The sequence below is a fragment of the Hibiscus syriacus genome, unplaced genomic scaffold (assembly GCF_006381635.1).
Source record: "Hibiscus syriacus cultivar Baekdansim isolate YM2019G1 unplaced genomic scaffold, ASM638163v2 tig00111848_pilon, whole genome shotgun sequence".
Taxonomy (NCBI): Eukaryota; Viridiplantae; Streptophyta; class Magnoliopsida; order Malvales; family Malvaceae; genus Hibiscus; species Hibiscus syriacus.
The window spans coordinates 4,381,070-4,525,248 of NW_024063201.1; the positions used below are offsets into that span (position 1 = coordinate 4,381,070).

The 144,179-nt window shown below is 34.8% G+C and overlaps 7 protein-coding genes, 4 non-coding genes and 5 pseudogenes across 11 annotated transcripts; 11 read left to right on the top strand and 5 right to left on the bottom strand.

The window, feature by feature from the left end:
• The first annotated feature begins 13,925 nt into the window (after positions 1–13,925).
• Positions 13,926–16,070, top strand: LOC120172314 (annotated as a pseudogene).
• A 6,677-nt stretch (positions 16,071–22,747) lies between these two features.
• On the top strand, positions 22,748–24,951 carry LOC120172313 (probable indole-3-pyruvate monooxygenase YUCCA10). The gene is made up of 4 exons (XM_039179796.1): positions 22,748–23,461; positions 23,529–23,762; positions 24,425–24,547; positions 24,645–24,951. The coding sequence occupies exons 1-4, from the start codon at positions 22,844–22,846 to the stop codon at positions 24,813–24,815; spliced, it is 1,146 nt and encodes a 381-aa protein (XP_039035727.1). The 5' UTR covers positions 22,748–22,843; the 3' UTR covers positions 24,816–24,951.
• Positions 24,952–35,915: 10,964 nt separating this feature from the next.
• Positions 35,916–39,537, top strand: LOC120172308 (annotated as a pseudogene).
• A 20-nt stretch (positions 39,538–39,557) lies between these two features.
• LOC120172309 lies at positions 39,558–40,770 on the top strand. Its single transcript, XM_039179793.1, has 3 exons — positions 39,558–39,565; positions 40,208–40,247; positions 40,367–40,770. Exons 1-3 carry the CDS (start codon positions 39,558–39,560, stop codon positions 40,625–40,627), a joined length of 309 nt encoding a protein of 102 aa, XP_039035724.1. The 3' UTR covers positions 40,628–40,770.
• Positions 40,771–42,382: 1,612 nt separating this feature from the next.
• On the top strand, positions 42,383–42,454 carry TRNAP-UGG. The gene has a single exon. It is a non-coding gene; the product is annotated as a tRNA-Pro (tRNA).
• Positions 42,455–49,182: 6,728 nt separating this feature from the next.
• Positions 49,183–49,895, bottom strand: LOC120172265 (histone H2AX-like). The gene is made up of 2 exons (XM_039179763.1): positions 49,640–49,895; positions 49,183–49,537 (listed from the first exon to the last, which is right to left on the bottom strand). Exons 1-2 carry the CDS (start codon positions 49,835–49,837, stop codon positions 49,316–49,318), a joined length of 420 nt encoding a protein of 139 aa, XP_039035694.1. The 5' UTR covers positions 49,838–49,895; the 3' UTR covers positions 49,183–49,315.
• Positions 49,896–50,947: 1,052 nt separating this feature from the next.
• Positions 50,948–51,019, top strand: TRNAP-UGG. The gene has a single exon. It is a non-coding gene; the product is annotated as a tRNA-Pro (tRNA).
• Positions 51,020–52,676: 1,657 nt separating this feature from the next.
• On the bottom strand, positions 52,677–54,854 carry LOC120172318 (pentatricopeptide repeat-containing protein At2g30780-like). The gene is made up of 2 exons (XM_039179798.1): positions 54,287–54,854; positions 52,677–54,134 (listed from the first exon to the last, which is right to left on the bottom strand). The coding sequence occupies exons 1-2, from the start codon at positions 54,743–54,745 to the stop codon at positions 53,013–53,015; spliced, it is 1,581 nt and encodes a 526-aa protein (XP_039035729.1). The 5' UTR covers positions 54,746–54,854; the 3' UTR covers positions 52,677–53,012.
• Positions 54,844–56,930, top strand: LOC120172310 (annotated as a pseudogene).
• Positions 56,931–76,646: 19,716 nt separating this feature from the next.
• Positions 76,647–78,011, bottom strand: LOC120172353 (LRR receptor-like serine/threonine-protein kinase ER1). Its single transcript, XM_039179829.1, has one exon. The coding sequence runs from the start codon at positions 78,009–78,011 to the stop codon at positions 76,836–76,838; it is 1,176 nt and encodes a 391-aa protein (XP_039035760.1). The 3' UTR covers positions 76,647–76,835.
• A 4,964-nt stretch (positions 78,012–82,975) lies between these two features.
• On the top strand, positions 82,976–83,193 carry LOC120172382. Its single transcript, XR_005520963.1, has one exon. It is a non-coding gene; the product is annotated as a small nucleolar RNA U3 (small nucleolar RNA).
• A 1,529-nt stretch (positions 83,194–84,722) lies between these two features.
• Positions 84,723–87,822, top strand: LOC120172322 (annotated as a pseudogene).
• Positions 87,823–88,514: 692 nt separating this feature from the next.
• LOC120172381 lies at positions 88,515–88,731 on the top strand. The gene has a single exon (XR_005520962.1). It is a non-coding gene; the product is annotated as a small nucleolar RNA U3 (small nucleolar RNA).
• Positions 88,732–93,805: 5,074 nt separating this feature from the next.
• On the top strand, positions 93,806–95,151 carry LOC120172378 (protein RESISTANCE TO PHYTOPHTHORA 1, chloroplastic-like). Its single transcript, XM_039179852.1, has 3 exons — positions 93,806–94,168; positions 94,267–94,723; positions 94,811–95,151. The coding sequence occupies exons 1-2, from the start codon at positions 93,903–93,905 to the stop codon at positions 94,478–94,480; spliced, it is 480 nt and encodes a 159-aa protein (XP_039035783.1). The 5' UTR covers positions 93,806–93,902; the 3' UTR covers positions 94,481–94,723; positions 94,811–95,151.
• A 902-nt stretch (positions 95,152–96,053) lies between these two features.
• Positions 96,054–98,420, bottom strand: LOC120172377 (annotated as a pseudogene).
• A 2,766-nt stretch (positions 98,421–101,186) lies between these two features.
• LOC120172371 (RNA demethylase ALKBH10B-like) lies at positions 101,187–105,561 on the bottom strand. Its single transcript, XM_039179842.1, has 7 exons — positions 105,021–105,561; positions 103,460–103,587; positions 103,207–103,324; positions 102,744–102,860; positions 102,532–102,647; positions 102,287–102,441; positions 101,187–101,956 (listed from the first exon to the last, which is right to left on the bottom strand). Exons 2-7 carry the CDS (start codon positions 103,460–103,462, stop codon positions 101,476–101,478), a joined length of 990 nt encoding a protein of 329 aa, XP_039035773.1. The 5' UTR covers positions 103,463–103,587; positions 105,021–105,561; the 3' UTR covers positions 101,187–101,475.
• Positions 105,562–144,179: the final 38,618 nt, after the last annotated feature.

Consider the following 144,179-nt stretch of genomic DNA (forward strand, 5'->3'; position numbering starts at 1 on the left):
TAAATTATATTATTTCGTTAAGAGCTAATATCGAACTTATCTGGTTAAGAAATTACGGAAATGCCCTTAAGAGATAGAATAGTCTGAGATGACTCTGATTGAGAAAATACTTAGAGGATTCGTACTTAACTCGATTAAGTACGGATTTAATTGTTAAGATCCCGACTTAGTGCAGGAAAATTTCTGATATTCAGTTTGTAAAGTCTGAGAAGACACTTGACCTGAAAATATTCGAATAATGATTAAATACTTGAAGAGTAATTTATCGGGGGTATTCTGCTGTCAGAATTGTTCGAAAGGACTGAAGTAAATGATAAGATTGAATTAAATAATAAGATCGGATGGAAGAAAAGATTGAAATACCGTAGATCTGTAAATGACCAAAATACCCCTGTAATGGAAATGACCCAAGATTATCACCAAGCTCAGGAATGATTGGATATCCTCGAGCTCTGAAATGAATGGAATAAAACTAAATACCAAAATTACCAAAATACCCTCATGACCTATACCAAGTAAATGCCTTGGATTAATTAAGGAATCCAAATAAACATAGGTATTGGCATACCTTTAAAAGTAATGGAAACAACTTAAGTGAGTAGATCAACCCTAAATCTATGTCAATACCTAAATAGCATAGATATTACTGGAATGCGTGTTCGTCTTCTTAAGTTTGGCTCGATGATAATTTGGAAGTATTCAACTCAACTCAACTCTAGATCGCATTCAGTACTATGAATTGGACGTTTGTTAGTCAAATCAACCATGAAGACCAAATCGAATGGAATGGAAGTACAACATGTATCTAAAATTCAGTAACGTCTAAATTACTCTGAAAAACCCCGAAGTAACTGGAATGAATTTGACTGCTAAATAAGCTAAGTAACCTCAATGATCGAGGATTAAGTAAGTGAATTGGATAAGTCTGGAAATTTTGATGAGTTTATAAGATGTACTGTCCTTATGGAACATGAACTACAAATCAAGCACGTCAGTATTTCATGATATCGTGGAAGCTTGGAAATGAAATAAAGATCATTGGAAGATCTATTCAGCGATGATTCTGAAGGTGATCTATGAACAAGAATTTGTGGTATTAAAAAGTAAATACCCTGGAAGGGAAATGAATTGACCAGTGGATATAATTGTTAAGGTTCTGAATCTTCGTTATCAAGTTGTTCGATTATCCGATCAATTGACATGGATACAAAGGATTCTGAATACCCTTCTGATTATGTACAACTTCTGAAAACTGTTCGAATAAGATATGATCCTGATAATTCACATTCTGAATACTGATGATTCTGTCAGTTAATGAACTCTTCCAATAGGATTCTAAATTTCAATATTCTATCGTTAAACTAAAGATTTGTGTTTCTCTGCCCGATAAGATTATCCTGTATCTCTAAATATATTTGGAAACTCTAGTGTGTTCCTTACTTATATGAATATTTATCTGATTTCTGATTTGAATTATATTTGACATCTGATCTGAAATCTGTTCTGATTCCTAACCTGGATTCTGTTCTGATATCTGATCTGAATTATGTTTTGATTTCTGATATCTCCGTTTACCGACGGAGAAATGTTTTATGGGGTTTATTGTTGGAGGAAGATTATCTGCAGACTCCTCGGCTTTGTGCTCAGGTCTAAATGGCATGTGCGGTTGGGTGTATGGTTTGGGGAACCTACACATTTATGATGTGAACGGATGGGGGTATATATATATATAATATATGTTTTAAAAGATCTGTATCTTTTTACTGAATTTTTCGGGAACACACTAGAAAACCTGTTCTGATCTCCTGAACCTAGACATCCGAAATATTTCCATCTGAAATGAACTATTTGTTATCTGTATCTGGACAGCGTCTGTTCTGAGCATCATCAGCATCATCTGGTAGTTCTGTATTACTGAGCTTTTCGAAGCTCACTCTATTACTCACCTTTTCAGGTTAAAAGAATTGTACCAGTGCATCTATCGACTTCAGTAAGGGAGTTCTTCCGGTGTTGTTGCAGAGTATGGTACATGTGATTAGGAGGCATGTAATTGTATTTTGATTTATATACGAGTCTGGAAATATGTTTTATTTTTAAATAGTGACAAATGATTTTATAAGTTTACATGTTCTGATAAAATGATTTAAATTTTCCGCTATTTTTACAATGGGTCGCTCCGGTGGCCCTAATGTGACACCCCGGATCGGATTTGGTTACCCTTATCGGTCTGTGGGGGTTACATTTAGTGGTATCAGAGCTATGGTTTGAGTCAAAATTTTTCAAGATAGACCGGCCGGTCAAATGTCAAAATATGTCTGATCAGTACATGCCCTAGACTGCAATCGTACCTCTCTGAGCCGGAACTCCAGGGCTGAGTCCCTATCGTATTGAGTAAACCAAAGCTTCTATCTGCTAAGGCTATACTTGTACAAAAAGGAATACCAGTAACATCTGTCTAAACGCTGTAAAGTATCTCATGAGCCATGTGAGAGTTATTCATCTGAGAATTTCTGACTCGACTCCGGAAATGAAATTGAGATATGTTGCTGCTCTACGAGCCTATTCACGTATCCAATGCTGAATTGATTTCACAAGATAAAGTTGTTCTGATTATTTACTTGGACTGAGGAGAATTCTGAAGAGATTGATTACTCGAGAAAATTTTAAATTCTTTTATTGAAATAAGGAAAATTTATGATAAGAATGTATGCTCAGTTGGTTAAGGATAAGTGAAGGAATCGTACTTTTATAAAAGCTATTGATAGATTGAAAGAACTGATGGAAGTTTCATTTATGCAATATGTGATATGAATGAATTTCGAGGACGAAATTTTTTTAAGGAGGGGAGAATTGTAACACCCCAATTTAGGGGCTAAATTTAAGAAAATATAAATTGGTGGATTTAATTTGGTATTTTGAAAGAAATAAGGGATTAAATTGTAAAATTTTAAAGTGGCAGACCGTTTTATGAAGTGCAGGAAGTTCAGTGGCTAAACTCTTGGTTTAACCATTTTTAAATATGAGATGTTATAAACCTCAATCCCCCGTATGTTTTCTGGAAATTTTTCCAGTTTTCCCTCTCCCTCAACCCAACTTTGAACTCCGATCTACTCGCCGTCCGACCTCCAAACAATGAGCCGAAACCACCATCGTGTTCGTTGTCAACCGAGGAACAAAACCCCTCAAACCTTTCGTCGTGAATCATCGCCGTTCGTCGTGAATTTCATTCGGAAGTATCGTCGGTAATAACTCGGTTTTAGTTGGTTTTTCATCGATTCACGACGATCGGGTCATCCGTTTACGACACCTCCCGCACCATCGTGTTCCTTGTGCCGTTCCGAGTCCATCGGTGTTCTTCTTTTTCTCCGGCGGCGGCGGCGCGTTGGGAGGTGAACCGGTCAAACTTCCCGATTTGTTGAAATCGAGCTCTCCGCCGTTCAAAATTGTGAACCGAGCTTTGTAAGTATCTCGAAATCGCTCAAAATAATTTTTAGAAATTTTTCCGGGATTTTATCACTGTTCACGCGCCCCCACGCGCCGCCACTGCGCGTGGGGAAGGAAAAAGTGACCGGTTTGACCGGTTTTGGAACTGTTTGACCGGTTTGACCGGTCACAACCCGACCCGACCCGTTGACCCAACCCGACCCGTTGACCGTTGACCCGTTGACCGTTGACCGGAGTTGACCACTGTTGACCAAAACTTTGACCGGCTTTGACCGGGCATTAAACGACCTTTGACTTCGACCGAGTATACCTATCCTGACATTTTTCGACGTTCCAAATCCGATTCCGCTGTCCGTTTTTCAAAATTCGAACCCGAAGGCCTCGAAATTGTCAGTCAAACCCGTTGACTCTGATTTTGACCGAAAATTCCAAATTTCCGAAAAAGTCATATTTTATGCTTTCGACATCCTGAATCCGAATCCGAAGTCGTTTCGCCAAATTCGAACTCGGTAAGCCATCTTCCACTAATTTATCACCGATTCGATCGTTTATCGTAATTAAGCTCCGTTTCTGATATAATTTATGTTGATATGTATCTGAGGAATTATTGGAAGTTGAATTGAAGATCAAAGGCGTTCGAATGGAATTTTTATGGTCAATCAGTATTGCACGGAAATCGAGGTAATACTTTACTACCTCTTTATGCTTTATAGGACATGTTGGTATTGGTAAATGCATGAATGGAAATGTTTGGTCTCATATGTGTAATTAATGAAGTTCTACACTCGATCTGAATACGGTAAAAAGGTTCAGTAATTGATTATGGTTCAGATGACTTTTATAAGAAATTAAGGGATTGCTAGAATTAAATTACAAGTTGTGCTTAGTGGTAAAGAAATCAACTGGATCTGTAAATTATAATTTATTTCATCAAAGGTTAAATGTTAAAGGCATTTGGATGTGAATTTATGAAAATACTCCGGTAGGGTAAAATTACGAAATACCCTTGTGTTATAAAAAGACAAGATTGGAATATGGAAGTTAGATAAGAGGATTTTACAGACATATTGATCTGATAAAAATATTGATGTGCATAAGAAATGATAGTTATACGTAGACATTATGGATAACCGGTTTTTAACCCCAAGAGGGTTTATGCAAGATACTAGAAGTGTGTTAAGGGAATTATTTCAAGATCAGAGATTGTTCAAGAAAGCAATTAATCATAAGATCTCTAAATTATATTATTTTCGTTAAGAGCTAATATCGAACTTATCTGGTTAAGAAATTACGGAAATGCCCTTAAGAGATAGAATAGTCTGAGATGACTCTGACTGAGAAAATACTTAGAGGATTCGTACTTAACTCGATTAAGTACGGATTTAATTGTTAAGATCCCGACTTAGTGCAGGAAAATTTCTGATATTCAGTTTGTAAAGTCTGAGAAGACACTTGACCTGAAAATATTCGAATAATGATTAAATACTTGAAGAGTAATTTATCGGGGGTATTCTGCTGTCAGAATTGTTCGAAAGGACTGAAGTAAATGATAAGATTGAATTAAATAATAAGATCGGATGGAAGGAAAAGATTGAAATACCGTAGATCTGTAAAATGACCAAAATACCCCTGTAATGGAAATGACCCAAGATTATCACCAAGCTCAGGAATGATTGGATATCCTCGAGCTCTGAAATGAATGGAATAAAACTAAATACCAAAATTACCAAAATACCCTCATGACCTATACCAAGTAAATGCCTTGGATTAATTAAGGAATCCAAATAAACATAGGTATTGGCATACCTTTAAAAGTAATGGAAAACAACTTAAGTGAGTAGATCAACCCTAAATCTATGTCAATACCTAAATAGCATAGATATTACTGGAATGCGTGTTCGTCTTCTTAAGTTTGGCTCGATGATAATTTGGAAGTATTCAACTCAACTCAACTCTAGATCGCATCAGTACTATGAATTGGACGTTTGTTAGTCAAATCAACCATGAAGACCAAATCGAATGGAATGGAAGTACAACATGTATCTAAAATTCAGTAACGTCTAAATTACTCTGAAAAACCCGAAGTAACTGGAATGAATTTGACTGCTAAATAAGCTAAGTAACCTCAATGATCGAGGATTAAGTAAGTGAATTGGATAAGTCTGGAAATTTTGATGAGTTTATAAGATATACTGTCCTTATGGAACATGAACTACAAATCAAGCACGTCAGTATTTCATGATATCGTGGAAGCTTGGAAATGAAATAAAGATCATTGGAAGATCTATTCAGCGATGATTCTGAAGGTGATCTATGAACAAGAATTTGTGGTATTAAAAAGTAAATACCCTGGAAGGGAAATGAATTGACCAGTGGATATAAATTGTTAAGGTTCTGAATCTTCGTTATCAAGTTATTCGATTATCCGATCAATTGACATGGATACAAAGGATTCTGAATACCCTTCTGATTATGTACAACTTCTGAAAACTGTCCGAATAAGATATGATCCTGATAATTCACATTCTGAATAACTGATGATTCTGTTAGTTAATGAACTCTTCCAATAGTGATTCTAAATTTTAATATTCTATCGTTAAACTAAAGATTTGTGTTTCTCTGCCCGATAAGATTATCCTGTATCTCTAAATAATATTTGGAAACTCTAGTGTGTTCCTTACTTATATGAATATTTTATCTGATTTCTGATTTGAATTATGTTTTGACATCTGATTGAAATCTGTTCTGATTCCTAACCTGGATTTGTTCTGATATCTGATCTGAATTATGTTTGATTCTGATATCTCCGTTTACCGACGGAGAAATGTTTTATCTGGGGGTTTATTGTTGGAGGAAGATTATCTGCAGACTCCTCGGCTTTGTGCTCAGGGTCTAAATGGCATGTGCGGTTGGGTGTATGGTTCTGGGGAACCTACACATTTATGATGTGAACGGATGGGGGTATATATATATATATATATATATATATATATATATATTTTAAAAGATCTGTATCTTTTTACTGAATTTTTCGGGAACACACTAGAAAACCTGTTCTGATCTCCTGAACCTAGACATCCGAAATATTTCCATCTGAAATGAATACTATTTGTTACTACATACGATATCAATGGACCTCAGCTCAACATAAAGATCTGTAAATATCTGAACCAATAAGGAAAATATGTTTATCTGTATCTGCACGTTTTTCAGCACATCTGGTAGTTCTGTATTACTGAGCTTTTCGAAGCTCACTCTATTACTCACCTTTTCAGGTTAAAAGAATTGTACCAGTGCATCTATCGACTTCAGTAAGGGAGTTCTTCCGGTGTTGTTGCAGAGTATGGTACATGTGATTAGGGGGCATGTAATTGTATTTTGATTTATATACGAGTTTGGAAATATGTCTTATTTTTAAATAGTGACAAATGATTTTATAAGTTTACATGTTCTGATAAAATGATTTAAATTTTCCGCTATTTTTACAATGGGTCGCTCCGGTGGCCCTAATGTGACACCCCGGATCGGATTTGGTTACCCTTATCGGTCTGTGGGGGTTACATTTAGTGGTATCAGAGCTATGGTTTGAGTCAAAAATTTCAAGATAGACGGCCGGTCAAATGTCAAAATATGTCTGATCAGTACATGCCCCTAGACTGCAATCGTACCTCTCTGAGCCGGAACTCCAGGGCTGAGTCCCTATCTGTATTGAGTAAACCAAAGCTTCTATCTGCTAAGGCTATACTTGTACAAAAAGGAATACCAGTAACATCTGTCTAAACGCTGTAAAGTATCTCATGAGCCATGTGAGAGTTATTCATCTGAGAATTTCTGACTCGACTCCGGAAATGAAATTGAGATATGTTGCTGCTCTACGAGCCTATTCACGTATCCAATGCTGAATTGATTTCACAAGAATAAAGTTGTTCTGATTATTTACTTGGACTGAGGGAGAATTCTGAAGAGATTGATTACTCGAGAAAATTTTAAATTCTTTTATTGAAATAAGGAAAATTTATGATAAGAATGTATGCTCAGTTGGTTAAGGATAAGTGAAGGAATCGTACTTTTATAAAAGCTATTGATAGATTTGAAAGAACTGATGGAAGTTTCATTTATGCAATTATGTGATATGAATGAATTTCGAGGACGAAATTTTTTAAGGAGGGGAGAATTGTAACACCCCAATTTAGGGGCTAAATTTAAGAAAATATAAATTGGTGGATTTAATTTGGTATTTGAAAGAAATAAGGGATTAAATTGTAAAATTTTAAAGTTGGCAGACCGTTTTATGAAGTGCAGGAAGTTCAGTGGCTAAACTCTTGGTTTAACCATTTTTAAATATGAGATGTTATAAACCTCAATCCCCCGTATGTTTTCTGGAAATTTTTCCAGTTTTCCCTCTCCCTCAACCCAACTTTGAACTCCGATCTACTCGCCGTCCGACCTCCAAACAATGAGCCGAAACCACCATCGTGTTCGTTGTCAACCGAGGAACAAAACCCCTCAAACCTTTCGTCGTGAATCATCGCCGTTCGTCGTGAATTTCATTCGGAAGTATCGTCGATAATAACTCAGTTTTAGTTGGTTTTTCATCGATTCACGACGATCGGGTCATCCGTTTACGACACCTCCCGCACCATCGTGTTCCTTGTGCCGTTCCGAGTCCATCGGTGTTCTCCTTTTTCTCCGGCGGCGGCGGCGCGTTGGGAGGTGAACCGGTCAAACTTCCCGATTTGTTGAAATCGAGCTCTCCGCCGTTCAAAATTGTGAACCGAGCTTTGTAAGTATCTCGAAATCGCTCAAAATAATTTTTAGAAATTTTTCCGGGATTTTATCACTGTTCACGCGCCCCCACGCGCCGCCACTGCGCGTGGGGAAGGAAAAAGTGACCGGTTTGACCGGTTTTGGAACTGTTTTGACCGGTTTGACCGGTCACAACCCGACCCGACCCGTTGACCCAACCCGACCCGTTGACCGTTGACCCGTTGACCGTTGACCGGAGTTGACCAATGTTGACCAAAACTTTGACCGGCTTTGACCGGGCATTAAACGACCTTTGACTTCGACCGAGTATACCTATCTTGACATTTTTCGACGTTCCAAATCCGATTCCGCTGTCCGTTTTTCAAAATTCGAACCCGAAGGCCTCGAAATTGTCAGTCAAACCCGTTGACTCTGATTTTGACCGAAAATTCCAAATTTCCGAAAAGTCATATTTTATGCTTTCGACGTCCTGAATCCGAATCCGAAGTCCGTTTCGCCAAATTCGAACTCGGTAAGCCATCTTCCACTAATTTATCACCCGATTCGATCCGTTTATCGTAATTAAGCTCCGTTTCTGATATAATTTATGTTGATATGTATCTGAGGAATTATTGGAAGTTGAATTGAAGATCAAAGGCGTTCGAATGGAATTTTTATGGTCGACCAGTATTGCACGGAAATCGAGGTAATACTTTACTACCTCTTTATGCTTTATAGGACATGTTGGTATTGGTAAATGCATGAATGGAAATGTTTGGTCTCATATGTGTAATTAATGAAGTTCTACACTCGATCTGAATACGGTAAAAAGGTTCAGTAATTGATTATGGTTCAGATGACTTTTATAAGAAATTAAGGGATTGTTAGAATTAAATTACAAGTTGTGCTTAGTGGTAAAGAAATCAACCTGGATCTGTAAATTATAATTTATTTCATCAAAGGTTAAATGTTAAAGGCATTTGGATGTGAATTTATGAAAATACTCCGGTAGGGTAAAATTACGAAAATACCCTTGTGTTATAAAAAGACAAGATTGGAATATGGAAGTTAGATAAGAGGATTTTACAGACATATTGATCTGATAAAAATATTGATGTGCATAAGAAATGATAGTTATACGTAGACATTATGGATAACCGGTTTTTAACCCCAAGAGGGTTTATGCAAGATACTAGAAGTGTGTTAAGGGAATTATTTCAAGATCAGAGATTGTTCAAGAAAGCAATTAATCATAAGATCTCTAAATTATATTATTTTCGTTAAGAGCTAATATCGAACTTATCTGGTTAAGAAATTACGGAAATGCCCTTAAGAGATAGAATAGTCTGAGATGACTCTGACTGAGAAAATACTTAGAGGATTCGTACTTAACTCGATTAAGTACGGATTTAATTGTTAAGATCCCGACTTAGTGCAGGAAAATTTCTGATATTCCGTTTGTAAAGTCTGAGAAGACACTTGACCTGAAATATTCGAATAATGATTAAATACTTGAAGAGTAATTTATCGGGGGTATTCTGCTGTCAGAATTGTTCGAAAGGACTGAAGTAAATGATAAGATGAATTAAATAATAAGATCGGATGGAAGGAAAAGATTGAAATACCGTAGATCTGTAAAATGACCAAAATACCCCTGTAATGGAAATGACCCAAGATTATCACCAAGCTCAGGAATGATTGGATATCCTCGAGCTCTGAAATGAATGGAATAAAACTAAATACCAAAATTACCAAAATACCCTCATGACCTATACCAAGTAAATGCCTTGGATTAATTAAGGAATCCAAATAAACATAGGTATTGGCATACCTTTAAAAGTAATGGAAAATAACTTAAGTGAGTAGATCAACCCTAAATCTATGTCAATACCTAAATAGCATAGATATTACTGGAATGCGTGTTCGTCTTCTTAAGTTTGGCTCGATGATAATTTTGGAAGTATTCAACTCAACTCAACTCTAGATCGCATTCAGTACTATGAATTGGACGTTTGTTAGTCAAATCAACCATGAAGACCAAATCGAATGGAATGGAAGTACAACATGTATCTAAAATTCAGTAACGTCTAAATTACTCTGAAAACCCCGAAGTAACTGGAATGAATTTGACTGCTAAATAAGCTAAGTAACCTCAATGATCGAGGATTAAGTAAGTGAATTGGATAAGTCTGGAAATTTTGATGAGTTTATAAGATGTACTGTCCTTATGGAACATGAACTACAAATCAAGCACGTCAGTATTTCATGATATCGTGGAAGCTTGGAAATGAAATAAAGATCATTGGAAGATCTATTCAGCGATGATTCTGAAGGTGATCTATGAACAAGAATTTGTGGTATTAAAAAGTAAATACCCTGGAAGGGAAATGAATTGACCAGTGGATATAAATTGTTAAGGTTCTGAATCTTCGTTATCAAGTTGTTCGATTATCCGATCAATTGACATGGATACAAAGGATTCTGAATACCCTTCTGATTATGTACAACTTCTGAAAACTGTCCGAATAAGATATGATCCTGATAATTCACATTCTGAATAACTGATGATTCTGTCAGTTAATGAACTCTTCCAATAGTGATTCTAAATTTCAATATTCTATCGTTAAACTAAAGATTTGTGTTTCTCTGCCCGATAAGATTATCCTGTATCTCTAAATAATATTTGGAAACTCTAGTGTGTTCCTTACTTATATGAATATTTATCTGATTTCTGATTTGAATTATGTTTTGACATCTGATCTGAAATCTGTTCTGATTCCTAACCTGGATTCTGTTCTGATATCTGATCTGAATTATGTTTTGATTTCTGATATCTCCGTTTACCGACGGAGAAATGTTTTATCTGGGGGTTTATTGTTGGAGGAAGATTATCTGCAGACTCCTCGGCTTTGTGCTCAGGGTCTAAATGGCATGTGCGGTTGGGTGTATGGTTCTGGGGAACCTACACATTTATGATGTGAACGGATGGGGGTATATATATATATGTTTTAAAAGATCTGTATCTTTTTACTGAATTTTTCGGGAACACACTAGAAAACCTGTTCTGATCTCCTGAACCTAGACATCCGAAATATTTCCATCTGAAATGAATACTATTTGTTACTACATGCGATATCAATGGACCTCAGCTCAACATAAAGATCTGTAAATATCTGAACCAATAAGGAAAATATGTTTATCTGTATCTGCACATTTTTCAGCATCATCTGGTAGTTCTGTATTACTGAGCTTTTCGAAGCTCACTCTATTACTCACCTTTTCAGGTTAAAAGAATTGTACCAGTGCATCTATCGACTTCAGTAAGGGAGTTCTTCCGGTGTTGTTGCAGAGTATGGTACATGTGATTAGGGGGCATGTAATTGTATTTTGATTTATATACGAGTCTGGAAATATGTTTTAATTTTAAATAGTGACAAATGATTTTATAAGTTTACATGTTCTGATAAAATGATTTAAATTTTCCGCTATTTTTACAATGGGTCGCTCCGGTGGCCCTAATGTGACACCCCGGATCGGATTTGGTTACCCTTATCGGTCTGTGGGGTTACAATGCCATCCACTTTTCACCTAACAATACAATCAAACTAAGCAATGTACTAGAAAACCAAGAAACAATGTCGATTTTAGAGCATGAGGTGGAGTTGGATAAACCGAAGTGGATTCGGGGGACTTGGGGTCTAGAAGGTATAGCCGACATCGATGAATCAGTCGGAGAAGGTGCGCCATACCGTTTGGAGTAAGCTCATTTTTTGAGGACGAACTTGGAGAAGATAATGGTGCACTTGGCTAGAATGCCGGTGCAGCCGATATAGTCGAATATCGTACATGTTCCCATGACGAAGAAGAAGATAAGGCTGTTGAAGAAAAATAGGCGATTAGAAACATGAACAACGTTCCCTCCCGGGTGACAAACGGAAGCCATCGATTCTCCAATTATGAAAACTTGGATGGAATGTGATTATCTGAAATTGCACACGAACATTGTTGACATCAATGCAAAGTATATGTGATGTCGATAAACTTCGAGAGGGAACCAACATGAAAATTGTATAGTAAGTTTTAACATTTTTAACATGTTATCAATTTTCCTTCTTGTGTGCGAATGTACTTTCTATGGCGAGGTATGACAATTATAGATTTTGAAATTATAAAAGTGACGGATTTTTTTAATTAATCACTAGTATCTGATTTATTGATCAATTAATTCAAATCATATTTTGTAAAAGCTCATTATAGGACAACTCTTCCAACCTAATTTGCTTCTTACGCAAACACCAATATTCGAATCTCTAACTTTACTTAAAGAATCTAGTGTTTCATCCTACTAGACCAACTGATTGTTCATAAAGTAACGACCATTTTTAATAAAGTAGAAATGCATTGGATTTTTCGATTGAAAATGAAAATATGAGATTTATATTTATAAAAATTTAAAATCTCGATTTTAGTATATCAAATTAAGTATTAAGGTCCTGTTTGACGTGAAATTCTAAAAGTACTTTTAGGTAAAATGTTTTTTTCGATCACAAAATCAATGTCAAATGGGTAAAAAATAAAAAAAAAATTATGGTGAAAATGATGGTTTTAAACCAACCGTAAAAAATAGGATTTCTAGTTGTATTTTTCGTCATGCCTATTAACGGTAATTAACGTCATGTGACCATTTTATAACAAACGATAAAGTTAATGACTTTTCAAACATCAGTGACACAATGACCATTGGCGTAGTTTACCCTAAAAATAATGGTAAAACACATTTTAACTTTAATCCCGTTGGGAATGGACTCCGACTGTCAAAGCGGTAGCAATCTAACTGTGTAATAATGAGAAATCAATATTTGTTTTTATTGTAAATGTTGATGGATCTATCTAAGTTTAAATCGAAACTATACATGAGATTATGAGAATAATATTTTTAAATTTAATATATTTTAAAATTAAGTATTATATTTTGTATGAATTTGTTTGTATTTATAGATGAAAATTTTAAGTTCATTTTCGAATTATTTATTTTAATTAATATTTTATATAACTTTTATTCAATTAAATTACTTTTAAATTTAAATAATTTAATATATATGTTATAATATTATATATTATTATAGATTTAACTTTTTTACTAACTATATTATAAACTATATGGGCAACTTGAGTATTGGAGCTAATAATTTATATTTTAAATAAGATCATATTTTCTTAAACCTTCTCAAAACTTTGAAGAAACCTTCAAATTAGAGTAGAGGAGCCGAGTTGAACTTTTTTTTTTGGTTACAAGTGAAATGGAACAGTTTAAAACATGTTTAACTCATTCGGTTTAAAGAAATTTATTTGATTTGATTAATAATTTACCAACTTAAAATTATAAAGTTTAATTTAACTTGAAATTAAAGATTGAAAATTGACTTGAGCTGGAAAAAATTAAATTCAAAATCTTTTCAAATGTAAACCTTAAATACATAAAATTTGTATACTATATTTTTAATAAAAACATCACATAAATATCAACACTATTAATAATTTAATTTAAAAAATAAAATTTTAATATATTAGTATTTTTTTAATGTTATAAAAATCGAATTGAGTATTAAATAAATTACTTGAACTGTTAAAAACTTAAATCAAACTTTATTTAAATTAAATATTAATATAACTTTAATCAAATAAAACTTAAGCAGATGACAAAGGATGTGATCTCTTTACGACCCTATTTCAAACTTAATGTCCCACATCCAAGCTTCCCTTCCGCACAAAGGCATTTCATTATATCATTTTAGTTTGACACAGCCAATGCCAAACAGAGAGAGCAATGGCCATTATCGTCGGCGCTGGCCCCTCCGGCCTAGCCACCGCCGCTTCCCTTAGTTTCCACTCAATCCCTTACATCATTCTGGAAAGAGAGGATTGCTCAGCCTCTGTCTGGAAAAAATATTCCTACGATCGTCTCCACCTTCACTTAGACAAGCAAATCAGCGCGCTTCCCCATCTCCAGTTTCCCGACTCTTACCCAAAATTCGTCTCCAGAAAAGAGTTCATAAGCTACTTGGACGACTACTTTTCTCATTTTAAGATCAATCCTTCATACCGTCGATGCGTCGAGTTGGCGGAGTTCGATGAAGCGACCGAGAAGTGGATCGTTAAGGCCAGGAACTTGGATTCTAATCAAGTCGAAGAGTTTATAGAGAGGTTCTTGATAGTAGCTACTGGAGAAACATGCGACCCTTATACAGCCGACATGCAAGGACTAAAATCTTTCCCTGGGGATGTTCTTCATTCAACCCAGTACAGAAATGGCAAAGCTTTAGAGACAAGAAAGCTTTGGTTGTCGGGTCGGGTAATTCCGGCATGGAGATCGCATTGGACCTCGCCAATCACCGCTCCAAAACATCGATTGTCGTTCGCAGCCCGGAAACAAAGATACCAAGAGGGACAGCAGTCATCTTAAATTATTATATATTTTATAATTTATTTTCGCTTCACTAGTTCACTACGATTTTAGAAGTTTAACATTTTTTTAAAATTTAAAAGTCCTTCCTTTAATATAAAATTTTATGTCCGTTTCTATTAGATCCAATGATTTTGTGTGTTTGTGTGCAGATTCACATTGTTTCGAAGGAAATATTGGAGTTGGGGGTGAAACTGTCGGGGTATATTCCGGTAAACGTGGCGGACTGGTTGGTGGGGATGGTTAGCCAGGTTGTCTACAGGGGGCCGAGCAAGTACGGAATTAGGAGGCCAAGGAGGGTCCATTTTATCTCAAAGCCAAGTATGGCAAGTTCCCCGTTGTTGATTTAGGAACCTATAACAAGATCAAGTCTGGGGAGATTCAGGTAATATCCCATCTTTATTTTTCAATGAATTTCATACTTACCTTCCCTTTTTTCCCACTAGTTGGGTTGGGTTGCCCCCAAAAAGAAAATTAAGCTCAACTCGTGTTGTCTCTCAAAATTACAGCGACTTCAACTGTTAAATTTGATAGAAAAAATGAGTGAAATGAAGGGAAAAAATGACTTTCACATTAATACATATCTGACATAAAAATATCAAATTGAAGGATCAGTGACTCGAAAATCAATTAATTAAAAATACCATTTTCTTTTTAATTTCTGAATTGGACGCTATGTACAACTAAATAGTATGGTCCCGTCCCGTCCCTTGCAATGATTAAAAAAAAGATTTTGAACGTTATTGATGATGATTATAGAAGCATACATGCATGCATTGGTCGCAGGTGTTGCCGACTATATCGAATATAAGAGGCAGCGAGGTGGAGTTCGAGAACAGCGAAACACATGCCTTCGACACAATTGTGTTCTGCACTGGCTTCAAGCGCTCCACACATTTGTGGCTTAAGGTAACAACGTCACGTGAATTTGCACATTGTGTCCATTGTTACAAAACACAAATGATCAGTCATGGATCAAGAGACGATAACAGGCATTTCATAAAAAATTTAAATTATCATGTAATTTAAATATTCATTTTTATTGATAATTTATTTTCGTTTCTTAAAATCTTTTAGTTCTTCGCCTCTAAATTTTTAAATTATCATGTAATTTATTTTCGAGTTAACAAAAAGTTTTGAGACAGGGAGACGATTGCCTGCTGAACGAAGATGGGATTGCGAAACAAAGTTTCCCGAACCATTGGAAAGGGGAAATAGGTTGTCCAGAAGAGGATTGTTTGGGTCAAACTTTGATGCGCAAAACGTAGCCAATCATATCAAGTCTCTTATGAAATGATTCCTTTGAGATAACTCACAAATAAGACGGTCATGGTATTTGGGGTGTAAAAGCATATTGTTTAGAATGCTTTTGGTTTATCAAATATAATATTATTTCCAGATTATGATTATTCATAATATTATGCCAACGAGTGTTGTTGGTACAAGTGTATGAGATTCCGGAATTTAAGTTTGTAAGGTCAATTTTGAATCTTATTATCATCACTCTTGTTGGGTAATATGTAAATTTCTATGTAAATCCTAATTAAGTCTTAAGTATGCCTTGACTCTGGACTGTGGAGCCACCCCTGACCTAAACTTTGATGTAATTTTTTATTATTGAAAATGCTATATATTCTTGTTAAAATATAAAATTATGTAAAAGTGCAATATATTTGATCACTCTTATGTTTGTATCTTAGGCTATAATAATGATAGCATCCGTTTCATTGGGCCGTTAAACAATTTGTACCTTTAGTATCCAAATAAATATTAAAATCTTTGGTCCAATCCCAAAACCGAAGCTAAAAGCCCATCATAAGTTCATAACTCTCCACTACGCTGTCCATTCTCTGTTGAATCTAGTTTTCATGATATCTTTTAGACTTCAAAACATGCGATCAAAGCAATCCAATTGACTGATAATGTAGCAAACAGTTTATTGAATAATTATTCTGTTCTATATATATATTTAAATATTTTATTTTAAATAAAATAGCTTTTAATTGGATAAAAATTAAAGTATATAAATGGTTTCATGACTATAAGATACTACTTTACTAAGTCTCTTGACTATCAAAATATATAAAATGGTCCCCCACTATAAGAAGTTGCTTTGTTGAGTCCATTGACTATTAAAAATTACAAAATAATCACATGACTATTCATTTTGTTTCAAACTGGTCTTTTTTATTAAAATTTTGATAACAGTTTGAGCTGTACATTAACCTGCTAATTGATATATAATAAAATTTGATCTCATAATCTCAAATGATTGTTATATCTTAGTCAACATGTTAATGTCCAACTCGGATGATCGTTAACTTTTTAACGAAAAATGATGAGTTTAAAACATAATTGATAGTCGAGCGACCGTTTTATAGATTTTAATAGTCAAGGGACTTAACAAAGCAATTTCCTATAGTCGAAGATTATTTGTAACTTTTAATAATCAAGAAACGCAAGAAAAAATATCTTATAATAGGGGGCCATTTATGTATTTTGTCCTAAAAATTATTACTTGATTAATGATTAATATTTAATATTAACATAATAAATTTTATGTCTAAAGTGATAATATGATACATTTTACGTGGTCAAATACTTATTCATTATTTGAATACGATATTAAATATAGTCGACATATTAAGGGGAAGAGACAAATATAAAAGACTTGCATATCTATTTTATCGAAAAAAAGTACTAAATTTTTTAGATTTATTACTAATTTTTAATATCCAAATAAATATTAAACTCTTTAGGATGCGTTTGGTTCACGGAATGTAAGATTACCAGTGGGAATAAAAGATTTTCAGGGAATAGGATTACTGGAATGTTGTATTTTGTGTTTGGTTGGTTTAGCAGGAATGTAAGATTATCGTGTTTGGTTAAAGGAATAAAAGATTATTGTAATGTATATTTGACCAAATTGTCCTTATTATATATTTGTATAATATTACAAATTATAAAATATTTATATATTTTCTTTAAAAAATTAAATTTATAATATTTATATAATTTTTTTACAAAATTAAAAATATAAAAAATGTTTAATGAAAGGGTAAAAAAAATTTTAACCCCTGAACTTCATATAAAATTTTAATTATAGACTTTTTTTTGTAAATCTAAAATAATTTAAGGATAAATTTGTAATTTAACATTCGTAGAATTTTTATTATTCAATGACAGAATAAGAATATTTTTGAAAAAAAATAATAATTTAAGGGCATTTTAGTCCAAAACGCCGGTAATGTTACAATACCAAAGGGAAGGGAGGTAATGGCATTTCCGGTAATATACCCAAAAAATCTACTATTGGTAATAAAACATTACCGAGAATGAGATTCCCGACCAACCAAACATGGGAATGTGAGATTCAATCTTTGAACCAAACACCCTCTTGCCCAATCCCAAAACCGAAGCTAAAAGCCCATTATAACCCCCACTACGCTGTGACCATTCCATGTTGATTGTTTTAAGCTATCCTTTAGTCTTCACAACCTGCAATAAAAGCAATCCCATACACTGATAATGCAAAATTTAACATTGAGAATTACTCTTCTCATGCCATTTAATACATGTTTTATTCTATAATTTTGGAGTAACCTTGGGAATCAATTAAAACTGGGGTGAATGCTTATAAATTGGAGAGAATTTTTCATATTCCACTGGCTAATATATCAATTATTAAAGAAGCTTTAAACTTTGTCCTTTTATTTAAATAAGTCTTTATATACAATTTAAAAAAAAATAAGTGCTTAAGCTTTAATTGTATGCAAATAACTACTAAAACTTTCTCATTTTATTTAAACGAGCCATTATATATATTAAATAAAACAACCCTTCAATTTTAATTGGTTGTTTTGATTTTGATATGATATCAATATTGTTTTTCTCATATTAATATCAAACTTTTGGTATTGATATTGTTCATCAGATATTAACAGGGATGAACACAAGATTTTATGTTGGGGGATCTTGAACTTATAAAATTTTAGGGGGTAAACTTGAACTTATAAAATTCTAAGGGTGGAAAATAGATTTTCAATATAAAATATATGATAATTTTAAAATTTTAGGGGGACAACCGCCCCCACCTAGGTCCATCTTTGGGTACTGATACTCTCTAGTCTGATATCGAACATTTATGTCTACAGAGTTATTGTTAACGAATAAGAAATATTCTAAACAAATAATACATTGTAATCTCCCTAGACTATTCAATAACTAGGATAGAAATGTATATTCATTCATTAGTATAATTTTGTGAGTTTTATCTTTACAATATTCAAATTATTCATGATTCTCTTAAACCTTTAGGTAAGAGACTATTGCATACTTCAATATATTGAAACAAACAAAAAAAATATCTTTTTATAATTACTCGATATGTTACCCATTAATTAATTAATTCGAATTTGTATATTAATGAGTTAAAACAATTGATTTTGTGATTGACTTTTAAGAAAGAGTTGAACAAGTTAAAAAGCTTCTTAAACTACCTCAAAAGACATAGCATTAAACTAGACAAGTAATTAAAGTAAAAAAAATGAATTGAATGATATATCTAAAAAATGATTAGTTAAACCTAAAGAAACCCATGATTAAGGATGTGAAAAGAAAAAGGGTTATTTTGAATGGATTGAATTCAGCATTATATGTTGTTAGAATATTTTTAAAAAAATAAACTTTATAGAGATCAAATAACAAATTATACATTTAAGGGATAAAAAATAGTTTTATTATTATTTCAACTTAAAATTTCTTTAATTTTTATTAGTTTTAGTTCTCCACAAGTCGTTCAACGTTCCACTAAATTTTTTAGCGACAAATTCGTGTAACATGTTTGGCCAAAATGATAACACTAAGAAAATCACAAAAATTCATTGACCAAACATGTGAATAAAAACAACTTTTTCCCTCTGTTTTATTTGGTTGTGGCTTAACATATTACAAATTTCAAGGCCAATGTATGAGATCTCCTACATGTTCATGATTTTAAGCTATATCCCACAAATGGAGGGCATTGTTTCTTCATATTTAGGGTAAACTACATAAATGATCACCGAACTTTTAGGGTGCTTGCATTTTGAATGCCCAACTTTTAAAAATTACAATGCAATCACTAAACGTTTAGTTCGTTTTCAGTAAGGTCCCTAGCGTTACCTCTCGTTAGTTTTATTTGACGTGATATGTTACTGATATTTTTCAGCTTAATAAAATAATTTAACCCATTTTAACTTGATAAAAAAATTTCCTCACTCAAAATTGACTAAAACCCCTAAAAATCATATTTTCCTTTTCTCTTATTCTTTTTGTTTGATCAACAATCGAAGCTAGCAATGAATACACCAACTGCAATCCCAAAATGTTTTATGGAATGTCATTTACCTTATGCACAACTTGGACGAATAATAATTGTGGAAGGAAGTTTTTTGAGTGCGTTAACCATGTGTGTGTTTAGAAGAAATTGTATTTTTTTATTTGGTATGACCCCCTATTGAATCCACGTTCACGTGTTGTTATCGTTGATTTGCTAAGAAAGATGAGATCCGTGGAGAGGGGAAGAAGGTTTGAGCTAGTGATTTGGGTGGTTTGTTTGGAGGGTTTTGTTGTACATAGTTATGTTGGGTTAAGAAATGGGTAATTTAGAATTTAAGGTTTTTGCTTTTCCTTATGTTTGCTACTTCGAGTCCTTCTCTCCCTCATTTTCATCCACCAACAACTGATAATCTAGAAAAAAAAAGCTTAAACAAGAAAACCAAAATTAAACCTAATTTATCAAAGTCATTTGATTGATGAAAGAATTGTAAACCCTTTTAACTTTTCCGAAATTTTATACGATATCGTTTGAGAATATTTTTTTTTAATTTTTTTAAGCTGAAAAATAACAGTAAAGTGTCACGTCAGATAAAACTAATGGGAGGTAACATCAAAGACCTTATTGAAAACAAACTAAAGGTTCGGTGATTGTATTGTAAATTTTAAAAGTTGCATGACCAATATGTAAGCACCCTAAAAGTATAGTGAACATTCATGTAGTTTAAGAATCTGCAATGATGATGAAGTTTACTGCATGCGATCATCATGTTTATTCTTACAAACAAGACCCACGAGAAAACCTTGGATTGACATTGCCTTTTTTCAGTTGTTAGAAGAGCACCTACCACGGGAAAAACAAAACATATATTATGTTAGAATCTGATGGAAAAATAAAAACAAATTTCTTTGCTTCCGTTTTACACCAAACCCGACACTTCCTTTCCAAGACTTGGTAATTCTTTTGTAATTTTTTCTACATATAAACAAAATAAAATCTAATTTATTGTCCGAACGAAAATTAATTTTCACATGTATATTTAAAATATATATAATTTCTTTTCACGCTAACTAGTTTCCATCTTATATCTATGCGTAAGCTCTAAGTTTGACAAATTGGAACTTACGTGTATGTATATACAATGGCGGAAGATAATAGAGACTAGCGGGGTTACGACTCTAAATTTTTTTGAAAATTATAATTTAAATTTTTAACCTTTTTAAAAAATTTAACTGAGCCCTCACAGAATTTCTGTTCCATATTAATTTTTAATTAAATTCCTCTCATAATTGTTAAATTTTTTTATTAAGCCTCTTAAAATTTCAAAAGTTTTAGTTATATCTCAGTTTTTCTGAAAACATGTAAATTGAATCCTTCAAAATTTTTGAAAATTTTAATTTAAATATAATTTTTTAAAAAGTTTAAATTGACCTCTCAAACTCTATTACCAAGTTCCACCACACCCCCTCTGTCTCTATTAAACATGTTGTCAAAGTGAGTGCAAATTATTATTAAGCAATTAGATCAATTGATAGGAGATTGTTCCAATTTAATTAATATTTGAAGTTTAAAAATTGAAAAATAAATTAATATATCAAATATTTGATAAAAATTACCATCTTTAAAATTTTATTTGACTCAACAAAATTAATTCAAATATGAACTTTTCAACACATAAATAAAGACACCTGTAATTAAGAAAAAATAAATGATTTGAAAGAAGGATCGTCAATATTGTGGCTACAACATCATTATCAAAGCTTGAAGGAAATTCAAGTGTACAACTACTCATTTGCCACAAGATTTTTTATTTCATTATTGCTTTTCCCCTAAACATGCAATGCTTCAACTTTGGGCATTATATATAACAACAACATTTGCTTACTTCATATTTTTGGATATCACTTAGCATTAAAATAAGACTTCTTTTTGCAACCAGTTTATTAGTTTAACACATAAAATTTGTATCTAACTTTTAATATAAAATCTGTAGTTGCACATATATAAAATAAAACATAAAGCTATAGTTTAAGGGGATTTTGGGCTATTTATTTTTCTTTTCCTTTAATCAAACCCCACCAATCCTAGGCATATATAACAGGGGCTGCATGCTCAATAGTATACTTAAATACAAATTATGCTATTGATATGATTTGTCCATAAATATATATAAGGCCTGAATTGCACGTCAAGTTATGTCACCTTTTAACATTGTAAATTGTAATATACCCTTTTCCCCTTTTTCTTTAATATTTTTAATTAATTTGATATTCAATAAATCTATAATACCAACTCATTTTATAATAATAAATATAAAAATAATTAAAAAATGACAGTAACACATAAATGGCCAGATCTATCCTTAGGGTATGTACCAGAATTTTCAAAGCGGTAGCCACCGATCTTGGTCTGCCTTTATATTTACCAATATAAAATAAATAAATTTAAAAGGGAATATTAAAGTGGTGGATCAAATATCATTGGTTGTCATTAATTATCACCTTACTGGCCATATTTTATTTGCATGTACAGGATAAGAATTCTGTGTTTAAACAAAATAGTTACTATAAACTAAATCTTTATCACATCTCTAATATAAAATGGAGTAATCAAAAGAAAATGTTTTATATAAAAATATATTTTACGAATAATCATAAATAAAGTGATAAAAATGACTATATAATATCCATATAAATAAAGACAATTTATCAATTTTTTTTAATATTGACTTGTGTTATACGGTAATGTAGTATAAAGCTACTACCCCACACATCAATGTTTTGCACTGCCTTCTCCTTCCTTGCCCTCGAAGCCAATTTAGCTGTCTAATTTGGCACTGCCCAAACCAGAAAACCGAGAGAATAATAATAACAATGCAAGAACAACAATCACCGGTCATTATCGTCGGGGCCGGCCCCTCAGGGCTGGCCACCGCCGCTTCCCTTAACCTCAACTCAATCCCTTACATCATCCTCGAAAGAGAAGACTGTTTCGCTTCCCTTTGGAAGAAATATTCATACGATCGTCTCCACCTTCACTTATACAAGCAATTCTGCGAGCTTCCCCATCTCCCGTTCCCCGACTCGTACCCACGGTTCATCTCCAAAGAACAATTCATAAGCTACTTGGACGACTACGTCTCGCGTTTCAAGATCACCCCTCTGTACCGTCGATGCGTCGAGTCGGCCGAGTTCGATGAAGCGACCGAGAAATGGATCGTTAAGGCCAGGAACTTGGATTCTAATGAAGACGAGGAGTTTAAAGGGAGGTTCTTGGCTGTGGCTAGTGGAGAAGCAAGCAACCCTCATACGCCCGAGATCGAAGGGTTGAAATCGTTCCCCGGTCTCGTTCTTCATTCGACTCAGTTCAGGAACGGGAAGGCGTTTAGAGACAAGAACGTTTTGGTTGTCGGGTCGGGTAATTCCGGCATGGAGATCGCGTTAGACCTTGCGAATCACGGCGCCAAAACATCGATCGTTGTTCGCAGTCTGGTAATGAACGTGCCGATCCGATTATTTAGATTTTTGAAATCGAACTCGAGTTTTAAATGTGTTGCAGGTTCATATTCTTTCGAGGGAAATGGTGTATTTGGGGTTGAATCTGTTGAAGTATGTTCCCGTAAACGTGGTGGACTCATTGATGATCATGCTTAGCAAACTTGTTTATGGGGACTTGAGCAAGTATGGGATTATCAGGCCTACGGAGGGTCCATTTTTCATGAAAGTTGCCTATGGCAAATACCCTGTTTTTGATGTAGGAACCTATAGCAAGATCAAGTCACAGGAGATTCAGGTAATATGAGATTTTTTAATCTTTCATTTCTGTTTTAAGATTCAATGTTCGAAACTTCTCTTATTTTTATTGGATATATATATATTTTGTTGATGAATTAAATTCATCTCGTTGGATGTTGGTTTGACCAAAGAGCTGTAACCATCGAGAGAATAATTATTGATCGGTGTTTCTCTAGAAGGGTTAGAGAGAAAAGGGGAAGCGTGCAGGAGAAAATGAGCAATGTGGATGAGAGCTCGAGAAAAAAATTTCTTCTTAATCTTTTCTCGAAATATAAATATCTCAATTTTAGGACTTCTTATGTCAGACCTTGATAATGATAGTGTTTGTAGACTGATTTAAATAAAATGATCACAACTTTTATAAGTTTGTATATACCAAATTAAGTGAGACCGTCAAAAGTTTAATCGTGTAGTTGTCCTCGTGAGAGTACGGGACAAAATAGATAGCGAGTGGAAATGTTATTCTCGAGAGAGATATAACATTAGTTCTTCATGACCATAAAATAACTTAGATTCGAGACGTGTAGAAAACATAGTGTCCATCCCGATTTAGCAGTCCTTTGCTTTGTTAATGGTATAGAGGGAACTTGTTTTTCTTTTTAAAGGAGGTTCGTGGATAGACGGGATCATCTTTACACCCATGCGCACTTCCTTTTGTAGGTGTTGCCAGCTATATCGAGTATAAGAGGCGATGAGGTGGTGTTTGACAACGGCAAAGCACATGCATTCGACACAATCGTGTTCTGCACTGGCTTCAAGCGCTCCACGCATTTGTGGCTTAAGGTAACCATGCATATTGTATCCTTAAAAGAATGATTGAAACCCAACATAAACAACTGCCTTAAGATTAACCAAAACAAGGGGTTTCGTATTGGGACAGGGAGATGATTACCTGCTGAACGGCGACGGGATTCCGAAACCGAGTTTTCCAAACCACTGGAAGGGAAACAACGGATTGTACTGCGTTGGGTTGTCGAGAAGAGGATTGTATGGGGCAAGCTCTGATGCACAAAACATAGCCAATGATATCAAGAAGTCCCTTCTCAAATGATTCCTTCCTTATATGTCGAATGTTTTCTATACGTACCATAGTCCATTTTGAGGTGAGATTTGTTCACGGGAAACGTGTCATGGACCGTGAAACTTTTGAACGACAGATAACACATAAATGATGGTTTTCAAATCCAGTACAACCTTTATTTAAATTCCTTTTTACTATCTCACCAGATCTGATTCATAGCTGCACACGTTTCAACTTTTCGAGATTTATTTCTCATGCCCGATATCCTCTTATAATTTAAACTTTCAAATTAATTCCTACCACCTTCCCCAAGATTTCAGCTTTTAACTCTTCTCCTCTGATCCAAACACAATTCTTAAATTCAACTCTTGCTATGCAAATCTTGTAGTAAAATATGATATGAGATTGTTGTAAAAAATAATCTAATAGTAATAATATAATACCGCTGCAATAATAAAATTATAGTTTAACATAACAAACACACCGAAATAAAATTAGGAAAGTAAAATTAAAACAAAACATGAAATCGGATAGAGTTAAATAAACAAAAGAAGAATTTCTATTAAGACTCCTATGAATAATTTTCTTAAGACAAATTTATCATCTCATCAGTTCTTTAAGTATCGTTGGACGTTAGTCTCTTAGGATACAACAACAAATGATCACATTGATAAGTACAATAATAGTGAACATTAAAAAACGATCTTATTTTTATATACCATCATAAAAAATGAATTTACAATGAATTTTTTAAGTTTTTCTTCTTCTCAAATTTGTGTCTAAATTATGCCTCAACTAGTTTTGATATAGTATAGAGAAAATGAATTAAAAGGTTATGAATAGACTTGATATATGATGAAGATAATTGTTGAAAAACTAATACATATGATTGAATGAATGTAACTTAAAACAAAAAATTAATAAGTCTATTCAACAAATAACATGACTGATTTATTAGCGTCAATATCACCCAACTAATCCATATTATTTATTCAATAAATACTTCATGATGCCAACATTCATAAAAACAAGAGCGCAAATCCCACATTATCTCTATAAAAAAATATAAATAATGAAGTATATGGATGGGTTGAAGGAGAAGAGTGGAGGATATTTGTCATGAAAATTTTAAATCTATATATCTTTTAAATATTTTTTTATATTTTTATTTTAATAAATAATTTTCATTCCTTCTAAAATTTTATAAATTATCTTAAAATTTTATAACTTTACTTTATCATTAAATTCCTACTTCATCCTTGATGAAGTATATGTATGCATGTAAATATAGTTGCAGCAATTTAGAAGGGATCCAACGCCTAGTTACTGAGTTAAGCTTGTTAATGATATTAATCACTAGAATATTTATTTAAATTATACCAAATTAATATCACAAAACAGATAACTTTTATTAAATTTAAGATTCAAACATGTAATATTTCATAAAACTATCCAGATAATCAACCACCAAACAAGGTCAAGAATCTATTTACGTTTCATTAAAATTATTTAACTTATATAACTATTAAATTAAAGATAAAACAATTTTTTTCATTTCATTTGGAAATAAGAAAATAATTCCTTATATTTTTTAAAATTAATACTTCAAGAATAAAAATATTAACTTTTATAATGATTTAATATTGATTTTTAAAATATAAATAATTATTTCTTATTTTCAAATGAAGTGGAAAAATATCATCTTTTTTTCGTGTGATAATTAATCATTTGGATAGCCTTATGAAATGTTACTGATTTGAATCTTAAACTCCATAAAAAATATTTTCTTTGATTTTATTTTAATAATTTTAATATATTAATATACCTAGTCCAATGGCAAGATGTTTGTCCTCTTATTAGGGGGGTTAAGGTTTGAATCTCACTATCCTTACAATTTTATTGATAAAATAATATTATTTAAAAATAATATTATCAATAATGTCAAATATTAGATTAAATTATTAAAAAAAAGCCAATTTAGATTAAATAAAAAACTTAAAAACTAAATTGAATGAGAAAAGAATTTAAGAGAATTGATATGTTATTTATTTTTTATTATTAAAACTATATACATATATTTCTATCTTATCAAATAAATTAACGATTTTGATTAAAATGAAAATGAAATAAAATAAAATAAAATATATGATTTTTATTAAAATAAAAATTAAATTAAATTAGGTGAAAAAAAAGTGATGAAAAATAATTTAAATATCAACCCAATAAAGTGAGAATGTCTTAGGGATGCTAGTCTAATTTAAGGCTAAGGAATTACATTGGAGGAGTACAACCGAAAATGTTGTTCAAAGCATAACATTTTATATAGGACACGACCTAAAATATTAATTTTTTATTAACATTTTTCAGTTGCACACCTTTCTCATAATATTTTCAGTTCAATCAAAATTGGTAAAAAATTAAAATTTTAAGTTACACTTAACTGAAAATATTATATTTTTAATAATATTTTCGATGGCGCACATTCCATTCCGTTTCTTAATCTTAAATTAGGTGTGATGCAACATAACTTCCCAATAAAATAGATAGAGAAACGATACTCTTTAGAAGGAAAAAAAACTGCCATTTAGTTTGTGAAACTATAACTGACCTGTAAATTAATTGAATTTTGGTTTCATGCATTTCAAAGTTGGGAAAAGGAGGGGGTAGGAAGGATCTGGTGGCAGTTAGTGTGAGTAATCCAGATGTAGGGCATGCTATAAGCTATGTGATGCTTCAACAAATCAACAATGGACACATAATAAACCCAGCTTTAGCAGTATCACTGGTCTTAACAATGATGATCAACCCCACCATGTAAGGGTGCAGCCAAGCCTAAAACAAAACATTATGTTGGCGGAGAAAGCTAGAGTTGCAGGCTATTGACGTGCATGGAATAGGCCAAAACAACCACCTAGTACTTAACGTTTCCCGAGGAAAGGAGAAAAGAATGGTGTTAGTAAAATTCTCTGAAATTTCAGTCAAAGAAGAGATTGCAGAGTTAATCGGCGATGTAAACGAAACTGTCCACTTCTCTTCCATTTGCATGCTCATTGGACACATGGTTAAAACGTTTGTAGTCATCACGAAACTGAGAGTACATGGAGGTCGAGGGGGCCAGTAAGTACTTGCTGGTGGGGGGTTGAAAGAAAGAGAGAGAGAGTCTAGCTTAAAGACTTTTTTTTTTTTTTTTTAGAAAATCGTCTCAGTGACCAAAAATATCTTATAATATATGATTTTAATCAATTTTTTATAGATTTACCAAAATGACCAACAAAATCGCAATGCGAAATAAAAATCGCAACGCAATCTCCAGAATCGCAAATCAGTTCCCAGAATCGCAATGCGATAGTACAAATTTGCATTACGATTTTCCATAATCGCAACGCGAATATGAAAATCGCAACGCGAACATATAAATCGCAACGCGATTCTGACTATCGCAACGAGTATCCGTAAAATCGCAACGCGTATCCGTAAATCGCAACGACAATACGTAAAATCGCAACGCGTATCCGTAAATCGCAACGAGAATACGTAAATCGCAACGCATATCTGTAAATCGCAACGAGAATACGTAAATCGCAACGAGATTCTGACTATCGCAATACTGAATTTCAAATTCGAAACTCGATTTCTGAATTCGTAACATGTTTTAATTTCGCAACACAAATGTTTTGGGCATATAACTACACAGCAGCAGCAACTCATAACCTAAATCCCTAAATCGCAACTCATTCTATCTCCATCTATCACTCTCTCCGGCGACATCCGTTCTTATATCCAACGACATCCTTTCCCATCCGGTAACAGGTTTTAGTTTCGCAGTTCGTTTGTTTAGTAAATTAATTTACAATAATGAAATCATCTAATGTTGATCATGTTTGGATAGATTTGTGTTTTGGAGGGTCATGAGAGAATGTTCATGGTGTTTTACAATATATGTCTTTACCCATGAATCTTCAACTAAAACTGTCATTACAAAAGTTAACTTATGAAACTCTAATGTTACGTGTTGCAAATAAATTGAATTTAGAGCCCTTAAGTGGATTTAGGCTATCTTATCAGAGAAATGGTAAAGTTTATTTGTTAACCGACAATGAAGATGTTGAACGATTCATTGCTTACATTAGTGTTTCAAGTGATGATGTTATATTGTATGTTGTTAACCCTAGAAGTAGTGAAGTTAGGTCAGTAGCGGGTAGTAATCAACTAAGTTTTTCAACCCCAGTTTATGGTGCTCAAAATTTAATGGTTCAAACCACAATTTCATCACCAAGTAAATATTGTTTCACCAAATTTCCAATACCAAACACAATCTCAAAACCCACAATCTTTCCCTAATCCAAATCCCAATCAACTTTCAGCACCAAATTCCGGTTTTCGTATTGACCAGTTAGACGATGATGAGCCAACAGAAAAAATTGTGAGTACTAGTCAGTATTCGAAATTTGATCTTGGTCAATACCCGGACTTTGATCTTGGTCAATACTCGGATTTTGATGATTTTTCAGAAGAAGAAACAGACCCTGCGTGTAATGATTTTGATATTGGTCAATACCCGAATTTTGATGATGAAACAGCCGTTGCCGAGGAAGATGTTGTTGATGATAATGAGGAGGAAGTTACGACTGTAAATGAACATGTTGAACATCCATTATGTAATTCATATAACACTGAAGAAGAAAAAGAAGAAGAAATCCCCAAAGAAAAGTCTCCGAATAAAATGCCACGGGAGTATAACTGGAATATGTCAGAATTACTTCAGATACCGGAAGAAGAGTTGGTAAAGATAGCAGTTGATTGTTACACAAAAATTATTCGTATCAAGAAAGATGATTGTTTTGATACAAAGGAAGACTTGAAGATAGCTTTGTATACGAAATGTGTGGAAGATGGCTATCAACTAAAAGTTAACAAATCAAGCAAAGATCGTTTCGAAACAAGGTGTATGATTGACAAAAACTGTATGTGGCGTATGATTGCAAAGAGGATAAAAGATTACGAAATGTTTCAAGTTAGGACTTTTATTGATAAACATACATGTTCAAGAACCCAAGTTTTTCCTCACCATAGACAGGCAAACAAAAAGGTGTTGGGTGGTTTTCTGGCTGAGTTAATGTTTTTGAATGGTAGGGTATATCGGGGACATGAAATTATGACTGACATGAATGCTCGGTTCAAGATTAGTATCTCATATTCTCAAGCTTGGAGAGCCAAATGTTATGCCTTGGAATTGTTGAGGGGGTCGCCAGAAGCATCGTTTGCCCAACTGCCGGCTTATTGTCACAATTTAAAGCTGAAAAATCCTGGGCCGGTAACTCATATCAAAACAGATAGAGATGGACGCTTTGAGTTGTTGTTTATCGTCATTGGTGCTGCGGTTAGTAAATCAATATAATTTTGTTGACTCATTTTTGTTAGTTACATGCATTTCACATTTAAATGATTATATTTATTGTGTATATGATTTTGTAGATTCGTTCGTTTATTAATTGCATGCGCCCAATTATTGTAGTTGACGGAGCACATTTAAAAGGTCGATACCTTGGAGTAAACTTATTAGCAGTAGCCATGGATGCTAACAATGGGATACTGCCAATAGCTTACGGGGTTGGAAAATCTGAAACCTCTGATTCATGGACATGGTTTATGGGGCATCTTAGGGATTGCATAGGTCCTATTAGCAATCTGACAATCATATCCGATAGGACAAACTCAATTGACAACGTTGTTAGAAGGTGTTTCCCAGATGCTTTTCATGGACTTTGTGGTGTTCATTTGTATAGAAATATAAAATCAAAGTCTGGTGGTATAAAAAATCACAAATGGACATACTTGAAGGCTGTAAAAGCTTATCGGGAAGTGGATTTTAATAAGCATATAAACTGGTGGTATAAAAAATCACAAATGGACATACTTGAGTTTGAACATTGCTATGATAAGTTCAGTTGTTATCACTTATTAGACATTCATTTGACTATCGCAATACGGAATTGACTATTGCAATGCGGAAATGACTATCGCAACGAGAGAATCGCAATACGAAATGAAAATCGCAATGCGAAATGAAAATCGCAACGAGAGAATCGCAATGTGATTTTCATTTCCGCGTTGCGATAGTCTGTTTTGCATTCAACATAATGCAGATTGAAATCAACAAATCAACTATTACATTTCAATCAATTAAACAAGTACAAATATTATGTACACATCAATTAAACAAATCAACATTTACAAATCATCTTTTACAAATCAATTAAACAATCAAAAAATAATAATGAAATCAAATTTTGCACCCATACATCCATTTCACGCAGCTCACTTCAGGATTAACCTGCAGAAACCAAACATTGAATCAACAACACTTTCTACACATCTAAAACCTACAAACAGCAAATTATTGAATTCTAGCTACTTAACCAAACATTTTCAAACCAAAAAGAGTAAATATGTTTAACAACACTTGCATTTGACTTACAAATTGTTTATGGACACTTTCATAACGCGGATGCAGGTAGGCATCGTCTCGCATATATCGCTCTAGCCATAAAATGCCGAAACCACAAGCCTACTGCACCTCTATCTCTATCGGTGGGAGGTAGAAAATGTGTACTTCCTGTCGTCAAACGCTCCAAGCACATGCATACTAGAGGACCACAATCCCCTCTGGCTTTCTTCGTTTGTTGTGGTGCGTTCTCGTCTCTGCTAACTGTAATATTGAGCTTCTTTGGCTTCTTATTTCCAGAACGAGTCCAATAATTTATCGCATCCAAAAATTTAGCCAAATGAGAGCTCCATCCCTTAATAATATCTCTTAAATCAGCCAATGATATGTAATTTATCATGCTATCATATACTATTGCCTTAAGGGATGGGAGTTGAAGCTCGACGAGAAGCCAATGTTTACTTTCCAAAACAGGGATAAACACCTGCAATCATAAGTAATAATTCATTCATTTGCGCACTTATTTATGAATACCTTTCAATCTAAAATAAATACTAACCTTATCGACCTCCCACCATGCATGATAAAGTTTAGCTTGTCCATTGCCCAACGCAAATGATTCATCTCGTTGATTCTTCAAGTGAAAGGCGTTAAAAGACGTTGGCATAATTGTATATCGTGTATTTCTTTTATTTTTCTTAAGTTTCCTAATTATTAGAAGACGTGACACCCACGCATCGATATGCTGTTTTACAAAAAAATACATATATTAGTGACTTACATAAATTTAAAAAAAAATAATCAAATTGAACTATAAGAAAAATATAAGACTTACCCCTCCATCGAAATAGCCATTGTCTTCGACCCCTAATAATACGCCCCACCAAGACCGATCAAGCAACAAATAGATATCATCGTTGAGCTTGCATATGTCAGTGAAACACCCCTGGCTCCGCTCATGTAGATAAAAATCAACTGCGGTCTTAGCCCAAAGGGTGTTATCCAGAATTGTGTCCGGTAGTTGTCTCCTCTCCACTTCAGATATCGGAATGGTACTGGCCGGTAACTCATACGAGAGCCAACTCTCATCCATCATGTCCGGCACGTCAGAGGGTTTCTCAAGAATCTTACATATGACGCCATGTGAATCGGGCTCTTGAATGGTGGGAGGGACCTCTTCAACGATGACAGTGGCCTCTTGAACGGTGGGAGGGGACTCTCGAGGAATGATAGGGGCCTCTTCAACGATAGGAGTGGACTCTTGAGGGATGACAGGCGAGTCGGACTTCTTCTTGCGGTGTCTTCGCACTATTGGGGTGTACGGAGACTTAATAGCACGTGTACGCCGTCTGATGCGTAAACTCCGTCGTGCAAGAAAAACCCGACGTAAAGCATCCACCTTATCGGGCCGCTAAATAATTAAATACAAAAATCAGTAAATAAACATACATGATATTTAAACAGTGAAAACAAAGACAAATACTAACTTCACAGTGTTAAAGAATAAACAGTTTAGTAGTATTGGCAGCAACCGAATAAATTTACTAAGCAATCTAAGTGAAATGGTTAATCTAAGTGAAATTACGAGTAAATTTATCATCAAGTTAAATATGGAAAATCTTAAACTTACCTCGTTGTGTAGAGTATGAACCTCATTCTACAACGATACTACCATCTCACGTAGAGCGGCAACCTCACCACGTAAAGTAGACACCTCCACACGCCATGCACCATCGTTATCGCGTAGAGTACCGATCTCCTCACGCAAGGCATTGACCTCATCACGTAACTCCCTTGACTCATCCCGTGGAGGTGGAGGTGGAGATCAGGGAGATAGAAGTCGTGGCATCTTTGCCGGTCGCCTATCATGTGGTGATGGTGGAGAAGAGGCTCGATGATGTGACGGGATAGGTAATGGCTCTCGTTGTAGAGGTGTATAGTCGGGTCGATCAGGTGATGGCTCTGGGTGAGGTGATGGCTCTCGAAGTGGAGGAAGTGGAGGCTGCTCATCATTCGTGCCATCAAAAAAATGCTGACTAGCTTGCCACCAATCAGTGGCAAGCTCAGCCTCCGTGGGTGTCAGTCTCTGTAATGGAGTGTTGGCCTCCTAAAAATATAAAAACTCAAACAAAGTTAAACGTCTACTATTATTAACTTGTTTATATATGATAGTATTTGTGTTAACTTACATTATTTATTGTCGCATATGGTATTAAGTCTTCCCAATCTAACAGACGTTTCCTCTTCCAGGAAATAGCCCTAGGAATATCATTTGAAGTTTTTAATGCATATGTCCGCATGCAGGGGAAAGCCTCGAATATCCAAATCTACAAACAATATAATAACAAACATTAGTAATTGTTAAATAATTAATTATAATTTTGAAAACATTATATAGAAATTCTTATCTTAAAGGCCCAAACAAAGCCTGAGAAAGTGTATTTCGACCCATCGCCACACAAACTTTTGCGGTCATCAAAGGCAGACGACAACTTAGTCCAGGTAGCTTTTCATATATACGAACCCCACGAAAACAGATTCCCATGCATTTAGGTCCTCTACCAATAATATTAGCTCCTGAGGAATAGGTTGTCTGGCCTCTCTGCCTAAAAAGCCGGCATACAAAAGTACTAGAAGGCATACTCGGACAACATCGACGTCATTCATCCGAGTAAAACCATCTTTCTTATTAAACAATTTCTTCATGTCTTCGACGTGTAAGTTCGGCTTCTCTATTGACTCATCAGGAAAAACCCGGGATAACCATGATGGGCGGGTGATATGACGAGTGTACCGGCCTACATCATCGTGTCCGAATCGTAGATCAGTGATTAAGCAGAACTCCTTCCGCCCAAAACAAGTATACGCCGGTGGAAAATGAAACCATATCTCTTCCTCACCACGTTGTATACTGTCGGGTAGATCGCTAGTCATGGTCTGAAGCCACAAATGGGTCAAATTAGCATCTCCACCCAGATGATGTACTCTCAGCCATGGCCCGAAGCAGGTTTCCTCAAACAATTTTCTTTGTGCAGGTGAAAGCTTCGAAGCAATTGTAGTGGCTAGGCTAACTTTATTCCTTAATGTCAATGAAGCCGAAAAAAATTTCTACAAAAACAATAAACATACCAAGTTAGATATACCAAAAACTACACTGTGAAGATATACCAAAAAACAATAAACATAAAGAGTAGTAGTTTATTCTTGAAACTAAAATTTGCAACACTGTTTTGTCTTTTGGTTGAAATGAAAATCGCAACGAGAGAATGAAAATCGCAACGCGGAAATGACTATCGCAACGCGAAATGAAAATCGTAATGCGATTTTGGTTTCGCGTTGCGATTATCTCGTTGCGATTTTCATTTCGCGTTGCGATTCTCTCGTTGCGATTTTCATTTCTCTCGTTGCGATAGTCATTTTCGTGTTGCGATTTTCATTTTCATGTTGCGATTTTAAGTTTAAAAACTATTCTTCTTCTGCAAATTGAAACTTTAATGGATTACATTACTTCAACCAAAAGACAAAACAAAGACAAATACTAACATCACAGGGTTAAAGACTAAACAGTTTAGCAGTATTGGCAGCAATCGAATGAATTTAATAAGAAATCTAAGTGAAATGATTAATCTATTATTGAAATTACCAGTAAACTTATCATCAATTTCAATATGAAAAACCTAAAATAATGCAAAAATTTTAAAATAAAAATAATTAAAAAAACTAACCCTCGGAGGTTGATTTTCCATTTCTGAATGATTGTGAGGGATTTCTGACCGTGAATGGTTGTGAGGGATTTTGCCGGAAATGGGGACGGAAATCTTCGGAGATGGGGACGGATTTCGCCGTAGAGAGTGAGAAATGGAGATGGGACTGAGTTGTGATTTTTTTTAGGTTTTAGGTTATGAGTTGCGATTACGGGATATACTGTGGACGGTTCAGTGTTCCGATAATTAATATTCGTGTTTGGAATTTGAAAATAAAATACGCGTAGCGATTATAATGGCGCTTTAAAAATCGCGTTACGATTTACGGATACGCGTTGCGGTTTTGCGGTTTACGTATTGTCGTTGCGATTTACGGATAAGCATTGCGATTTACGTATTCTCGTTGCGATTTACAGATACGCGTTGCGATTTACGTATTCTCGTTGCGATTTACGGATACGCGTTGCGATTTTATATATTGTCGTTGCGATTTATGGATACGCGTTGCGATTTTACGGATACTCGTTGCGATAGTCAGAATCGCGTTGCGATTTATATGTTCGCGTTGTGATTTTCATATTCGCGTTGCGATTATGGAAAATCGCAATGCGAATTTGTACTATCGCATTGCGATTCTTCATAATCGCGTTGCGATTCTGGGAATTGATTTGCGATTCTGGAGATCGCGTTACGATTTTTATTTCACATTGCGATTTTGTTGGTCATTTTGACAAATCCCAAAAAAATTGGTTAAAATCATATATTATAAGGCATTTTTGGTCACAGGCGATTTTCTCTTTCTCTTTTTTTTTTTTTTTTATGTGTTCTGTCAACTTTTGTCATTTTGTTATTTGTAGGTTACAAATACTTTATACTTATACATAAGCACCATTTGCCTTTGCCTTCCCCTTCCCCTCTCTCTTTCTCTCTGCTTCTTCTTCCTTTTTTAGCTTTAGAAAGGAGAGATGGATGGTAAACGGAATGGTTCGAAAGCAAAGGTTCTATCTAACTCCAGTAGACGAATCTGCAACAATGGAAACAACCAGGACCAACACAAACAAGGTTTAGCTTACTTCCATTTTAAAACTCTTTGCAAATTGTGTTTTTTTTATCAGTCTTTTCATCTTGAATTGTCTTTTGTTTCTATCTGTGGCACCAAAAAGAAATAAACAGTGGAAACTAATCAATCATATTTTCTTTTGATGGTCCCAACTCAATGCTGCTAGTTCTTTTATTCTGCAGAGATGGGGTCCCTTTTGTTTTCAGTTGGTTCAATCATCAGCAGAAGTGGTTTATTTCATTCTTTTGTTTTTTGAGCGTTTGTGGCTTGGTTTTGCTGTGAATTCAGGAGAAAGGTGTGATATGTATAATAAACTATGGTATGCATGCGCCGGTTCTTCTGTTTATGTGCCAATCACTGGAGAAAAAGTCCTTTACTTCCCTCAAGGTCACATGGAACAGGTTCTATTTCATTTTATTTTTATAACCAAATAATCGATTAATGAATCAAATACCAATATTCGAACATCTTATGATTAAGCCTTCGATTCAGGTTGAGGCATACATAAATGAAGATGGCACTATGGAAATGCCTATCTACAAATTACCTTCCATGATCATATGCAGGGTGTTGCATGTTGAGCTTAAGGTATCAAGTAAACATGCATGTATGCGTATTTTATCAGTTCTTAGCAGGCAACCAAATCTCATTATAAGTTGTTTGTTTGTGATGTTTCGGCATTGCAGGTTGAGCCTGGCACAGATGAGATCTATGCACAACTTACATTGCTTCCAGATGCAGAGGTTATATATAGTATTCAGTTCACTTTTCAATTAAATCTTGGATATTTGCTCTATATATAATCAATTCTTTTTTATGGATTACCAGCAAAATGAGCTAAGTATGGAGCATAGAAATTATCGAGCGTTGCCTCGGCAAATGTATCCACATTTCTTCAGTAAGAAGCTAACTCCGTCGGATATAGGCACGCACGGTGGATGCTCTATCCCAAAGCGACATGCCGATGATAGGTGTCTTCCACCCTTGGTTGGTATCTCCATTTTATTCAAAATTTTGTGGTCTTTTTGGTGCTTTCATGTTCAAAACATTTATTTTTGAACTGTTGCAGGACATGTCTCAGGAAACCCCGCAGCAGCAACTTCTCACGACGGACTTGCACGGTCATCGATGGTGTTTTCGACATGTTTTTCGTGGTAATTTCCTTCCCTTTCCTCCACCAATCGTAGTGATAGTCTACAGCTTTGCACTGTTCTTGTTTCTTTTGGAACTTATGGACTATGTGTTCCCACATGTAGGCCAGCCAAAAAGGCATTTGCTTACCAGCGGCTGGAGTAACTTTGTCACTTCAAAGAAGCTTGCTGCTGAGGATACATTTATCTTTCTAAGGTTATCTCTCGCTCTCTGCAACACCCTCCGCCGTATACCATATACGTGATTTGATGTTTCATTTACTTAGATATCTGAATTTTGGTCTTATGGAATATTACAAGCAAAAACATTATATTGTTCTTCTATAGAGGGGAAAATGGAGAGTTCGGTGTTGGAGTTCGTCGAGCAATGTCGACATTACTGAACAATCCGCCCCCATCGATCATATCTGGCCACAGTATGCGACATGGAATACTTGCCAATGCTTTACATGCGCTTTCTACCGAAGCATGTTTACTGTCTACTACCGTCCTTGGTAAGTTCAATGTAACATAAAACTTCAATTGTCACACTGGAACTAGAAGAGAAAAGGCATTAATTCTCTTGTTTCTTTGCAGGACAAGGTCTTCTGAATTTATCACCCCACTTGATCAGTATCTGAAGTCAGTTCAATTCAACTACTGCATTGGGACAAGATTTAGAATGCCTATAAAAGGCAAAGAATCCAGGGAACAAAGGTGATTACACTATCATTTGTGGATAATTTGAAGCATGATTTTAATCCCTACCTTCCTTTAACCTAGTATATTCTAATTAAAAACCAGAGCCCTTGGCACTATTGTCGGCATTGAAGACGTTGATCATATTAGGTGGCCCAATTCTAAATGGAGATGTCTGAAGGTAACGTGTGCTGTTTTGCATGCATGACCTTTGATGATAGATGCCTGGTTTCTAGTTTAGTTTTCTTGTACTCAATCCATTCATGGACTTCTATGATTTCTAGGTGAAATGGGATAATCCCACATCGAGTTTGGTGCTCCCTAAAAGAGTTTTCCTTGGACGATCGATCCGACTGAAGTCACTAGGATGAAGAAACCTTTCGCTCTGCATTCTCAGAAGAGGGCTCGCTCTAATGATGCATCATCCCCTGATTTTTCTAGCTTGCTTATGGACGGTAGGTAGTCAATATTCTTTTCCGGATTCAATGTATACTTTTGCAGAAACTGATCATAATCTCTTCTTTACCAGGCATGTTGCATGGTTCACCTAAATGTCAATCCCAAAGTAGCTCAGGGGTCTTGCAAGGTCAAGAAGATAGAGATACATGTGCGAATCAATCCGGTGCACTACAACAATCATTACCACATTTTCTCCCGCAAAGTCATGGTTGGGCCTCAATTCAACAGAAGATGCATAAGAAACCAGAGATTCAGATTTCAATCTGCAACCCGTTTTATCAGTACACCACCAGCACAGCCTTCTACTCTCATGGAGTTCACGATGATGCTCGTGCTAGCAAAAGGTTTTCAGTTCCGAATGTTGATTCTCCAGAATGGAGGAATGAAAATGGATCTTGTCTGAACCAAAAGGTGGTCATAGATATATGCTTTTCGGAGTAAATTTAGTTAATGGCTCACCAGAGCTCCCTTCACCACAAGTACTCACTTCTAGTGAGGTAAAACGTCTTTGTTCGACTCCTCCTACATCACAATCGAGTGTTGAGGAACCTTCTAAGTGTATATCTAGCAAGCAATGCAACAACTGCTGTTTTGTCGGCAACCGAAGTTGCACCAAGGTACTGCTGCTACCTTTCCATAAATTTCTCAGTCGATAGAGCGTTTCAAAGTACGTATTGATCGTTTTCTTTTCTCTTTTAGGTGCTGAAGTATGGACTTGCTCTTGGAAGATCAATTGATCTCCATCGATTCAATGGATATGAAGACCTCATCATTGAGCTCGATCGCATGTTTGATTTCAATGGAAGATTGATCGATGGAAGCAGCGGCTGGAATGTAACCTATGTCGATGAAGATGGGGATATGATGTTGATTGGAGATCATTATCCATGGCAGTTAAGTCCAAAACGGAACACAAACTCTGCCTAAAACAAATCACGTCTGCCATGAATTTTCTAGTTTGAGACTTTTGGTTTAATGATCAAATCTTTACAGGAAATTTCAGTACCAGGTCCAAAGGATGGTGATCTGCCCCTGGGAAGAAATCGAGAGGCCGAATTCGAGCACGCCCAAATCAGGATCTTACTGAAAGGCCTTTAAAAATCTTGATTATGGTAATATGTTCAGAGCTTTTCCTTGGGGTTGAAGCAAAGCAATGGCAATGCACAATCTTTGAATAAAGTTGTTTGTTGTTCAAGTTATGTTGTTTTTAAAGAGATTTCAGTCTTGGATACTGCATGCATCTCGAATTGCTGCATTTACGTGCATATTATGTATATGCATCTGTAAGTTGTTTGCAGAGATGGTTTATGTTTAGAGATGATCAAACATGGATAATTCTAGAATAAAAGTTTTACCTTTAATCAATGGATTTGTATACCATAAATATTTTTCTTGGATGAGAATTGAGAAGTGACTAAAATGGATCCGTGGAAATAGACGAGTGACTAAATCCGTATTTCACCCTGAAAAAAATCAGTATTATCCAGCCATGGCTGGTGGAAATATTTTACTCACCAGACAACACCACTGAGCTGAGTTGGCATCTCTATTTTCCCGCCGATTTTCCAACCAAATTCCGGGAATATCTGTTACAATAATTTCGGAAATCTCTTCGTCTTTACCACTATCAAACAAGTTTGCTCCTTTTCTGAAACAAAGAAAACCCTCAACGCACAATCATCGACCAGACAAATAGAAATACTTGGCCAAACCATGAAATCCATATGTTTTCCCTTCACAATCGTTGCGGCAACCATCTCAAATTCCAATAACTTAGCCGTCCGCTAACACCTAACCCCCTTCAATTCAAAACCCCAATCTTACTCTCAAAAGAACCCAACGTTCGGTCATCGCTCTACGATCTGAGTCTTTTTCGGAACCACGAGGGAATCAACAAGGGCAAGACGCTGAAACCCTAATCGAAGACCTGAGGACGACTGGTTACTCCCTTCAAAGGCATTGGAGGTACCCATTATTGAAATTTCACTTTAATTTTTAAATTACTTGATCTGGGTTTCGTTTTTAGTGTTAGAAGAACAAAGTTATGTAGTTTTTTTTTTCATAGTACCCATTTGCCCTTGTAGGAATCAGAGTGGCTCAGAGTTACACTGCATAAATGGTTGGATGATGAGTACTGTCCGGAGGAAACAAATGTTGAGATCAGCAAGGTAGCTGCCCAGTCATTTTATCAATCTTTGTTGGAGAAACAATCAGACGTGGGTGAGATTCTTTTGAAGATGGCTAGAGAACTAGAATCCATTTCTTATCGGGAAAGCTTTCATGGGGCATTCTCGTCGGCGAATGCAGCTGTTAGCTTAATTATCCAACGAATAGAGCAGTTGTAGGTTGATTTTTTGAGTAAGTACTTGGTATGTACTGTTTAAACTGCTCAGTGCTTTCAGTTCGTTTTTGTTATGAATTGTGCTTCATTTATGTAATAGTGCCATGAACACTACTCATGAAACACGAAATTCTTTAGCGGGAACCATGCTGGTTACTTGCCTGTTGATATTGTGCATCTCAATTCTCAAGGTAAAATGCAGTTTTGTAGTAAATATGGGTTGGAAATCTGATGTATACCATGAGAATATCTGCATAATCCCATGGATGCCCCCCCCCACATTTCTGCTTGATACTACATCAGATTATCCTATTGTTTTCTATAATTGTGCTGGAGAAATAAAATTTGGGATTATTTCTTGAGTTTGAATTGTAGTCCAATGGCTAGCAGTCTCATATAGGGTGTTTAAGTTGGAAATATGTGAAGGTCAATCGCCTTCTCCCGTTGAGGTGTACAAATACCGGTTTCTATTCCCTAGCACAAACAGTCTACAACAGAGTAGGCTGGTACGTTATGAAAACAGTAGGGATTTTAAGAACCAAGGTGCATGGTTTGATTCCAGGTGCCATCACATTACTGAAAACCAAAGCTGGTGACTGCACCATTTCTTTACTTGATTTTATTTTTATTCTTTTTGTTTTATGATACTAGGCCTTGTTCCAATTCATGCAAGTCCAAGGCGATTTTTTTTAGCCTAGAATCAAAATCTAAGGTATTATAATCCCAAAACTTCATTACCCTTTTACTTCAACTTTATCAAAATTGGATATCTAGATAGTTCCATGCATACAAGTATTTTTTAAATAAATAAATAATATATATTAAAATTTACATTTAAAGTACAAAATTAAATTGAAAAATATTTTTATCTATCATATTGAAACAAGTCTAATCAAATTTAAGAATTATCTTTTGACAATTCAAAATCAACAAGTTTTTGTTACAATGTTCTTAAATTCCACATTTTTGTTGATATGAGTTTTTTAAAGTATTTAAATATAATTTTTTAAATATTTATTGATGTTGAAACATCATTGTTCAATTGCGTACATTGTTTTTTAAAATAAATTTTGTATAGTTTTTGGCTCATTATTTTCTGTTTTTTTTTATATTGAATGACATCAACGTGAAAGATATCATCTAGATGACTTCTCACATAGGTAAATGTGTGTCCTCCAAATTATATTTTTGAAGACAATTTCATGTGGATACAACTTTATAAAGATAAATATGTATTTAGACCTTCAAATTTGATTTATTTTAATTTTGCCCTTCCTATTTTAGTTTATTTTGATTTTATCCCTCTCGTTTTTTATTATACGTTGCCCCTTGAATTAGAATCCTAGCTTCGTACATGTTAATAATATTGTTTAGGTCTCATTTAAATAAAACATATTGTTATAATAAATTCAGCACCCTTATCACAATATTATATTTTCTTCTATTCACATTTTATTCAATGATTGAGCTGACCCTATTCCCATATATAATAGGGTAAGGGGGAGGTAGGATAGTAGGCTGCCCCCAACACAAGGTTGAAAGCCGCTTCCGTAAAAGACCTCCGTTATGAACTGTCCTCAGTGAGACTCGATCCCACGACCACAAGGTTAAAAGCCTTGCGCTCTACCAACTGAGCTAGACGAGCAATTGATGAAATGATATACGTTTTAAATTTCATACCAACTTGAGTTGCATGTCCGCTGGAAATGATAGACGTTTTCTATAGTTATAAAATATTGTCGTGAACCTTAACAATTGCGGGCGTTTGGTCTAGTGGTATGATTCTCGCTTTGGGTGCGAGAGGTCCCGAGTTCGATTCTCGGAACGCCCCATTTCAGGTTTTAGCCTTTTTAATTTTTAAATTTGGGTGCATCAGAGTGTGACACGTGGGTTTTTGTCTAAAATAAAAAAAATTGAATTCGGGACCTCTCGCACCCAAAGCGAGAATCATACCATTATACCAAATGCCCTCGTTGAAATTAATCTTCATAAATATGATATTGTTCATTTACTTTATTATTTTTACCATGAATCACTTGAGAAAATTTGAGTTTTCCCAGCAAATGATCATTCATCACAGAGAAAACCCAACACATTGAATGGCTGATCATCGTTGCCTCAGAAACTCTGCTCTTGGAGTCTCGGTCTCCATCCGGTAATCTTTTTTTCCTTTCAATATTTTTATTGTTGGTTCTTTTCCTTTCCTATTTCTTGAGGGATTCTCGTTAATAACCCAGAAAAGAGTCAAGTTTGATCAAAATAAATACTATAAGAGTGGGTCTAAATATTTTTTATCCTCTTGGTAATGATATAGGAAGTAATAAAGATGGAGACTTGGTGTGTTTGATGAAGATGGGTATGAAAAAACTTCCGCTTTTTCATGATATTGCTGTGCTTGGTAGTCCAATAAATGAAAATGAAACCCAGGTGGATAAAGCTTGCTTTGACACAGTAGTGGTGGATACTGCTGATGACGATGATATGGGTCATATGGAACCAAGTGAGCTTGATAGTGAGGATGAAGGAAGTTGTAGGACCAAGACTGCAACTCTCTTTGACAGTGGTAGAAGTCAAAAGAATGTGTCAAAGGAAGAGGGAGGTGCAAACCCCCATGTTTAGATGCTCTTGATTCAATTGACAAAGAGAATACATGTGAAGGTCTAGAGAATACCATCACACATCTTCAGGGAGGTGAAGAACCCATTTGTTGTAGAATCCCCTTCCGTGAATTAGGAGGAGTTGCAATTGAGTGTATTCGAAGAAAGCACTCTGCGAGGAGATATAATCACAACATTTCTAGTTCATCATGGAACCCTAATTATCAGGAGTTGAGTCACAAAAGAAAACCAAACGGATATAAGTGCAAGCAAATAAAAGGTAGATTAATCTGTAAGCATCAACAACCTAAAAAGGTTGATTCATGCTTCATTCACCAGTGTTGGTGCAGAAGAATAGAACCTAGCTTCTGCCAGAAGTAAAAAAATGTCAGGAGATACTGAAACCAATTCTAGTAACTTCAACATGAAGGAACAAATGCGTACTGACCTCTGTTTATTTAGAAAATGACACTGATGAAAATCTTTCTAGTAAGAACTGTAATGTATAAATTGCAGGTGGAGTTACTAAGAGTGATTTAGCTGTCACAACTCACAAGCATATCTGCTAGGGACTTGGTGGAAGTAAGATTATGCAAATTTTGCATCAATTCTCAATGGTTTAATGAACCATAATGTTGGGGAATCACCGAGAAAGAATGTCGGATCATCTGGTACTGAATCAAACACCTTCATTGTAAAAATAATAAACCCTACGAAGAGGATCCTCATTTTTGTAAAACTAAAATAAATAAAAGGGTAAACTACAATGTTCCTAACTGAATTATACTCTCCTGAACTTGCTCACTGAATTTTACAATCAAATCATTTTTCTCACTCGACTGTTTTCTATATAACAGTTGATGACGTGGCATTTTTATTATATAATATAAAATAATTAAAATGATAAAATAAAAACATAAGTGTTCATTGTAACACACCGTATCCTACCCGGATACGAATCCGATATGTCACGTTGGCTTTTCAAAACATATGTAATTAACAAATAAGAACAAATTTAAATTTTTGATCAACATAAAAAGGTATAAACCTTAACTTAAATAAGATAATAATTTCATATTCATATTTACATAAAAGCTTTAATAATTTACATAAATACCAAATATACGAGTTTACAAAATCGATCAGAGCATTTCAAATTAAACGTATAATACATGCCAACATTTTACAAAATTAACAAAAAAAACCTACATTTAATTTGTCCTTATCTGATCTTCACGGGGTATGCTATCCTCAACCAATCAGTTTTCAGCTTTCTTTAAACCTACGTGTGAGGAAATCACACGCTAAGTCGATGACTTACTGAGGCAAATACTAAAAGTGCTAACTTAATAAACAAAATCTTTATTGGTTTTTATCGAAACATTTTATAAAGAATTTCAACTTATTTTCCATATAAAAAAGGTATACTTATGTATATTATTCACTTTGTTTAGCTTTGTTCCAAATGTCCGATGTATATTACTGAGAACTCTAGGTATTTGAGTACATTGACGTTATGCACTAATGTTGTCACCACAACTCGTAATTTGCACCGAAGTACCACATAATTGTCCCGAAGGACCACATAGGTTTGCACCGAAGTGCCACATAGTTTGCACCGAAGTGCCACATAAAACCCTCGACTCTTGGCATGCCAACTATACCTCTAATCCTCAAACATATACCTTGGGCTATTAATTACATAATTATTTTCAATCACTATTTGAAGTGTCTCTTATTCACATAGTTACTTTCACATAGAGTCTTTTCATATACTCTTGTTCAAAGGTCACATTTCCATAATCATATAATCATAAAACATAACTTATATAATATAAATTGAATAAAACATTGTAATATAACATAAAAGAAATTATAAGGTTTTCGATCGAAAACACTGAGGTTGACTTATCGCAAGCCTTCCTCAATTCTATTACAAAACCGAGAAGTTGCACTCACCTTTGCCTCACTGAAGTCCTAAGCGAAATCCTTAACACTTTTGATTCGGTACTGAATATGTCGAGCTAACCAGAAGTTGATTATATTCAACAACTACACAAAACAATCGAAAATCAATATCGTACTTTGAATCACTTATAATCAATCATGATAACTTGAGATGAAAGAAACACTAAATTTTCATATCATGCCTAGAAGTATCGATACTACCCCTACAGTACCGATACTTTCCTTCAGGGGTATCGATACCTCCTGACGGTACCGATACTATTCCGAGGTTCTGGAGTTGTATCTTGAAAATGGTATGGATACCATACCCATGGTATCGATACTACCAACTCAGTATCGATATCTTCTTCAACTAGTATCGATACCACCTTTAGAAATACATAGATTTAACCCTTGAAGTATCAGTATTGTTCTAACGGTACCAATACTCTATGCCCAAAATGGCTATTTTCAGTTCAAAAATCAATCAAAATTCTCCTAAATATCTTATATTCCACACACATTAAGCCTTTAAGCTCACCCTTATACTTCCAAACTAATTTGTCCTCATTTACTACTCCTAATTATCCAAATTCTTGTATAAACACTTATATCTCAAAATCATACCAAAATTTCAAACATGTTCTTAATCATTTCTATTACTCTACCTTCTTAAATTGATCATTGACAAGTCAAATATCCAAATAAAACTTCAAAAACTACATTATATCAACAATTCATCTTAACACCCATTTTATAAATTCACTTCTAATCCACTCCTCTTGTTTTTTTAATCTTATATAAGCTTTCCTTAAGCTTATATAACACTCAAATTTCCATTACCAAACCAAAAATTAAAAGAAAACCACCAATTTCGGAATCTTACCTTTAGGAGTGGAGCTCACAGTAGAAGAAGATATAAGAAATGGGTTTCCATACATCTCTTTGCTTTTCTTCCAAAACCCACATGTTTATCTCCTTTAAAAAGGAAGATAAAAAATCCTTCTTGAAAATACCATAATGCCCTTCTACTACTCTAAAAATTTTATCTAGCCCTACACAGAAATTCCACCATAAATCATTGAATTTATCAATTTATCCTAATTCAACTACTGAGTTTAACATTCTTACATTCTGGTCACTGACCCGATAATTGAGATGTTACAGTCATGCCACTGCCGAATGGGATGCGTCGTTTCGCCTCGACACATTGAGTCCAAATCCAACCTTCATTTTTTTCGGAATTTGCTCCGAAGTCCATAAATTTGATATTGAAAGTGGGAAAAGCGAAACGTTTCAGTCCAAATTAATGGGTTTTGGGATAATTTTCGGTGAAACAACCACCATATCCAGACTCAGGAGGTCGAGACGACCTGACCCATGAAATTTGGAACCTGGTTGTTCACATCTACGACGGTCGATAGTGATCAGAATGAAAATGATGTGGTGCCCGGTGGAGATAAAATGAAGAAGAGAATGAAAAAGGGTAAATTACACCATGAGTCACTGAACTCTACTCTTTCTCCTATTTTAATCATCGAAACGATGTCGTTTTGAAGCCTATACCATGTCATAACACCATTAAATAATTAACGGCAGAGTTAGAAAAATAATTCAATATGTAAAGTTCAGTGAGCAAATTGATGAAATTAAAAGTTAGGTGATCAAAATCATTAAAATGAAGTGGTGTTCTTTAATGTTGGTACTAAATTAGGAAGTGAAGTTGAAATTGGCTTAAAACAAGGTTATTTATAGAGCAAGTTGATCAAAAGTAGAGTATTTTTCAACTCGTTGCTTATTAAAATTTAACTCAACTCTTGACTGTTAAAAAAACTTATTCCTCGTTAAAACTTATTAAAATTTTGGTGAATTTAACTATAGGTAAAATAAACAAGAGAAAATAACTTTAGTGCCGAAAATATTTTATAATATATAATTTTAACTAATTTTTTTTGGATTTGTAAAATAATCAATAAAATCGCAACGCGAACTCCTATTTCTCAACACAGTTTCCAAATTCGCAACGCGAACATAGAAATTTTCGCAACGCTAATTACCGATATAGGTAAACACAACTATCGCAACACGAATTTCATTTTCGCAACGCAAATTTCGCAAATTGAATTCGCCAATTTCGCAACTCAATTACCGACATAGGTAAACACGGTAGAAAAAATCCGGTAAAAAAATCTGAATTCGACAATTTGAAAACTGAGTTGCGAATTTGGCAAATTCGTGTTGCGAAATGTAAAATCTCGCCTCTTAAAGAAAAAATTAAAGGACATAAAATGCACTGGAGTGGTTTTCAACCTGGGACATCCCAGTTGCTAAGTCCACGTATGAATCACTCAGCTAAACCTATGCCTGTAAATGAATTGAACAAACACGAACAAGGGTATGTTCATGTTCGTTCGTTCTTTCGTTTAACTTTAACCTAACAAACGAACTGTCGAAATGATTTTTTCTTTAAGAGGCGAGATTTTACATTTCGCAACACGAATTTGTCAAATTCGCAAATCAGTTTTCAAATTGGCGAATTCGGATTTTTGACCGGATTTTTTCTACCGTGTTTACCTATATCGGTAATTAAGTTGCGAAATTAGTGAATTCGATTTGCGAAAATAAAATTCGCGTTGCGATAGTTGTGTTTACCTATATCGGTAATTAGCGTTGCGAAAACGAAATTCACGTTGTGAAGTTGTGTTTAGCTATATCGGTAATTAATGTTGCGAAATTCGCGTTGCAAAAATTTTCATGTTCGCGTTGCGAATTTGGAAACTGTGTTGCGAAATAGGAGTTCGCGTTGCGATTTTGTTGGTTATTTTTGCTAATAAAAAAATTAATTAAAATCGTATATTATAAAGCATTTTCGGTCACTGAAATTATTTTCTCAATAAACAAATATTATACAGAGCTTAATATAAATATAAGTTACTAAATTTAATTAATTCTTTTCTCTTATTCCCTTTTCTGCTTTGTAATTTGTGTTATTTTCTATTCTTCAAATCAAATTTTTTTCTTTAATTTTGTTTAGCTTACGACGACATTAATTTTGATATTGATTGTCGACTGTCGATTGTCTTTTTTTTTAGGTTTTTAGGAAAAAATATGTCTTTATTACAAGTTTATCTTTGTCTTTGTGATACATTTATCTTTTAACAATTTTGGTTTTTTTGTTGTTTATCTTTTTTTTCAGGGTTGAATTTAACATCGCCACGATTGATCAAGATAACACTTTTTTGTTATCATGTTGATCTTCCATGCTTTGGACTCTCAGATTGATTTGGATACGCGTTTTACGTTTCTTGATAGTTTTTTCACATCGCTTGACTTTGATTTGCGATTTGTCGGTGGTATTTTAATAGCTCTATCCCTTTTTATGGTTCGTTTGTTGATACATTCAAATTTTTTGTATCTATATTTTGTTTGAGTATTTTTGTTAGGTTTTTTAACCTTTTCATTCTTTGGTCCTTGTGTGTGATATAGGTTGCTAATTTTTGTATCCATAGTTATAGAAGAATGTCCTAATTATAATTTAGTTTACGTTTACAATTATACTTGTAAATCTTCATTGTAATTATGGATATTTTTTATTTTTAATAAAACTTTTTCTATAAAAAATACCAAAATAATATTTGAAGTAATTTCAAACTCTAAACTTCAAAATAGTAATCCACAAATATATTAAAATAATCAATACAATAATTTAACATAGGTTGTTTATTATAAAATTGATAAATTATAAATTTTTATTTTTATTATATATTAGTAAATTAATAATTTTTTTAAAAAAAAATTAAAAAAGAATATTAAAAATTATAAAAAAAAAGTTACAAGCTAGTCACAAACTTATTAAATCAAATTAAACTTTACTTGATTCAGCTCATTAAAATCATAAATCATGCTCTAATCAAAATCAAATCAACCCAAATTAAACTTAATTAAATCAAATTCAGGCTGATCACAATCGTTCAACTCATTAAACACAACTAACTCAGAATATTAAAAACACGAATGAACAAAAGATACAGTTCTTCCATTTTATTACCAAGAAATAAAATTTATACATATCAAATCAAACTTGGTTGCAATTCATTCTATCAACAAAACCCAGCTAACAGACCAAAATGTATTACTTAAAATGCACACTAAAATTCTTGAGAAGCAGAACAAGTGTCGCCCTTTCCTTTGCCGGCCTTCTTTGGCAGCAGACTCTGATGAATTTTAGGCAAAACTCCACCGTTAGCAATCGTCACACCGCCCAGAAGCCTGCTCAGTTCTTCGTCGTTCCTAACAGCCAACTGAATATGCCTTGGAATGATTCTGTTCTTCTTATTGTCCCTTGCTGCGTTCCCAGCCAATTCCAAAACCTGTAAATTATTAGGGAAATCGCATACGGATCAGTTTCTCCATCCATCGAAATATCCAGAGATTATCCATTTTCACAATGAGAAAGTTCCGATTATACAAACCTCGGCCGCGAGATATTCGAGGACGGCGGAGAGATAAACGGGAGACCCGGATCCGATCCGCTCGGCATATCGTCCTTTCTTAAGAAATCGTGCTACACGGCCGACGGGGAATTGGAGTCCGGCCTTGCTGGATCGGGAAACAGCCTTGGCCTTGGGCTTGCCTCGGCCTCCTTTGGTTGTTGCAGCGGCGGAGCTCATGGTTTCAGATTTTGAGAGGGAGAGATTTGGTCAACTTTGAAAATAGTTTTGGTGGGAGATGGAGAGCCTGGGTTTCGTGGGGTATAAGAGAGAAGCTTTGTTCTTATTGGTTCTGTGAGTTTCACGCGGATTGCCAACCTGGCTTCGCTTTTGTTATGCACGGATTTCCAACGTGGATATTGTTTTGGTTGGTTGGATTTGCATCACTTGGATCCCCAGTGCGGGGGAACTAAACTATTTGGAATTTGGTGGGAATTAAATATTTAGAATAGGCGGTAACAAAAACGTTTTAAAAAAAAATAATTTCTCGTCTTTATTTTTTATAAATCCAAATAAAAATCTGCAAATTTTCTTTTGATTGCTAATAATACCTTAAAATCTTAGTACTTCAACAATTTGATTTTTGTTTAGATCTCAATTTTTTATTTGGGTTCATTGGTCGTCAGTGACTAATGATGCATCAAAGATAGTTATTAGTAGTTAATGATGTGATCTATGATAGGACATTTTAGTTATATTTAAATAATGAATTAATATTTCATTTAAAATTTAATAATTAAATTTATATTTTATTTAAAATATATAATTAAATTTATATTCTATTTAAATTTTATAAATAAATTTAAATTTAATTAATTGTGTTAATATATGTCATTAAATTAATAAAAATTAACAATTCAATAAAACAAATAAAAAGAAAAATAGTCAAAATATAATCTTTTAAAATCAGTACTAAAATAAAATGGATAGCATTATAATTTAGAACTTAAGAATCCTACGATTTTTAGTTTAGAAGTCTTCTTATCACAATATTATACTTTCTTCGATTCACAATTAATTCAATCAAATACAATATAAATTGTACAAACCAAGTGATTTATGTGGTAAAATAATTGTTGGTATTTCTTGAGATCGAGTTTGAATATCAAAAGTACGAACGTTTAATGTCAAAAGATTAAAAATTATCTTTAAACAAATATTATATTGTATTATCTTAAATTAATAAAAAATATATACTATAAGATCCATACGGTAGTCGTTGCATTTCACCCAAAAATGACATATGTTTAAGATCATTATAATATATTGTTGTGAAACTTTAACAGCAATGGGCGTTTGGTCTAGTGGTATGATTCTTGCTTTGGGTGCAAGAGGTCCCGAGTTCGATTCTCGGAACGCCCCATCTCAGTTTTATTTTGTTTTTATTTTTTTATAATTTGGGTGCATTAGAGGGTGACACGTGGACTTTTAGTCTAAAATAAAAAATACTATTACAAAATCAAGACAAGAGAAGAGGGGCATTCCGAGAATTGGTCTCGGAGCCTTTCACACCCTAAACAAGAATCATACCACTAGACCAAATCCTCCCAACTTGTTCCATAAGAAAAGTATGACTTTTTAAAGTAAATGACCATTCAGCACTTGGAAAATCCAACACACTGAATGGTAGATCATCGTTGCCTCAGACACTCTGCTCTTACAATCTCAGTTTCCATCTCGCAATCTTTTTTCCTTTCAATATTTTTAATGTTGCTTATTTTTCTTTCAAACAGTCTTGGTTTAGATCTCGAATTGTTGTCTCTTTCAATGGGTTAATGAGGATAAAAAAGTAGAGGAAGGATAGAATAGGAGAAACAAAGGAATTCAGATGAGGTGTTTGGGAAATATGTGTGTTTTTTTCTTTGTATTAGTTGAATTCTTTTAACCATTTCATTAGATGTTCTTGTCATATTATTTGGGTTGAATCGGATCAAAGAGGAGTTCAAAACTGAAAGTTTAAGCCTTATGGCGGGTGAAACACACAACTACCAATTTAAACCTTCCCACATATGTGATTAGATTACATCATTAGCGAAAGAAAATAGCTAGCATTCTGAATTCCCAATGCATTTCAATAGCTCTGCCACTGTAGTTTATATGAATATATAGCATAGCCTGTTAGACACGTAAAAGTTCCAGGCACGACATCTTCAACACCTAAAGTTCGATTTTAATCCTTCAATGTAAGCAATATCACAAGTTGCCGATAACCTCTTGACCTAATGACAGGATTCTCGTGTCGTGTAATAAGAGAGCTCGAGTACCCCTACCGCTACCTAAAATGACATAAGCTAAGAACAAGACTACACCAAGCAAGCAAAATAGGATCACCCCAATGATTATGATCCCATTCGGAAGGCACCCGGGCCGAGTAATTCAGACTACAAAGAATCAAAATTGCCAACATATTATCATTTCCGGAGTTTAAAGGTGAACAAGTTCTGGTCTTTTTCTAATTCCTACAATTCTACTTTCTACAGAGATTAGTCAAGTTTTTTCCATAAGGTATGAAGCATGCAGCAAGTGAGAACATGATATAATCCTGAATGTCCTAGAGAGTTTTATTCATTCCCTTTGGCAGTCTTCTTATGGGGTAATCTTAGCCCATCAAGAAATGTAGCACTTTCTGCGGATAGCCAGTTAATTGCAGTATTATAACACTAAAGACAAAAAAAAACGAATATCTTCATTCAGTTTGAAAAATGAGCATCAACATGAAGGAAATCGGACAAAATGCAGAATTTTCAGAATTACTGTCAAATAACGTCGTGTTAGGCAAAAATAGACTCGAAAGGTTTTTATGCCGCCTGAAAAAGAATGAAAAACATACAGTAAGAGTGACACTTTTAATAAATTTACAGCAACTAATAGTTAAAATCCAATTCCAGCCATATTCTCCTAAACTAGTAAAGCTGACCAATTACAAGTGCAACCCTATAATATCCAACCAGCTCAATGTACTTGGAGCTACCATTGGTGCTTGCCTTAATCAAGACAAAAAAGGCATAAATATAAGATATCAGGATAAGATCAAGTGATAATTGTTATTAAGATGAATACTTTCACAATGTCTGTAAAGAGTATTAAGGCTGTTGATTCATACAATAAAATTTGGAGGAAAAAGCTCAGGCGAAGCATTAGAGGATGGGGCTGAATACATGATGTATCATTTCCTAGCGACATTTCAAAAAAGAAACACCTATCACTTGGGATAGCATATCAAACCAAGACAAGATATGTACCTAAGGGTGATTTCAAATCTCTGTTCAGTGCTGTGATCGTGATGAACCAGACATGCTAATCAGTTAATCGTATTCTGCAATTTCTTCTGGTGTATTGCTGCACAAGAGGTTTATCATGACAGAAATTCTTCCATTGGAAATCGATAACCACGTTTGCACATTAAACCCACTACCGTCTCAACCTTATGCCTTTTACCACACATTAAGTATGCCTTGTACATTATCAGAAACGTTTTTTTAGTATAATCGATGCGGACATTATCCATCTCATTAAGAACATTCTCCATTTCTTCCAAGCTCTTCTGTAATCCATACATGCACATTTTACAGTGATACAAAGACCTGCAGATTCTCCATCCAGCACATTCTGCACGCTTTATAAAACTTGACAGTTTGTCCATGGCATTGCAACGGAAATATGCAGTGATAATGCAACGCATCAAAGGAGCATTCACTACAGCGGTCTTGTGCTCAAAGGCCTTATAAATCAACTTCTCCATGCTATCTAAATTATTCTCCTGAGCATGAAGTCTAATCAACAACACATTAAACCAAGGTTTGTATTCATCTTCTGGAATTAGCCTTAAAAGTTCCTCAACCCTTTTAGTCCTGTCCTTGACAGAACTCCTGCAATATGCATATATCATGGCTCTAATCAATGGGGATTTGACATCCACGTGAAGCTTTAACATTCGGAATGTCTCTTCCATTCGATCCAAGTTCCCTGAGTGTGCATATCCCCGAAGCATCAGCAAGTGAGTGCCGATATTAGGCTTAACCAGTGCAGTTTTCATCAAACCAAAAGTACTTTCCATCCTATCCCACATCCAAGCAGTCACATACGCAGCAATTAAATTGTTATAGGTATTTATATTAGGGGAGAGATTTAAACGTTGGACCTCCTCGAATGTTGCCTCCATGTGATCTATCAGCATCAAACGGCCAAAGACTGATATAAGAATGTTATATGTTACAATCGAAGGACTACAACTCAGATCCCTTTTCAAATGCCGAAACACTAATTGACATTTGTCAATGATGCCATTGAACATATAGGCACTCATTAACGCATTGTAAGTGGACGTCGTCTTGAGCTGCTTACTCTCAGCTTCGGAAAAGAGCTCGGCAGCAAGATCTACATTCTTAATCCTACCAGCAATGGTGATACCACTAGCGTATTCTTCCGGCGTCAAGGGATAGCCTTGCTCTATCTTTCTTCTCCTCCAATTAAATACCTGAAGAAACAGTTTAATATGAAAACAAAATGCTAATAAATACCAATGTCTACAATGGAACTCCCTAAAAACACTCCCCCCAACAAAAACAAAAACACAGATTGATTTCATCCTAAATTCTAATTTTCAAAAAGAAGAATAGAAAAACATACCTCCATGGCCAAATTAGGCCAAGAACCCAGATTTTTCAACAACTCTGAAAAAATACGGTCAGGGATTTCTTTGGTACGCACAGGCACATCACCCTGATTTCTATAACTCCCAAGTAAGCAATCCCCTCTCTCCTCCAAAATCTTGGCCACTTCCTCTGAAGAACCAACCTTTACTACCAATTCATCCCTGAGCTGAATCACTTTCTGCATCGTCTCCGATTTGGGACAGAACTGCGTCTCCGCCAGAGAAAGCTTCTCAATGAACAAGTTGATAATGTTATTGGAGATTTCAGTTGTGGGGGCAACGGTGTCTCCATAAAATCTGTAAAGAGACGGTCTTTGAAGATTATATGATGTTGAGATTAAAGATATGGGCTTCGAATGGTGCCTGTGGAGATTAAATAGCAGCTCCGATTTGGCTGCTGCTGCTGCGTCGTAGATTCTGAAAACGCGCTTCATTGGGATTTTAATGGAGACATGGGGGTTTTCTTTCCAGAAGCTTTTAAGGTTTAAGGAGGGTTTTAGCGAACAAATAAGATTCTAAGATCGAGACGGTAATGCTACAAATTTGGTGGCTGAAGCGAAACTCTGGATCGCAAATCTTACACTTTGCCCTTAAAGTTGCTTTCGGTTGGAGTAACCGGACCGGGTCGGGTGACTTTCGAACCCCAGCCTCCACTTGTATATACCGTTCTTGCAAAGATAAAATGCTCATTCACCATTTATCTACTTGGTTTTGATCTAATTTTGTATAATTAAGATACAATTTTTTTCAATTTAATTAAACTTTAGACAATATTAAGTATATTATTGGTGTGTTATTGTTTCATGTTTATATATCATATATATATATATAACTAATTATATTTATAACATAAAATATATATTACAATTTATTTTAAATTAATATTTTAATAAATTATATGTTAATGATATTATTAAAAAAAATTATCTAGTGTGCAACTCTTTATTTGTTTTATTTTTATTCGAAGGGTGTAATTTCTTAGAATAAATGTATTAGATAATTTATGATGTGATAGTTTCTTTTATTAATTTAGAGTGATTATAAGATAGTAATTGTTTAGAATTCTTATTGTCGAATGATAATGAACGTTATATTGTATGCAGACACATTTTCTCGAACTTGAGAGCCCACAATTTATAATCCTTTCTCCTGCATTTGTAATATATTTGAAAAGTTCTTGCCTCATCTATATCAACATTAATGCTTTGCTTGGTTAAGTGGAAAGCAAATTGGAATGGTCGAAAAACATATATTTTCTTTCTATTGGTGTGCTTCTAGGGAGGATGGAAAAATTGAAAGAAAAAGCAATTTTCTTTAGAGTTGAGAAATGAGAGGAGAGATAATAATGCTTTTGAAAAATACATGATTTTATACATGAGGATGGTGTCGTAACCGTCTTTCGGTTGGGCTCTGAAATTGGGCTTCGACTTAGGAAAATAGATTAGGAGTTCATGAAATACGAAGGACCGAGTTCATGGAAGCCAATGCTATTGATGCTTTCTTCAACATCATCCTCGTTTGAATATAATAAAGTAGATTAAATTAAAGACTTTTTATCATCTTATTGCAGTAATTTAGGGTTTAGGAACTATGAATGGGATTACAGATGGATGGACTATCCCCCATAAGCTAGAGACTTGAAACACCCATGTGACCAATCGGTGGCTACTTTATAAAGGTCACTCTGTCTTGAGAACTCTTATTCGCTGTTACTTCTCCCCGGAATACAGGTGAGTGTTGTTGTGATTTCTTTCTCTAAGTTGAAACTTCAGTGATCCTTTAGTTATCTTTTTGTTTGCGAGTTATTTTATTTATCTTCTTACTGTTGTCCATGGTTTGAAGTGTTTATTAACGAGTCATCATTTTCTTGAACCTGTTATTGCAGTACGGGTCAAAAGTATATTTATACAGGATTGCATGATTCTCGGGTTTATATTTATGACATGGTAAGTAACCCAAATTTCGATATTACTTATCCTATAGATTGCATTTAGTGTCCTATCCACTATGACATACAATATTGATATAATGAGCTGATATTAGTACATGATGGTGCTCCCTGTTAGATTCAAAATTGTTACTCGACGGAGTTTTGAGCTGAAGAGTTGTAGTTGCATTGCATGCATTATGTTGAACCATAACTAAAAAGTCAGTGTTGGCGTTATATAAAGATGTCATGCAGTGCGTTTTTATGCCAACAAATTACCGAAATTTGAGGATAACATGAGCAGTGAATACAGGTATCCGGAGCCCAAGTTGCAGCACTCCAGAACCATACATCTCCGGTAAGAGACTGTAGCTGGCACCCATACTACCCAATGCTGATCAGCTCTTCTTGGGACGGGGATTTGATGAGGTGGGAATTCCCCGGCAGCAGAGAAGCACCAGCCCCTGTGAACACGAAGAGAATCCGAAGGAGATATTACTATTGAAGGGCCACCCGCTGTAACATCTGTAAGAGTGTAAGTTATACATACACCATTATATGATGTGATTATTGATCTGTATGCTGTTTAAACCATGCATATGAAATTTTAGTTGTACATAAATAAACAATGCAAACGCTTTCCCTTTTTCATCCTTGATTCTGTATGAAAACCCTGCTATGTGTATATAAATATTGCTTTGGACCTAGTTACTGAATGCAACTAATGTTGAAAATTCAATGCACCTTTCGGTGCAAATTGAAATTGGAGAAAAATAAATAAATTAAATCCACCGAAATATGATAAGTCAAAAAAAGGGTTGTAATTTTTGAAAATGAGAAAGGGAAAATTACAAAGTTTAGTCACTAAAGTTTAGGGTATTTACAAATTAGTCCTTAAAACTTCAACTATAAATACCTAGCTCATTTAGCTTCAAAACCATCACAAAACATTCTAGCTTTCTTCCAATACTAGAGAGAATTTAGAGAGTTTCTTGAGAGTTGTTTTCTCTTTTTTATCAAGAGAGAATTATCATTGTTTTCTCCTTGTTAGATCGAGAGAGATTGTAATTCCTATTTTCTCATAGTGAATTTCTTCTACCGTTGCCCGTGGGTTTTACTCAATATTATTTAGGGGTTTTCCACGTAAATTTTGTGTCATCTTTATCTCTATTTTTTATTTTCTCAAATTATCAGTTGCGATTTTGCTCTATCCGATAGCCGTCTTCCGCAACAATTGGTATCAGAGCCAGATTTGAGTGTGTAATATCTGTTTATTGTCTTTGTGGTTGCCACCAAAAAGTAGATCCTCCAACATAAGAAAGTAGGAAGGTATTACACATTCTTTGAAGGTTCTAAAGAACTATTCACGATAGTGAAATAGTGGGAGCTATCCGTAAAAGAAGCTATGGCAACGAAATTTGATATTAAAAAATTCAATGAGAGAAATTTCTCATTGTGGAAATTGAAGATGAAGGGCATCATGAGGAAAGACGGTTGTCTAGCAGCTATCAGTGAAATGCCAGTAGATTTTACAGATGACAAAAAATGGATCGAAATGGACGGGAATGCTATGACAAACTTTCATCTAGCATTAGCAGATGAAGTATTGTCAAGCATCGAGGAAAAGAAGATAGCTAAGGAGATATGGGATCATCTCACCAAATTGTACGAGGCCACATCGTTGCACAATAAAATTTTCCTTAAGAGGAAATTGTACACTCTCCGTATGCCAAAATCTACTTCAGTGACGGAGCACTTAAACAAACTGAACACGTTATTTTCTCAGCTTACATCCTTAAGATGTACAATAGGAGAACAAGAACGTGTTGAACTTCTACTTCAAAGTCTACCTGATTCGTATGATCAACTCATCATCAACTTGACAAACAATAATATCACCAGTCTAGTCTTCGATGACGTTGCAGCTGCTGTTCTTCAAGAAGAAAATCGGTGCAAGAACAAGGAAGACAGACAAGTAAATCTGCAACAAGCAGAAGCATTGACAACGATGAGAGGGATATCAATAGAATATGGCCAAAGCAGCAGTTGCAAACATAGTAGATCGAAGTTGAGGAGCAAGAAGAATTTAAAGTGCTACAACTGTAGAAAGAAGGGTCACTTGAAGAAGGATTGTTGGAGTCTAAATAAAAACTCCAATCCACAAGGTAATACCGCAAATACTTCAGATGATGGAGATGCTCTATGCTATGAAGCGTCAACCACCGTGGAAGGAAGAAAAAATATGCATACATATGGCTCATTGATTCAGGAGCAACATATCACATGACCTCAAGAAGAGAATGGTTCCATCATTATGAACCTATCTCAGGAGGATCTGTGTATAGTTGCAATGATCATGCCTTAGAGATCGTTGGCGTGGGAACCATCAAATTGAAGGTGTATGATGGAACAATTAAAGTTGTTCGAGATGTGCGGCACGTGAAAGGTCTGAAGAAAAATTTATTATCCTACGGATTGTTGGATAATAATGCTAGCAAGATTGAAACACGGAAAGGAATCATGAAGGTGTTCCGTGGAGCGCTTGTGGTGCTAAAAGGTGAAAAGATAGTTACAAACTTGTACATGCTGAAGGGAGAGACATTGATAGAAGCAGAAGCCTCTGTTGCCTCATGTAGTTCAGATTCTGCAATGCTATGGCATAAAAAACTTAGACACATGTCAAAACAAGAAATGAAAGTCCTTGTGGAGCAAAAGCTACTTCCAGGCTTAACAAAGGTATCACTTACTTTGTGTGAGCATTGCATAACAAGTAAGCAGCACCGGTTGAAATTCAACACATCAAATTCTAGAGGCAAAAGTGTTCTAGAATTGGTTCACTATGACGTATAGCAAGCACCAGTAACATCCCTAGGCGGAGCAAAATACTTTGTCTCATTTATTGATGACTACTCCAGGAGATGTTGGGTGTACCATATTAAGAAGAAGTCAGACGTGTTTTAACTTTCAAAAACTTCAAAGTGCGGGTGGAACTTGATTCTGGAAATAAGATCAAGTGTTTCAGAACAGAAATGGAGGAGAATACACAAACGAAGAATTTGATGACTTTTGCAGGAAAGAATGCATCAAAAGACAGTTCACAGTGGCGAACACTCCTCAACAAAATAGAGTGGCAGAGCGGATGAATAGAACCTTGTTAGAAAAAATAAGAGCAATATTGAGGGATGCATGCCTAGAAAAATCATTCTGGGCAGAAGCAGTCAATACCGACTGTTATTTGGTGAATCGAGCTCCATCAACTGCAATAGAGCTGAAGACACCAATGGAGATGTGGACTGGAAAACCAGCTGATTATTCAAACCTCCATGTATTTGGAAGTATAGTGTACGTGATGTACAACTCCCAAGAAATTGCAAAGTTGGATCCAAAATCCAGGAAATGCAAATTATTGGGGTATGTTGATAGAGTAAAGGGGTATCGCTTGTGGAATCCCACTGCCCGCAAAGTGATCATCAGCAGGGATGTTATCTTTGTAGAAGATAAGCTACAAAGAAAAGAATAAGATAATAGCGCTGAAAAGTCAGAGACTACATAGATACATGTGGAAAATGAGTTTGAACAAGGAGATTCTTCTGAAGCAGAACCAGCACATGATGAACAAGAACCATAGAGTTTTGAAGCTCCAAGAACTCGTCAATCAGATCGTATGAGAAGACGTCCCAATTAGCACTCAGATTATGTTATAGAAGGTAATATTACATACTGCCTTTTAACAGAGGTCGGTGAGCCATCAACATACCAGGAGGCAATAAACAACTCAGATGATTCACTGTGGATGATGGCGATGCAAGAAGAAATCGAAGCCCTTCATAAAAATAATACATGGGACCTTGTGCCACTACCAAAAGGAAGGAAGCTAATTGGTAACAAATGGGTCTTCAAAATCAAGCGAAATGGTGACAATCAAGTTGAGAGGTATCGTCCAGACTGGTGGTCAAGGGATATGCTCAAAAAGAAGGTATTGATTTCAATGAAATCTTTTCTCCTGTGGTTCGACTAACAACAGTTCGAGTAGTTTTGGCAATGTGTGCTACATTGAACTTACATCTAGAGCAGCTAGATGTTAAAACAACTTTTCTTCATGGAAATCTTGAAGAAAGATTTACATGCTCCAGCCTGAAGGTTTTGAAGAAAAATAAAAGAAGAACTTGGTTTGCAGGTTGAACAAATCTCTGTATGGTCTAAAACAGGGCCGAGGTGTTGGTATAAGAGATTTGATTCCTTCATTATGTGCATTGGATACAATAGACTTAATGCAGACCCTTGTGCTTATTTCAAGAGGCCTGGTGATAACGATTTTGTTATATTGCTGTTGTATGTGGATGACATGTTGGTTGCAGGACCCAACAAAGATCATATTAAAGAATTGAAGGGACAACTGGCTAGGGAATTTGAAATGAAGGACTTGGGATCAGCAAACAAGATTCTAGGGATGCAAATTCATCGAGACAGAAGTAATAGGAATATTTGGCTTTCACAAAAGAATTACTTGAAGAAGATCTTGTCACGATTCAGTATGCAAGATTGTAAGCCAATTTCTACCTCTCTTCCTATTAACTTCAAATTATCCTCTAGTATGAGTCCTAGCAGTGAAAAAGAGATGATGGAGATATCTCGAGTACCGTATGCATCAGCAGTGGGAAGTTTAATGTTCGCTATGATATGCACAAGACCAGACATTGCACAAGCAGTGGGAGTGGTTAGTAGGTACATGGCGAATCCAAGCAAAGAGCATTGAAATAAAGTGAAGAGGATCATGAGATATATCAAAGGAACCTCAAATGTTACATTATGTTACAGAGGATCAAACTTACTAATCAATGGGTATGTAGATTCTGACTATGCAGGGGATTTGGATAAAAACAAATCTACTACAGGATATGTGTTTAAAGTTGCTGGTGGAGCTGTAAGCTGGGTTTCAAAATTGCAGTCAGTTGTGGCTACATCCACAACAGAGGCAGAATATGTAGCAGCAACACAAGCCAGTAAAGAAGCAATTTGGTTAAAGATGCTATTGGAGGAACTTAGGCACAATCAAGAGTATGTCTCTCTGTTTTGTGACAGTCAAAGCGCCTTGCATCTAGCAAGGAATCCAGCATTTCATTCAAGGACAAAGCACATACGAGTTCAATACAATTTCATTCGTGAAAAGTTGGAAGAAGGAACGATAGATATGCAGAAAATCCATACCAAATACAACATAGCAGATTTCATGACAAAGGCGATCAACACTGATAAATTTACTTGGTGTCGATCCTCTTGTGGCCTTTCAGAGACGTAAGCAACATGAAGGTACTAGGTAGAAAGAATGGTATGAAGATATGATTGTTCTAATCAAATCTTCAAGTGGGAGATTGTTGAAAATTCAATGCACCTTTCGGTGCAAGTTGAAATTGGAGAAAAAAAATTAAATCCACCGAAATATGGTAAGTCAAAAAAAGGGGTTGTAATTTTTGAAAATGAGAAAGGGCAAATTACAAAGTTTAGTCACTAAAGTTTAGGGTATTTACAAATTAGTCCTTAAAACTTCAACTATAAATACCCTAGCTCATTTAGCTTCAAAACCATCCCAAAACATTCTAGCTTTCTTCCAATACTAGAGAGAATTTAGAGAGTTTCTTGAGAGTTGTTTTCTCATTTTTATCAAGAGAGAATTATCATTGTTTTCTCCTTATTAGATCGAAAGAGGTTGTAATTCATATTTTCTCATAGTGAATTTCTTCTACCGTTGCCCGTGGTTTTTACCCTATATTATTTAGGGGTTTTCCACGTAAATTTTGTGTCATCTTTATCTCTATTTTTTTATTTTATCAAATTATCAGTTGTGATTTTGCTCTATCTGATAGCCGTTTTCCGCAACAACTAACTGATGGCGTATCGATTGGAACCGACTTGCGAAGAAACGGCTAAAGCTCTCTTATTACTATTGAAACAATCCGATACCTCATACCAGTTAATTTAAGTGCTTGATGATATCTTCTTCTTTTTTAACATTTTAAAATCCTTTACCCCCACACGTGGTGGGAAGAAATTTGAAAGCAACAATCCGGCAATGGGTACTCGCTTTATTTGTGTTTACAAGGCAACACTGTCTATCTTTTTCAGCAGTTTTCCTTTTATATTTCCATGAGCTCTCGTGTGGTTGAAAAATGATTAGGGGACATGAAAGAGAGAACCAGGGCCCCTATGGAAGATTGAGGATAATAACATAATCAAACGGTTTGATAATTGCACCATGAGGGCCTAAATATGTTTTTTTTTAATTTAACCAATCTAATTAATCGATCGAATATTGTAATTTAATTAAACGATACAATCAAAGACCAATTATTGGTAGGGAAGCACCTCCCCAATGTGGAACATACGCCTTACCAATAATGTGCACATCAAAATCCTAGAGAATCTGCAAACGAGTTAATAATTGTCAATGTCTTGAACCCAAAGTGACATTTATCACAACGATTTCATTGCATTTATGTGCCTACTCCTCTTGAAAAAGATGACTCAAAAAGGATAGAGAAAATAACCTCAGTGACCAAAAATCCCATATAATATACGATTTTAACCAACTTTTTCCGGATTTGCCAAAATGACCAACAAAATCGCAATGCGATAGCTAATTCGCAACGCGATCTCCATTATCGCAAATTCGCGTTGCATTTTCGCAATGCGATAGTTGAAAATCGCGTTGCGATGGTCTACAGTATCGTTGCGATTTTCCCAATTCGCAATGCGAATAAGTAAATCGCAACGCGAATTGGGAAAATCGCAATGCGAATAAGTAAATCGCAACGCGAATTTGGAAAATCGCAATGCGATACTGACTATTGCAATGCGATAATAAAAACTCGCAACGAGATACTTACTTTCGCAACGCGATAATACATAATCGCAATGCGATTTTCAAAGCGCCATTAGTATCATGGCCAAGTATTTTATTTTTAAATTCCAAACATGAATATTAATATATTGGAACACTGAACTGTCCACAGTATATCCCGTAATCGCAACTCATAACCTAAAACCTAAAATCACAACTCAGTCCCATCTCCATCTCTCACTCTCTCACCCATCTCCGACGAAATCCGTCCCCATCTCCGGCGAAATTTGTCTATCTAAATCTCTCAGAGCCACCCTCACAATCAGAAATGGAAAATCAACCAAATCAACCAACGAGGGTTAGTTTTTTTAATTATTTTCTTTTTGAAATTTTTGCATTATTATTAGGTTTTTCATATTGAAATTGATGATAAGTTTACTGGTAATTTCAATAATAGATTAACCATTCACTTAGATTGCTTATTAAATCAACCAAGAATCGTAACGCGAAATACAAATCGCAACGCGATTTTAGTTTCGCGTTGCGATTCTCTCATTGCGATAGTCATTTTCGTGTTGCGATTTTCATTTTCAGAAACTATTCTTCTTCTGCAAATTGAAACTTGAATGAATTGCATTACTTCAACCAAAAAACAAAGACAAATACGAAATTCACAGTGTTGCATATTTAAGTTTGAAGAATAAACTACTACTATTTATGTTTATTATTGTTTTTGGTATATCTTCACAGTGTAGTTTTTGGTATATCTAATTTAGTATGTTTATTGTTTTTGTAGAACTTTTATTCGGCTCAATTGACCTTGAGAAATAAAGTCAGCCTGGCCAAAACAATTGCGTCGAAGCTTTCACCTGCACAAAGAAAAATGTTTGAGGATACTTGCTTCGGGCCATGGCTGAAAGTACAACATCCCGGTAGAGATGCGATGTTGACACACTTGTTTCTTCAAACCATGACTAGCGATCTACCAGAGACTATACAACGTCGTGATGAAGAGATATGGTTTGATTTTCCACCGACGTATACGTGTTTTGGGCGGGAGGAGTTTTGCTTAATCACCGGTCTACGCTTCGGACACGATGATGTAGGTCGGTACACTAGACACATTACCCGCCCATCATGGCTATCCCGGGTTTTCCTGAGCTGGAGAGGCGAGTCTACACGTAGAAGACCTGACAAGATTTTTGAATAATAAAGATGGTTTTACTCGGATGGATGACGTCGACGTTGTCCGAGTATGCCTTCTAATTCTTTTGCATGTCGGCTTTTTAGGCAGAGAGGCCAGACAACCTATTCCAAATGATCTAATCAAATTGGTAGAAGACCTAAATGCGTGGAACCTGTTTTCGTGGGGCTCGTATTTATGGAAAGCTACATGGAATAAGTTATCGTCTGCCTTGGATGATCGAAAAAGTTTGCATGGCGATGGTTCCAAATACACTTTGACAGGCTTTATTTGGGCCTTTAAGGTAAGAATTTTGATATGATGTTTCCAAAATTATAAGTAATTATTTAACAATTACTAATGTTTGTTATTATTGTTTGTAGATTTGGATATTTGAGGCCTTTCCCGCCATGAAGACATATGCAATAAAAACTTCAAATGATATTCCCAGGGCTATTTCCTGGAAGAGGAAACGGACCTTGCAATGGGAAGATTTACTACGGTATACGACAATAAATAATGTAAGTTAACATAAATACTACCATATGTTTATAAACAAGTTATTACTAGTACACGTTTAACTTTGTTTGAACTTTTATATTGTTAGGAGGCCAACACTCCTCTACAGAGGCTGACACCCACGGAAGCTGAGCTTGCCACTGATTGGTGGCAAGCTAGTAAGCGTTTTTTTGATGGAACGGTTGATGAGCAGCCTCCACTTCGGGAGCCATCACCTCGCCCAGAGCTATCACCTCACCCAGAGCCATCATCTGATCGACCCGGCTATACACCTCCACAACGATAACCATCACCTATTCTGTCACATCATCGAGCCTCTTCTCCACCATCACCGCAAGATAGGCGACCGACAAAGATGCCACGACGTTTATCTCCCTGTTCTCCACCTCCACCTCAACGGGATGAGTTAGGGGAGTTACGTGATGAGGTCAATGCCTTGCGTGAGGAGGTCGGTACTTTACGCAAAGACGATGGTGCATGGCGTGTTGAGGTGTCTACATTACGCGGTGAGGTAGCCGCTCTACGTGAGATGGTAGCATCGTTGCAGAATGAGGTTCATACTCTACGCAACGAGGTAAGTTTAAGATTTTCATACTCGTAATTCATTCGGTTGCTGCCAATACTGCTAAACTGTTTTTGTTAGTATTTGTTTTGGTTTTGTTTTTGTCTTTTGGTTGAAGTAATGCAATCCATTCAAGTTTCAATTTGCAGAAGAAGAATAGTTTACTTTCGCAACACGAAAATGACTATCGCAACGCGAAAATGGCTATCGCAATGCGAAATGAAAATCGCAACGACAAAATCGCAATGCGAAATGAAATCGCAACGACAAAATCGCAACGCGAAATGAAAATCGCAATGCGATTTGTGTTTCGTGTTGCGATTTTGTCGTTACGATTTCATTTCGCATTGCGATTTTGTCGTTGCGATTTTCATTTCGCATTGCGATAGCCATTTCCGCGTTGCGATAGTCATTTCGCGTTGCGATTTTAAGTTTCGTGTTGCGAAAGTAAACTATTCTTCTTCTAGAATGTTTATATATGTTGTCCTTTTAAATGTTTATATAAGTGCTTACTTCTGGAATGTTATCTGATCATTTTGTGAACTATGATAGAATAATAATTTGGGTGAATACAATGCTAGTTTGAAACATATTTGTCTTTGTTTAATATCATGTCTGTTTATTTACTGATTTATGTATTAATTTTTTTTAGCGGCCCGATAAGGTGGATACTTTACGTCGGGTTTTCCTTGCACGACGGAGTTCACGCATCAGACGGCGTGGACGTGCTATTACGTCTCCGTTCACCCCAATGGTGCGAAGACTCCGCAAGAAGAATCCCGACTCACCGGTCATCCCTCAAGAATCCCCTCCAATCGTTCAAGAGGCCCCTATTCTCCCTCAAGATTCCCCCCCCACCGTTCAAGAGGCCACTGTTATCGTTGAAGAGGTCCCTCCCACCATTCCAGAGCCCTGATTCACATGGGGTAATATATCGAAGTATTGAGAAACCCTCACCAGTTTCGGACATGATGGATGAGAGTTGGCTCTCGTATGAGTTACCGGCTAGTACCCTTCCGGTATCTGAAGTGGAGAGGAGACAACTACCGGAAACAATTGTGGATAATACCCTTTGGGCTAAGACCGCAGTTGATTTTTATCTACATGAGCGGAGCCAAGGGTGTTACACTGACATCAGCAAACTCAACGATGAAATATTTTTGTTGCTTGATCGGTCTTGGTGGGGTGTGCTATTAGGGGTTGAAGACAGTGGCTATTTGGATGGGGAGGTAAAACTATATTTGTCTTATATGATTTTGATTAATTTGTTTAAAAATTAATGTAATTCACTAATATATGTTTTTTTTGTAAAACAGCATATCGATGCGTGGGTGTCACGTCTACTAATAAGGAAGCTTAGGAAAAAAAAATTCGCTATATACAATAATGCCGACGGCTTTTCACGCAGTTCACTTGAAGAATCAACGAGATGAATCATTTTTGTTGGGCAATGGACAAGCTAAACTTTATCCTGCATGGTGGGAGGTCGATAAGGTTAGTGTTTATTTTTTAAATTTTTTAAAGGTGTTCATAAATAAGTGCGCAAATAAATGAATTACTTATGATCGTAGGTGTTTATCCCTGTTTTGGAACGTCGTCACTGGCTTCTCGTCCAACTTCAGCTCCCATCCCTGAAGATAATAGTGTATGACAGCATGATCAATTACATATCACTGTCTGATTTGAGAGATATTTTCAAGGGATGGAGCTCTCATTTGGCTAAATTCTTGGATGGGATTAAGTATTGGAGTCATTCTGGACACAAGAAGCCAAAGAAGTTCAATGTCACAGTTGTCAGAGACGAGACCGCGCCACAGCAATCGCCGGGAGCCAGAGGGGATTGTGGTCCTCTCGTATGCCTTTGCTTGGCGCGTTTGACGACGGGAATCACAGAGTTTTTACCTCCCACCGATAGAGATAGAGCTGCAGTAGGCTTGTGGTTTCGGCATTATATGGCTAGAGCAATATATTCGAGACGCTGTCTACCTGCATCCGCGTTATGAAAGTGTCCATTGTTAATTGGTAAGTCAAATGCAAGTTTTGTTAACATATATACTCCTTTTGGTTTGAAAATGTTTGGTTAAGTACCTAGAATTCAATAATTTGTTGTTTGTAGGTTTTAGATGTGTAGGAAGTCTTGTTTGAGCAAATGTTTGGTTTCTGCAGGTTAATCCTTAAGTGAGCTGCGTGAAATGGATGTACGGGGTCACAAAGTTGTTGATTCATTGATTCAATAATTGATGAAGAAATAAGAATTATTATTATTTTTTGATTGTTTAATTGATTTGTAAAGATGATTTGTAAATCTTGATTTGTTTAATTGATGTGTACATAATTTGTGTTGAAATGTAATAGTTGATTTGTTGATTTCAATCTGCTTTATGTTGAAGGCAAAACAGACTATCGCAACGCGAAATGGCTATCGCAACGAGAAAATCGCAATGCGAAATGAAAATCGCAATGCGAAATGAAAATCGCAACGACAAAATCGCAATGCGATTTTCATTTCGCATTGCGATTTTCTCGTTGCGATAACCATTTTTGTGTTGCGATAGCCATTTTCGTGTTACGATAGTCAAATGAATGTCTAATAAGTGATGACAACTGAACAGATCATAGCAATGTTCAAACTCAAGTTACTAATACATGCCTAACTGAAAATGTTAAAAGTGCACACATAAAATACACATAATGCAAGTTTTGTTAACATATATACTCCTTTTGGTTTGAAAATGTTTGGTTAAGTACCTAGAATTCAATAATAATTGTTAAAAGTTTATGCATGTTAATCCTCGTTGCCTTTTTCATTTCGCATTGCGATTCTATCGTTGCGATTTGCATTTCGCATTGCGATGGTCAAATGATTGCCTTTCGCAACGCGATTCTGACTTTCGCAACGAGATAATACAGAATCGCAATGCGAGTTTCAAAGTTCGCAACAGGTTTTAGTTTCGCAAGCCAAATTTTAGTGTATATATATACGCAGCAGCAACAACTCATAACCTAAATCCCTAAATCGCAACTCATTCCATCTCCATCTATCACTCTCTCCGGCGACATTCGTTCCAATATCCAACGACATCCTTCCCCATCCGGCAACAAGTCTTAGTTTCGCATCTCGTTTGTTTAGTTACAACCATGAAATCATCTAATGTTGATCATGTTTGGATAGATTTGTGTTTGGAGGGTCATGGGAGAATGTTCATGGTGTTTTACAATATATGCCTTTACCCATGAATCTTCAACTAAAACTGTCATTAAAGAAGTTAACTTATGAAACCCTAATGTTCGTGTTTCAAAGAAATTGAATTTAGAGCCCCTAAGTGGATTTAGGCTATCTTATCAGAGAAATGGTAAAGTTTATTTGTTAACCGACAATGAAGATGTTGAACGATTCATTGCTTACATTAATGTTTCAAGTGATGATGTTACATTGTATGTTGTTGAACCTAGAAGTAGTATTGTTGGGTCAGTGGCGGGTAGTAATCAACTAAGTGGGTCAAAAAACCCACAGCCTTTCTCTAATCCAAATCCAAATCAACTTTCAGCACCAAATTCCGGTTTTCGTATTGACCAATTAGACGATGATGAGCCAAGAGAAAAAATTATGAGTACTAGTCAGTATTCGAAATTTGATCTTGGTCAATACCCGGACTTTGATATTGGTCAATACACGATTTTGATGATGTTTCAGAAGAAGAAACAGACCCTGCGTGTAATGATTTTGATATTGGTCAATACCCGAATTTTGATGATGAAACACCCGTTGCCGAGGAAGATGTTGTTGATGATAATGAGGAGGAAGTTACGACTGTGAATGAACATGTTGAACATCCATTCTGTAATTCATATAATCCTGAAGAAGAAAAAGAAGAAGAAAAAGTCCCCGAAGAAAAGAAAATGCCACAGGAGTATAACTGGAATATGCCAGAATTACTTCAGTTACCGGAAGAAGAGTTGGCAAAGAAAGCAGTTAATTGTTACACAAAAGTTATTCGTATCAAGAAAGATGATTGTTTTGATACAAAGGAAGACTTGAAGATAGCTTTGTATACGAAATGTGTGGAAGATGGCTATCAACTAAAAGTTAACAAATCAAGCAAAGATCGTTTCGAACAGGTGTACGATTGACAAAAACTGTACGTGGCGTATGATTGCAAAGAGGATAAAAGATTGCGCAATATTTCAAGTTAGGACTTTTATTGATAAACATACATGTTCAAGAACCCAAGTTTTTCACCATAGACAGGCAAACAAAAAGGTGTTGGGTGGTTTTCTGGCTGAGTTAATGTTTTTGAATGGCAGGGTATATCGGGGACATGAAATTATGACTGACATGAATGCTCGGTTCAAGATTAGTATATCATATCTCAAGCTTGGAGAGCCAAATGTTATGCCTTGGAATTGTTGAGGGGGTCGCCAGAAGCATCGTTTGCCCAACTGCCGGCTTATTGTCACAATTTTAAGCTGAAAAATCCTGGGTCGGTAACTCATATCAAAACAGATAGAGATGGACGCTTTGAGTTGCTGTTTATCGCCATTGGTGATGCGGTTAGTAAATCAATATAATTCTGTTGACTCATTTCTGTTAGTTACATGCATTTAACATTTAAATGATTATATTTCTTGTGTATATTATTTTGTAGATTCGTTCGTTTATTACTTGCATGCGCCCAGTTATTATAGTTGACGGAGCACATTTGAAAGGTCGATACCTTGGAGTAAACTTATTAGCAGTAGCCATGGATGCTAACAATGGGATATTGCCAATAGCTTACGGGGTTAGCAAATCTGAAACCTCTGATTCATGGACATGGTTTATGGGGCATCTTAGGGATTGCATAGGTCCTATTAGCAATATGACAATCATATCCGATAGGTCAAACTCAATTGACAACGCTGTTAGAAGGTGTTTCCCAGATGCTTTTCATGGACTTTGTGGTGTTCATTTGTATAGAAATCTAAAATCAAGGTCTGCTGGTATAAAAAAGCACAAATGGACATACTGGAAGGCTGTAAAGGCTTATCGGGAAGTGGATTTCAATAAGCATATAAACTGTTTAAGACGTGTTTTGCCTCAGTGTGCTCAAACACTAGAAGATGTCGGGTTTGAAAGATGGTCAATAGTACATCAACTTGGAGCAAGATATGGTTTCATGACGTCTAATAGTGCAGAATCAATTAACGCTCTAAGTCGTCATTCCCGGAAATTACCCATTACTATGTTAATGGAGTTTTTTCGAGCCTCTATTCAACAGTGGTACTACAAGAAAAGAAACCATGCAGGTATTATTTCTTTGAATTCGTAACTTATCATATATTTTACTAAGTATTATTTATTTAAATTTACAGGAACATTGGAACATCGTGTTACACCATGGACTGAAAAAAAGATAACGAAACGTGTTGTGAAGTCAACGTCATGGAGAGTTGAACTATGTTCAAACAATTTGTTTGAAGTACTGGATAATAACTTAAATGGGCTTGTCGATCTAAATGCAAGGACGTGTAGTTGTATGAAATGGCAAACATCTGGTTATCCATGTGGCCATGTTATAAAAGTTGCTCTTCATCTAAACTAAGATGATTCAAGCACATACGCTATGGATTGCTACACTACAGAAGTATATCGACAGACTTATGCCGAGATTGTCTACCCTATTTCACATCCTTCTAAGTGGGACATACCAGATGACTTACAAACAGTTTTGCGACCAGCCATGGACAGAAGGCTACCTGGCCGACCAAAAAGTCACGATCGTATACCGTCTAAGGGTGAAGAGAAGAAGAGATCGACATGTAGTCGGTGCAAGGAAAGTGGTCATACAAGGTTGACATGTGGATCACCAGTGCCATCACAATCATCTTTTCCTCTACCAAAATATGGATCATCATCAAAATCCAAAGCTCATATGGTGTCAAGAAAAAGGCAATCAAAATCGCAATCATCTTTAAAATCCCAATCACAACTGGCTTCACCTTTTGGGACTATTAACTTAGGTGATTTTTAAATGCAAACGTTGTATTATGTAGATTTTATGTGTGAACTTTTAACATTTTCAGTTAGGCATGTATTAGTAACTTGAGTTTGAAAATTGCTATGATCTGTTCCAGTTGTTATCACTTAATAGGCAATCATCTTAATGTCCATCGCAACGCGGAAATTACTATCGCAATGCGAAATGAAAATCGCAACGAGAGAATCGCAATGCGAAATGAAAATCGCAACGCTAATTTCGCAATGCGAAATGAAAATCGCAACGAGGGAATCGCAACGCGAAATGAAATCGCAACGCGAATTTAATTTCGCGTTGCGATTTTCATTTTCGTGTTGCGATTCTCTCGTTGCGATTTTCATTTCGCATTGCGATAGTACTTTTGCCTTCAACATAATGCAGATTGAAATCAACAAAATCAGCCATTACATTTCAATCAATTAAACAAGCACAAATAAGAATTATGTTAACATCAATTAAACAATCAACTTTTACAAATCACCTTTTACAAATCAATTAAACAATCAAAAAATAAGCAATAATTATTAGAGAAAATAACACTTCTACTATTGAATCAACTTTTGCAGCCATACATCATTTTCACGCAGCTCACTTCTGAGATTAACCTGCATAAACCAAACATTTGCTCAAACAACACTTTCTACACATCTAAAACCTACAAACAGCAAATTATTGAATTCTAGGTACTTAACCAAACATTTCAAACCACAAGCCTATAAACATACCAATTGTTTATGGACATTTTTATAACGCGGATGCAGGTAGGCAGCGTCTCGTATATATCGATCTAGCCATATAATGTCGAAACCACAAGCCTACTGCAGCTCTATCTATATCGGTGGGAGGTAGATACTTTATACTTCCTGTGATCAAACGGTCCAACGCCAAGCATACGAGAGGACCACAATCCCCTCTGGGTCATTTCGTTTGTTGTGGTGCGGTCTCGTCTCTGCTAACTGTAATATTGAGCTTCTTTGGCTTCTGTTTCCAGAACGAGTCCAATAATTTATCGCATCCAAGTATTTAGCCAAATAAGAGCTCCATCCCTTAATATATCTCTTAAATCAGCCAATGATATGTAATTTATCATGCTGTCATATACTATTGCCTTAAGGGATGAGATCTGAAGCTCGACGAGAAGCCAATGGTTACGTTCCAAAACAGGGATAAACACCTGCAATCATAAGTAATAATTCATTCATTTGCGCACTTATTTATGAATACCTTTAAACTCAATCTAAAATAAACACTAACCTTATCGACCTCCCACCATGCAGGATAAAGTTTAGCTTGTCCATTGCCCAACGCAAATGATTCATCTCGTTGATTCTTCAAGTGAACGGCGTTAAAAGACGTCGGCATAATTGTATACCGTGTATTTCTTTTATTTTCCTTAAGTTCCTAATTATTAGAAGACGTGACACCCACGCATCGATATGCTGTTTTAAAAAAAAGACATATTAGTAACTTACATAAATTTACAAAAAAATAATCAAATGAAAATATAAGAAAAATATAAGACTTACCCCTCCATCGAAATAGCCATTGTCTTCGACCCCTAATAATACGCCCCACCAACCGATCAAGCAACAAATAGATCATCATTGAGCTTGCATATGTCAGTGAAACACCCTGGCTTCGCTCATGTAGATAAAAATCAACTGCGGTCTTAGCCCAAAGGGTGTTATCCAGAATTGTGTCCGGTAGTTGTTTCCTCTCCTCTTCAGATATCGGTATGGTACTGGCCGGTAACTCATACGAGAGCCAACTTGAATCCATCATGTCCGGCACGTCAGAGGGTTTCTCAAGAATCCTACATATGAAGCCATGTGAATCGGGCTCTTGAATTGTGGGAGGGACCTCTTCAACGATGACAGTGGCCTCTTGAACGGTGGGAGGGGACTCTCGAGGAATGATAGGGGCCTTTTCAACGATAGGAGTGGACTCTTGAGGGATGATAGGCGAGTCGGGCTTCTTCTTGCGGTATCTTCGCACTATTGGGGTATACGGAGACTTAATAGCACGTGCACGCCGTCTGATGCGTGAACTCTGTCGTGCAAGAAAAACCCAACGTAAAGCATCCACCTTATCGGTCCGCTAAATAAAAATACAAATATCAGTAAATAAACAGACATGATATTTAAACAGTGAAAACAAAGATAAATATATTTCAAACTTTCAACCAAAAGACAAAACAAAGACAAATACTAACTTCACAGTGTTAAAGTAAAAGTTTAGCATTTTTGGCAGCAACCGAATAAATTTACTAAGCAATCTAAGTGAAATGGTTAATTTAAGTGAAATTACGAGTAAATTTATCATCAAGTTAAATATGGAAAATCTTAAACTTACCTCATTGCGTAGAGTATGAACCTCATTCTGCAACGATACTACCATCTCACGTAGAGCGGCAACCTCACCACGTAAAGTAGACACCTCCACACGCCATGCACCATCGTTATCGCGTAGAGTACCGATCTCCTCACGCAAGGCATTGACCTCATCACGTAACTCCCTTGACTCATCCCGTGGAGGTGGAGAACAGGGAGATAGAAGTCGTGGCATCTTTGTCGGTCGCCTATCATGAGGTGATGGTGGAGAAGAGACTCGATGATGTGACGGGATAGGTGATGGCTCTCGTTGTAGAGGTGTATAGTCGGCGATCAGGTGATGGCTCTGAGTGAGGTGATGGCTCTCGAAGTGGAGGAAGTGGAGGCTGCTCATCATTCGTGCCATCAAAAAACGCTGACTAGCTTGCCACCAATCAGTGGCAAGCTCAGCCTCCGTGGGTGTCAGTCTCATTAATTGAGTGTTGGCCTCCTAAAAATATAAAAACTAAAACAAAGTTAAATGTCTACTATTAATAACTTGTTTATATATGATAGTATTTGTGTTAACTACATTATTTATTGTCGCATATGGTATTAAGTCTTCCCAATCCAACATACGTTTCCTCTTCCAGGAAATAGCCCTAGGAATATCATCTGAGGATTTTAATGCATATGTCCGCATGCTGGGGAAAGCCTCGAATATCCAAATCTACAAACAATATAATAACAAACATTAGTAATTGTTAAATAATTAATTATAATTTTGAAAACATTATATAGAAATTCTTACCTTAAAGGCCCAAACAAAGCCTGACAAAGTGTATTCGACCCATCGCCCCGCAAACTTTTGCGGTCATCAAGGCAGACGACAACTTAGTCCAGGTAGCTTTCCATATACGAACCCCACGGAAACAGATTCCATACATTTAGGTCCTCTACCAATAATATTAGCTCCTGAGGAATAGGTTGTCTGGCCTCTCTGCCTAAAAAGCTGGCATACAAAAGTAGTAGAAGGCATACTCGGACAACATCGACGTCATTCATCGAGTAAAACCATTTCTTATTAAACAATTTCTTCATGTCGTCGACGTGTAAGTTCGGCTTCTCTATGACTCATCAGGAAAAACCCTGGATAACCATGATGGGCGGGTGATATGACGAGTGTACCGGCCTACATCATCGTGTCCGAATCGTAGACCAGTGATTAAGCAGAACTCCTTCCGCCCAAAAACAAGTATACGCCGGTGGAAAATGAAAACCATATCTCTTCCTCACCACGTTGTATACTGTCGGGTAGATCGCTAGTCATGGTCTGAAGCCACAAATGGGTCAAACTAGCATCTCCACCCGGATGCTGTACTCTCAGCCATGGCCCGAAGCAGGTTTCTTCAAACAATTTTCTTTGTGCAGGTGAAAGCTTCGAAGCAATTGTAGTGGCTAGGCTAACTTTATTCCTTAATGTCAATGAAGCCGAAAAAAATTTCTACAAAATAACAATAAACATACCAAGTTAGATATACCAAAAATTACACTGTCAAGATATACCAAAAACAAAACAATAAACATAAATAGTAGTTTATTCTTGAAACTAAAATTTGCAACACTGTTTTGTCTTTGGTTGAAATGAAAATCGCAACGAGATAATGAGAATCGCAACGCGGAAATGACTATCGCAACGAGAGAATCGCAACGCGAAATGAAAATCGCAACCGCGAAATAAAAATCGCAACGCGAAATGAAAATCGCAATGCGATTTTGGTTTCGCGTTGCGATTATCTCGTTGCGATTATCTCGTTGCGATAGTTATTTCCGCGTTGCGATTTTCATTCTCGAAACTATTCTTCTTCTGCATTACTTCAACCAAAAGACAAAGCAAAGACAAATACTAACTTCACATGCTAAATAGTTTAGCAGTATTGGCAGCAATCGAATGAATTTAATAAGAAATCTAAGTGAAATGGTTAATCTATTATTGAAATTACCAGTAAACTTATCATCAATCTCAATATAAAAAACCTAAAATAATGCAAAAATTTCAAAATAAAAATAAAAAAAAACTAACCCTCGGAGGTTGATTTTCCATTTCTGAATGATTGTGAGGGATTTTTGACTGTGAATGGTTGTGAGGGATTTCGTCGGCGATGGGGACGGAAATCTTCGGAGATGGGGACGGATTTCACCGTAGAGAGTGAGAGATGGAGAGGGACTGAGTTGTGTTTTTGGGTTTGAGGTTATGAGTTGCGATTACTGTGGACGGTTCAGTTTCCGAGTTATTAAGAAAAAATTCGTGTTTGGAATTTGAAAAAAAAATACGCGTTATTACGAATGGCGCTATGTAAATCGCGTTGCGAAAGTCAGAATCGCGTTGCGAAAGTCAGTATCTCGTTGCGATTTTGTATTATCGCATTGCGATAGTAAGTATCGCATTGCGATAGTAAGTATCGCATTGCGATTTTCCCAATTCGCGTTGCGATTTACTTATTCGCATTGCGAATTGGGAAAATCGCAACGACACTGTATACCATCGCAACGCGATTTCCAACTATCGCAACGCGATTTCCAACTATCGCAACGCGAAATGCAACGCGAATTTGCGATAATGGAGATCGCGTTGCGAATTAGCGATCGCATTGCGATTTTGTTGGTCATTTTGGTAAATCCGGAAAAAGTTGATTAAAATCGTATATTATATGAGATTTTTGGTCACTGAGATTATTTTCTCAAAAAGATATCAATTTAAATAATATATAATAATTAGTTTATGGATATTTATATCTATTTCTTGATTCCGTAGAAAGAGATGTTCATTAACAACATTGCTATTAATGCAAATCTATGTCTTAACATAAATAAAATAAAATCTGTCTCAAATGATTATCTATAATAGTTCAAGTTTATATTTTGAAAAAAAATGAAGTATTTAATTCAATAAAAAAGTAGAATTTAATGCTATTATATTTATTTATTATTGTGGTCGTATTAAACCACACAATAGCAATTACAAATTACACTTTCTAAAGAATCAAAAATAAGGCACAAAATAAAATATAAACCACTAAAATAATAAATGAATCCAAAAATCCCATTTTGTTTCTTTGGTCTGCTTTTTCCCCGAAGTGCCCCTCACAAGTTAGTGAAAGTTACCAATCTACCCTTTCCATTCGTTACATTGAACAGTAGGCCTAGTCTTCTCGTTCCCGGCATTCAACGGGCAAGGCGTCTGTACGGGCGGCACCATGCAATTATACTGTAGACACAGCGAACTGCTTACCGGAATATCAGCCGTCGGATTAATCTGGATCCCCGTCAAATAGTTATGCTGCAAATAAAGTATTTGTATGCTGCCGGATAATAACTGGTCCACAATGGTGGCCGGGACCTGACCGGTGAAACGGTTGTTATTCAGGTAAAGGTTCTGAACGGTCGAGAACATCGGCGATATCTGACCCGACAGCCTGTTGTGACTTAGATCAATGGTGGAGATTGTCACTTGATCAGCTGGTTGGACTGAACCGGAAAACAAGTTTCTTTGCAACTGGAGGTTCGTAATGGGAAATGTAAACAGCCGGCCGGGGATGGGACCGGTGAACTGGTTTAAACTTAAATCTAGGTAGCTTAACTGATCGAGCCGGGATAGGAGCTTGTCCACCGGTCCGGTCAGCTGGTTCCAGTAGAGGGAGAGGGACTGGAGCGAAGGAGGGAGGGAGTCGGGAGCGAGCGAGCCGGTGAGTGCGTTATGTTTGAGGTCCATCCGAGTTAAGACTTGGGAGAGAAATGGAGGGACCGAACCGGACAGGTGGTTATGACAGAGAATAACGTTGGTGAGCTCCGGCAAGGTTCCAATAGAGCGAGGGATTTCTCCAGTGAGCTGATTGTAGCTGAGATCAAGCGTTTTAAGACTTCTCAGTTGGCCAAGAGTCGCCGGAATATCCCCGGAGATGAAATTCCGGCTGATCTCTAAAAATCGAAGCTCCTTCAACTGCGAGATTGACTGCGGCAACGGTCCGTAGATCCGACCCGGAACAATAGATAACTCGGCGAGAGCTGATAGTTTCCCAATGGCAGCGTCTATTCTTCCTGTTAAACCCGGAGAACCAGCACGCGGGTCACCCAGATTAAGAGCTATTAATTTATCGGAATCGCAATAAACTCCGGCGAAATTACAAGGATCGGATGTAAAGTCCCACGAAGCAAAGAAATTAGAGCCGGGCAAATCACGTAGAGACTTCCTAATGAATTGTAAAGCCAAAAAATCAAGCGGGTCTAAAATTGCAACAGCCAAGAATTTACATTGAAACAGAGCAACCAGAAACAGAGCAACCATCTTCATTCTTCTTCCTTGTTCACCCATTGCTAAAAGCTCGAGTTTCCCAGTAAAGCAAAGAGACTGCTTATATAAGAACAAAAAGGGGATACTTTCGGGTTGGCGAAGGTGGGATTTTCGTGGGACACAAACCGTGAAAGCTTTTAATGGCGAAAAAAAAAGAAAACAAAGGTTTGGCTTGAAAAATAAGCAAAAGACCAGAAAGAAAGATGAAAGACTTGGTTTGGATTCTTGCTTCTGAATCCACTTTCTTTTATTGCTTGCTTCTCTGTTTTTCTCTTGTTGAAGATGGGGGGGGTTTACTTTTTCATGATTTCGGCTTCTAAGAGAAGATGCACAACATTCACGGCTTATTTCCTCCAACACTGATTAACGGAACTGGCAAGTTACGAATGGCGTGAGTATATCTATGTTTTATTAGTTTGCTATTGTTATTGTTTATTGGTTTTCTACTGTTCTGATTTTGTTTCCTTATTGTTGGTAGGTTCGATAATAAACGGTTGTCCGAGCCTACGTGGGATGTAAGAGCTAGGTTCGGGTGACATGTCAGCAGGTAAGAGAGACGGTGGTTCGAATCAGACATCATGTGACCATACCGGTGAACATTCCCAGCTAAGTTGGGAGGAAGAAGCAATTAAATACACCCACGGCCACGAGCCACGAGCCACGAAGCTGACTGGTTTAGAGGTCTCACATTAATATCGGTTAAGAATCAAAATAACAAATAAATAAAATTTTTGATATATAATATTAAATGAGATATTTTTCTTAAAATTATTGTAGTGTTCAAATTAATTATCTGAAAAACTATAAATAAAAAAACTGAAAATCCAGTCAAATAATTTAAATAAATTATATATATCAACAAACATCCTATTTGACGATTATAATCACAATCCATACTAACATAAAATTATATATAAAAGTGATGATTCATTCACGAATTAGTATCACTACAACTCAATTGCAACATATACTCAAATACCTATTAATTTTTATTCAAAGATTCAAAGTAAGACTAAATCAACATGATAACTAAATAAATATTTTCTTGATTTAAAGATTCAATGTCAAATTTAACATAAAAATATTCTACCAAATCAAACAAAAAATTATCTATTTTCATGTGAAAAATAAAAGACTAATTAAACACAAAAATAACATAACTCAAATTATTAAACTATAGGGAAACATAAAATATATAAAAACAATCATTAATCAAAATTAATGTGATCACTGACAATGTTTTTTTAGCTTTTTTATTAATTCAGTGTGTTTATCAGTGACAATATTATTTTAAAGACACTCTTAATCATTTGACAATAAACATTTAAAATAGTAATCATTTTATTAATTATTGAAGTAATTAAGTTCGTGTCTATCTCTTTTAACTTTTAAAATATGCTAGTATATATAATTGAAATCTCAATGATTTTGCTGTGGCCAAAATAGGAAACTTTGTTATCTCCCTCTATGATTTAATCTTTTCAATTTTACTTTTGGTTCATGTTCTTTTTTACATATGATGATATGAAAATGATAAAGAACTGGGGTTTGCTAGATTGAAACTATAGTTGATACATAAAATGAGGAGGGTTTAGGTTCATATGATTTCGATTTTTGGTAACTTTCAAGTTTAGCTCATTTTGATTTTTTCATTGTGGATTTTGACATTTTAGACCATGAATATTTAGTTTACTTATTTCGGTCATTTTGGGATTGAATAGTTTGAATCGATTTTTAGTTTAGGTAATTCAATTCAAATTAAATTAATTTAGATAATTATTCTTTTATCTTCAAATCAGATCAGGTCAAGTTTGAGTTCAAATTGTTCGAATTATAATTTACAGTAATAATTTTATCAACAATTTAAAAATAAATTCATTTGGGTTAATGTAGTCTCGAAACTGGACATTATACTATCCATGATTCACATAATATTATAAATGTTGCGCACTCGAAATAAGAATATGAAACTTTAATAACAATGATCTTTTTAAAAGACAGGTGAAAAAAATAGAGAAATAGACTATTGAAGTGTGTAAAAATGAGAAGTTAAAGCCTTTCTTTTATAGAAAATAATGAGGAATAATTTTATAAAGAGATTATTTCGTTGTCATAAAATTTCAAATGTTTATTCAAAAAATTAGGTAAATAAGTTGAGCTTTACCTCTCTAAAGGTTTTAAGTTCAAACCAAGGGAATGTACTAAACCCTTATGGGCTCATGTAAATCACATTATTTTAAGAAAATAGTTAAATTTAGTTTTACGTGTTAAGAAAAAAAGAAAAAATTGACATACCATTATTTTTAACAAAAGAAAATTAAAATTTTAAATCTTATTCTTAAAATTCTGAATCTACCATTTATTTAAACAATTATGTTTACGAGTACGTGTGCATTATTAATAATTATGAACAAATATATCTTGTAATGACGTTAAACTATTAAAAAAGGTGTAGTTTGTACCACGGTTAAAATGTGTGCTTGCATTAAAATGCTTGCCAGGAGTAGAACGTAAACAATGTCATAAGAAGCATTTAGTCCCTTAGCTGATGAAGGAAAATAAATGTGGTAAACTCAAATAATTAATGTGTGTAACGGTGACCAAAGAAGTAACAAGAAACCAAGCACTTAACTTCGTGAGATTTGCAGGCAATAATAATACTCAATAAACAGAAGCAAGCTAAAGCTTTAAACTCTCATACTACATACTGCTGCTGCAGGTAGAAACAATGAATGGGAAAATAAAACCAAACACAACCGTGGAGTTCCCCCACAGCATCAATTTTGGTCCAAGAGATAAGCTTTAATTATAAATGGGGAACGCACCAAACCCCAACAACCAAAAGTACTGCAACCATCATGACGTGCCGTTTCTCGGGGTTAGACCATCGTTGCAGGTGCATTTACCAGTCTTCCTTTTGCACGTTCACGTAACTCTCGCAACTGTCGTCTCTTTCATCCACCCACGTGTGCCCCTTTCCATCGCATCTGTATTACACTTATCCAAGCATTCACTTACTTGTCCAATATTTAGATGATTAGAATTAAAGTTTAGACAAAAGATATATTTAGATAATAAAACTAGACTTGTTTAGAGTATGGATTGAACTTAAACTCCGATAATTAAAATCCAAACTGATCCGATTCTTCAATTACAATTCTCACTTTTTTTCCCTCACTCTTTGCAATAACGGTTGTGTATCATTTCCTTTCTCATCTTTCACAAAACACCCCCTGCACCTTTTTGTTTTCATCGCTTGCTCGAATCAATTATTCAATATATGTGAAATCTGATAATTAAATAGCCTTTTATGACTAGTTTTTTTGTTGTTGGTTTTTTTTAATAACCACAATATATGATCTATTGATCGACAAATTCAGATCGAATACTACAGAAACAATGTCAATTCTTTCAACTTAGATTACTCTATTCACAAATGTTTAGATGACTTTACTTAAAAGATCTACTATCTCATCCTATTAGATCAATTTGTTGTTGTTATTTTATGATTTTGGGATTTTACATAAAAATATTAGGGTAGAGAATTTATTTGAATCTTTTTTTTTGCACTCATTTTTTGTTCACCTAATTATTCTTTTTACCTTCAAAATCATATCTAAATATTTGGTTCATTTAACGTTAAGTTTTGGAAATTTTTTTGAAAGTTTAAGTATTAAAATGAATCGAAATCGATAGTTTAAATACTAAACACATTAAGTTTTTAACAACATATACTAAAATGAAACAAAAATTAAATGTTAGGTATGATTGTGAAAAAATTAAAAAATTAAATACTAAAACGGGCCAAAATTAATAGTTTAGATACTAAACATATAATTTACCATTAAATATATAAACATTTCCTCGATCAAAGAAGGACAAGTGTTGTGCCTCCTTAGATCTCCTCAAGAACCCACATCTCTTACTATTTCTCCATTCGAAGTTTCATAAGGTTTCTGGAAATCCTTAAATTCTCCAGAACTGTGTATCTTTTAAACAACTACAACACCTCACCGATATGCTTATATAATTTGTTATCTACTATCTAACAATTAAATCTATTTAATCTGTCCACTTATAAATAATCATCCTCCATAGTTTTAACACCTTAGTATACAAGTCACCATGTTATGTCAGACTTTTCTCTCTAACGAGTTTTTTCTCTTTAACGACTGTTCATCATCGATTTTAATCTGTATGCTTTCTAATTTTCCCTCCACAGAATTACTGGTTGCAGCTCTTCGTTTAAACCAAAAAAAGTGAACCGTTAGAGGCTACAACAATCCAACTTTTCTCATCAAGAAGTTGAGAAACTTAAAATGACCAGGGAAAGAGCTACATAAATAGTGCAGGCAAGAACTATTGGTTATCTGTAACCAGGAATCAAATCCTTTTCAATAGCATGGTGTTCTTTGCGAATGTACTGAACTATTGGATATACTAAACACTAACACATCCTGCAATTGTTTCACCAGTTCATGGAACTTAAAGCCCCGATTTAAAGATCAATGTAACACTGAAATCCATGATAGTAAATAAATTTGTCTATAGAAGTGACATTCCACAGGTAGAATTATTCAAAATCAACAGGTTTTCTCACCTTCAAATCAGTAGAGAAGTTTGTAAGCTGCTTTTGGTATCCAGCTTTCTTCAACTGGAAATTCATCAATTTCAGTAAATCCAATTTATTGAAACTGCATTAATCACAGAGAAACTCTTCTTATTAACAAAGAAAGGACTATAAGTAACACAATGCAAACTAAACGCTTCTTATTTAGGTCTAAAAGATATATTTGAGTATGTTGGGTGGTTCCCAATCGTTGTGGCACCCAGAGATTATGGAAGACACGTGTAGGTTAAAACACCGACTGTTTTTTCAGAAGCTGAATAATATCCCACCTCAGGTGGGACAGAAAACGATAATCGGTATTTAAGTTAGAACCAGGAGCATATAGGGCACGACCTTGCTTGAACAGGATATGTTCTATAGTCTCGTACCTCTGTATCCTTCAGTTCTAAGGAGACAGGATTCCATGTCTGGTTGTTGAATTGCGACTGTGAGATCAGAACGTGATTACTGGTTTGATGACCCATTATTAGGATCACTTTAATCGCAGAGGATCGCTCCTAGCTTGCCTTGTCTTGCTGGGACGGTCTCGCAGTTGTCTGACAGACCTTTCCCATTTCTTTTTAAATTATTTCACTTGATTACATAGGCAAAGCTGATGGATTGGTGGCCATGGTCGAGTAGCATATAACAATTTTCTTCTCTAGCCCAAGGTAGTGAATGTCTAACAACATTAATTCCGTCTTGAATCACAAAATACGGATTTAAAATATTTTTTGAGATGAACACATATTTTTATATAATAAAATTTAACGGTGAGTATATATACAATAACAAAAAAATTTGATTTAAAAAAAATAAATTTTATAATATTTTAAAGTGAATACATGCCTATCTAATATTAATGAAGATTATCGACTGACAAGTCCCACTCACTAATCATCCTGACAAGCTGAAAGATACGCGTAGGATAAAATACTGACTGTTCTGTCAGTGCTATAGGCTCGTACCTCCATATCCTTAACTTCTAAGGAGACAGATTCCATGTCTGGTTGATGAGCATGAGCTCATTCTGTGTGATCAGAGCGTGATTTCTTGTCTGGTCGACCGCAGAGGATCGTTCCCAGCTAGACTTGTCTTGCTAGGATGGTCACGCAGTTGATGACGGTCTCCCTCGTTTTTTCCCCTTCTCTCAAATTATTGCAAGTTTGACGTCTAGCATGGTTAAAATACCCCGAATGGGTCTTGACCCCATCTTATACGGACAGTTGTAATTTCCAAAAAATTTGGCATCGATTTGGTATAAATTATTTTATGTTCAAGGCAGGATGGAACTCAATTTAAGATGAAAATCATCGATCTGACTTGATTCGATATAAATTATTAATTTAAGTATAAATTATTAATTTAACCTTTTATACATATATAATATTTAAAATTTTAGGAATTTATACTTTTTATAGTGTTAAATTATATTATATAATTATTAAAAATATAATAAATTATTAAAAATATAATAAATTATTATAAAATATATTATTTTAATAATTTTAAATATTAACATATTTGGATCGGGTTAAATCAGAGACAAATTAAATTAGAACGATTTATAATCATCGAAGTCTAACAAAATCGAATAAAATAATATATATTCAGATCGGACGGCTAAAAAACCGGCCTGTCCCACCCCACGCTACTTAGGTCTAAACCCAATATAGAAAATCTTACCAGGGCCAAGACTAGAATACTATTATTTTCTTTTCTTGTTTGCTAGTGGCTTTAAACAATGGAAAAACACAGCTCATTGCTCGAAACGGCATTAAAAATTGTTTGTAGTCAGACTTTCCCCATCATATTTTTATCATCTTAAAGGATCGTAGCTTTATCTTTGTGCATCCATGAACAAGAAGTTGGTCAATGAAAACAAATCCATGTTATGTGAAACGGATCAAATTGTCTTATTTTTTACGTCAGTTGTTATTTTAATGTTACTTGTGTCATCAGGCAATGATCTCGTCGATCTTAGACTTGAAGAAGGCTCTGTTTTGATCGATCTCAAAAGTCAACATTGCTAAAGAAACCACTAATTAATTATTACTCTTTTTGTGCTTGCTTCTTGGAACATGACCAATCTCAAATCAGATTCAGTTTTTTTGTTCTTTTTCGACACTTTGCTTCGAGCATTTTCTCTGTTTAATTTGCATCGATATCCAGTAAGTTAAATAGAGAAGGATACAATGAACATCAAAGAGGATGTTGAGAAATGTAGCAACAATGTGCATGAAGATGTAAGCATACCACTATTGCAAGAACAGAAGATTTTCTCCAATGAAACAAGCAAAAAATCTAGTCCATGGATGGTTTACCTCAGCACCGTTGTTGTGGTCTGTGGATCATTCGAGTTCGGATCCTGTGTAAGTCTCGATCACTACTCTCTCTACATCTGAGAATGAGCTTTTCTTGTAATGTTTACTTCCATGAGTTGAAATTAAATGTTGAAATCGTATTCAGGTAGGCTTTTCATCTCCTACTCAGGCTGCAATTACAAAAGATCTCTCTCTTACACTAGAAGAGGTGTATTTGAAACTATAATAACCTTTTCTTGCAGCTGAAGCTAGCAAATTAAATCTGATGCATTTGATCTTTCAATCTGCAGTATTCGGTGTTTGGTTCTATCCTTACTTCCGGTGCTATGATTGGTGCAATCATGAGCGGACAGATTTCTGATTTCATTGGTCGGAAAGGGGTAAGTTTTAATAAAAAAATTCCTTTGGTAAGATAATTATATGATGTAGCATTATGTTCGTTTCTAAATATATGCAGGCAATGAGAACAGCTACTGGCTTCTGTGTTGCAGGGTGGCTTGCTATTTACTTTGCTAAGGTTGTACTATTGATACTGCTTCACCTCTGAATTTATCATTGCTTAAGCTTGACCAGTTATGCAGAAATATATTGATACCCTTTTTCGATGTCTTTGATCAAAACGAAAAGGGGGCTTTGTCTTTGTACATTGGAAGATTGGCAACAGGCTATGGAATGGGGTTTTATCATATGTTGTGAGTTTCCAAATCTCTTCCAGAATTCCCTCCTGAAACCTTTTTATTGATGACCATGACGCCTTTCTTGACAAGGTACCGGTATATATAGCTGAAATCGCGCCAAAGAATCTTCGAGGAACACTAACAGCTGTCCACCAGGTAACATTATCTTAATATCAGCTTAACAGGCATCCATCGCTGAGTGTGTATAAATGCATAACAAAGATTAAAATCCAATGAAATATGCACAATGATTTGTCTCATTAATTCACATCTTCTTTCTACAGCTTATGATTTGCACTGGAGTGTCAGTCTCCTTCATAATAGGGACAGTTCTAGCTTGGAGGACATTAGCATTAGCTGGTAAATTTGATATGTCCATATATTCAAAGTAACAATGGTGAAAAACAACTCTTCGGAAAAACCGTGAATGTTTGTGTATGTGTGCGTGTTTGTAAAGCTACATGACACAAGCCGGACTCATAAGTAGTGCGATTGCAGGACTCATTCCTTGTGCAATTATGCTTGTTGGACTCCTTTTCATTCCAGAGTCTCCTAGATGGCTGGTGATATGGAATCCTATTTTTACATTGAAATTATAGTAACATGAAAAGGAACTGGTTGAAAATCTTGGATATAATGCAGGCAAAGATAGGACATGAAAAAGAATTCGAATCTGAGCTAAAAAATCTTCGTGTAAAGGATGCTGATATATCGAAGGAGGTAGCTGAGATTCAGGTTCTTAATCTGAACTCTTATCATCATTACCAACATTAACAAATGAGTTAATCTTAAAAACTTATTTTTCTTGCTTGACAGGACTACATAGAGACTCTTGAACGGATCCCGAAAGCCAAGATGCTTGATTTGTTCCAACGAAGGTACTTACGACCTGTCGTTGTAAGTACGATTGATCTTCTTCAAACATTAGCAATCACAAGTTTTCACTATAATATTCTAATTATTACGTCCTTAATTAATCTTTGATCAGATAGGAGTTGGTTTAATGGTCTTCCAACAATTTGGAGGAATCAATGGGATCTGCTTTTATGTCAGCAATATTTTCGAGTCTGCGGGTAATTGACCCTTTCGAGTTAGACCCTGATTGCATGTTGGCCTCAAATCTATTGGATCGTTAACGTTGTTGCCTTTGAACTTCATGTGTCTCAGGAGTCTCCTCCAGTACAGGGACAATAGTTTATGCTATTCTTCAGGTTTCATCTCCCCCGTTCCTAGACATCCATGTAAATGTTCCTGGAAAACAACTGATTAACACAATCATTTATGCAGCTTCCGATTACAGTCCTTTGCACATATGTGATTGATAAAGCAGGAAGAAAGCCTCTATTATTGGTAAACATTTAGAGCAATGAACAATCATCAAGTCCTTAAATTTCCTAGCCAAATCTTTTTCATCTAGAGTTTCTGTTTTCATTATAGGTTTCTTCAACAGGATTGGTCATTGCCTGTATACTATCTGGGATTTCATTCTATCTCAAGGACCATAATTTGGCACTAAATTCAGCTCCCATTCTTGCTTTAGCAGGCATATTGGTAAATCTCAAAAAAATTTAATGGAATCGTATAGATATCCATTCAATTTGTTCATTAGAAAAATGTGACACTAATCCTATTTGTGATCAGATATACATAAGTTCGTTTTCAGCTGGAATGGGTGCAGTTCCTTGGGTTATCATGTCTGAGGCACGTAGCTCCGACCTTACTTATTTCATTTTTCTTGAAGTATCGGAGTTCTATCGGTAATCCGACATTCATGTCCAACACATACCCGAACATGACTGTTGGAGTATGACCCGTATCTGATATTCGAACTCGAGTTTGGTTGCAGATATTCCCAATAAACATTAAAGGAGTAGCTGGAAGCCTAGCAACACTGGTGAACTGGTTTGGTGCATGGGCAGTTTCTTACTCCTTCAACTTCCTTATGCTGGAGCTCTTCTGGTAAAGAAAACAAAGCTTTCTTCTTTTGATCTTTAAGTTCCCCTTCAGTTAGGGAGTAATTGAGAACTTTATCATCTGCAATTTCATGGCTTGGACAGGTACCTTCATGCTTTATGCTGCAATATATGCGGTGGGTATATTGTTTGTGGTCAGAGTGGTTCCTGAAACAAAGGGAAAAACCCTGGAACAAATTCAAGCAGAAATCAATGCATAGAGAAAACGAAGCAGTTGATTCTTCAGTGGAGCACATAGCAAGAAAGAACATGTAAATATGTGATACCACAATTGCCATTTGGGATTACATGTAACCTGCTTTTGGTATCCAGCTTTCTTCAACTGGAAATTCATCCATTTGATTGAAACTGCATTAATCACAAAGAAACGATTCTTACTAACAAAGAAAGGACTATAAGTAACACAATGCAAACTTCAAGTAACGGGCATAAACCAGAAAAGAAGGAAATCATGTAGTTGGTTTCTTCATGTCTCCATGCACCAACACCAACATATCTGAAACAAATAACCAAAAGCAATCCTTCATGCCTAAGTTGATGGAACAGTGGCTGTCGTTGAGTAACATATAAGGTGTTCAATTGATAGACAACACGGTCCAATCACCTAACTATAATATAACAACACAGCGAATTGTCATCATTGACTGTCTTCCAATGAGTTGATTGAAGAATAATTTGCCCCAAATATACTATTTTGTTATTTTAATATAAACAATCATTTCTTTTATAAGTTAAATTGAAGGCTAAAATAATAGTACTATACACAACCCTTGTGGCAGCCAGATTATGGAAGACACGTGTACCCGTGTAGTTTATAACACCGACTGGTTTGTCAGAACCTGAACAATATCCCACATTAGGAAGGAAAGACAAAGCTAATCGGTATTTAAGTTGGATTCAGGAGGATACAGGGCACGACCTTACTTGAACAGGATCTGTTCTATAGGCTCGTACCTCTGTATCCTTGAGTTCTAAGGAGACAGGATTCCAAGTCTGGTTGATGAATCGAGGCTGTGTGATCAGAGCGTGATTATTGGTCTGGTGGACCATTGTTGGGTCACCTTGATCGCAGATGATCGTTCTCAGCTTGCCTTGCTTGCCTGGGGTGGTCACGCAGTTGTCTGACAGACTCAACTTTTTACTCTGTCTGATTCTTTTTATGGTCTTAAAAGGATCGAAGCTTTATCATTTTGAATCCTTGAACAAAGAAGTGGTCATTGAAAAGAAATTCATGTGGTGGTAACAGGGAAACGGATCAAATTGTCTTATTTTAATCTTTCATGGTGGCTTGCTGTTTACTTGCCTAAGGTTGTATTTGTGATACTGCTTCACCTCTGAATTTATCAGTGCTTGACCACAAGTTTCGATGTAAGTGGTGTAGTTTAGGTTTGGTTTGGGTTATGGTTGAAGGTGGTATGAGCACGGTGGGTGGTTATGGATGAATGGTGGTTGTTTTGGCTCGAGATTTGGGGGGTTGGACGATGGTGATGGAGACCCACACTGTTCACAGACCATAGAGTGATGGATTGAGGAGAGTAATTGTCTTTTAAAAAATTCATATTTTATATATTTAAATATATACTTTTTATTTTATTTTGATACTATATTTTTAATCTTCAAAATTTTATATATTTATTTCATTTAAAATATTATAGTTTACTCTTAGTATAAATCATATGTCCATCCCATTGATAATGGTTAGGATGATTCTTGTTTGCTCGACGAGCGGCGATGAGCATCATTAACGATGAACACCAATAAGTTAAATTGTAAAACGATAAAATTATACGCTACTTAACGTATAATTATTTTAGTTAAAAATGTAATTGTAATTTAAAATAAATCATAATTTTTGATTAAATTGCTTTTTAATATTTTTGTATAATTAGTTCAAATAGTATTCCCTAATTATAAAACCCTGTTTCTTTTAAAAACTATAATTTTCATTGTCGCCTCCGTCGATTTTGTCTTCCTCCTTCGATTGAATCGTTGTCGTTCATCCTTCCCGACGTGCCTCCCGACGTGGACGCCGTTCACCGTCGTCTGCGCAACCAACTCGTTGAGGTAAACTAGAAAAATTTTATTTTGATTCAAAATTAGTGTTTCGTCCAAGCCATCACTAGAGGGTGGTGGCTGACCGGATGTCGGTGCCTTCACCGACAGTGGTCGTGGTTGTCGTTGTGGGAGTTCCCTACTCATTGTTTTCTCCAATCCCAAATTTCCTAAACCCTAACACTTTTTAAAATTCCTCCATTTGTATAACCCAAATTCCTTAATTGATTTCCAAATTCCCTTCCTAGAACCCCAATTAGAATAATTTCACCTTAATTTTTACGTTGAAACTAGGTTTTTTTTCAATCCAATTCCCGGTTCTCGTTTTTCAAATCGTGAAGGGTGTACTAGTACACAATGCGGTTTATCAGTACTCGAGCATCAGTACATGTAGCTTATTGGTACTACAATTCTTTATTTTTCTGAATATGTTTTGTTGTATCGATACACTCATATGAGTATTGGTATGGTATGCTTGATTCGTTTGGTTCGGCCTTATACTTTATTTTTTACGTAGATGATGGATCTAACTTAACGCCTTCAAAACAAGTTAAGATGATGAATCCTAACCTCCCATATCTAACTAGTACACTTGAATTCAATAATCATGCCAATATCAACATTCCAAATTCATTTCTAACACTTTGAATTACTTATTTCAAGTCAAATTCAACTTCAAAATCTATTTACGAACTCTTATTCACAATTTCACTTAAAAATCGCTTATAACTTGTTCATCTTTAGTTTTAAACCACTTTAAGCTTTCCTTAAGCTTGTATACACCCATGCTTAAAACCAACCACAAAAATTTGAAGAAACTAACCAAATTTTAGAACTTACCTTTGGAAATGAAGCTCACGACAGAGTAAGAAGACAAGCAAGGTTTTCAGACTTTTCTTTTCTTTTTCTCTCATTCCACGTGTTTAATATCCTTTATAAAGGAAAATAAAAATCATTCCTTTGAAAAGACCCATTTACCCTTACTTCATTCAATATTTACTAAACCATCATTCACAAAATATTCTTAATTAAGTCCCTAAACTTTTTAATTTTTTGAAATCATACCTCAAAGTTTCAAAACTTACATTCTAGTCACTAGCCCTGTTTTTGGGATGTTACAATTGAGTTGTCCTCATTGCTTCATACAAAAAATATAGATTTGTTAAATGCAAAAAATAAATATAATAATCACTATAAATCAAGTATATGTGCTTTTACTGCATAAAAATATCATTGCAAAATGTTTGTGCATATTTCTCTTTATCTTCATACAATTCTTGAACTCATTTCCTTCCTTCCAATTTGTGTTTTTCCACTAATTATTTCCAAGCCGTTTCAAAATCAGATTTAGTTATACACTTGTTAGCGCATCTCAAAAAATCGTCGAGAAAAATATTATCGGTATAAGATTGCACATTTCTCATGATATGCCATAAACGCTTTTGCCCGAGTAGTACTTCAGAAATGCCATTTAACATGACCTTATCTCTATCAGGAATAATAGCAAGAGGTCTATGGCCATCTCCTGATTCAATCAACTGTTGTAAAACCCACACATACGAGTCCTCTTTCTCATCCACAAGCAATGTACATCCAAATAGAACTGTGTTTCGATGATGATTAACACCAACTAAAATAACAAACGACTAGTTGTATGCGTTGCACTTATAAGTTGTATCAAATGCAAGAACATGCATGAATTATTTATAGTTTGCGTGTGATACACCATCGGCCCAGAATGACTTCTCTAAGTTTTCGAATCCATCTATCATGTGCCTCGCAAAAAAGAAAGAATAAAAATTTTGCTTTCCATATAAATGCCATCGCCGTTTCTACATCACCACCTTGCACTTCCTCTCATTTGATTCTATATAGATAGTTGTAGAATCCTTCGATAGAAATCCAACATTCTCAATCGAAGCAACTTCATTCACGAAATTTCACATCATCTTACTTACTTCAATCACAGAGTTGAGTATACTCTTAATCTTAATTCGATCTAACCCACTAATTTTTCGAAATGACCTACAAAATAAGGCATTAAAGAATATTAAATATATAAGATAACAATTAGTATGTAACAAATTAACTTTTGGATGAATTACATACTAGATATAAACATGTGTTGCTAAACCATTTCATAGTTATGTTCAACGTGAAATTTTACAACTTTCCAATATTAAAAATGTTCATCCAATTTGGATCTAATAAATGCTCTACACCCAACTCAGATGTTCAGTTTTTGGACACGTTTTCTATTTCAAATGTTATTCCACCTATCCTCTCTATCCTCCTTACGACACACCATTTTCTTTGCAAATATGTGACCATTATTTGACTTTTCACTGTCTAGTTGACTCGAACTCCAAAACCTTTCATCTTTGCATAGGTATGATAAATTCAACCATTAATCTAAAGTCTTATACTTCAACAAATTCATATCATTCTCATCGTAATCTTTGATTCATTTCCAATCTTATCCCATATGTGTTCAATAAATTGTCAATTGTCTTCTTATCGTCTATATGATTCATCATCAATTGGATTACCAATTTCTTTCTTTAGTATGTGTTTCACAATCCGATTCACTGTTGCATCCATCTTTTTCCTGATTATGGTCATCTTTATTCTGATTAACACCATCCAACTCTGTAATTTGTTTTTTTATCTTTTATCAACCATCTCGAAAATATCTTTATCTCAATAGACATAATAAAAACCAACATTATTATAATGGTTAATGACATCAAACCTGCATTCTAAAGAGTCGAACCAAACGAATCAAGCATTCCAAACCAATACTCTACATGAGTGTATCGGTACACGAAGACGTATTTAGAAAACAGTAAAGAATTGTGGTACCGATACATGGCTACTCGAGTACCGATACACTGATATTGTATACCAGTACACCCTTGAGAATTTTAAAAATGGGAATCGAGAATTGGATTGAAAAAAAGGTTTCAACATAAATTAAGGTGAAATTGTTCTAATTGGGGTTATGAAGGAAATTTTGGAAACAATTAAGGAATTCGAGTTATACAATTGGAGAAAATTTAAAATAGGGTCAGGGTTAGGTTTAGGAATTTTGGGATTGGGGAAAAACAATGAGAGGAGGGACTCTCACACTGGCAACCACGACCATTGCCAGTGAAGGCGCCAACAGCTGTTCAACCACCACCCTCCAATGACGGCTTGGACGAAACACCAAGTTTGAATCAAAATAAAATTATTCTAGCTTACCTCAACAATTGATTACACAATCGAAGGTGAACGACGTCCACGTCGGGAGGGATGAATGACAACAATTCAATCGAATGAGGAAGACAATTTAATCGTAGGAGGAAGACGAAACAGAAACGACGACGGCGGCGGCAATGAAAAATCCCAACTTTAAAAAAAAAGTTTTGTAATTAGGGATTACTATTTGAACTAATTATACAAAAATATTTAAAAAAACTATTTAATTAAAAATTGTTAAAATTACAATTACATTTTAACTAAATATAATTATACGTTAAGTGTCTTATAATTTTATCATTTTACAATTTAATTTATCAGTGCTCGTCGTTATTGGTGCTTATCGCCGCTCACTGAGCGCTGTAAAATTTTTCTAATGGTTATATGATATATAAGATGAAAATTTTAAAAATGTATGCCAGGTGATGCAATGTTGTTTGGTTGATGAGAAAGAATGATAGCTCGTTTTAGGCATCAACAAAGGCTACCAAAAAATTCATATATAAGCCCACCAAAAAAAACTTAGATCCATAAGAGACGATGATGGATGACCTGTGCAGGTCAACGAATCTAAATTCAATAAAAATTAATTAATTCATATTATTATACCGTCTGAATTTTAACAATTTAATTCTTATATGGAGTAAAAATGAAATGCAATGTTACAATCATATTAATTTTTAATTCAATGATAAAATTAATGTTAAATAAAATTTAGTGAGTTTAATGTAATTAACCCTAAAATTAAACCACTTTATATGATTTTAAAAACCAATCAACCATGTGTTTATTACTTAAAAAAGATTGAGGAATTGCATCATGATGTGCGAGGCTATTACGGTCATAAGATTGTTGTGGGTTCTACGTGAAAGGAAGTCGGGTCAGTCCGGGTTTGAGTAGAATAGAACCGGTATTAACAGCAAAGATTAGCCTCGTCTTCCTTATCTCTTTCCCTCCAACAATTTCTGGATTTCAATAACAATTGTTCGGGAGGGTGTTGAACATTCAACATGTACACGTTGATGTCAACGCCTCTCTGCAACTATGGCGTCCCTTTACCAACATTTTTCATTCTGAAACACATCAACAACACCAACCCCAAGTTTCTCAGCTTTAGAAAACCCTTGCAAATCCATGCCGATGCAACAAACGAAGTCGATTCCCAGACTGGAACGCTCGAGGAAGAACCCAAAAAAGAAACTTTAGAATCTGAACCCAGAAATGAGGGCCAAAACATCTCCAGTTCCCCTAAACCCCTTGACAAGGACCTCAAAAGGTTCCATATTTTTCTCTTTCTTTTAGTTGCTTCATCTTTTAACATGGAGGATTGGTTGATTTTTGAGGATGTTTCCTTCGTGATATGATTGACAACAGGTTGTTTCAAAAGACTGCTGCAACCTTTGCACCGCGGGCTTCAACAGCTACAAAAAACCCTGCTGTTCCGGGAACTGCCTTGTACACTGTTTTCGAAGTTCAAGGCTATGTGTCGTTGCTGCTGGGTGGAGCTTTGTCTTTCAATCTCATATTTCCATCTAATGAGCCTGATATTTGGATTGATGGGGATGTGGTCCATTTGGATGTTCAGTGAGTTCATTGCCTTGTCTGTTTCACCTTGTTCTATAAACAACATAATCAACATGCTAATATGGCTGTTTCTTTGCAGCTATTCCTTCGCTTCGAGCTCGGGACTTCGAAGAACGAAAAGGAAGCTCTTAATTATCTGTTCCTTATCATCCCCTTGATCAATGTTATAATCCCTTTCTTTTGGAAGTCTTTTGCAGTTGTCTGGTCTGCAGACACTGTAGCCTTCTTTGCCATGTATGCCTGGAAGGTACTTTTATTTATATCCTTTGATCATCTCCTTCCATCATCTTTCTGTGATCATTTCGCTTATTCAATTTATATGTGCTTCCTACAGCTTGGATGGCTACAGGAAACAGAGTAGGAATTGTGCGCACTGGCCTTCACTTGGTTCAATGGTGCTATCATACTTGATTGATTCTCTGTTTTAAAGCTCATGATGGATCCGAGATACATGCAGATTATACATATTAAAGAGGCAGAGTGTGCAATTGTTTGACCTGAGAAAGAAATGGACTCCTCCTGGAAATGTACTTACAAATTCATATCAGTTAATGTATACTCTTGGAATCTGGCCTCACTGCTATTTCTCTTATTTCATATGAATTTCAAGCTCGTAATTGTTTCTCAAGATATATGTGTACACTCAAAGTCCTTGTGAGGAAATTGAAATTTCTGAATCTCTTCAGACCCTTTTTTGTCTTGCAATTTGATGAATCCCCTATAATTAGCAGGGTGTGTCGGCAGCAGTTCTGCAACTTGATCGTTGTAATTCGATAGCTTAGCAATGGTAAGTAGGATAAAGGTTTTTTGCAGTGGCTGCAACAGACAAATGAGGGGGAGACTTTTTACCATGAAACTAAATTTAAAAAAACTCGAGTTTCATGGATTCAATTCTTAACTGGCTGGTTGTAAACAGCCCCGGTACCATGGAAAAAAGGTTTATCCCTACCTACACTGAGGTATCGATGGAGGATGATATTTTTAACTGGTGAAGTTGAGGAAGAAAGAATTACCAAACATTCATTCTCAAGGGATCATGAAACATATGAAGAAAAGGATGAAATGAATGTAATTTCTGCTACAAATGGTTTCAATGAAATTTGAGCAGTTGCTACAACTTGCAAGATGTTTCGTATTTGACAGCAGAAGCTGAACTCTAAACAAGCACCTTGTCTTCCTAATTGGTGAAAATCACAACTTGAAAAGAAAAAAAAGTAATTGCTAACGCATTGGAGACTAAAAACATCATACGTTGAAACCATGGTGTCTACTTAGCACATTAAAAAGTCGGATGCCGAACTCTGATTTCCCTGTTTGCACTACAGCGGGTGCATCAGTCTCCGGTCTGGTATGGATGAAAATGATGGTGGATTCTTGTCAGTGGTAATGATAAACATGCAGCTTATTATAAACTTAACATTCAAAGATATAGAACATACAGCTTATAGTAGAGGAAGGAGAAAATGCAACCACATCATAATACAGAGAACAGGTAGTGATATCATTTGCTGCAAAGGGTTCGAGAGATCCAGCAACGATGACTAACCGGGGCAAATCGGAAACAATGCTCATAACCCAGAATTCTGATTGTATGTTATTTATTACATAAATGAAATGGAGTTTGTCACATTCTCCTAATACAAATACTGGGACCTACAGAAACATTACATAAGATATGAGGCAACATGATTCAGTCAGTCTGTGATGTTCATTTAAGAACTGCAAAGATAGCTCATCAACGTGTTTCAACTAAACAGAGTTTACCTTTTCAAAGTTCACATCGTGCTCCCTGCAAAAATATCTATTTGAAAAAAGCAATGAATTTCTAATGGTTTTATACGTACTCATCATCACTATCCTCCTCATACTCGGAATCAGACTCATCGCTCCTTGGTTCCATCAGTGAATTCATGTCAAATGAAGGCATTGTTTCCATTTCCTCCACCTCAATTGTGTCGTAGTTCAACCGTTCCATAAATTTCTCATCAGAGCAGTTAAGAAGCCACGAGAGAGAACATTTAAAACCTTTCTTTCTTACAATCTTGTCTAGGCTTTATAGTGGATTCAAGACCATAAGTAAAGAATGCTGGGAAGGCGGCCAAATCATCAAGAGGCCTCTGCATCTCCATTTGAAAGTAATCAATGCTGAGTCTCATGATGTCAAGATTCAATGCAAGGATCTGGGGACATTCTACAACCATGCTCCTCACTTGTTGCAAGGAAATCCACAACCCTTTAGGAAATCCACATGTTTCACCATAGAAGTCTTACTAAGGCTCACAACCTGAGGCATTTTCGCACAACGGTCCCAAAATCCTCGGGTTTCAAATCAATGATTGATTGAATTAAACTCCTTTGACCAAGAAGCTTCGGCTGAAGATCAATTCCTATGATTTCAGGATATTGTGCTATCTAGATGGAAGCGATTCTTTTCTAACATTGAACTCTAGAAGGGATGCAACATTTGGTTTGACCCTTCCTCTAATCCGAACCCAAGGATGTGAGGTCCCTTCTCTATCAATCTAGCTATAGCTAACCTTGGAATACCCAAACCTTCAAGATACTCACAAATGGCTTGATCACGCGGCCAACTCGCATCCCAAGAATCTCAGGATATCTGGTTAAGACCCCTCCAACTTCCCTTCTAGACACTCCAATGCCAACTAAATAAGCCACTGATGTGCTCATTGTCCCTCAAGCTTGAATCCCAAGACTTCTGGATATCTCTCAAGCACCCGAGGTATATCATTAGGCTTGATATCCATCCCTTGAAGATACTTGACTACTGGGGCAAGGTCAACCACAACACTTGCATGGAGAATTGTGGATATCTTCTCAAAAACTCTGTGAAAGTGGATTTCTAACACCCAATTTCCCCAAATAATCAGCACCGGAATCATGTTCTTTTCACACTACAACCAAGAACCAGCGGATAATTGTTGATGTCTTCATAGTAAGCCCCATTTATGAAGAAATCGATACGTTGCATAACCTCAACCGTCACAGGAAGTTCTAGCCCATCTAGCTCATCAGGAATAATACCAAGTACCCTCAAAAACTCATAAACCTTAGCACGATTTGCTATCCTCTTCTTCATGTTCGACAAACTAGGACGACTATACAAGGATGAGGGATTGACTTGTTTTCGATTCAGATGAACGGAATTTGGCTTCGAAGAAGATGAACTCACAGGTGTAGAAGAACAGGTTCTACCAGCAACACTGCAACGGAACCCTGGGACCGATCCAGAAGTTCCCTCACAGTTACCAGGGATTTTAAGAGTCGATGTCCATGTTAACTTGGGTTTATGGAAGGTAAGAGCAGGTAACTCGGATGTACAAGCAAAAGACTCGGTTTTGTAATTCCAGCACAGCTTCTGATCTTCATTATCTCACAGTACACACTGGTATGAAATACTCTACAAAAATCACAGACCACAGAAATTAAAGTTGTAAGAAGCAATCTTTCTGAAAAAAGACCTTACAAAATGATTGCAATTTTTACTAGAAAATTAACAAAATTTATATTTTCAGAGCTAAGATAGGCTGAAACCCAAGACGCTAAAACGCTAAAAATGGCAATTAGGCTCATTTCAGTACCCAGGCTCGTATACCAAAGAAAAAAAACGAAAGTAGACCCAAGAAGAAGTAGAAGCTAAAAATATATCTTTCTCAAATCAAAGATACTGTAAATTAGATAATCGAACAAGTTTCACAGTTCCTTAATCCTCTTCCTGAAATATCTATTAGTTTTTCACTTTCAGATAAGAACTTACTCCATTATCCGAACAATTGAGGAACGGTAAAGCAAATGATAGGAAAGGAAGAGTAACCCACTCAGAATTTTCGACGGAGACGACCGTTTCCGGTTGCCGATGGCCGGACAAGGTGGAACTGTCTACGCTTAATTAAACTGGGTTGCGAATGCGAACCCGAAGTAAGGTAAGTGCTATTAGTAGATTTCCCCCATTATAATGTTGCATTAGTAACTAAAGTATCAGTTTGTTCTGTTTAGGATCTAAACTTTTAATTTTTAAAATCCCTAAAATTTAGATTTTATTTCATTTAATACCCTCCGTAAAAACTTTAGTTTTGTTTCATTTTAGTTCCTTGTAAATTAAAGTTAAGTTTTGATTTTTTTAAAGTTTAGGTACTCAACGCGTTAATTTTTTAACAGTAGTACTAAAATGAAATGAAACTAAACGTTAAGTATGATTTTAAAAAATTAAGTTAGATACTAAAACGATTAAAACTGATAATTTAAGTACTAAATACGTAATTTACCCTTAAAATTATATTTGCTTCTTCAAAGTTGTAAACTTTTTGGGATAAAAACTTTTAGCCATCCAAATTAACCTTTTGTCATTGTTTTCGTCTGAAAAATTAGTTTTAATTTTAATTTTTAACTTTCAACTTTCAACTTTTGATTTCTTTATTTTTAAACTATCAAATTTAAATTTAATTCTTTTATAAAAAAAATATGATACATGTAATTATAATTCAAAATTTATAGTGCTTTTGTTTTAATCTCTAATATTTTAATTTCCTTTCAATTTAATCTCTATAATAAAAAAAACTTTATACAATTTTACTCCCTTATGCAAGAACAAACATATATTTATTGTAAGCTAAAAGTTTATTTTCACTTCAATTTTTGTAAAGAATATTTTGGTTTTTATAATTTTAATTTATTTTCAATTTGATATTTGTGGTAAAATATTTTTGAAATTTTGGTATTCTTCTACACGAAAAAAACATTATATTTTTTAAAAGTTAAACACAGTTTCAATTCAAATTTTCTGAAGATTATATAATAGTCTAATTAAAACTCTAAATTATCAATTTCGATATAATGAAAACTAATTTTCATTAGTTTTAATTTTAATTTTTAACTTTCAACTTTTGATTTCTTTTTTTTTAAACTATCAAATTTAAATTTTAATTCTTTTATAAAAAAATATGATACATGTAATTATAATTCAAAATTTATAGTGCTTTTGTTTTAATCTCTAATATTTTAATTTCCTTTCAATTTAATCTCTATAATAAAAAAACTTTATACAATTTTAACTCCCTTATGCAAGAACAAACATATATTTATTGTAAGCTAAAAGTTTATTTTCACTTCAATTTTTGTAAAGAAATATTTTGGTTTTTATAATTTTAATTTATTTTCAATTTGATATTTGTGGTAAAATATTTTTTGAAATTTTGGTATTCTTCTACACGAAAAAAACATTATCATTTTTTAAAAGTTAAACACACAGTTTCAATTCAAATTTTCTGAAGATTATATAATAGTATAATTAAAACTCTAAATTATCAATTTCGATATAATGAAAACTAATATTTCTTCATATAAGCAATTGAAGCAAATCTAGCCTCAATGTATTTCAGTCTCTAGCAAAATAGATGCTTACATGTATTATGATGTATAGTACGTAAAACCAACTCTTATTCTAATCATTTGTTGACCATAACAAGCAGTGAAAATCAAGTATATTACACATTCCAGCAAGTTGAAATCAATAAAAAACCAGAGACCTTATGAGCTAATTCTTCGGGCTCCATCAAGCTGACGTTTCTGCTCAGTCTTTCCTTGGTATTTTGAATGAATGTTTCAGAAATTTCATTAATGTTCAACCCCAGACCTGTAAGCACCGGTTTTCCCGATCTCGAACTATCCATTATAGGTATAACAATACGTTGGCCTCTTTCCCTCATGGACTTGAGGCTTATCGTCGTCGTCGTCATCTACCTGGAAAGATGAGGAGTCTGGTTGTTGACATGAGTCCAATTCCAATAGTCCGGCTCTTCCTTCGCTCTTCTTGAAGTTGATCCGAACAATGGAATCCGAGACATCCTCCAGTTGATCTTCCATCACTACTCGTTGAGCCCTGGGGCATAGGCTGCCCCAATGTGACGCGTTTGAGGCCTATGCCAATAACGCTGTTGATAATGAAATAAAGACTCTACGGAAAATGCCGACACTCTGAGAATCGTTTTCTTTGTCCTGTATGGCTTGGAAAGACATGAAACAGATGTATGAAGTGGTCTGAACAAGATGATGTCTTGGTCTTTAACCCTGTTTGAATGATTCAATTCTTGGAATTTGGGGTAACATGTTTTATTTTTTAAATCCCACAGATGATTTTGGTTTATTAAAGCAAGAACAGTAAGAGGAGAAAAAGCAAAATTAGGGGAATTCTACTTTGCTTGAAGCAAATGGAGAATCATCCAAAAGTGAATTGGTATGGATTATGCAACCAACGGGTGATTGAGACTTTGATTGTCCTCTTCTTTCCATGGATATGAAGCATCTTTTTCATGGCTTTTAAACGTAATTATCTTTATCAATTCTTTAACTTTTAACAAAGTAACGTAATTTGATCAGTTTTTTTGGATGAATTATATCATATACAGTTGAACTTTCAATTTCTATTATTGTAACATTTAATTTTAATTTTCGTTCCAATTATATCACTGAGCCGTTAACTCAATAACTACACAATGACTTGACTGACGGTTAATGAAAAATATTAAAATGTTGCATTTGAAGGGATATCGAAGAGGACTTTGTGGGGGATATCGAAGATGATGATGAACCGGTTAAGGGTTGATGAAAAATGTTGATGTTTATTGCCTACTAGAAATGGAACATTCTGTTGTTGCCTGTTGGGTGTTTGTATTTTTGCATTTGCTGATACGATATGTATGCAAAAGAGGATTAATATAAATAACTTGATACAAAATCCTGTTGGTCGCATGTATTAGCTAATTCACACTCGTACTTTCAAGCTCAACTGCCTCTGAAGCCCTACCATGATATTCAACAAGTGTTGCGACAATGGCTAGAACCTATAGTTGCTGAGAAAGAAGGAAAAAAAGTGACAAATGTGGGGAAAAACAAACATTACAGAATTTGAGCCGCATGTGTACAGTAAGTAAATGCTCTTTCGGAGCAAGAAACATTGCATCGAACAATGTCTCAAGCTTTAACTTATTCCAAAGTCCCTTCGACGTTGATTCCTGGTTCGGAAGTAGACTCTGCTACTCGTGTTTCAACAGAAAAAGCTGTTGTGAGCATTCTTCCTTTTTGGGCTCGTGGTGGGAGTTTGGTGTGTTTTTTTGATCCCATGGTCCACGGCAGGAAGACCCCGGTGCCTCCACGAGGAAGTTTTCTGGGGCTCATCACCACCGGACGTACAGGTGCTAGCATGACAACAGGAGCATGAAGGACTCCCCATTTTGGCATCGTATCGAATGCCTTATAGCCGTTAAGATTTCCATTTGACACTACATATGGACCAGGGGCAGCTGGTTGCCAAGTCATGGCACCAGATTGAGTAGTTGGTGGTGACTGACCTTGGTTGGTATCCAGCCGAACTCGGAACAAGGTAATGCTTACCCTCTTGTTCGGAGATGGGCACATTACATGTCTTGCCGTGTCGGAACTATTTCCTCTCATAACTAAAAGAGACCTGCAGAATAGCAGTAAAATACAGTATGTATTTGATCACAAATTCCAACGTCTTTTAAAACAAGTAGGATGCTCTAAGATTTGTTAGCTTTCACCTTCATACACTAACACGCTGTGAAGATAAGTACGATTATTCTAGAGTTTTTGCAACCAAAACACCATGGCGGTACCGGAGAATAACATATATAAACAAGAAGCTGCACCTGTTTAACGTTCCGGTGTTCTGAAGTATGATGCAAGCCACTATAAACAAACAAAACTTATACCATGCACCCATCACCCAAAGCATCCCTTTCATACTATCAATAGAAGCAGTTAACTGTGAACATACCCTTCTTTCAATGAAAGTTGGAGTCGCCCTCTATAGTTCCCTTCACCGTCACTCACGAGAGTTCGCCCGAAAGCCATTGTCGATTCAGACAGGAGAAGTGTTGAGATAGGTTGTTCCAAATGAGGTGGTTTAAGAAAGGGTTGAGAATATTCACCCTGCAGTAAAGAAACATAACTACACTTAATATTGTACTCAAACAAGAAACAGGGAAAATGATAATACAACAGTGCAGCAAAAAGGTATACCTCATCGAAGAAGTTAATGATGCAGCCATTTGGTTTCTTATATTCAGGTATAAGTTGCCATTGGATCAAGTGTTCTATGACATGTTCGAGCAGTGCCGGAATCGGTTCTATATCAACTGTAAAATGTTTAAAGAATTTATAAGGGATCAAGAAAAAGGTTAAGAAACCAGAGAAACTTAACATAACCATGGATTCATAGCGGTGGATCTTACTTGCATGGTTATCTCTTGTCAGCTCGTCTTTAACATGTCCGAAAATCGGAACACCAAACTGAATCAGCTCTCTCTTATTTCCCTTAATTTGTTTGTTGAATAAAATGAAAGTCTCACCTTAGTAATCCAAAAAAGTAAAATAGTCAGTAAGAAGTCCATTAAACAAAGTCTTGGCAAAAAAATTGCAGGAGTTGAACCAGAAGAGTTCATATAAAACATCAAACAAGAAAAATGAAAGACAACCAACCATTTCATTTGCATCTACCAATAAAATAACATTTTAAAACCTAGGTATGAACATGTATCCCGATCCCGATGGTCGATTCATGTGCTTGAAACAAGAAACATGAATTGACTATACCTACCTGTTCAAACAAAGCTACAACAGAAGGGATAACTATTTCAAATCTTCATCTTAATATTCTAAAACAGGCTCAATTTCGGCTTTAAAGCGGGATGGCACCTGACAGTTCCCCATTCTGCCCGGCGGATCGAAGTTCAGTCATGAAGTCACTAAGCTTAGCTAGCTCTGAATCAGTGAATACGTCCTCATACAACTTCAATCCTTTCACAACATTCACCTGCATCACAGTAAATAATATCACTCGAGATGCAACGTCGATACGGCATTCATTAACAGATTTCATAACAAAGAACTACTGCAATCCATCTTTTTGATCCATACTGTTGGTTACTTTGTGAAAGAAAGAACTCACCATGCGACCCTTCACATGTTCCTTGGCAGAAAAACCTTTGGTCAACTTGAATTGAGAAGGCCGTGCATCACAGTCTTTGTGGTTCAAACAAATATCGATGTCTTCCTCGACAATAGCTTCCTGAGATCCTGCATTGCCAGAGAAAAAAACAAAGTTTTAAGCTGGGAATTAGCTGTAATCTTTTTAATCAAGTTAGCTAATTATTTATAGAACACCATTTTCAAAGCTCAGCAAAAAGCCTCCTTTGCTAGCTGGAAGAACAAGTCGGCTACGGTAAAGCTATGAACATCACAAGGACAGAATAAAAACTGCAGCTTGTCCTACTCTAGGATACCACAACCGGCTTTCCAAACACTACAAGTTCACTTTTTTTCTCTTTTTCATTTTCCTCGTAGAATTCAATTCAATCTTCATTGGATCGCTCGCTCAAAAGGCCCAAAAGGGTAACCGGACTTGACCGGGGAAGGTATGTTCAGTCAATCGCTCGCTCAAAAGCCCAAAAGGGTAACCGGACTTGACCGGGGAAGGTATGTTCAGTCAAATGAGTCGACTCGGCTCGACTCAGAAGGCCCACGTGACATCATCAAACGGCAGCCGTGATGTCAAAGATTAGAGACGGTTGCGATAAGCGCAAACCGAGCGGAGACCCCCCCCCCACCCATAAAAGATTGGCTCAAACTAACTGTAAAACTGAGTCAGCCAACCCTTTCTCTCTATAAAATTTTACCTCGAAATTCTCAAACTCCTCGCTTAAACCTCGGGAACATGCCTACCGTATATTACAGTACGACTATTACACATCTGAAAACACTTTTTTAAAGCAATAAATAATTAATTAAAATAACACCTTTCTACAGAAAAAATGAAATTTTGATCTCGTGAAACTGAAAAGTACATTTTTTTTAAACCAGGAAACCGTGAGTTTGAAGAATCATATAGAAAACGGGGAAAATTTAATGAAAACACGGCATCATTATCTACCCCGACGATGAATTCAAAGTCAGAGAAAAGTTTGAAAAGGAGCTGGGAAAATGCATGATTTTGTTTGGTCCCATAGAAATGAAGGAAAATGTTAAACCTTTTTAATACAAAAGAGAAATAAAACAAAGGTGTAAGATTATAATAATGCGTTTGCTTTGTTTCATGGTACGGTTTCACTTTCAGTCTTGACCAAAACACAGGGAAATTTAGAGATTCAATGCTTCACGCCTCTCTGCCTTGCACACTGTCATTAGAACAGACAAAAAGACGACATTTTTCTTTTGTCTTTTTTTATTGATTGATCAAGGAACATAGAAATTGAAGAATTCAAGTAATGAACAGAATAAGTTTGAATACACCAACTGATCGGAATCGGATGGCATTAATGGAAGAAAAAAACAGAGTCAAGTTCAGAGGCAGTTAGACGTTCATAAGAATCCCAGCAACTCGGCCGGATTTTGCGTCAACATTCCAACAAGGAAACAAAGCGCAATCATTATATATTTACATATAAATTATATGCATGTAAAAAAGAATCAACTTTATAATCGAATATCACTTTCTTTTATTATGAAATTACCTGAATCAGTATGTCACTGTCAGGGAATCTTCTTCTTCTTTTCCACCAACTGCCTCGTTCCCCTCATTTTCCACCACTTTCTCGACGACTTTCTCTTTCTCATCATCCAACAAGCGCCGCAACCTCCTTTCACTTCCTCCTTGACAATCCCATCCCCTCCTCCGGTCATCTTGGCAGTCACCTTTTTCAGCTCCGCCGTCACATCGGCAATGGAGTGATACTTCTGCATCTGCAACACCGGGATCCAATTCAGCCTCCTCCCGTGGATCGCCGCGAACACCGCGTCGTACTCCGATCCTACGTCCCCGCTTCCCTGGAGCTGCGCCAAATGACCGCAAAGAGCATCGATGATGGCATTGGCGGCCGCGAATTCCCCTCGGAACCAAGAAATGATCGTGTCCTTGGCCAAAACGTCAGAAACCGCCGGCACGGCTTGCATCACGGGTAACACCGCTGGCCCCATAGCTTGAGCCTGTTCCCACGGCGATGCAGTCCCCGCCGCCATTGGCATGTCTATAATAATTATACCCTTAACTATTTACTAATTTGACCGAATATTGGGAACCCAGAAACTTCGAACTATTGGGTATTCGGAGAGATGGAGAAGAGACTGAAGAAAAGACTTAAAGCAGATGGTGGAGAGATGGCTTTTGTATTTTGTTTGGAGAAATGAGTTCTTAGGGGAAAGGGGGCAGAGTGGGTTAATATATATGGGAGCAGGGAGCTCTTGACAATTGGCATTTGTCCCTACCACTGGGGACCACGGGAACATCTGACATGGCATCACGATTTGAATTAATTCACATTTATATTTATTTTGGGTAAATTACATATTTAGTAATTAAACTATCAGTTTTGATTCGTTTTAGTACTTAAACTTTCAATTTTTCAAAACTATGCATAACATTTTGTTTGTCTTATTTTAGTACCTCACCGTTAAAAATTTAATAGACTATATTTTTATGGGTAAACTATATCTTTCATCCCTCAACTATCTTCTCACTCCTATTTTGGTACTAAAGTTTACAAATTTTCAATTTAACTGCTAAATTTTCAAATTACTCCTATTTTAATCACTCTAATTTATTTTGTTAATATTTTTTGTGATGTAACATTTTATTATTATTTTATTAATATAAGTTAAAAATATAAATATAAGTTTGAAAGTTAGAGTGATTAATTTAGGAGTAATTTGAAAGTTAAGTAAACAGAAGCAAGCAACTCCCAGACTCCAAATCTTCCCCCGTAAAAGAGGGCTATTTCGTTTTTCTACAGTGAGAAAACAAAGAAACAAAACCCAGTTTGGATGTATAGCTTTTAGTTTCTGATTTTTGTCACGTCTTTTTTCCCTTCTGTTTTGTTGTTTACTTGTTCTCCAATTCAGTGTTTCCATCATTTGTTTATTCAAGCTCTGCACTGAGATCTGTGGGTAAATGTTAACATTTCTACTTCCCTTGGAGATTTTCTTTTGATACCGTTTTGATACCGTTTTCTGGACCGGCCGTGAAGAATCCAAGCTGGGTTGGTTTGAATTTTCTTAGAAGGTACCTAACACAAATATAAGGTATTTTCTCTCTGCTTTTGAGATCTGTGTGGAAAATTTAGATAATAGCAACAAAACATCTCTTCATTGCAATCCCTTCGTCGTCTTGCAATTTGCTTACAGTTTGCATCGAGATCTGGGTTTAGTTGTTCATAGAAACCTTCAACGGTTACTCTCTTTTTTCCTTACTTTTTTCTTCTCTATCCTCTGCTCTTTTATGAACTCGGTAAGTTAAGTTAGATCTGTTTATCATCTTCTGTGGATCTTCTGAGATTTGAGTCCATCATTAGTCTTTCTGCATTTAGATCTGAATTCTGCTTGTGCGTTTGTGTTTCTTTTAATCGAAATCAACGATTTAAGTGAAAAAGATAAATCCTTACATTTTATTATTAGAAGAATCTTGAAGTTGTTTTATTGATTATTAGTTCTGAAAGCATAAACTCTTATTATTGTGGCTGTGATATTGAAAAATCTGGTTTTGCAAGTCCAATATTCATGTCATAAATTATTATTGCATTGAAGGTTTTAACGAACTCACATTTTTTAGCGTAATTATAAATTTAGTACCTAGAAAATTTGTCTGCGATTTGGTCTTTTCTCTTTCAAATATCTGTCAATTTTGTTTTCTGGTAAAGTTAATTTTCTTGGTTCGTAGCAGATCTAATCCTATTTTGCTTCCTTATTTCTTTTATTATCCTAGACTCCTAGTTTCTTATACCATTACCGAATTTTCAAATTGAGTATAACTGTTATAAAGGTTTGATTTTGTGTTATAGCACGATTTTTATCAGATTTTTATCTGAACAAAGATTGTTAATTTCGCATCCACGAATTTTGATATATCCCTTTTAGCTCTGTCGTTGTTTTGCATATCCCTTGCATATTTTTGTACTTAATCTTGTTGTTGTTGGATCTGCTTTCTTTGACTTAACTTCTTGCTGTTTTTTCTCTTGTTTTTATACTTATCTTTTTTACCAGCTTTGGGTTTGATGTTTTTCAATTAGTTGAGTAGGATTTCATTACTCTTATATCTCGTGTTACAATTTTAATCCTTTTTTGCTTAGCTCGAATATTTATTGAACATTTAAATTATAGTTTCTAGATATTGGCCTATATTAAATAAGATAGTATTATTTTTTCTTAAAATCCTATTAAGTAACTAACTAGGATTTTTAGTTCTCCTCAATTCTCTAGCGTTTTATTAGTGCATCTTCTGTCTTATTTGGATTCTTTTTTCATAGTTTCTCATAGCTTCGGTTACAGATGATTACTTGAGGTCATGTCATTCTTTTAGATCCCATGGGGCGTATAGGGGGAGGGCTCGACAGAGTGGTGACAATGAGACTAGATTAAGAGTTTGCTCGCTGAATGTAGGCACATTAAATGCTAGGCTGCTGGAGCTGACCGACGTACTTAATAATAGAAAATTGATTTTGCTTGTATTCAGGAGACTAGGTGGAAAGGGTCTCGCGCCAGAGAGTGTAATGGGTACAAGTTGTGGTATTCAGGCGTAGATAACGCTAGAAATGGGGTGGGTATCTTGGCATCCTCTAGGCTCAAGGAAATGTAGTTGAAGTTTGCAGATACCGGATAGGATCATGATGATTAAGGTTATTATAGAAGAGGAAGTAGTGAATGTCCTTTCAGTGTACGCCCCACACGTTGGCCTAGGGGAGGGAGAGAAACGTTGCTTCTGGGATCAGTTAGATGATATACTTAGGAGCATTCCGAGGACCAAAGAGTTTTCATAGGGGGAGACTTCAATGGCCATATGGAAGTGCAACTGACGGGTATGACGGTGTTCATGGGGGTTTCGGTTATGGTAGCAGGAACGATGGGGGGCGTACGTTGCTTGATTTTGCTACTGCTCACGATTTGGTGATCACTAACTCCTTCTTTAATAAGAGAGATGCGAACTTGATTACGTTTCATAGCGGGGGACATTGTACCCAAATCGACTACATCTTGATTAGAAATCAGAACGATGGGCTTGCATTGACTGTAAGGTGTTCCCTGAAGAGGCATGTGCATCACAACACAAATTGTTGGTTTTGGTGTACCGCGTTCCCCACGGGCGGAGCACTCATAGGAGGGCTAAACTTGGTAAACCTAGGATCCTCTGGAAGAACTTATATGGAGCGACAATTGATGACTTTAGGAGTAAGGTTTTGTCTAATACAAGTTTTGAAACTACAAACTCAAAAATGCAGATATGTTATGGAAAGATATGGCAAATTCCATAAGAGACGTTGGCAAAAATACCCTTGGGTTGTCGACGGGGAAGGCCAAGGAACATAAAGAATCGTGGTGGTGGAACGACGAAGTCCAAACTAAGGTGAAGACAAAACAAACTTGCTTCAAGGAGTTTCTACAATGCAATGACGACGAAGAAGTCGAGAGCTAAACAAAGATACCAGGAGCAAAGCGGAAGCCAAGAAAACGGTAGCTAAGCAAAGGATAAGGCATACGAGGAAATGTACAAGAGATTAGACACCAAGGACAAAATGGCATCTTCAGACTTGCAAAATCTAGGGAGATTAGGAAAAAGGATCTAGTAACATTAGGTTTATTAAGGACAACAATGGTGTTCTTTTAGCGAAAGATCACGATATTAAGAGGGTTTGGGGTAGTTACTTCTTTGGCTTATTTAATGACGGTGCCTCTCCATGTAGAGATAGTATCGTTGATGGTTTAGCCGACTATCATACTACGGCCAATGACTGCCCTACAAGTAGGATTGGGTTTGAGGAAGTCAAAATGGCTCTTAGAAAGATGGGAAGGGACAAAGCTGTCGGTCCTGATCAAATTCCTATCACTGTGTGGTTGGCCCTAGGAGAAGAGGGAGTTAAGTGGTTGCCAACATCTTTAATATTATTTTAGAGACTGCCAAGATGCCAGAGGAGTGGAGAGAGTCTACGGTGATACCAATCTATAAAAATAAAGGAGATCCCCAACGTTGTGGTAACTACAGAGGTATTAAACTCCTCAGCCATACCATGAAGCTATGGGAAAGGGATAGAGGCTAGGTTGAGACAAGTTACTAGGTTTCGGAAAACCAATTTGGCTTTATGCCAGGCAGGTCTACCACGGAGGCGATTCATCTACTTCGACGGCTTATGGAGAATATAGGGAAAAGTCTAGAGATCTTCACATGGCGTTCATTGACCTTGAGAAGGCTTATGATAGTGTTTCCCCGCGATACGATCTGGAAGACTTTGGAAACGGATCCCAACTGCTTATATCCGGGCGATTCGTGATATGTATTATAGATCTACTACTTACGTCAGGACTACAGTTGGCGACACCGAGCATTCCCGGTTGAAATCGGACTCCACCAGGGGTCGGCTCTTAGCCCTTACATCTTCGCCTTGATTATGGACGACATCTATTGTGCGACACCAGACGGTGTACCATGGTGTATGCTTTTCGCTGACGACATTGTCTTAGTTGCTGAAACAAAATATGAGTTGAATAGTAGACTGGCTACCTGGAAGACTGCTTTGGAAGAAAAAGGTTTAAGGATCAATATTGAAAAGACAGAGTATTTATGTTCAAACTTCAATGGGAACCAAACGATGAAGATGTAGAAGTATGCATAGAAGGACACGTTCTCCCCTCAAAGGATTGTTTCAAGTACCTAGGGTCTATGATACATAAGATGGGGGTGTAGATGATGACTTACACACCGTATAAAGGCGGGATGGCTAAAGTGGAGGGCCGCTACTGGAGTTCTGTGTGACAAAAGGTCCCTCTAAAACTTAAGGGAAAATTTTATAGAATGGCAATAAGACCAGCGCTGTTGTATGGATCAGAATGTTGGGCAACCAAGAAGGATCACATAAGGAGGATTGAGGCCGCAGAAATGAGAATGCTTCGATGGACATGTGGTAGGACTCTGAGGGATATGACGACAAACTCTGCTATTAGGATGTCCTTGGGGGTGGTGTCTGTTTCCGAAAAATTGAGGGAGGGAAGACTACGGTGGTTTGGGCATGTCCTTAGGCGACTACCGTCGGATGCGGTAAGGAGGGTAGAGTCGATTACAGTCGACGGTGCCAGAAGGAAAGGACGACCAAGGCGAAAGTGGGAAGACTGCTTGAGATCTGATTTGAGGGATTTAGCCCTTACCGAAGACATGACCTCTGATAGGAAAATATGGAGGCTAAAGACTAGGGTAGTAGAGTAGTGTGGGTCACATCTATAGGGTGTATCATTTCTGTCTTCTTTTAATGTCTTTGTAGTATTTTCCATGACTTATACTTTTTATACGTTTCTGTTATTGGTATTTATGAAGGATTAGAACTGGGCTTGCTAACGTTGACTTCTGTGTATCATTCTCTTCATGTTTCCTCTTTTAAATTTAGTCGGATCTTATGTTTCTGTCTATATGCAGAGATTCTTTCGCAGGGATATTTATGCAGGGATTAATTTCCCGTTACAGACGCACATATGATTTTAATGACTGCATATGAATACTGTTTTAGCTATGTATTTATGTATTTATTTATACATGCATTGCATTTTATCTAAATTTTTAATTTTCTGACTGCCGGAGGTCTTCCACGGAAGCTACTCTCAACCTGGCGTTGGGGGTAGCCTACTACCCTACCTCCCCCTTACCCCATACATATGGGAATTGGGTTTTGTTGTTGTTGTTGTTGTTGTTGAAAGTTAAGTAATTAAATTAAAAAAATTAAACTTTAGTAACCAAAATAGGAGTGAGAATATAGTTGAGTGATGAATGATATAATTTATCTATAAAAATGTGTCACATACAAATCGCCTGTTAAGTTTTTAACAGCGAGATCTAAAACGAAACAAAAGCAAAACGTGATTTTAAAAAAAAATAAAAGTTTAGACACTAAAATTAACCAAAACTGATACTTTTGGTATTAAATGTGTAATTTACTCTTTATTTTTATAATGATTAGTATTCAGTTTTATAATAGGTCATATGATTTAGATATTATAAAATCAATTATTAAACATTGTCAAGTAATTGAAAATCTTTTAACAAGTATTATTCTGTATTTACCATAGATTTGTCAAAAAAATCAATAGATTTGTCAAAAAAATCAATAATTAGTTAGTTTAATAAGATAAAACATTTGATATTTTAAATAATATTAGGAGTTCTACTATTAATATTGTAAATATAATAAAATTGATTGAACACATCACTCTCGTAATGAATTTTTAGAATACTCAATTTGAATTAATCAAATTTAATTAATTGATAGATCAAATATTGATGATCTAATTAAAAAATTAAAAAAATACTCTTAACTCTCATTGCAAGTATTCTTAATCAAAATTGTTAATTAATATCTATAAATTAATATATTTTATTTTTTGAAATATTAGATTAAAAATACAGAATACAAAGCTAATTGTACAAGAGGTCCCCAAACTATGATTTTTATTTTAAATTAATCTATAAATTTTAAAACATTTTATATTGGTCCTCAAATGATGACATCATTCTAAATTGGTCTCTAAACTATAAAATGATTTATATCAACCCTCAAACTAGCAGTTTTGTTCCATTTTATCATCTTATTAACGTGTCATTAGCTCTACTGATTTTTAAAGGTCTTAAAAATTAAACTCGTGAACTTCTAAAAAAATAATTTCTTTTAAAGATCTTGAGAAAATTTTAGAATATCATAAGCTCGGTTCCTAATCCCTTTAAAAATAAATTAAAACTTTTAATTAGTAGTGTTGATGATATATGATGGACGATTTAAAATAGAATGATATTATTAGTTTGAGGGTTGATATATAATATTTTAACGTTTAAAAATTAAATTAAAATCATAATTGAGGAATACTAAATATCAATTTAGAATAAAAGTTATAAGTTTAGAAAATCATGTGCAGTTATCTTAATTATATACATGTTAGTGTTGAGAGTTTCACTGTATTTTTATGGCTTTTTTGTTTGAATTATTATTCATAAAAGCATGAATAGCTGAACATTTTCTAAAATTTCCCATGGCCAACCCAACCACTTGAATCAAAAATGAAGTGCCCTGGCACATGGCCATGGAACATTTCACAATGTCTCATTTGCCTTTATTTGAGGTATGTTGTGTGTCGTAACCGGTTTTCGCCCGGGCACGAATTTATTTGTTTGGCGGGAAAAGTGATGTGAATAAATGGTTTTGAAAATAATTTGGGAGTCGCCATCGGCCTTTTGGGTTAGGTAGGTCGAATACCTAAATTTTTTTTTTTTAAAGAGTTAAAAAAACATCAATTTAAAAAAATTGAACTGATCTGCATTTATAACCAAAAATTCGTTCTTTTTAAATAATAAAAAGGGATTCGTGGTCGGTTACGTTTAGGGAAGGATTAGCACCCCTACAACGCCCAAAATTGGTACTTTTTAATTATAAATTGTCTCTATTATTAAAATTTTAAAAATTCAAAAATATATTTAATTTATAATTCTATTATTTCAAAATTATATAAAAAAATATTTATTTATTTAAAAATATCCGAAAAGAACTTCTAGGTGCCTTAAGACAGCTCTTTTCTTTGATATTGATAAATATTAATTTAAATAATATTGTTTACTTTTTAATTTTAAAATATCAGAATAGGACATCCAGTTGTATTAAGACTGTCCTTTTCTTCGATATTAAAAATAAATATTTAAAAATACTATTTATTATATATTTATGAATATAAAAATATTTAACAATATAATAAAATAAAAATACAAATACTACTAAAACAATATATTTAAAAACAATAAAATAAATGAAAACATATAAAATAACTGACTAAATTACAATAAAAATAAAATTAAAAATCTAATTCATAATTAATCAAAATTATAGGGATTAAATATGTTATTTCTTTATTTTATTTATTTGGTGACTAAAATAAAATTATCTAAAATTCGGATATTAGAATCAAATAAATTAAAAATATAAACTAGGGATTAAAATATTATTTATTAAAATTAATGGATTAAATCTGTAATTTATCCTAAATATATTATTTTAATATGAAGGACTAAAATAAAAGAAATTAAAATTCGAAGACTGAATTAAAAAATATTATAAATTCAATTTAGTGACTAAAATGTAAAGTTTACAAGTTCGGAGGACTGCGGACGGGGTTTAACTATTTTATAATTACGCGCATAGTCCTTCCCGAAACGACGTCGTTCGGGAAGGACTATATATGGTCCAAACCTGGCCCGAAGGGCCAGCCTTCATTTTTCATTTCACTATCTCTCTCTAAACTGAGAGAGTTTTAAAACTCTCTGCCTTCTCTCTAGCTTCCCTCATCGGAGGGAAGCCGGTCACCGGTCGGCCACCGTGTGCCGCCGTGAATGTCACCGCCGGCCACCGCATCCGGTGGCCGGAAAAAATTATTTTTATACTAATAGATAGATCGGACCGTCCTAAGGACGGTCCCGGTGTTCTTTTCCCTTAAAAAGCTCCTAATCGGAGCGAATCTACAAAAATACCTTCGATGTTTCGAAGGTTCTGACGAGACCCGGTGGTCGAGGCTTCCTCGGTAAGTCTCTTCTTCCTTTTTCTTTTTTTTTCTTCTGGTTCTTTGCTGCTGAGATCGTTGGTAATAGTTTGTATCTTCTCTGTTGTTTTTTTTTTCTGTCTCTCTCTTTTTTTTTTCTGTTTCTCTGTCCCGTTCTCTGTCTCTGTCTTTTTTTTTCAGGTTGGGGTGGTGGCTTTTATAGCCACCACCGTTGTAGCAGTCGGACCGGTCCGAAGAGGGGTTCTCGGTGAGTCACCGGACTACCAGTGGTGACTCACCCCGTAGCCGTGGCGTGGACGGCTGGCGTTGGAGCTTCTGGAGCGTTCGGTTGGGACGTGGCAGCGGCGGAGGCGGCGAGATAGCAACGGCGGCCGCGTGTCCCTAGGGTATCAGACCCTAGGGTTTCCATCTGGGGCAATCTGGACCGTTGGATCGTGCCAGATCCAACGGTTTGATGAGGCGGCTGGTTTAGATTAGGGTTAGGAAACCCTAACTGGAAACCAAATGTTTAGGGTTTCTGGTTTGATTTGGACCGGTTCTGGTTTGTTTGTAACTGGGCCGGCCCAGTTGTAATTGGTCTGTAATTATTATTTATATATATGTTTTAATATATTTAATAATAATAATAATAATGATATAATAATATAATAATAATAATAATAATAGTAATAATAATATAATAATAATAATAATAATAATAATAATAATAATAATATTAATAATAATAATATGGATAAAAAATTAATATCTTCAGCTGCCCCTCTTTGTTCATTCTTGTGTTAACAAGAATAGGGCAAAGATGAAAAGATAATAAAATTTTTTATCCATTTTGACTTTACTTTGATCATGATGGAGATATTGAATAAATTCTTCTCTCTCTCCAGATAAGTTCTTCTTATTATGAACTTTCTGCTGGGGATGATGATGACCTCCTTTCTGTGATAGAGTCATTCAAAAGGTTTGAATAAGCTCTTGATGAGTTCTTCTCATTATGAACTTTTTCTAGAAAGGCTGATGCTAATCTATCTCCTTCTGCGATAGAATTATGCAAAAAGTTGAACAAGTTCTTCTTATTATGAACTTCTTCTTTCTTCTTCAGATGACGAGTTCTTCTCATTATGAACTCTACCTGGCAATGTTGATCCATCAAATGATGAATTCAAGCAAAAGGTTGAACAAATTCTTCTCATTATGAACTTCTTCTTCCTTCTTCAGATGAGTTCTTCTCATTATGAACTTTCTCTGGAAAAGCTGATCCATCAAATGATGGATTCAGGTAAAAGGTTGAACAAATTCTTCTCATTATGAACTTCTTCTTCCTTCTTCAGATGAGTTCTTCTCATTATGAACTTTCTCTGGAAAAGCTGATCCATCAAATGATGGATTCAGGTAAAAGGTTGAACAAATTCTTCTCATTATGAACTTCTTCTTCCTTTTTCAGATGAGTTCTTCTCATTATGAACTTTCTCTGGCAAAAATAATCCATCAAGTGATGAATTCAGACAAAAGGTTGAACAAATTCTTCTCATTATGAACTTCTTCTTCCTTTCAGATGATGAGTTCTTCTCATTATGAACCTCTGGAAAAGATAATCTATCAGAATGAATATCAAATGATAGATTGAAAGTCTTTGAAATTCCTGTTTTGAAATTCTGTTAAAAATTCAACAAGAATAAAAATGAATGAAAATGCACCTATTTTTGTAAATACCTAAAATATGATGCATGAATGTTAATTTATTTGATTTCAGACTGGTGAATTGAGTATTTCTTCAATTGTAAAAACCCAATAGATCTTTCTTCTTCAAATCAGAGAATCTATTTTCTTTGACAAATGTAAATGTAGATATTATGTAACAAAACCTCTTGAGAATAAAACTCAATAGTATAGGCTCTTGAAAAACTTGTATTCATACACCATGTTGATTCTGATAAAACTCATCTGATTATGAAGTGACCTTTCAAGATGATTTCACAGATATCGATAGTTCTTCTAATACCGAGAAATCTTGAATTCTGATTCTGATGAGGAGAATAAACTGTTATACTTGACAAAATGGGATTCTCAAGTGCTGAAGCTTCAATAGCCATGTAGAAATGTGGTCCAGATTCATCAATTGTAAAATTGATAAATTTTATATGTGCTGTGCAAATGACTAAGGCTGCTGATGCACTTCTTCTGGTAAAAGATAGGAAGTCATTATGCAATGATCCCAATTACAAGAAAAGGTGAAACTTGGGCTATGATTTTTTGAGAAAGGAATAAGCAAAGAAGCTTGAAAAGAAACTTCTTAATGAAGACGATCATGCAGTTCATCTTTTAATTCCAATGATTGGTTCTGTAATTTTTACCAAACCAGATTAGATAACTCAAAGAACACTTTCAAAAGATGCTATTGGCAAATTCATCTTCCAAATTCAATGATTGGTTCTGCCAAATCAGATCAGATAACTCAAAGAACACTTCCAGAAGATGCTATTGAGCAAATTCATCTTCCAAATTCAATGATTGGTTCTGCCAAATCAGATCAGATAACTCAAAGAACACTTCCAGAAGATGCTATTGAGCAAATTCATCTTCCAAATTCAATGATTGGTTCTGCCAAATCAGATCAGATAACTCAAAGAACACTTCCAGAAGATGCTATTGAGCAAATTCATCTTTCAGTTAATGATTGGACTAAGATATCATAACACTTATTTGATGTAGAGCCAGAATTTGTAGATTCGAAGTATTTCCATGCTACTACACTGAAAAGGGCTATATTCATAATTCTGCCAATTAAGAATAGATTTTCTCTTATTCTGCTTCCTCCATGTGCTGATGCTTTTCCATTGACAAAGAAATGATGGCTTTCATGGGATCCAAGAACAAAGTTGAACTGTTTATAAACATGTACAGGAAATGCCAAATTGACAGAAAGGATCTGTAAGGCTTTTGAAGCTTATGACAATGAGCCACCTTCGAGTGTCCAGAAGTATGTTCTTGATGAGTGCTGAAAATGGAATCTAGTATGGGTTGGAAGGAATAAAGTTACTCCACTTGAACCTGATGAGGTGGAAATGCTTCTAGGTTTCCTTAAAAAAAACCATACACAAGGATCTGTATAGAGACATATTTCCCAGTGATATCAATGTCTTGTTTCCTTTTGTTGGAATCAGTGCTGCAAAGATCACCTTCTATTGTCTTAGTATATTTTTGAAAACAGATGTGCAAGAACTGAATGGTGATCGGTTGGAGCAATTGATGAGTAGATTTGGCGGATTCGACTTTGTTGTAGGTAGGATCCCGTGTAATAATCTTGATGTTCATGGCTTTAAGCTAGTGATGATTTGCTTACTTTGTATTCCATGTATTCAAAAGTATTAACATAAAGTGATATTCAGAAATCTTTAAATTATTTCAAAATTATGTTAAGTCAATAGAAAAGAATAAATTGAATTTCCAAAAATAAATTGAATCTCCAATAAATTGAACTTGAAATATATAGAATTGTATTCAAAGTTATGGCAAGCATAAGAATGATAAAAATTCAAATGTCTCAACAAATTATAAGCATAAGTATTTCTAAATTAATCAAGTTGACACAATTTAGAGAAATGATGTAAGCTTTTGTCTGGAAGATCTCAAACGTTGTCAAAATGCTTGTAGATGTGAAGTTTCTCCCAAACTGTCAAAATCTTCAGAAAGTTCAATTGCCAGATGCCTAATATCAACCTGCATTTGAGCCGCCTTTTCAGGTTTTCAACTCAAATCCTTCCTTTGGTTATAAGATGCCCTTTACGGGTTTTCACCTTGACCCCCCCTTTTTCTCTTTTTTTTTTCTTTTCTTTTTCTTTTCTTTTTCTTTTTTTTTTCTTTTTTCTTTCCTCTTCAAGCATAATATTTCTTGACAGAATCTGAGTTTATTGGATTTCTCAGAATTTTTCCATCCATTTCTGCCAAGATCAATGCTCCTCCGGAAAAGGCCTTTTTCACAATGTATGGCCCTTCCCAATTAGGCATCCATTTCCCACGGAAATCTTTATGTATAGGCAAAATCTTTTTAGTACTAGATCACCCTCTTGGAATGCTCTTGGATGTACTTTTTTGTCATGAGACTTCATCATCCGTTTTTGATACATCTGTCCATGGCAAATAGCTTTCAATCTTTTCTCCTCAATAAGGTTCAATTGATCAACTCTAGCTTGGATCCATTCAGATTCATCCAATTTTGTTTATCTCAATATTCGAAGCGATGGAATCTCAACTTCAATTGGTAAGACTGCTTCCATCCCGTAGACTAAAGAAAAAGGCGTTGCCCCAGTAGATGTTCGAACAGTAGTTCGGTATGCATATAGAGCAAAAGGTAACTTCTCGTGCCAATCTTTGTAAGTTTCAGTAGTCTTTGTAATGATTCTCTTGATGTTCTTATTTGCTGCTTCAACTGCCCCATTCATCTTTGGACGATATGCCACTGAATTTGCATGTTTGATCTTAAACTGTGCACAAAGTTCGGTCATCATTTTGTTATTCAGGTTCAGAGCATTATCTGTAATGATCCTCTCTGGTAGGCCATATCGACAAACTATCTATTTCTTTATGAATTTGCAGACTGTGGACCTCTTAATATTGGTGTATGAAGCAGCTTCAACCCATTTGGTAAAATAATCAATTGCCACAAGGATGAAACAATGTCCATTCGATGCTTTTGGTGTGATTGCTACAATGACATCTATTCCCCACATAGAAAATGGCCAGGGTGCTGTCATTACATGTAAAGGAGATGGGGGTACATGAATCTTGTCTGCATATATCTGGCATTTATGACATTTCCTTGCATAATCAATGCAATCTGTGTACATGGTAGCCCAATAGTATCCATATCTCATTATTTTTCTGGCCATGGAAAGACCATTTGCATGTGTTCCACATATTCCGCTGTGTACTTCTTCAATGACTTTTCGAGCTTCGCTAGTATTTAAACATCTCAATAGCATTTGATCACTGCTTCTTCTATACATAATCTCTCCATCAAGAAAATATCCAGCAGCCATTCTTCTCAAAGTTCTTTTATCAATTTCTGATGCATTTGGTGGATAACTTTGATTTTTGATATATTGCAGAATATCATGATACCACGGTTTACCATCTACCTCTTCTTCCACACTATAACAATGTGCAGGAATTTCATATACTTGCATTTTGATTGGCATCATATCAACTTTCTTAGTTGCCTGAAACATAGCAGCTAATGTAGCCAAAGCATCTGCCATTTGATTTTCTTCTCGAGGGAGATAATTGAAGGTAACTCTCTCAAATTCTTTTACTAATTCGAGGGTAAAATTTCGATATTCCAACAATTTGGGATCTTTTGTTTCCCATTCTCCTCGCAATTGATACACCACTAACGATGAATCTCCATATATCTTGAGAAATTTGATTTTTCTTTCTATAGCTGCTTTCAACCCCATGACACAAGCTTCATATTCCGCCATGTTATTGGTGCAAAAGAACTCCAGTCTGCTTGTAAAGGGATAATAAATTTTCTGGAGAAATTAACACTGCCCCAATTCCTCGTCCCAAAGCATTAGATGCTCCGTCAAAATAAAGCTTCCAAGTTGCAAATGCATCATTTGTTTTGACTTCTTCATTCATGGATATGCATAACAGATCTTCATCGGGAAAATTGAAGTTCAAAGGCTGATAATCATTTGATACACGACTGGCCAAAAAATCAGCTATGACACTTCCTTTTATCGCTTTTTGGTTGACATAGATAATATCAAACTCAGATAATAACATCTGCCATCTAGCCATTCTGCCTGTCAAAGCTGGTGATTCCATTAAGAACTTTAAAGGATCAAGTTTGGATATCAACCAAGTAGTATGGTATAACATATATTGTCTGAGTCTTCGAGTAGTCCACACCAAAGCACAACATAATTTTTGTATTGGTGGATATCGAACTTCACAATCGGTAAATTTCTTGCTCAGATAATAAATAGCTTTTTCTTTCTTTCCTGATTCATCATGCTGTCCTAGTACACATCCCATCGAATTTTCGAAGACCGTCAAGTAGAGAATTAATGGTCTATCAGGTATTGGTGATACTAAAATGGGGGCATTGGATAAATACTTCTTAATAATATCCAAAGTTTCTTGACATTCTTCATTCCAGACTTCAGGATTATTCTTTCGAAGTAATTTGAACACTGGATCACATTTGTCAGTTAATTGAGAAATGAACCGAGATATATAATTTAATCTCCCCAAAAGCCTCGAACTTCTTTTTTGTATTGGGTGGTGGAAGATCTTGAATTGCTTTTACTTTATCTGGATCAATCTCGATTCCTTTTTTGCTGACCACAAATCCCAAGAGTTTTCCGGAAGTTACCCCAAAAGTGCATTTAGCGGGGTTAAGCTTTAATTGATATCTCCTCAATCTCTGGAAAAGCTTTCTCATATTTTGAATATGTTCTTCTTCCGTTCTGGATTTGGCAATCATGTCATCTACATATACTTCAATCTCTTTGTGCATCATGTCATGAAACAAAGTTATCATGGCTCTTTGATATGTTGCCCCTGCATTTTTCAATCCAAATGGCATCACTTTATAACAGAATGTGCCCCACATGGTTATAAATGTTGTTTTTTTCCATGTCTTCAGGATTCATTTTTATCTGATTATATCCTGAAAAGCCATCCATAAATGAAAACCATGCGTGTCCTGCAGTATTGTCCACCAATGTCTATGTGGGTAATGGAAAGCTATCTTTCAGACTAGCTTTGTTGAGATCTCTGTAATCCACGCACATTCGAACTTTTCCATTTTTCTTTGGTACGGGAACAATGTTGGCTACCCATTCTGGGTATTTAGATGCCTGTAGGAAACCTGCATTGATCTGTTTCATCACTTCTTCTTTGATTTGCAACAACATTTCTGGCCTCATTCTTCTGAGCTTTTGTTGAACCGGTTTATATTCTGGATTGATTGGAAGCTTGTGTATCACTATATCTGTGCTTAAACCGGGCATATCTTGATAAGACCAGGCAAAGATATCTTTGAACTCTTGAAGGAGATTTATCAATTCTTGTTTTATCTGGACTGTCAGAGTGGTACCAATTTTCACCTCTTTTATTTCTTCATATGTTCCCAAATTCACAGTTTCAACCTCTTCCTTGTGTTGTAGAATTTGTTTGTCCTCTTTTTCTACCAATCTTAATAGTTCAGTAGGAATATCACATTCCAGTTCATCCTCACAACCATTGATTTCTTCCAGACATATAGGCTACTCTAAATTTATCACTGGATTAAATCTAGGAATAAACATGCTATTAACACTGTGACACCTGCAAATTTAAATCGGACATATTTTCGAAAGAATATAGTAAATTTATGAAATAAATAAATGTAAAAATGTAAGAAAATGTAAAATGATTGCCATCTGAAAATTTTAAAGGAAATTTCTTATATTTAACATAATTTCTTTTACAAGATAACAAAAGTTTTCATATTTTTGGGCTAAACATAAAGATTAGTTCTGAATATTACTCTGCATTAATATTAAAAACTATAGGAAGATCTTCAGTGGTCCAATTGGTGAGTGTTTCTCCAGGAAGACATGGTCGAATCCTATCCAAGTATTTGCCAGTTTTGTTGTCATTCATGACCATGTTGACAAATAATCCATTCATAGCTTCTTCAACTATGTCTTGATCTTTCGTCAACTTCTCTTCTTTAAAGGATTCAACAAGCTGCTGTTCTACATTAATTGTTCCCCCTGATCTGAATGTTGTCTTCAACTGTGGGAAAGACATGTGTTTCCAAAGGATTTCTCCTCCTTTCAATTTTGCCTTTCTGTCTTCACATCTTCTTTTCATCTCTTTGTTCTTTTGCTGAAAATTGGGCTTAAACCCTAGCCCAAAACGGTCTTTTTCATCTTTATACTGATAGGAACTGAAATCCCTTGAAGATTCTTTCCTAGACCTCTCCCAGCTTTAGCTCCGATGCCTAAAGTTTGTTGTACCGTCATCTTGGTGCAATCAGACAATCTGGGATATGGAATTTGGCTTCCTTCTGCAATAAAGGTTGCATTTACAAATTCAAGAGCTCGAAAAGAGCATTCAAGAGCCTCATCATTGGTGTCGATATATGGAACATCGCTTGTTACAGACGCAATGATTTCTTCTTTAGCACTGACGCATATTAGTTGTCCATCAACAACAAATTTCAATTTCTGATGTAATGAAGAAGGAACGGCTCCTGCTGAATGAATCCATGGCCTCCCTAATAGATAATTATATGTGGGGTGGATGTCCATCACCACAAAGTCAATATTGTACACGACTGGGCCGATTAGCAACGGTATTTCCATTTTCCCAAGCACTTCTTTTTGAGTACCATCAAATGCTCGTACCACATTCTGATAACTCTTCATGTGTGATTGATCCAGAGGCATTCTTTGAAGTGTAACTAGAGGCATCAAGTTGAGAGCAGATCCATTGTCAATCAATACTCCTGGCAACACATGACCATGACAATGTGTCGTGATGTTCAAAGCTTTTACTGACCCCATTCCGCCTTCTGGTATTTCATCATCTGTGAACGTTATGTAATTGTCAGCGGCTATATGTCCCACAATTCTGTCAAGTTTATTGAGGGATATATCTTCGGGGATAAATGTTTGATTGAGAATTTTCATCAAAGCATTCCTATGCGCTTCTGAATTCATCAATAGATCAAGAATAGAAATTCTCGCTTGTTGTTTGTGTAGTTGTTCAACCACACTATACTCACTATGTTTCAGGAATTTCAAAAATTCTTGAGCTTGTTTTTCTGTCACAGGCTCATTGAATGCTGGAAGGGATTCATCTTCAAATACCTTCTGAGGTATTGCCATGGCTTTTCCTTTGCTTTCATTTGTTCTGAAGCATTGGATGTTTCGGGAGAGTAACATCTCCCACTTCTTGTAAAGAAACCGACCTCGCTCACTGCTTCAGACGTCGATGTGGTACCCAAACTCTGTATTTTCTCTTCTGTTTTATCTAGAGAAACAGATCTTCCTACCATTGAAACATTGGTAGTATAATTCCAAGGTACCCTGCGGGTATCTTTGTATGGAAATGGTAGAGGAGTGGTAATAACTACTTTTGGCTTTATTGGTGCATGAATTGCCGTAGATGATTTCACATTAATGATCACAGGATCATTTATTCTTTGACTTGGTTTAGAATCCTCTGATGAGCAAACATCATCTTCTTTTTTCCCTGGTTCTTCTTCAAAGAATTCTATTTCTCTGTTGTTCATCAACTTTTGCACCAAATCCCTAAACTCAGGACATAGTTGAATTTTATGCCCTTTCTTCTGATGATATTCACAATAATTCTTGCTTTCATTCTGCTTTGGCCTGAATTGTTGTGGAATTATACCGGCTAAAGAGAGTTGTTGGAATACCCAAACAAACGGAGATTTAATTTCAGAAATGTCAGTTTTGCTTTCTTTCTGTTCTCTTCCTGAATTGCATTTACGTTTTTATCTCCATGATTTGGCAATGGATGATTTGATGCAGATGGTGTATTGAATTCCAACTTCCCGGTGTTGATCAAATTTTGAACCACCCTTTTGAACGCTAAACAGTTTTCAATGGAATGACCCGTAATTCCTTCATGGTAAACACAGTGTGCCTTTGTATCATACCAAGGAGGAAATGGTGGTTGCATGGGAACCAAAGGATAAGGCCGTATAACATCTGCTTTTAACAGCGAATCATAGATCTCTGCATATGGTACTGGTAAAGGTGTAAAAGACAACCTTTCATTTTCCTTTCGAGATCCTCTGGAATCTGCTCGATTAGTGTTTGTTTCCTCTTTCTTAACCCTTGGCTGGGTTATTGTAACGCTTTTCGATGAATCCTTGCTGTAAGAATTTGCATTGTTAACTTCATTCTCCTTTTTCCGGTACGTAGGTCTTTTGGAACTAGACCCATCATTTGATTCAATCTTGCCACTTTTCAAGACATTTTCAATTAATTCTCCAGAAATGACCAAATCTGCAAAATTTCTGGTTGCATTCCCCATTAGATGGTTTAAATAAGGAGCCTTCAATGTATGGACAAACATCACTGTGGCCTCTTTTTCTGACAAAGGTGGTTGAACTTGGGCTGCAGTATCACGCCATCTCTGGGCATACTGTCTGAATGTTTCGTTATTCTTTTTCTCCAAATTCTGGAGAGTCCATCTATCAGGAACCATGTCTGTTACATGGCGATACTGCTCTAAGAATGCTTTAGCCAGATCTTTCCAGGATCTAATGTTGGCTTTGGTCAATTGAGTATACCATTTTAAAGCCGGTCCTGTCAGACTATCCTGAAAGCAGTGAATTAACAATTTCTCGTCCTTCACATATCCTGCCATTCTTCGACAAAACATAGTAATGTGGGATGAAGGGCATGTAGTACCATCATATTTATCAAATTCGGGAGCCTTGAACTTAATGGGAAGGATTAAGTCTGGAACCAAACTCAACTCACTAGCATCAAAACCATAGAACGATTCATTTATTTCCACGGATTTCATTCGTTCTTCTAAGCTCTTGATCTGTCTGGTCAGTTCTTCATTTACTTTTTGTTTCTCATTCAGCTCATTCAAATCTGGGATCAAATGCTCAGTATTCATATCTCCTATTTTCACCTCTGATATAAGAGGAATTTTGCTTGAAGAGGCAGGATCCACTTGTTGATCTTCATGTGGTTTGGCTTCTTGTAATGCAGATGTACGAGCATTGATTTGTATAGGTATAGTACCAGAGTGATAAATTGGTTCTGGTGGAAAACCTAGAGGATATATGGGTTCTTGGTCAAAAGATACAGGATTTTCATGCATTTTTCCACTGATAGCCTGCCTTTTAAACATGTCCTCTATCTTCTTCATCATACTGTCTTGTGAATTTGCAATACTGGCTTCAATTTTTTCCAGCTTCATTCTCATTTCTTCTTGTTCTTTATGATGCTGTTCCTCAATACGCTGTATTTTATCCTCCATAATTCTCCTAGTAGCTTGTCTAGTACCGTAGTGATGTAATATTTCTCTTTTGGCCAGAGTAACTGCGATTGAAAAATCTTTTAATATTATTTTTTCAAATTTAATTAATGAATTTTAACTTAATAAAATAATTCATAGCGAAAATTATGAAATGAATGATGAATGTATGCAAAATGCATGTATGTAAAAAACATTGATCCCAAAAAGTTAACTGTCATAGAACAACTTTCATTGGCATACAAAAGTTTCTTTATAATATTTCATAACTACAGATAAGGCATAGCTTTCCTATTAAGCTCTATAATTTCTTTCATTAACCATGACACCTTCTTTCCACACTTAGAAACTGGATCAACATGATGCTCAATTATTTTGGCTTCAACAGCTAATTCCCCAACATATCTAGCAACTTCGCTCATTTTACCATGGCCTCGAACACCATATTGCTTCTTTCTTCACTTCTTTCGACATAGAACTCAGTTGACTTTTGCCATTGTTCATTCGTTCCTTCAAGAGTTTGCTCTAACTCAGTGATTCTGACTTGACAATTGTGCAGAATTTTTTCAAGATCTCTAATGCGTCTTCGTAGTGAAGCATTTTCCTCATTACTTTCTTTGAGATCATTAGGTCCTAGACGAACCTTTTCTTGAAACAATGATTCTTCAAGTTGCAAAATGTAAGTATTAAACTCTGAGTTTTTATTTCTAGACTGATCCAGATCTTCTTCAAGTTTTGTTCGTGCTTCTTGTGTTCTTTGATTAAGCTTCTGGATTTGAACATCCTTGTTTCTACATCTTTGCATCCAATTGCTAGCCACCTCCTGCTCTACCTCAAGTCTGGTGTTGAAATTTTTCCTTTCCAGCTCCCATTTTTCCTTTTCAATATTGGATTCTTCCATCTTTTGGCCTCTGACTTCAAGTTCAGCAATCAACTGGTTCATTTCAGATTCAAATCCCTTAAACATGATATTTTTCTCGCCTTCAAATTTATCAAAGATGTCATTCTTCATCTCTTCTAAATCTTTGGCTCGATCCCTTTCTCTTTGCATTTCATTCATGATCTCGCGGTGTTCAGCCTTGTGTTTTATAATTCGCTCTCTTCTGTCAACCTCGAAATCTTCCATTTTTTTGCTTTCCTTTTTCCAGGCTTTTGAGTAGACGGTTATTCTTTCCTTTCAGATCTTCAACTCGTCTTTTCTCAATGTTCAATTCTCTGGTCATCTGTACCGTCGATTGGCTGGGTCCTGATGCTTTTCGGGATTTATATAACTCTTGGTAATTTTTCTGTAAGGATCTGTACTCATCCTCACCTTCTTCTTTATCTTTTCTCAACATTGCACATTGTGATGAATGAAAGTCAATGTCAACCCCCAACATAGCTTTATCTTGTTTCATTTGCTCTAACTCTTTCGACCAACATCTCTTTCTGCTTCAAACTCAGCTCTCAATATTTCAATCTCTGATGGAACCACATTAATGCGATCTTCCATAGAAATATCCTCATTTTTGATCTGGTAGAGGAATATTTTCGTTTTTTCTGACAGATCTCCAATCTTCATAATCAGGAGTTAGCATTTCTTTTGCTGCTTTAGCTCGAGTACAAAAAGTTGTTTTCCAAGCTGTAACGGCTTCCATGATATTTCTTTTATAATTTTTGCTGTGGAATGCGAACTCAGATGACTGTAGTCCAGCAGTGACAGGTACAAATTGACGACCTTCATACTGTCTTATAACCAGAAGTGGTGCATATCCAATTCCTCCCCATAATCCGAGCAGCATTATCCAGTTGTAATCACCACACCTGTAAAAGAATTCCCTTTGTATTTGCCACGGGGCTCGCCAAACAACGTCATTGCTTTGCAGATTTCGAAAGGCATTAATCCACATATCTTTCTTAATTTCTTTAGGCCATTCCTGCTCCAGAAATTCCTTTAATGGTGAATAATCCGTATTAAAGCGTCGGTATGAAACCTTTTCTGTTCTCCATAAATGACTACGGATCCAAACATATAACAACTGAGTACACCCTGAGAATCGTCCACCTCCTAGCCTTCTGCAAGCATTTAACGATCTGAAGGTCTCTGCTAGGATTGCAGAAACAGGATTAATCTTCTTCGGTAGCTGTTCAAACAAGTCTACCACTGCAGCTTCAACATATCCCAATACTTTTGGGAAGATGACCATACCATATATACCCAGAGCAAATAGATCGAATCGTACTTTAATATCTGGATGGCTTTGAATAAGTTCTCTGATGTTGGTCCAAGCTATGCCTTCGCTTTCGCCTTTTTGTTTTGTACGGGATGCTACCCATTCTTCTCGTACCCCGGCAATCTTTGCTAATTTAACTCGAAAGGGTTGAGTTTTAATTGACTTTGAATATATTCGATTCTCCAAAGCACCTTCAAGATGTAACAAAGTTGTATATTCTTCAATAGTAGGGACCAAGTCCTCCTTATTGAAAGTGAAGCAATTGTACCCTGGATTCCAGAATTGAACTAGGGCTCTGAGTAATTCATCATCAACTTCAACATAGAGCAAATATGGGATGTCTCCGTAAGTATGATAAAACTGCAATTTTTTGTTTGAATCCCAACTTTCCCAAATGCTTCGCAAATCTTGCATATCATTTCTTTTTAGTGAAACTGAAGCATAACTGGCCAAGTCAGATACATAATCATCTTGCAGACTGTCTCCTTCTTGTCTTTGTAAATCTTCAGCCCACTGTCTTACTTCTGAGTTTAGAATTACTTGACTTGAACACTTTTATCCATAAATGAAGGCTTTCCAATGAGACAATTAACACAAGGATCAATGTCTTTTATCCTGTATGATGCAATGCAAACAGAAAAATAAAGAACACACAAAAAGAAAATAAATTAGTTTACATAATAAAGAAATTTAATAATAACATTTACATAAATATTCTTTATTTAAACATGCTTTTCTGAATTTAAATAATTTAAATAAACATGTAATTTAAACAATAAATAAATTAACAGAAAAGACAGAATTCATTTCTCCTGTGTGTACACCTATTTTGGACAAAATTTCGGCATGACTTCGGATTGGAAGAGTTTCTAAGGTTTTTTATATGCAGGGTTTCAGATCTAGGAGTAAAGGTACTCGAATTGTCCATGTTAGTGCCCCCTTAGGCTGCTAACCCTCAATCCTAGTCCATTACAGACTAAAGTGGATCGAGTTCAATTCGAGGGGATACATTTCTCTATGCCTGACACGGAGAATAAATTCTCACGAAGACATAGAGCATATGAACCCCGAAAGTTACTTGCTAGGTCTGACACGGAGAATAAATTCTCACGAAGACGTCGCTTTCACTCCCACTTAAAAGGGACAACTCAATTATAGAGCTTTATGTAATGCAATGCAAGTGTTGTGTGTGAGGAGAAATGTTCAAACCTTCAACAGAGAAATAAATAATGAAATAAATACTTGCAAATAAAATAAAACATATAATATTATGAAATAATAAGTAAATATAAAGATTTTGAAAAGAAAGAAAAAAATTAAATATATAGTTTTTAATTAATAGAGACAATTTATAATTGATTTTTAAAAGTTTGACCAGTCCCCAGCAGAGTCGCCAAGCTGTCGTAACCGGTTTTCGCCCGGGCACGAATTTATTTGTTTGGCGGGAAAAGTGATGTGAATAAATGGTTTTGAAAATAATTTGGGAGTCGCCATCGGCCTTTTGGGTTAGGTAGGTCGAATACCTAATTTTTTTTTTTAAAGAGTTAAAAAAACATCAATTTAAAAAAATTGAACTGATCTGCATTTATAACCAAAAATTCGTTCTTTTTAATAATAAAAAGGGATTCGTGGTCGGTTACGTTTAGGGAAGGATTAGCACCCCTACAACGCCCAAATTGGTACTTTTTAATTATAAATTGTCTCTATTATTAAAATTTTAAAAATTCAAAAATATTTAATTTATAATTCTATTATTTCAAAATTATATAAAAAAATTTATTTATTTAAAAATATCCGAAAAGAACTTCTAGGTGCCTTAAGACAGCTCTTTTCTTTGATATTGATAAATATTAATTTAAATAATATTGTTTACTTTTAATTTTAAAATATCAGAATAGGACATCCAGTTGTATTAAGACTGTCCTTTTCTTCGATATTAAAAATAATATTTAAAAATACTATTTATTATATATTTATGAATATAAAAATATTTAACAATATAATAAAATAAATACAAATACTACTAAAACAATATATTTAAAAACAATAAAATAAATGAAAACATATAAAATAACTGACTAAATTACAATAAAAATAAAATTAAAAATCTAATTCATAATTAATCAAAATTATAGGGATTAAATATGTTATTTCTTTATTTTATTTATTTGGTGACTAAATAAAATTATCTAAAATTCGGATATTAGAATCAAATAAATTAAAAATATAAACTAGGGATTAAAATATTATTTATTAAATTAATGGATTAAATCTGTAATTTATCCTAAATATATTATTTTAATATGAAGGACTAAAATAAAGAAATTAAAATTCGAAGACTGAATTAAAATATTATAATTCAATTTAGTGACTAAAATGTAAAGTTTACAAGTTCGGAGGACTGCGGACGGGGTTTAACTATTTTATAATTACGCGCATAGTCCTTCCCGAAACGACGTCGTTCGGGAAGGACTATATATGGTCCAAACCGGCTGGCCCGAAGGGCCAGCCTTCATTTTTCATTTCACTCTCTCTCTCTAAACTGAGAGAGTTTTAAAACTCTCTGCCTTCTCTCTAGCTTCCCTCATCGGAGGGAAGCCGGTCACCGGTCGGCCACCGTGTGCCGCCGTGAATGTCACCGCCGGCCACCGCATCCGGTGGCCGGAAAAATTATTTTTATACTAATAGATAGATCGGTCCGTCCTAAGGACGGTCCCGGTGTTCTTTTCCCTTAAAAAGCTCCTAATCGGAGAATCTACAAAAATACCTTCGATGTTTCGAAGGTTCTGACGAGACCCGTGGTCGAGGCTTCCTCGGTAAGTCTCTTCTTCCTTTTTCTTTTTTTTCTTCTGGTTCTTTGCTGCTGAGATCGTTGGTAATAGTTTGTATCTTCTCTGTTGTTTTTTTTTTCTGTCTCTCTCTTTTTTTTTCTGTTTCTCTGTCCGTTCTCTGTCTCTGTCTTTTTTTTTTCAGGTTGGGTGGTGGCTTTTATAGCCACCACCGTTGTAGCCGTCGGACCGGTCCGAAGAGGGGGTCTCAGTGAGTCACCGGACTACCAGTGGTGACTCACCCCGTAGCCGTGGCGTGGACGGCTGGCGTTGGAGCTTCTGGAGCGTTCGGTTGGGACGTGGCAGCGGCGGAGGCGGCGAGATAGCAACGGCGGCCGCGTGTCCCTAGGGTATCAGACCCTAGGGTTTCCATCTGGGGCAATCTGGACCGTTGGATCGTGCCAGATCCAACGGTTGTGATGAGGCGGCTGGTTTAGATTAGGGTTAGAAAACCCTAACTGGAAACCCAAATGTTTAGGGTTTCTGGTTTGATTTGGACCGGTTCTGGTTTGTTTGTAACTGGGCCGGTCCAGTTGTAATTGGTCTGTAATTATTATTTATATATATATGTTTAATATATATTTAATAATAATAATAATAATGATAATAATAATAATAATAATAATAATAATAATAATAGTATAATAATAATAATAATAATAATAATATTAATATTAATATTAATAATAATAATATGGATAAAAAATTAATATCTTCATTGTGTTTTATATTTATATATTATTTATAAGCATACTGATTTAAATGATAAACTATCACACCAGCCTTTGAACTTTTACTCATGTATCAATTGGATCATTAAATTTTTAAACACTTCGGTTTTAACATTAACTTTTTGACATTGATTTGTTATCATTGAGTGGTTAAATGGTTTAATACATTACACATGGACGATGGTGGTTTGGTCCTGACGAAACCAAAAAACAAATATATTCTATCTTTCTATCTTCTTCATAAAATTAGAGTTTTCACTCATTTTTAGTTACCGTAGAAAATCATCATTCTTTTATATCTTCTACGAACATTTTAGACATTGATGAATTCGTCTAATTATCCTCTGTCACTTTGTATGTTTAAATTTTACCAAAACATCTTTAAAGTTCACAAAATTATACACAAAGATCTTTTTAATCTAATTATAAATAAATCAAATAATAATAAAAAGAAAAAATATATCATAATAATCAAATGCAATAATAAAAACAATCTAGAAACATGGGCGGCTAGATCAGAAGAATTGAATTCCTTTTGGATAAACAACGAATGACGGCTTTCTTTAGTTGCTAACAGAGAAAATACCACATTTGAAGAATAAGCGGTGATCTTTGTTTCAAACAACAAATTAAAAGAGCCTAAAAATAATAAATGTAATCTAATTTTCGCTGGCCTTCATATATAATTTTCTTATGGTCTAGCTGGTCCACTCTTTGACAAATTGATTCCACCTTTTGAAATCATATGACATTAATTAAAAAGTAACTACTTTATCATATTACCATTATAATAAATTAGTTTAATGCACAAACAAAATTGTAAATTCGACTAATCTATTTATATAGACTTAAAATCAACTATTATAAATCAAATAATATAAAGTAATTATAACAGGTTTAGAATTTTTTTAGTCATTTGTAAAGCGCATATTCTATAGATGTTATTGTTTGAATTTATAATTTCTAGAAAAATAACACTCCTTTTTACTATTGAGATCGTTTGATAAATTCAACTATTATAAAACAAAAATAAATGAACTGATAATCAAAATAAGATTAAAATAAAATAATATACAATAAGACTCAAACACATTTTTTTAAAAATTATGAAATCTGATTTTATCATTTCTATCGATGCTTCGTTGATCTACAACTTTTTTATAAAATAAATTGTTTTTTTATAAAATGGAAGATTCAATTGGAGGGTATTTTAATAAATTTAATGGAGTCAAATGTATCTATTTTACTTAATCAAAGAGACCAATAGATGAAAAAAATAGCAAATAAAACAATAGAGCTTCAAAACTTGTTGAAAAAATTGGAGAAGGATAACCATGCATGGCAAAAAGTGGTGCATGAGACCGAAGAAATAATTGTGTCTCGAAACAATAAATTGAAAACACTATCATAACAAGTAACTGCCACAATGGAGTCGACAATGTAAAATCATGGTGTGAAGTTGAAAATCAACAAAACAAAGAAAAAAAAGAATAATGACAATATTTTGACACAAAATGACCAATAAATAAAAACATTTGGATTAGTGATTAATATAATGTCTTACTAATTTGTGTTATGGTTGTTTGCTAATTTAACTAAATAACAACCCTTATAGAGTTCAAAACGTAAACACTGTAAACACAAACACTCGGAGGATCACAACTTTTGTAAATCATTGTCATTCTTGTTCTTTCTTCGTCTTGTTGATCTTTAACTTTACACCATGATTCTACATTGTCGCCTCCATTGTTGGTAGCTACTTGTTCTCATAGTGTAGTTTATTGTTTTGAGACACAACCATCACTTCGCTCTCACGCGCCACTTTTTACCATGCATGGTTATCTATTTCCAATTTCTTCAATAGGTTTTGAAGCTCCATTGTTGTGTTTACTACTTTTTGTATCTCTTTGTTTTTTCGATTAGGTAAAATAGATGCATTTGACTTCATTTATTTTAACAATACTACAATATATCGTTTATTGTGTTCATGCAATAACAATCTCAATCTCTATTCCTAAAATTGAAAATGAGAAAGTATATATAAAAAATGAAAATGAAACAATTTTTAAATCTTCACCATTTTTTTATTTTTTAAGGAAGATGGTTTGAATACACTGGAGGTGGTAGGGTATTCAGAAAAGTTGAAATTAGAAAGTTTTGGGATAATTTAAATATAAAATCATTGCTCAATGAAATTTTTAACTATAGTTTAGGGGTAAAACTATATTTTTTTAGATTGACTACCTAAATGTAATTATTCATATTTGATAATATAAAATATAATGACAATTATAAATTTAATTTTTTTTAAAAAATATTACTATTATAAATTTAATGTTTAAAAAATTTATTATAAATTTAAATATGGTAATTTCTTGTGCAAATACACCGATTCAAACCCACCCCTAATAATTGAAGCAGTGGCATAGCCATAGTTTGGTGAGGGCACATGTACTTATCTTGAAATTTGTACTTGTCTTAAAATTCAAATTTTCTTCAAATTTTACTGAAGGTGTTCACCCTGAAATATGAGTTTTCTTCGATTAGTTACTCATTTTATGGACAGTGTCCAGCCTGAAATTTTATTTATACCCATCTCATTTAAAAGTTATTTCTGGATCCTCCATTGAATTGAAATATAATAAGAGATCTTCAATTAAATTCAATACAACAAAACTCATAAACTACCATGATTGTTCAAATATATCACAGCTATGTGATTACACTTATGCATAAGACATGTAAGGACTAAACGAAAGAGAACTAAAACTTTATACATTTAAATTGTAACCTATCCAATTTATTATACTTTTAAATAATTTCTAAACCTAATTTTTAAAACTTTATACTTTTTAAAATAATATTAAGTCAACGTAAACTTTAAACTTTTGAATTAAGTGACCAAAATAAATATCATTTCTAAAAGAAATATTACCTAAATGCTATTTTTATAATTAAACAAAAATAGATATTATTTTCAGAATATTATTGCTATCAATATCAACTTAATCAAAAAAATATTGAAGTATTCTTATTTCACAATAGTTGTCATGTGAAATTTTATTATTTAGATATATCATTTTAAAAAATACTTTGTGATAGTATTCAATACCACAACAACAACTATTGCTTTCTCATGGATAAAACATATGCTTGAAAAATTCTACCTTTATTCAATAAGGAACAAAATCATCAAGTAACGCTTTGTTCTTTCTACAACTAAGCAAAAACCGCCAATCAACTTTTTTTTTTTTTTTTGTAAAATGCCTTTAGCATCTTAACCTACTTTTATTTTCTTTTTTGCTTTCAATTTATTTAATTAATAGAAAATTTATATTATAATCAAGGACGGCCATGAAACTGATATAGAATCTATAATATATATTAGTGTGACGAAGAAGCTGTCTAGGTGTAGCTATAGCCTATAAAAGTTGAAATAGAGAGGCTTTACTCTTTATCTTTTTTTTGAAAGAATGAATAAAAGGGTGGGGATAAAAAGATCCCCCCCTTTTTTATGCTATGGAACTTCCTTCTTCGTCATCTGAACTGTCCTATTTGAGACCAACTTTATACGATTCTCAACTCTTCTGTTTTTGGATATTTAAGAATAAAAAAAAATCTTCAGGCAAGTTGAGGATACTTCGTGTGTTTTGGGGTTCAAGTTATTTCAAATGCCATGTTCTAGTTCTTTTGATCGTGTTGTTAGTAATACTAAAGAGTAAAGCATGTAAATCTCATACCGGGAAGAGAAGTACTTTTAGATAAGTTTATAAAAAGAATTTCTTTACTTTTCTTGTTCGAACATGAATGTAGAATGACAAAACCCTCGTACATATATGTAGTTGTCATCGTCTGATCGACTTATTCTGTGTTAACACATAACTATTCTTTAAAAAAATTTAAACTTTTTTTACAAAATACTCTCCTTTGTATCTATATACATGATTGAATGTTCTATATAATTTTGAATTTAGAACCATTTTATTGTTGTAAAATATGATGATTATTTTGCTGTTAACTACAACATGATTTTAATCGATTTTTAAATTATTGTTAGTCACGTCATAATTGGGGTTGACTCTCAACATTAATCCAAATTAAATTTGGACTATTACAACAGTTACTATAGCATATGTCATTGTGTCAATACAATTGTTTCTGCTGCAGTATTTTTTAGCAGCACGTGTTATGTTGAGTTCAAAGAAGCTTAAAGTTGAGATGAGTTTGAATTCGAGTTATTTATTTTCAAGTTAAATTTTAAAATTGAAAAGTTTATTAACTACGGTAACACGAATAGTGGTGTCTCATACCACTGGTAGATCTTACAAAACAATTCATTGTTACCTTTTGACTAAAGTGATGTTGAAAGCCATTTGAAAGGGTGGTGGCCAAATAGAATTGGATGGACACCATGCCATGCCATCCCTATCTCACACGCCTTTTGCACTATTGGGAAGTCAATTGCCAACACCTTCTTTTCATTCAAATTAGTTTGCTCCCTGGGGGTTTACCTTTCGGAGATTAGAGAATCATATGGACACGTCTCTCGTCGCGGACCATCCAAAATATAAGCAAATGAGATTTCCTCCCATCATTGTCGCAAAAAGCAAAGGGTAAATATGGGATAACTGAAGTTGCCACATGGCTTTTCCATGATTTTCACCTTTTATATATAAATAGAAACCTACCTGATCGATTTTGATGAAAAGATGTGTATAATTATTTTATTTTCGTTTTTCATTAATATTTTTAGGAGAAAATAATTTCAGTGAGCAAAAATGCCTTATAATATACAATTTTAATCAATTTTTTTTGGATTTGCCAAAATGACCAACTAAATCGCAATGCGATCGATAATTCGCAACGCTATCTCCGGTATCGCAAATCAGTTTCCAGATTCGCAACGCGAACTTCGACTATCGCATTGCGATTTACATATTCACATTGCGATAGTCCAAGTTCGCGTTGCGATTTATTCCAAGTTCGTTGCGATAGTCGAAGTTCGTGTTGCGATTTATTCCAAATTCGTTGCGATTTATTCCAAGTTCGCGTTGCGATTTATTCCAAATTCGTTGCGATAGTCGAAGTTCGCGTTGCGATTTATTCCAAGTTCGTTGCGATAGTCAAAGTTCGCGTTGCGATTTATTCCAAGTTCGTTGCAATAGTCCAAAATCGCAACGACGGTATTGCATTTGTTTCTTAAGAATTTTCTCTAAAATGATAGTATTCGCGCGGACGTGTCGAAGACACATATGACCACGACCACGACCCGACCCGAGACGAGACGGCGGCGGCGGCGGCGCGCGAGAGTCCCCCTTGTTCTCTATCACTAAACAAGGAAGTTGGAAAGCCAAGCCTTAATTATCATTCCCAATAGTGTTTCCAATACTATGTGGGATTGAGCATTACCAACACTTGTTCCTAATACTATGTGAGATTGAGCCTTAAATAGTGATATTATTTTTGAATGTTTTGCTTAAAATTGCAATAATCGCGATTGATTGTAGATTGACATTTAATTATGACATATTTAATCGTATAATACTAATGCAATTGGTTTTTGATTCAGTTGTTTTAAGGTGCATGATTGTTAATTGTTTCCTGAATAATCACATTGTATTGGAAACAAGTGTTGTTAATGCTCAATCCCACATAGTATTGGAAACACTATTGGGAATGATATTTAAGGCTTGGCTTTTCCACTTCCTTGTTGAGTGATAGAGAACAAGGGGGACTCTCGCGCGCCGCTGCCGCCGCCGTCCGTCTCGGGTCGTGGTCGTGGTCGTGGTCATACGTGTCTTCGACACGTCCGCGCGAATACTATCTTTTTAGATAAAATTCTTAAGAAACAAATGCAATACCACCAGTCGTTGCGATAGTCGACTATCGCAATGCGATTTATATATTTGCATTGCGATTTACATATTTGCATTTCGATAGTCCAAGTTCGCATTGCGATAGTCCAAGTTCGCGTTGCGATAGTCGAAGTTCGCGTTGCGAATCTGGAAACTGATTTGCGATACCGGAGATCGCGTTGCGAATTATCGATCGCATTGCGATTTAGTTGGTCATTTTGGCAAATCCAAAAAAAGTTAATTAAAATCGTATATTATAATACATTTTTGATCACTAAGATTATTTTCTCTATTTTTAGTTATCATTGTACTCCATTTATAAATAATTAAATCATAATACGAAATATACGAAAATTGATAATATTCTTTTACTAATTGTACTTGTTTGCCTTGCCAGTTTTGGTAGAGAGCAGCTGCAAACTCAATAATGAAAACTAGACTTGCTTGTGATTGCATTTAATAAAAAATCTACCCTACAAAGTTCTCCCCCCCCCCCCGGAAAATTAATCAAATATATATAATCATAAGTTTTACATAGATAGGATTTAAACATAAATCTTCAAAGATAAAAAATCCATGTTTCTTCTAATTAATAATAATTTGTTAATTTTATTGAATATAGATAATTTTTTGAATAGTTTGAGTAATTATAAGGTAATATATGCTTAATTATACTTTTTTGAATCAAATATGTGGAACATTTTTTTTGAATAATCGAAGAGCACAACTTAATTACTTAAAAAAATCATATAAAAAATTCAATAAAATAAATCAAACAAATATTATATATAAATAAGTATTATTTTCAATAATTACTATTAATACTAATATAAAATTACATATAACGACGATGACTATTTACCGAAACCCAATCTAAAAACACCAAATATAACGCACAAAAACTACACGATTTTTTAAAGAAAAAAATTGACTTGCGTTATATCCCTCTATTATTCGTCGAAAAATACAAAAATAAATTAGGAAATAAATAAAAGGTCTCATTATTAATCAATGGCTTAAGGATTGTATTTGTTTCTTTAGTATATTTAATTTATCATTTTCGTCTCTATCATATTTTCTTATTTATCTAGCCCTCAATACTATATAATTGTATCATTTTATACTCTACCTCTAACTTAAAATCATAAACCTTAAGTTATAGTTTAAGGTTTATGGTTTATGGTTTAGAGATTATGGGGTTTAAGTTAGGGATAGATATAGAATGATACAATTAAGTAACTTTAAAAGTAAAATTGAGACAAAAATACGATAAAAACGAAAATGATAAATTGAGTATATTACATAATAAAGTTACTTTTTTGCCTTAATCAATTGATACAATAAATAAATTTAATATATTAGATCTTAAGCTTTAATATTAAAATGGGTACGAGTCTAATAAGAAGTAAAAAAAAGTAAAATATAAATGAGAAAAAGTAAGAACAGAATCAATAAAGAACTATAAAATTATTGATGAGAGTCATTACCCTTCTCTCAAAAAAATCTTATATATATATATATATATATATATATATTAAATGACCCATCCAATAAATTTGAATCTTTTTAAGTGGTCTCTCATAAATAAATATAACCTCTCAACAAAATCATCAACGACTATCGGTCCACTTTAAATAGAATGAATCGTAAATTTTAAACAAATAACCACCGTTTTCCCATCCTAGACCACCGCCAGTTACGTTGATCATCAACCACTTCAATCTTCAATTGTATTTTTTCCTTTTTATTTAAAAAAACATTCTGGTGATTGTTGTAGCATCAGCTAGCAGATTTAATTAAATTAATTAAAAAATGAATAAATTAAAACACCTGTAAGTGTCCGTGACAAGGCAGACAACGTCCACCTCTTCAGTCAAAAGTCGCGTGATTGCTGAGAATATCAAGGAAGCGAGCAATTAACTCATTTCATTATTAATTAAATATTGATTTTCATTAAATTATTCTCTTAGCTCATGTAATATAAATAAATCTGCTGAGCTGAGCTAAGCTCATGTCAGGAATGTAGTTAAGATTAAATATTAAAATAATTAATTTAAAATTATTTAAATTTTAAAATAGAAAATAATAATTATCGGTTGATTTTTATGGTGAATGAATTGTTATTATTTTTTGAGGATCTTAATCCGAACATCATAGACGTTAGGGACGTGAGCATTTAATGTCAAAAAATTTAAGAACAAATATTATCTTGTATTTACCCAAACTAATAAAAAAACTAAAAGAGACTTAAATTAACATTATATTATATATTATGATATAGATTTAGAGCCAAACTAATTAAAAACTAATAAAGGAATTGTTATAATATATTTTTTCATATTTTTATTATTAATAAATTTTAAATAATAATAAATTAAAACTATAAAAGTTGACGAAAAAAATTAATAATGAACAGATTTAGAGCCAGTTTATCAGGGCTTTTGAAAATTGACTTTTAAAAGTGTGATAGAAAATAATTTTTAAAAGTGATGTTTATTATTAAAAAATGAGTTTGAAAAGATATTTCATCATAAACATTATATTGTAAATTAAAAAAATATTAAATTTAAATTACATTTATACTTTTTATTACTATAATATATAAAACATATCACTTAAACTATAATAAAATTATAAAAATATTTTAAATATAATTTATTGATAATATTTTTAAAATATAATATTTTTAAAAATGTTAATATTAAAATTATTAAAATAAAATGTAAATATATAATTGAGTAGAATCCATGCATTAATAAGGGCAAAATTATAATTTGTTCTCAAACGTAAAGTTAAAAATCTATGTTCCTTAAGCAAAAGGCTAAAGTTCAGTAGATAAGAGATGGTGATAAAAATACCAAATTTTTCCATTCAATTGTGGCCTTTAAAAACAAAAGGGATACTATAACAGTTCTTGTTGATGAAAGAGGAAATAGATTAGAATCATTTGATGCCATGGCTAAAGAAGTGACTTTTTTCTTCTCAAAGTTGATTGGTACTGCAGACTTCTTGGTCAAGGATATTGAACCAACTCCTCTTAAAGATCTCCTTAATTTTTCATTGCCTCTTGAAGCTACTTATACCCTTGTTAAGGAAGTTATTGTTGATGAAATTCAAAATGTCATTTTCTGCCAAGGCAACGATAAATCCCCTGGACCTGGTGGATTCACACCCTTATTCTTCAAGAAAACCTGATTTATAGTGGGTGAAGATGTCATTGCTGTTGTCAAACACTTCTTTCGCAATGCTTCCATTAATCCAACCTTTAACTCCACGATTATTGCACTTGTTCCTAAAGTTCCCAACCCGAGTGCTGTCAGAGACTTTCGGCCTATCTCCTGTTGTTCAGTGATCTACAAGACCATCTCTAAAATTCTTGTTAAAGGACTAACTGATTATCTCCCTCATATTATTTCATTGAACCAGACAGCTTTTATCAGAGGTAAAAGCATTGTTGACAACACTCTCATTGCACAGGAGATGGTTAAAGGCTACGGTAGAAAATTCATTTCTCCAAGATGCTCTATGAAAATATACCTACATAAGGCATTTGATTCCTTGCATTGGGGATTTATTGCAGCTATTCTTAAAGCTTTCCAACTCCCTCAAAGATTTATTGCTTGGATTGAAGAATGATTCACTCAAGCTAGGTACTCTATCTCTTTCAATGGGACATTAATTGGTTATTTCAAAGGGGCTAGAGGACTAAGGCAGGGATACCCTATCTCCCCTTATCATTTTGTTCTTGCAATGAACATTTTATCTAGAATGCTTAACCTGGCTGCTGCTAAAGAAATTTTTAGTTATCACCATAAATGCAAGAAAATCGGGCTAACACAATTATCTTTTGCATACGACCTCCTGATTTTCTGTAAAGGTAATGTCGATTCTGTGGTTGGTGTTCTTAGTGTTCTTGATCAATTCTATGAAGCATCACAGCTTAAACTTAATTTGTCTAAATGTGAGCTCTTTGCTGCGGGAATATCCTTAAGAAATATTGAGGATATCAAATTGATTACAGGCTTTAAGATTGGTTGTCTGCCTATTAGATATCTTGGTATCCCTCTTGTCACCCGAAAGCTCTCAAAGAAAGATTGTGAAGCTTTACTAGATAAAATCAGGCCAAGACTGCAACACTGGTCTGGAAGAAACCTTAGTTATGTTGGCAGACTTGAGCTTATTAGATTGGTTTTGTTCAATGTCAACAATTATTGGTGTAGACAACTTATTCTACCAGCTTCGATCTTAAAAAAGGTAGAACAGCTTTGCTCTAGGTTTTTCTGGAAAGGAGCAGATAAAACTGCTGCCGGAGCTAGAGTTAGCTAGGATAACATTTGTCTTTCTAAATCTGAAAGAGGTTTAGGTCTGAAAAAATATCAACACTTGGAATAGAGCTTGTATTATTAATCTCATAAGGAAAATTCTGACAGGTGATGGATCTCTTTGGGTAAGATTTCTGGCAATTTAAAGCTGTAACCAATGTTAGCTGGAGCATCAATAGAATTCTAAAAATGAGGACTACAACTTATCTTATTATTTTTTCTGGTTCTCTGCAGATCAAGGAAATTTGGGACATGATTCGGCTGCAAGGGCAGAAAGTTTCTTGGCAAAGACTCATTTGGTTTCCTATGCATATTCCAAAGCATAGCTTTATTGCTTGGATGGTCCTATTGGACAGGTTACCTACCAGAGATCGACTTCAAAGATTGGGGATTTGCACTGATGAAATTTGTGTTAATTGCAGTAACTATCAAGAGACAAGAGACCATCTTTTCTCTCATTGTTCTTTGGCAGTTGGTCTTTGGAAATCAATCTTGAACCTAAATGGGATGAATTTCACTAATTTGACTTGGGATGAAATGGTTTCTCGGGCAAGTTCAACTTGGAAAGGGAAGTCCCTTATCACCACCATTTTTGAAGATTTCTTGGAATGCATTTATCTATACATTGTGGAAGGAAAGAAACCAGAGAATTTTTCAGGGTTGTTTCAGAACTGTCGATATAATGCTCAAAGAAATCATTGAAGTTGTTGGTATTCGACTTAGGGGTAAAACTATAAATAGACTCGATAGTATTAACTTTAATCTTTGTAATGCTTGGGGTATAGTATAACCACTCATTTATTTTTTTTGTAATTAGGTTGTTCATAGTTCTCTTTTGTTGTTGATTGGTTGTAGCAGAACATTGTTATTTTGGGTAATAAAATATGAATTATCCAAAAAAAAAAAAGTTAAAAATGAAAAAACTATAAATCCTGATTTTTATGATTGGTTTAAAACTACTATTTTCACCGTTTCTTTTTAATAGTTTGATATTAATTTTACGTTCAAGACGTTTTTTTTAACTAAAAGTATGTTTAAAAAATTACGCTAAACCGGCTTTAATGTCATAGCGGAAGTACGTGCAACAATGACATCAACTGCATATGCATTTTTCTGAATTTAATAATTAATTACAACTTGACATTGCTTCAGGCTTGTTTGACTTTTATATTAAAAGGAAAAATATAAAAACTATAAAGAAATTGTCATTCTATTATTTTTCCCATCCAGTTGACACTTGACATATACATTAAGCAAAGTAAAATACACCTACATTAATGAGTTTAAATGGAAAATCATTTGATTTAATTGGTACTGCTTATAATCTTTTCAGGTAAGAAACCATTGTGCGTGCTTCATGGTCTGAATTAGTACTTAAAGCTTAATTTAATAAGAACTCGTGCCTCTTTTCAAACTACCCAAAGGCCTTTCTTTTAAAAATTGTTTTCTGAGAGGGCTGGCATTACAATGGACAAATCTCCCTAACTTTCATTTTGATTTATCAGTTGATTAGTTCATATTTAAATATTGTTAAAATTTACAATAAAGTAATAGTTCTAATTTAATTTAATTTTATTTATTAATAATATTAAAATTCAACCAATACATATTATTTAGAAAGATTTGCATTTTATCTCATTAAATTAAATTATCCAATGCTTTACAAACTTAATTATAATTATAATTGTTCTCAATGATTTTTTTTTAAAAGTTGTAAAGGAGAGGGCTTTATTTACACTAGTGTAGAATAGAATAATTTTTATACGCATTTTGATAATATTTTGTACGTTTGATATTTTAATTATTTTTATGTTATATATATATATATAAACATCATGTTTTCATTAAGTTGGGTGAATTAAAGATAATATCTATTTGAAAAACTCTCGATCATTTAAAAATAAATATTTATTTTTTGGAATAAACAATAAATATTTATACATCTATTAAGTTGACATGATAAATATATTGAATTGATTTAAAATTTATATGCATAAAATAAATATAATTATATTAATAATTTCAATGAATAAATTATTAATATACTAATCATATAAAAAGTTAAAAAAATTAAATTCATTTAATTTTATATCAATGTAAGTGGAATGTTCTAAGGTTATAAAATACACCAAATATCTATACATATTTTTAAAATTCACATGCCAGATAGAACATTGTTTTATTTATGGGTAAACTATCTATTTAGTATCTAAATTATCAATTTACTTTTGTTTATTACTTAAACTTTTATTTGTTTCAAAACTATACCTAATGTTTACTTTTTGTTTCAATTTAGTACACCGTCGTTAAAAATTTAAAGACATTAGATTTCTATGGGTAAATTATACCAATAATCACTCAAGTATCTTCTCACTCCTATTTTCTAAAATTTTCAATTTAACTACCCAACTTTCAAATTACTCCTATTTTAATCACTCTAATTTATTTTATTAATAATTCTTGTGATATGGAAATTTTATTTTTATTTATTAATATATAATTAAAATAATATTAAATTGAACAGTTAAGAGTGATTAAATAGGAGTAATTGGAAAGTTAAGTAATTAAATTTAAAAAAATTAAAATTTAATAACCAAAATAAGAGTGAAAAGATAATGAAGTGATGAATGGTGCAATTTACCCATAAAAAAGGTGCCATGCACAACGGTTCATTAAGTTTTTAACGGAGGGGAAATTAAAGTTTTAAACAAATAATACTTAAATAATTTATATATTCATTAAGTTTTTAACGGAGGGGAAATTAAAGTTTTAAACAAATAATACTTAAATAATTTATATATTTATAAAGTGTGAGTTGATTTGATTAAGAAAAATTTTAAACAAATAATACTTAAATAATTTAAAATAAAAGTCGGATGGCGAAATAGCAAAACAAGCGAACATGAAAACCAAAAACAACTACTTCCAAAGACATTGTGAAAGGGGAAATTAAATACGACAGAAAATGGTCTGTAATAGTAGCAATGGGATTGAATCGAATCGAATCAACCAAAATGCAACCAACATATAAGGACTTTCTATGCTCAACTGAATAATACGACCAAAATGCAAGATGAAGACTAATTAATTAAATTGTTAAATCTTATAATTTTGTTTTGAATCAAATTAAAAAAAAATC

What these genes read in the sequence shown, in the direction of transcription:
- LOC120172371 (XM_039179842.1), bottom strand. An exon ending in GCAGAATGGGGAACTGTCAG is followed by an intron (nt 102,861 to 103,206) that starts GTGCCATCCCGC and finishes TGGATTACTAAG; the next exon opens with GTGAGACTTTCATTTTATTC. An exon ending in TCATTAACTTCTTCGATGAG is followed by an intron (nt 102,442 to 102,531) that starts GTATACCTTTTT and finishes TCTTTACTGCAG; the next exon opens with GGTGAATATTCTCAACCCTT.
- LOC120172378 (XM_039179852.1), top strand. Translation starts at nt 93,903, where the DNA reads ATGTACACGTTGATGTCAACGCCTCTCTGCAACTATGGCGTCCCTTTA. An exon ending in CTTGACAAGGACCTCAAAAG is followed by an intron (nt 94,169 to 94,266) that starts GTTCCATATTTT and finishes GATTGACAACAG; the next exon opens with GTTGTTTCAAAAGACTGCTG.
- LOC120172309 (XM_039179793.1), top strand. An exon ending in TCCCTTCAAAGGCATTGGAG is followed by an intron (nt 40,248 to 40,366) that starts GTACCCATTATT and finishes TTGCCCTTGTAG; the next exon opens with GAATCAGAGTGGCTCAGAGT.
- LOC120172353 (XM_039179829.1), bottom strand. Translation starts at nt 78,011, where the DNA reads ATGGTTGCTCTGTTTCTGGTTGCTCTGTTTCAATGTAAATTCTTGGCT.
- LOC120172313 (XM_039179796.1), top strand. Translation starts at nt 22,844, where the DNA reads ATGCAAGAACAACAATCACCGGTCATTATCGTCGGGGCCGGCCCCTCA. An exon ending in TCAAGTCACAGGAGATTCAG is followed by an intron (nt 23,763 to 24,424) that starts GTAATATGAGAT and finishes TTCCTTTTGTAG; the next exon opens with GTGTTGCCAGCTATATCGAG. An exon ending in CCACGCATTTGTGGCTTAAG is followed by an intron (nt 24,548 to 24,644) that starts GTAACCATGCAT and finishes GTATTGGGACAG; the next exon opens with GGAGATGATTACCTGCTGAA.
- LOC120172318 (XM_039179798.1), bottom strand. Translation starts at nt 54,745, where the DNA reads ATGAAGCGCGTTTTCAGAATCTACGACGCAGCAGCAGCAGCCAAATCG. An exon ending in GGCCTAATTTGGCCATGGAG is followed by an intron (nt 54,135 to 54,286) that starts GTATGTTTTTCT and finishes CTGTTTCTTCAG; the next exon opens with GTATTTAATTGGAGGAGAAG.
- LOC120172265 (XM_039179763.1), bottom strand. Translation starts at nt 49,837, where the DNA reads ATGAGCTCCGCCGCTGCAACAACCAAAGGAGGCCGAGGCAAGCCCAAG. An exon ending in TCGAATATCTCGCGGCCGAG is followed by an intron (nt 49,538 to 49,639) that starts GTTTGTATAATC and finishes AATAATTTACAG; the next exon opens with GTTTTGGAATTGGCTGGGAA.